Source organism: Brachyhypopomus gauderio, chromosome 18, assembly GCF_052324685.1.
Source record: "Brachyhypopomus gauderio isolate BG-103 chromosome 18, BGAUD_0.2, whole genome shotgun sequence".
Taxonomy (NCBI): Eukaryota; Metazoa; Chordata; class Actinopteri; order Gymnotiformes; family Hypopomidae; genus Brachyhypopomus; species Brachyhypopomus gauderio.
Window position 1 is genome coordinate 14038215 of NC_135228.1, and position 142157 is coordinate 14180371.

At 43.8% G+C, this 142157-nt stretch overlaps 7 protein-coding genes, 3 long non-coding RNA genes and 2 other non-coding genes across 19 annotated transcripts in view; 9 read left to right on the forward strand and 3 right to left on the reverse strand.

The window, feature by feature from the left end:
• gfpt2 (glutamine-fructose-6-phosphate transaminase 2) overlaps positions 1–5563 on the forward strand; it is a 13459-nt gene extending 7896 nt beyond the window's left edge. Inside the window, exons 8-19 of the mRNA XM_076980054.1 lie at positions 3–82; positions 848–965; positions 1179–1342; positions 1493–1588; positions 1855–1952; positions 2121–2241; positions 2471–2628; positions 2730–2844; positions 3048–3175; positions 3401–3568; positions 3833–3994; positions 4463–5563. Coding sequence (XP_076836169.1) covers positions 3–82; positions 848–965; positions 1179–1342; positions 1493–1588; positions 1855–1952; positions 2121–2241; positions 2471–2628; positions 2730–2844; positions 3048–3175; positions 3401–3568; positions 3833–3994; positions 4463–4507 — 1453 coding nt within the window. The 3' untranslated portion in view covers positions 4508–5563. The remainder of the gene's footprint in view (positions 1–2; positions 83–847; positions 966–1178; positions 1343–1492; positions 1589–1854; positions 1953–2120; positions 2242–2470; positions 2629–2729; positions 2845–3047; positions 3176–3400; positions 3569–3832; positions 3995–4462) is intronic.
• A 502-nt stretch (positions 5564–6065) lies between these two features.
• Positions 6066–19418, forward strand: mapk9 (mitogen-activated protein kinase 9). Of its 4 annotated transcripts, none has more exons than XM_076980840.1 (12): positions 6066–6324; positions 9982–10133; positions 10408–10537; positions 10658–10716; positions 11055–11193; positions 11418–11583; positions 11684–11755; positions 13847–14029; positions 17442–17566; positions 17716–17779; positions 17890–17961; positions 18080–19418. In XM_076980840.1, the coding sequence occupies exons 2-12, from the start codon at positions 10018–10020 to the stop codon at positions 18217–18219; spliced, it is 1266 nt and encodes a 421-aa protein (XP_076836955.1). In that variant the 5' UTR covers positions 6066–6324; positions 9982–10017; the 3' UTR covers positions 18220–19418. The 4 variants fall into 4 exon arrangements, with proteins under 4 accessions (XP_076836955.1, XP_076836952.1, XP_076836953.1 ...); XM_076980837.1 differs by having other exon boundaries at positions 6067–6324; positions 18077–19418; XM_076980838.1 differs by lacking the exon at positions 6066–6324 and adding an exon at positions 6427–6878 and having other exon boundaries at positions 18077–19418.
• Positions 19419–21422: 2004 nt separating this feature from the next.
• On the reverse strand, positions 21423–33520 carry LOC143482451 (rho GTPase-activating protein 24). Of its 3 annotated transcripts, none has more exons than XM_076980835.1 (8): positions 33273–33520; positions 28709–28822; positions 24955–25162; positions 24607–24736; positions 23869–23942; positions 23642–23763; positions 22383–23394; positions 21423–22157 (listed from the first exon to the last, which is right to left on the reverse strand). In XM_076980835.1, exons 1-8 carry the CDS (start codon positions 33322–33324, stop codon positions 21920–21922), a joined length of 1950 nt encoding a protein of 649 aa, XP_076836950.1. In that variant the 5' UTR covers positions 33325–33520; the 3' UTR covers positions 21423–21919. The 3 variants fall into 3 exon arrangements, with proteins under 3 accessions (XP_076836950.1, XP_076836949.1, XP_076836951.1); XM_076980834.1 differs by having other exon boundaries at positions 24607–24739; positions 33273–33519; XM_076980836.1 differs by lacking the exons at positions 28709–28822; positions 33273–33520 and adding an exon at positions 25800–27051 and having other exon boundaries at positions 24607–24739.
• A 4251-nt stretch (positions 33521–37771) lies between these two features.
• Positions 37772–43313, forward strand: clk4b (CDC-like kinase 4b). 3 transcript variants are annotated; one of them, XM_076979991.1, is made up of 13 exons: positions 37772–37924; positions 38122–38298; positions 39293–39500; positions 40261–40351; positions 40655–40721; positions 40841–40957; positions 41041–41207; positions 41335–41429; positions 41533–41662; positions 41788–41870; positions 42117–42196; positions 42454–42544; positions 42911–43313. In XM_076979991.1, exons 2-13 carry the CDS (start codon positions 38147–38149, stop codon positions 43058–43060), a joined length of 1431 nt encoding a protein of 476 aa, XP_076836106.1. In that variant the 5' UTR covers positions 37772–37924; positions 38122–38146; the 3' UTR covers positions 43061–43313. The 3 variants fall into 3 exon arrangements, with proteins under 3 accessions (XP_076836106.1, XP_076836108.1, XP_076836107.1); XM_076979993.1 differs by having other exon boundaries at positions 37784–37924; positions 38147–38298; XM_076979992.1 differs by having other exon boundaries at positions 37807–37924; positions 38125–38298.
• A 414-nt stretch (positions 43314–43727) lies between these two features.
• Positions 43728–84656, forward strand: LOC143481623 (uncharacterized). Its single transcript, XR_013122042.1, has 3 exons — positions 43728–44596; positions 44820–44889; positions 84619–84656. It is a non-coding gene; the product is annotated as an uncharacterized LOC143481623 (long non-coding RNA).
• A 4646-nt stretch (positions 84657–89302) lies between these two features.
• col23a1b (collagen type XXIII alpha 1 chain b) lies at positions 89303–105660 on the forward strand. Its single transcript, XM_076979700.1, has 26 exons — positions 89303–89326; positions 90030–90056; positions 93297–93323; positions 94120–94146; positions 94393–94419; positions 95416–95475; positions 96574–96690; positions 97947–97973; positions 98089–98115; positions 98215–98268; positions 98947–99009; positions 99116–99151; positions 100193–100267; positions 100415–100459; positions 100626–100670; positions 100960–101049; positions 101156–101209; positions 101564–101629; positions 101766–101792; positions 101906–101974; positions 102748–102810; positions 102964–102990; positions 103074–103127; positions 103213–103299; positions 103846–103884; positions 104010–105660. Exons 1-26 carry the CDS (start codon positions 89318–89320, stop codon positions 104010–104012), a joined length of 1245 nt encoding a protein of 414 aa, XP_076835815.1. The 5' UTR covers positions 89303–89317; the 3' UTR covers positions 104013–105660.
• Positions 105661–109037: 3377 nt separating this feature from the next.
• On the forward strand, positions 109038–138055 carry LOC143482055 (uncharacterized). Its single transcript, XR_013122128.1, has 6 exons — positions 109038–109206; positions 109541–109677; positions 131978–135897; positions 136599–136691; positions 136768–136844; positions 137057–138055. It is a non-coding gene; the product is annotated as an uncharacterized LOC143482055 (long non-coding RNA).
• On the reverse strand, positions 117972–120718 carry LOC143481730 (uncharacterized). The gene is made up of 4 exons (XR_013122062.1): positions 119700–120718; positions 119471–119606; positions 119152–119352; positions 117972–118074 (listed from the first exon to the last, which is right to left on the reverse strand). It is a non-coding gene; the product is annotated as an uncharacterized LOC143481730 (long non-coding RNA).
• A 181-nt stretch (positions 138056–138236) lies between the features above and the next one.
• LOC143482317 (uncharacterized) lies at positions 138237–140435 on the reverse strand. Its single transcript, XM_076980661.1, has 3 exons — positions 139733–140435; positions 139489–139618; positions 138237–139367 (listed from the first exon to the last, which is right to left on the reverse strand). Exons 1-3 carry the CDS (start codon positions 140335–140337, stop codon positions 138615–138617), a joined length of 1488 nt encoding a protein of 495 aa, XP_076836776.1. The 5' UTR covers positions 140338–140435; the 3' UTR covers positions 138237–138614.
• Positions 140436–141354: 919 nt separating this feature from the next.
• trnav-cac (transfer RNA valine (anticodon CAC)) lies at positions 141355–141427 on the forward strand. The gene has a single exon. It is a non-coding gene; the product is annotated as a tRNA-Val (tRNA).
• A 280-nt stretch (positions 141428–141707) lies between these two features.
• trnav-cac (transfer RNA valine (anticodon CAC)) lies at positions 141708–141780 on the forward strand. Its single transcript has one exon. It is a non-coding gene; the product is annotated as a tRNA-Val (tRNA).
• Positions 141781–142144: 364 nt separating this feature from the next.
• Positions 142145–142157, forward strand: part of LOC143481458 (small ribosomal subunit protein RACK1) — a 3399-nt gene continuing 3386 nt past the window's right edge. The window contains exon 1 of the mRNA XM_076979484.1: positions 142145–142157. This exon is cut by the window's right edge and continues 200 nt beyond it. The gene's annotated coding sequence lies outside the window, so the exon portion shown is untranslated.

The following is a 142157-nucleotide window of genomic DNA, read 5'->3' on the forward strand; positions in this document are numbered from 1 at the left end:
AGGCGGGGCAGCCCTCTGCTCATCGGCATACGCAGCCAGTACGAGCTCTCCACAGAAGAGATCCCCATCCAGTACAACTGCGGTGAGTCGCAGCCCTGCGCTTGTCCTGGGTGCGGGACCCACACGCCAGACAATAAAACCAGAACAGCTCAAAAAACCAGTTCCTTGCTCGGATAGCTGCTGCACTTTTTAAAGCATTCCGACGTTGTACATTCTGCCTTCGTTGAAATGCTCCCGCCCCTGGACAGAACTAACCTACACCCAGATAACAAAAGACAGGCTGCGCGTCACACTATACAGCATCAGTCCAGCACAAGCCCAGCACAGGAATGTGGCCACTGAAGTCAGAGAGACAGATTTTACTGATGACATTTACCAGATCTGCCTGATTCACTGGTAGTCTTCGTATTTTAATTCATTTGGGAGGTGAAGATACTGTACACAGGCTCTTGTTCTGTAACTGGGACCATGTATCATGTAGACACCATCAGTGTAACCTACACCAGGGGATTACGGGCCAGTCTGCAAGGACCCCCAGACAGTGGCCATTGTTGGTTAGACATATTTCCTAACACACCTGAGGGAGGAACTTGATGGTCCACAGCACCAGAATGCCTGGGTGTAGGGTGTAGGGTGTAGGGTGTAGGGTGTAGGGATTTGGAACAGCATGTGGACTAGTTGCAGGTGTCTGAGGACAACACACCACAGCCATTTTACCATTACATGACCTGAAGTAGAATTATGTTTTTTTTTTATGAATGTTTATCCATGAACATTTACAAACTAGAATATATGATAGTTGTTTTGTTTTTTTTTTCTTTACAACTTCTTTGTATTCTACCTACAGGAGATTCAAGAAGAGACATTCAGGATAAAAATGTGTTTAACAAAGGGAACAGCAGTGATGTCTTACACTCTGTCAATGACAGGATGGCTGTGGAGTTCTACTTTGCATCTGACGCCAGGTGACACGCACATACCCTCATACCCACACTCACACGCCTACATACCACATACGTGTGCAAATGTTTTTCTTAATCTCCTCCGCATCAGCGTTTCAGGTCAGATGGACAGATAAGAGGCGGTCAGCGCCTCGATATCATACGAGTGCATCGTCAGCTCAACGCTGCTTCCTAGTGGATGCAGGATCTCATTACAAGACTCTCTGTGCGTTTCAGTGCCATCATTGAGCACACCAATAAGGTGATCTACCTGGAGGACGACGACATCGCGGCCGTGGCGGCGGGTAAGCTGTCTCTGCACCGGGCCAGCCGCAGCGCCGGGGAGGACCCGGTCCGCCTCATCCAGACCCTGCAGATGGAGCTCCAGCAGATCATGAAAGGTGCAGCATCGCTGTGGCGGTACAGTACTGTGGTGGAGTAAAGTGAAGAACACGTGTGTACTGCTGCCTCTAAAGAACAGCCTTCCAAATGAACGTCTCCCCCCCCCCCCCCCCCCTGTTTGTGTCTCGATCTGCTCCCCCCCGCCTCAGGAAACTTCAAAGCCTTCATGCAGAAGGAGATCTTCGAGCAGCCCGAGTCCGTCTTCAACACAATGCGTGGGAGGATCTGCTTCGACAGCAAGACAGGTAGGCCATGACCCTCACCTCCAGCAGGGGTGGAGCAGCACACCAAGGTGCCTCCAGGCCCTGGGATTTAGATCTCCTCCACCAGGGGGCAGTGCAAGTGAAAGCAACTGCTATACACTCTCACTGGGGACTGATATTTGACAGACAGGGCATTGCCTCTTTCAGAACATCCTTCACCAGTTGTATGGAGGAGCATAATGTCTGACTGACAGAACAAGGAGGGTGTGGTACTCATTAACATGGGGCGTGGTTGCTTTTGTGTGCAGTGGTACTGGGCGGTTTAAAAGATCACTTGAAGGAGATTAAAAGATGCCGCCGTCTTATCATCATCGGCTGTGGAACCAGTTTCCACGCAGGGGTTGCGGTGAGTTGAGCTAAATAAAGTGCATTCGTTTGAAAAGCATGTGACGGAAACTCCTTCAGTGTACTGAGAGGTGTGTGTGTGTGTGTGTGTGTGTGTGTGTGTGTGTGTGTGTGTGTGTGTGTGTGTGTGTGTGTGTGTGTGTGTGTGTTCATGTATGCGCGTTCTCAGACAAGGCAGATCCTGGAGGAGCTGACCGAGCTGCCTGTCATGGTGGAGCTGGCCAGCGACTTCCTGGACCGCACCACACCCGTCTACAGAGATGACGTCTGCTTCTTCATTAGCCAGTCGGGTACGCCGCCCGCACGTTCCCTTAGACAGTCCCTGCAGGGCTCTGCTTGGACTTATTGTTACACTGAAACGCCACGAAAACTTGTTAAACGCACCTGCTCACCGTGATAACATTATCAGATGAATGGAGATGAGCGCTGCAGAGACAGTAGCGATACAGGCTGATGTGTGTGTGTGTGTGTGTGTGTGTGTGTGTGTGTGTGTGTGTGTGTGTGTGTGTGTGTGTGCAGGGGAGACGGCCGACACGCTGATGGCCCTACGCTACTGTAAGCAGCGAGGCGCTCTCACTGTGGGCGTCACCAACACCGTGGGCAGCTCCATCTCCAGAGATACAGACTGCGGGGTTCATATCAACGCCGGGCCTGAGATTGGGGTTGCCAGCACAAAGGTACAGCAGTGCAGTCCTCTCTCTCTCTCTCTCTCTCTCTCTCTCTCTTGCTCTCTCTCTTTGTGTAATGATGAATGAGTGTGCATCATTCTCCTGTGCAGGCCTACACCAGTCAGTTTGTATCTCTGATCATGTTTGGTCTGATGATGAGTGAGGACAGACTCTCACTGCAGACCAGGAGGCAGGAGATCATCACCAGCCTACAGAAACTACCAGGTGTGTGTGTGTGTGTGTGTGTGTGTGTGTGTGTGTTTGTGTGTGTGTGTGTGTGTGTGTGTGTGTGTGTGTGTGTGTGTGTGTGTGTGTGTGTGTGTGTGTGTGTGTGTGTGTGTGTGTGTGCAGTTCAAAACAGAGGCTAAGCCAACATGTCTCTTAGATGGGTGCACTGATATACACTCTCGCTCTCTGTTTTCATTCAGAGATGATTAAAGAGGTTCTGGCTCTGGATGAGAAGATAAAATGCATAGCAGAAGAGCTCTACAAGCAGAGGTCTCTGTTAGTCATGGGCCGAGGCTACCACTATGCCACCTGCCTTGAGGGGGCGCTGGTGAGTAAAATGTATTTATATACTATCCTCAAGGATAGAAATCTTAACATTAAATTTAAGTTAACATTCAGAAGTCTGTATTATTTTGAATGGCAGTAGTAATTAAACTATTATGTAATGCAAAAAAGGAGTTTGCAGTGTCAGTCTTTATACTGTACATGTGAACACATTTTCTCAATCGTACGGGTCAGAGCAGGTACCGATAATTAAACATGTCTCATGCAGAAAATTAAGGAGATCACATACATGCACTCGGAGGGCATCTTGGCCGGGGAGCTGAAGCATGGCCCACTGGCTCTGGTTGACTACCACATGCCTGTCATCATGGTGATCATGAGGGACGCCTGCTACACCAAGTGCCACAATGCCCTGCAGCAGGTCACAGCCAGACAGGTGCCCCCCACAGACGCACTCTCACACACATATGCCCAAACACATGTCTTCAAACTAAAACCTTAACACTGTTTTCACTTTCACCGATCTCACCCACTACTAGCTGTGCTTGCTTTGATGTTTTTTTTTTGTAGTTTCATAAAGTACAAGTCCATGCAAAACCACAGCTGACTGAAGGGAAAATGTCAAACGATGGCGCTCTGATTCCATGACGGACGGGTACAGCAGATCCAAATCTAAACTCCCCCCCAATGTGTCTCTTAGGGCCGGCCCATCATCCTGTGCTGCCAGGATGACCCAGACATCAGCAAGCTGGCCTACAAGACCATCGAGCTCCCCCACACGGTGGACTGTCTGCAGGGCATCCTCTGTGTCATCCCTCTGCAGCTCATGTCTTTCCACCTGGCTGTGCTCAGAGGATACGACGTGAGTCAACCCTTTCACGCCGTCCCGACATTGCTTCAAATGTCCCGCTGCTTTTAACAAGACACGTGCTTTAAATACATGTTTATACGGGGTTTGTTCATTTATATGGGGTTCGTTCATTTATATGGGGTTTGTTCATTTTCTCACTATAAAACATGATGCAGCACTGTGTCATATTCAAATTGAATCAAATAACATTACATGATAAAACACCCATGATAGAATACTCAGTTTATTAAACATTTCACTGGGCAGCCAACAATCTATTTTTAGTCATTTATTTTATTATTATTATTATTATTATTATTATTATTATTATGTTTGAACTATCAGTACTATCAAGCCATTCTTGTGCTTACTTTCTTACTTACTTCTGGCCATTCCCACTTTAAGAACCATTGCTTAATCATTCCTGTGTTTGTGTGTGTTTCTTGTACACTTTCTAATAGTTCATGCTCTTTATCACAGGTGGACTGCCCAAGGAACCTGGCCAAATCTGTGACAGTGGAGTAACCCACCATTGGAACCCAGAACTAGTAGTCTAGTTGTGAAGAATACCTACCATCATAGTGCAATTCTGAGTGTGTGTGTTTACGTGTGATGAGTGTGCACATGTGAGTAAATGTGCGCATATCTATGAATCTGACCAAAATCCAGAACTCAAATTTTCTTCTCAATCCAAACAATATGAAGACACTCCATAACATACATTCAATTAACTGCCTTTTGTTCCGTAAGTGCCTGATGTCCCATTGTGCTAATGCAACTTAAGGGAACCCTAAACTGTGCCTTAATTCCTCTGCACTTCATGGTGACAGAGAAATCAACAGGTTTACATTGACTTCTTTAATACCAATGTGCAATACTTTATAAAGAATGATGGGAACCAAAGACCTTTAAAGGGAGTCCTGTGAAGGAGACCTAACTCAGAAAAATGAATGTTTTTGCCTTTTAATATCAAAAGTACTGACATACCTAAGATGACTTACTTCATGTATACTGTGATTGACATCTAGTTTCAAGTGAAGAAATTTAACTGCCACCAAAAAGCACTCTAAAGTCACTAACTCAAAGCCACCTCATTTTAAATGTTTTTAAGTTCTACATACTTAATAATTAGATATTAAAACTAAGGTTTTCTTTTTCTTTTTGTTCTTTCAGCATTTTGTTATACTGGAAAATAATGCTGTTAGAAATGTCAGACTCCCTCTTTTTACTGTGGAATTTTGTGAACACCCCAATGTATTATTAAATGTACATTCCAATTTTTTTATTTTTAAATATTTACATGATTTGTCTCAATCTATTTATGTTGTGTAGAAGTTAGATAACTTATTTTATACTGGCTAGCTGGGACGGAAACTGTGTTTGGTCCTTTGTAATTTTTCCCCTTTGTTTATACCCATGTTATTAATGTCCTTTTATAAAATAGATTTTTATTAAATATATATTTTTAAAATCTTTTTGGATGAAGGTTGACATAGTAAAAAAATATGATGACTAGTTAAACATAATTATTTACTTTCTTATTGTGATCAGAACAAAAAAAATAATAAAGCATGAAGTTGGCTTGGTTGTTGTCTGTTCTTATTTACATTATTTTAAAGGGAAATGTGGAAAGGGGAATCTTTCCACTTATAAAATTTCTACTTATAAACAGTTTTGAGAAAGAACCCTATAAATAATAAAGTCATTGTAAATATGCAGTTTATGTGTCAAAATGGCTGTGCCCTATGGCTATACTTAATAACAAATCGTGATGGAGCTGCATAATAACGTCAGTAAGTGGCCTTCTCTAAACCAGTAATAGAAAAAAAATCAAATTATGAGATAAACATTTACTGTAAACAAATCACGAGAAAGCCGTAAGTGGTGGACTAATCAACGTTTGATACACTGGTGTTGGTTTTCAGAAACGTGCCATTCCAACAATTCGAATCTAAACGCCGCTGAACAATGTCGCTGCCTGTTGCGTGATCTGATCTGAAGTCAGTCCGTGTCTGCGTTTTCCACAACTTTCCCCCTCGCAACAAAAGTTAGCGCTGACCTGACGGCTGCGCCATTACGTCACCCCCGCTGCCTCGCGGAGCCGTCGAGAAGTAGCCACACCGTCCCACCAACCGCCGCCCCTCCAGTCATGCCACTGACAGACCTACAACATTTTACAATTCGTACTAAAACCCCTTCGAAAAGCAAAAACCCCGTTCAACGTATCGGTTAGAAGACGCCGTTTGACGTGAACAGGATAACCGGAGACACTTTCCCATTTCAGAAGATCTGTTAAGCTTGCGTGTATGGGAGTGCACTGGCGAAGGCGAGGAGACGAGGAGGTAAGCTGCGAGCTAGCCTAGCTTAGCTTAGCTTAGCCTACATAAGTCTAACCTATTTTAGCCTAGCCTAGCTTAGCTTAGCGAGCTAGCTCATGACATTTTTTTTCTCCAGCCGCCTCAAGACGTTGCTCTCGCATGTCTCAAACGGCTATCTTACTGCGTTCGGGCTCACGCACGTCTGCTTTATCGTCTTACCAGACGTATAACGTGACAGCAGACGTTACCGTCCCCACACGATACGAGCCTTGCGCTATACTTTGTCCGTTTGCCGGGAGTTTGACATCGGTTTAGGGAGCCCGGATTCGTCGGACCCTGACCGCCTGGACACATCTGCGGAGTTCTGGCCTTGAGCTTAACCACCACGGACCGGCGGCGGCCGGAGACTAGCATGACTCATGATCTGTAGAGACCACGGTTACCTGCCACAGACGGTAGACGGGGAGGGGAACAAAGTCAAATGTCCCAGTTGTGGATTAGAGCATTTGGAAGGAGGACTGTGTAGTGGGCTGCGGCCAGCCTTGTGTCCTGGAGGGTCGCTCACTAAACGCAGTCAGGTAACTTGGCCGTGCTGACCTGGTCATTCATTTGGCTTGTCTGAGTCTGATGCTGGTTATGAGTGGGGTGTGAATCCTTTAAATGACTATATAAACCCTCTAAACTAGATAAGTGTCGGTCATACGCCTCATTTATAGTTATTTGGAACCCCGAGAAAGTCAGATTAGGATTAGCTGAAATGGATTAGACAGTGTACTGACATTTACTAGTGCAACATTGAGACAAAATGAATAGATTTATGCGTCTGCACGTCAGAATGGTGTCTTCTTTTAACGGTCTTGCACACATGTAATTAATAAATATTGTACTGCTGATTACCTCATTATATCATTATATTACATATAATGATATGTTATATATTATAAACATATCATTAACAATATGTTCTGATTCTAAGAGTTTTAAGAGCAGTCAAATTTTCTTAGGTTTTTTTTTAGATCTTTTTCCTGCGGTAGAGGTGTAATGTCAATGATGTCATCATATTAAATCTTCCTTTTGCAGCCTTACGTCCAGTAGATCATGCCCTTTTGCTATAGTAGTTTGTCGCCTCTGGTGAATGAGTTTAGCACTGCGAGTCGCATTTCATTACTGACGTTATCTTGAAATGGTGAAGATAGTGTCAAATTCAGACAGGACTCGTAAAAGAGAAGTCTTGAAGTAGAGCAGAGGCAGCAAACGGGGTTCAGACAGCACCTGCCCGCCGCCTGAAGGTACGTTCAGGCCGCCTTTCTAGGTCACCAGACTGGGTTATTGATGGACTACCACGACTCTTGTGTGCCTTCATAATTGAATGCGTGTCGTGATATTTTTTATGTTTGATTGCGTGTCAACACATTCTTGTATTGCTGTATTTGTGCAGATTTTCAATTGGCCTGTGGTTACTGTAGTTAGATAATGTTTTGCCTTACCTCAGTCATTTTTGGCACTTTGAGCTTTTCACATTAAGCCAACAACTGTGTGTGTCTTCGCATTTGGCTGTTGGTGTTGAGGCTGCCTTCTATCCACGTTCATGTCCTCGCGTTTCCAGCCACGGCCAACCTGGCTGAATGTAACTCCCTTTATCAGGTTGTATGTCAGCTGGAACAGACAGGACTGCTGTGAAACACAGCCGCCCGCTTGCAGAAGGGGCGAAATGGGCCTGCAGCACCCGGCACTTGGACGGAGGTGAATCCTGAAGCAGACCAGGCCTCCCTCACTGTGATTTAGTGCAGGGGATCCAGGCGAGACGCAGATGTGTGTGTGTGTGTGTGTGTGTGTGTGTGTGTGTGTGTGTGTGTGTGTGTGGGGGGGGGGGGGGGGGGGGGGGGGGGTCTGATTGAGCAGGAAGAACTGTGCCCAGGGCCTGTTCCAAATGGCGAGAGAGGGAATGATGGGTGATGATTTAGCAGACTATAGCCCAAGGTTTGTTTGGACTCCAGCTATGAATGCCAACGCTTGAAACGGCCTCTGTTCGTGTGTGTGGGTACAAGGAGAAATCCACTTGTCTGTGTGTTTGTGTATCTGTGTTATATGTGTTTACCAGCACGTGTGGTATTTCGTATCTGTGTTTTTTGGCCATCGTATGTGGCAGTGTTGAGTTACATTTGAAATGCATGACAGACCTTTAGTCATGCGAACACATGGTGAGCATGTCTTGGAAAAGTGATTAATAGTTCCATTTGTTCGGAGGCAAACCTAATGTTTACCTCGTTTGGTTAATTGCATATTCTGTTCCTGATTAATAAAACCTCAACACACCTCATTATCATTGCAGTTCTCTGTGGTGGCAATATTAATACTTAGGCTTAAATGACTTGACACAGAGTTGGATTGACGTTCTACTAGTGCAGAAGCTAAACTCTGGAAGGAATAAGAACCTATAGTCATCAATATGCTTTTTCCTGTTTTATGGTGTCCTTAGCATCATTACTCCCATGCAACCTGATATCCCACTAAATATTCATCCTTTATAGGTTTGTTATTGATCCTCAGCTCGGTTCAGTTGCTGTATTTCTTACTGTAAAAGTGATGCCATTGCTGTGTGTCCGTAGGCAGTGGTAGCTCCATTAGGATATTGGATTATAGAGCTCTCTTTAACTTGATTATGTTCATCCATATCTACCCTGGATCAGATGGCCGTAAGACCCCAGTTTATGACGTTAACGCCTTGGTCAGTTTAGAAGCACTAATGCTGTTGAGCATGATGGCTTTACCCTTATGCTGCGCTCACTCCTTCAGCGCGGTGTCCTGCAGCTCCTCTCGCACCGTGCCACTCTGTCAGCGTTTAGCACGGGAGGATGGTGCCTTTGAACCAGTCCGGAGAACAAAACGAAACGGGAGAAGCACTCCTGAATTTGGGGGGGGGGGGGGGGTCTCACCGTCTCTGAGGAATTAGCTCTTGATGCTCTAGTTCTGACCATCACAAAGACGACAAAATCTAAGGGTATGAAAAACCCGGAGGGGGGGGGCAAGGTTTCCCCTTGTTGGGATGATGTCATCTGCTTCTGTTGTTTATTTATTTTGTGAGTGGTGAGCGGGATGAGAGGAACGGGATCATTTAAAACAGGACAGTTTGGGAGACGATGACGGGGGAGTCAAAGCTTCAAAAACACAGAGCGGAGCTGACAAATGTGTTGTGAGGGTTTTTATGCGCTGAAGTCGGGAATAGTGCAGAGAGCCTGGACGAACGGCGTCTGAGGTGAAGAGGAGCTAGAAATGAGATGGCAAGGGAGGGAAAGGGTGACGTCTTTCCGCCCCACTGTGGGTGTGTCTCTCCTAGCGATAATCTTTACGAAATATAATCATCTTTGTTTCTCAATAAAATAAGGCACTGATGTTTAACCATTATATTTTCTGCTCTGTGTTTGCCTTCCGTTTCTTTCTATGGTTTCTGTGAACCTCTTTGTCTGGTTCTCCTTGTATGAATCATTACCAGTATCATCTCCTACACACGGCACAGACAGTAAACCTGGGGGGGAGTGAGCACGTTGAGTAATGACTAGTGTAGCCTAATATCTCAGCCGGTCTCTCTCACTCTCTCTGCTCTTGCGTGCTCTCTCTCACACACACTTGCGTGTTCTCTCTCTTTTTTTTTTTTTTTTTTTTTGGTCTTCTTCCTCTCAGGTCTGATTTGTCCAGGGGTATTCAGTGGGAGGAGCCATGACTGAAGGGGAGGGGCATTTCTACAGCGTACAGGTGGGCGACTCCACTTTCACGGTTCTGCGGCGGTACCAGCAGCTCCGTGCCATTGGCTCCGGGGCCCAGGGCATCGTCTGGTGAGTGGGCACAGTGCGCTGTCATCACGTCACCTCCCCCAGCTTAGCCTGTTCAATCTGGCAACCAGTCACCATCACTCATCTCATTTGGCATTCAGCAAGATGCAATTTCATTCACTGTGAAAGTAGAGGACATTTTGTGCCAGTACAGAATTAGCCCAGCCATCATTTATATCGTTTGGCAACCCTGCTGTTATGGTGATGGAGCTGTCAGTGATGAGGGTGATTAGAATATTAACAGTGTCCTCTTCTCCCCCCCCCCCTCGGACTCAAGCTCCGCTCTGGACACTGTCCTGGGAATCCCAGTAGCTGTTAAAAAGCTCAGCCGGCCATTTCAGAACCAGACACATGCCAAGCGGGCCTACAGAGAGCTGGTGCTGCTCAAATGCGTCAATCACAAAAACGTACGTCCCCCTGCCCCTCCCACGCCCCGCCCCCTCCTTTTAATCTACTTAATGACCTAATTAACGGAATTAGCTAATTAACGTCCATGCCTGGTGTTGCTCTCTTGCTCCTCTCTGCAGATCATTCGCTTACTGAATGTCTTCACACCTCAGAAGTCCTTGGAGGAATTCCAGGATTTGTAAGCCCCGCCTATACTGCTCACCGTGGCTGCTTGTCTGTTTGTTTTTGTTTGTGTGTTGGAGGCATGTTTGCAGCTATTAGATTTCACAGCCTTTGCTGAGGCTATAATGGACTCTGGGGATTCAGATAGATGATGTTGTGCAGCGCATGCCTGTGGTTTAAGATCGAATGTCCATATCCTAATCCTGACCTGTGAATGTCTTTCAGGACTGAGTTTCTGAACACAGTTCATATATAAACTAAAAAAAGCATTTTAACTTAGTCAACAAATATGTCGTGGATTAAACAGACCGTGACATGACACCACGCGGGCCTTATTTCAACTGGTCACCCCAGGTACCTGGTGATGGAGCTGATGGATGCCAGCCTATGTCAGGTGATCCACATGGACCTGGACCATGAGAGGATGTCCTACCTGCTCTACCAGATCCTGTGTGGCATCAGACACTTGCACTCTGCCGGCATCATCCACAGGGTAAAGAACAGGCTCTTCTGGTGACCTCCTGCTGCTGTGACAGTTAACCGCAAGCAGGTTGCAACTACAGCATCACGCCGGCATGCTGTGGCCGGTCATGTCTATTCATATCCTGTTCGTAACTGTAAACTGGACCACGCGCAACTTGCTCACAGCACCACAGGTGTAAGTTAATGGGGAACGGACACCAGCCCGTGTCATCCCATACCCTTTGTGGCCCTCAGGACCTGAAGCCGAGTAACATAGTGGTGAAGTCAGACTGCACTTTAAAGATCCTGGACTTTGGCCTGGCCAGGACCGCCTGCACCAACTTCATGATGACTCCGTACGTGGTGACCAGATACTACAGAGCGCCGGAGGTCATCTTGGGCATGAAGTACAAGGAGAACGGTAGCAGCGTTGTATCTCCTCCTAACTCCTCGCCGTTTCTTCGAGGAGTGAATGTGTGTTGTTTACACGTGCTTGTTTTTTTCTTCCTGTGTGTTTACAGTGGATATCTGGTCGGTGGGTTGCATCATGGGTGAGATGGTGAAAGGCAGTGTTATATTTCAAGGTACAGATCGTATCCTTTGAGCTGTGATCAGCTTCTCGAGACTCAAGTTTTCTCGTGTGGAGTGTAGTTTTACCCCCCCTCTGTTTATTTGGCTCTTGTTGGTGTTAAGCAGGTAATGGACAGGAAGGGCACATGATCACACACACACACACACACTCACACACACACACACACTCACTGTCTCTGTTGACTTTCTTATTCAATGCCAAAGGTGTCAGCATACACTTCCTGTCCCACAGGCGATTGTCTGAATTATGGTTAGCAGTCTCTTTCGATTAGCTGCTGAGATGCTGTGTAACGCATTAGTGCACACCCAGATGGCAGCAGAGTGAGTTTGTTAGCCTTTAGCTCCCCTGGGAAAGAGCAGTCTGTTCTCTACGCATGTCGAGACTCATTTGCTTCTCTCTAGCACAGCTGAATATTTTATGCCTCTTTGACTGCAAACAGAGTTTCTTTACGATTCGCCTCTGGACATTTGCAACAGAGGAGCATTGTGGATGTCCGTGTATTTTGTGGTGCATTTATCAGCCATCTCTGCGCACTGCATACAAACCCCAGAAGTGTGAGCGTGGAACACTAAGGACTGGAGTCAGTGTTTCGAGTCGTGCCCGAGGTGTTGGGCAGCGTTCAGGTCAGGACTCCATAGGGCTCCTGCAGGTCCTCCTCACCAAACCAGTCTAACCACATTCCAACAGGCCTCATTTTTGAACGCAAGGTCGCAGTCACTTCCAGAAGCGGGTTTGAACTCTGTAGCGAGTGATGTGGTAGAGGTGTGAGAGTGAGGGGTTTACACACTGCAGAGGTGCGAGGGTGAGGGGTTTACACACCGCAGAGGTGTGAGGGTGAGGGGTTTACACACCGCAGAGGTGTGAGGGTGAGGGGTTTACACACCGCAGAGGTGCGAGGGTGAGGGGTTTACACACCGCAGAGGTGTGAGGGTGAGGGGTTTACACACCGCAGAGGTGCGAGGGTGAGGGGTTTACACACCGCAGAGGTGTGAGGGTGAGGGGTTTAGAGGTGTGAGGGTGAGGGGTTTAGAGGTGTGAGGGTGAGGGGTTTAGAGGTGTGAGGGTGAGGGGTTTAGAGGTGTGAGGGTGAGGGGTTTACACACCGCGCAGTACGTGCTGCCTGTTCGCTGCTCTCGCTCTGTGAAGCTGGCCGATCCAGCACTTTGTGCTTTAGCTGCACAGCTTTAAGTCTTTTAGTTCACCGAAGCAGATCTAGCAGGGACAGAGAAGACATTTTCTGACCTGTGACGTTCCATGACCCCTGCCTGTGTTTGTCCCTGCAGAGCGGAGGGCTGTGTGCTTTTATACACACACCTGGCAGCCATGTCTGACACCTCAGTTGGACCAATGAGAGTCAAGTAAGCCTACTTTTGGCCACGCCATGCACATGCTGGACTTTCCTTTGAGGAGAATGTATAGTCTGTGCATATTTGTCTTTGATTTAAAATGGCACTTGAGGTAAACATTGCTTTCACAAAATGTTACTACTAAATATACGGTGTGCCTGCATTTGTTACAGTCTGCAGAACACTAAATGAAATAACATTTCTTGGCAACGTCCGGGTCCCTTTTTAATTCTCTGCGGTACAGGCTAATGAGATTGGAACTGGGGCTCTTAAATAGCTCAAGACAGTTTCCTGTGCTTTGTGATGGACGTGTGGAGCCGTTGCAGTGGGACTTTGCTGCTGTGTGTTTTTTTCCCCCCACAGGCCCTTTTCTCATGTCTGAGCTGCTTCCTGTTTGTCATGTACCAGTGGGTTGACAGGAAAAAGGGCAGCGTATCTTTAGGCTCTAAATGGACACACTCCCAACAACCATTATCAGTGATGGTTCTGTTTGATAACGCAAGGTAATGGAAAACCCAGATATATATGTGGGAGGTCATTCCCGGCGAATAGAGAGTCCATGCTACATACTTATACCCCAAAGCCCCAAATCGTTAATCTGGTGTTAAGTACTTTTGATCTACTCCTAAGCACAAAACAGGGATTATGCAAATGCTGGCAACCTCCACATGGGCACGTCTGCTCCTGCCCCACGCCTTCCTCCCTCAGCCCCGTGTGATTTAACCTCTTAACTGGGCCGCCGCCAGACATTGACCAGTGGAACAAGGTGATCGAGGTGCTGGGCACACCCTCGCTGGAGTTCATGAACCGCCTGATGGACACCGTGAGGAACTATGTGATGAACAAGCCCCAGTTCCCCGGGGTCAGCTTCAGCGAGCTCTTCCCCGACTGGGCCTTCCCCTCAGAGACCGAGCATGACAAGCTCAAGAGTGAGACTGCCACTTTCACTTAGAATTAATTAGAATCCTCTTATACTCTCTGTGCTTCTCTGTCTCTCTCTCTCTCTCTCTCTCTCTCTCTCTCTATATATATATATATATATATATATATATATATATATATATATATATATATATATATATATAGATATATGTATGTATGTATGTATGTATGTATGTATGTATGTATGTATGTAGGTACGTATGTAGGTACGTATGTATGTATGTATGTACGTACGTACGTACTGTGTATCACAACAGTGAGTGCAGCCTTCACATTTCTGAATATAGTGTCATTTTGTCATGGTTGTCCCATGAAAAGATATACTTAAATATCTGCAGGTGAGGGGTATACTCACTTTTGTGATACACTGTCTGTGTGTGTGTGTGTGTGTGTGTGTGTGTGTGTGTGTGTGTATATAGAGTGCCAAAAGTATTCAATCACCTTCCTTGACTTAAGTGACATCCCATTCATAGTCCATAGGGTTCAATGTGATAAAGCTAGAACAGCTTCAACTCTTCGGGGAAGGCTGTCCACAAGGTTTAGGAGTGTGTTTGTGGGGATTTTTAACCATTCTTCCAGAAGCACATTTGTGAGGTCCCATACTGATGTTGGATGAGAAGGCCTGTCTCTCAGTTTCCGGCCTGGCTTTCAGTTTTCTCAGATTAATTCATCCCAAAGGTGTTCTATCAGGTTGAGGTCAGGACTCTGTGCAGGCCAGTCATATTCATCCACACCAGCCTCTGACATCCATGTCTTTATGGACCTTGCTTTGTACACTGGTGCACAGTCATGTTGGAAGAGGAAGGGGCCAGCTCCAAACTGTTCCCACAAAGTTAGCATGGAATTGTCCAAAATGTCTTGGTATGCTGAAGCGTTCAGAGTTCCATTCGCTGGAACTAAGGTGTCAATGCCAGCTGAAAAACAACCCCACAGCATAATCCCCCCTCCACCAAACTTTACACTTGGCACAATGCAGTCAGACAAGTACCATTCTCCTGGCAACCACCAAACCCAGACTCGTCCATCAGATTGCCAGATGGAGAAGTGGGATTAGTCACTCCAGAGATTGTGCCTCCACTGCTCTAGAGTCCAGTGGCAGTGTGCTTTACACCACTGCATCCGACGCTTTGCATTACACTTGGTGATGTATGGCTTGGATCCAGCTGTTTCATGTTTGGATGTCTAGCGATTGCTGAAAGTTGGCGATCTCTTCGCACTATGCGTTTCAGCATACAGTTGACAGTTGACTGTGGAATATTTAGGAGCGAGGAAATTTCACGATTGAATTTGTTGCACAGGTGGCATCCTATCACAGTTCCACACTGGAATTCACTGAGCTCCTGAGAGCAACCCATTCTCTTACAAATGTTTGTAAATACAGTCTGTATGCCTCGGTATATCCCTGTGACCATGAAAGTGATTGGAACACCTGCTTCTGATAATTAGGATGGGTGAGCGAATACTTTTGGCAATATAGTGTATGTGTGTGTATATAATGGAGAGAACGAGAGAGAGACACACATCTATATCTGTCTTTCTCCCACATTCTCTCCCCTCACATTGCTCAGTCATGTTTTTCTTGGCTTCATCTCCTTTTCCTTCTACTCACCTCCTCCCATTTGTTTCATAACATTTACACCACATTCAATTCCCAAATATTTGTAATAGGGCTGCACGATTAATCGTATTTTTATCGTTATCGCGATGTGAAGTTTCACGATAAACACATCGAAAGAGCCACGATAACTCCATGAATAACAGCAAACTCAAATTGCGTTATCCTCGTCCAGCAATAGAGGGAGCTATTCGCGCTGCAGACTATGATCACGTGACGTAAGTAGGCAAGAGGCAGAGTGAGGCAGAGTTGCCAGGTTCGCGGTTTTCACGCCAAATTGGGCTTGTTTGAAAATCCAGCCGCGGGTAAAAATTCTGGGGCTGCGGGGTGCGGTTTTTTGGGCTACTTTTGAGTTGGGCTACTGCGGAAGTTACAAGTCAACACTAAGAATCGATCCCGATATAATACTTAATTTGTCTCCAGTTCACACTCGCAACACCCCCTCCCCCCGCCGACAACTTACACTCGCAGATTTTGTGCGGAAAACTTTTGTAGGACCTGGCAACCCTGGAGTGGGGTGAACACGCTCATCAGACACGCGATTTGGTTTAAGCCTGGTTTACACTTGATGCGGCGCGAGGGTCCGGGAGGCGAAAATAACGTAATCGCGGTGGCTTCGCCCGTGTGCAATTGCCTCGCGCGCTGTCGATTCACGAGGTCACGTGCACCTCTCGAATTTTGTAAGTTCGCGCGCGCCGCGTCTCGGCGCAATGAGAACAGTCATGTTTGCAGGGTTCATACACCTATACAAGGTGGAATTCAAGCACTTGTACGTCACTTTCAAGGTCCATTTCAATAATTCCCAGCACGTTATTGAATTAAATATTTATACATATACTCTAAATGATTCGAAATAATTCGCTTTATCACATTATTTAATGTTATTATTTATTTAAAGTTCGCGCGCGCCGCGTCTCGGCGCAATGAGAACAGTCATGTTTGCAGGGTTCATACACCTATACAAGGTGGAAATCAAGCACTTGTACGTCACTTTCAAGGTCCATTTCAATAATTCCCAGCACGTTATTGAATTAAATATTTATACATATACTCTAAATGATTCGAAATAATTCGCTTTTTTATCACATTATTTAATGGATATTTATTTTCAAAACGCCCAATCTTAACGTCTTCACGTTCTCTCATGTTTCGTCCTGGAATTACAAAAGGCTCGTATTTGTTAACGTAATACAAGAGAATTGTTCAGTCAGACAGATATTTGTTGTGAAACGAAGTAGTTACAATTTCAAGCCTTTTCAAATACTTTAGCCTAAATTCCAGCACTTTTCAAACCTGAAACACAAAGCAACATTAAAATTGGTCAGGTAAAAGTTCATTCCCCTGTATTTGAGGGGTGTTTTTTTTTTATACTACTAGGCCTACATATCGTTTCGGACACTGCAAAGAATGTGACACGGCAAGATTAAACGCTTCCGCCGTTCGCGGAGGTTAACGAGGTGTGCGGAGTCGCTCACTCGTGAAAGTATAAACCTAGATTGAATCTATTGTTGAATAAACCTGCAAAATATTTGGAATTATTCTGGATTCATTACACAGTAAAAAACAAAACAAATTAACGTGCTGCTGTTCAGAGAGACACTACATTTCTGTATTTTAATCTTAATTTATCGTGGTTCACATCGATATCGGGATATCCAACAATGTTATCGCACATCGCAATTCTAGTCCATATCGTGCACCCCTAATTTGTAATTGTTAAAACATTTGTCAGTGTTGACTCAAGGCAGCAAATAAACACCTCCGATGTATGTTCTTCCTTACAGCAAGCCAAGCTCGCGACCTGCTGTCAAAGATGCTGGTGATCGATCCGGAGTCTCGAATCTCTGTGCAGGAGGCCCTCAACCACCCCTACATCCACGTGTGGTACGACCCAGCGGAGGCCGATGCGGTCAGTGAACCCCCCTCCCCCCTCCCACATAGTCCGTTCTCCTCGGCGGTGTTAAATAGAGGGTATTTTTTATTACACCAGACAGACACTGTGTGTTGAGGTCAGAACTTCTAACGGCTCTGTTTTTTTTATTATTGCTTGATTTGCAGCCTCCGCCGCAGATTTCAGACAAGCAGTTAGAGGAAAGAGAACACACCATTGAGCAGTGGAAAGGTACAAGTCCCCTGTCTGAGATCCTGCCTAGAAAGAAAAGGAAGATCACTGATGAAGACATTTCCTCTAATGACACTCATCCTTCTTTCTGTGTGTGCACCTCCCTACAGAGCTGATCTATAAAGAGGTCATGGACTGGGAGGAGAGGAACAAGAATGGAGTTTTAAAGGAGGAGTGTTTAGGTGAGGCTCTGTGCTAAAATGCCCTCTGGGTGGCTGTATTAGATGGAGAGATTAAGAGAGAGAGAGAGTGTGTGTGCGTGTGCGACTCTGCAACCGCGTGTCGTGTCCTCTGCAGTAGACGGCGTGGCGAACAGCAGCGCGACGGCCTCTCAGTCCTCCTCCATCAATGACATCTCCTCCATGTCCACCGAGCAGACCCTGGCCTCTGACACGGACAGCTCCTGCATCGACGCGGTGGGTGGGGTGCTGGAGGAGTGACGGTGAGCCCCTCCACCCCCCCGGTAGCGCTATCTCTCCACCTCCGCTCCTCTCGCCCTCGTGTCCTCCCCGTGTTTCCAGACGCTGGTGCGGCCGCTGGGCGAAGCCTTGGGCCTCCTCTTCCTCCACCCTTGGGCCTCCTCTTCCTCCACCCTCGCTCCCTCACCTCGCTCCACCTTCGGACAGCCCATTCTCCGTGTTCTGTCTGGTTCTTTTGCTCCGTGCTTCCTCCTCAGTCCCCCCCTCTGCGCAGTCTCGAGTAGCAAAGGGCCTCCCGCTGAGGGTGTAGGCTAGGTCCCCTGCCACTTTCCGGGCGGGGCGTCAGAAGGTGTCCGTTCCAGACGTCTGTAGATCTTCTGATGAGGAGAGCGTGCTGGCGAAAGTCGGTGGTGCTGTGCAGAGCCGTAGCGAGCGCACGTAGACGTAGCAGGCTTCTCACGGTAGCACGTGCTGAATGTAGCCCCGTGTTTGCCCCTCATTGACCTTTGTTTTAATGTGCTTCCTCTCACTGGATGAATAGGACATCATAGACGTATTACTAGCATTAAAAAAAGCATTTTAGCTAGTATCATGATCATTTTAAAGTTCATTTAGAGGTGGGAGAATGGCTAGTCTCTCTTGCCCTCTCTCTGTGCCATGTTGCTATTGCCTTTCATGTCCTCACCTTTAAAAAAAGCACAGTCTGCTACTTGTGGGATAGAGTAATTGACAGCTTGAAGTTCTACTCTCTGGAAGCGTTAAAGCTTTCAGAGCTCTGATTTATGTATTGATGCATGTTACTTCTCTTCAACACTTAAGACACTATATGACTTAAGCCTACAGACCCCTGCATATGCCTGAGAACACAGATACATAAACGGTAGTGCCTGCCTTTGTAAATAGACACAGGACACCTTGTTTTCAAACAGAGAACTTGATAATGCATCTCACTCATATAGGGTGTAGCCATGTATATACGTATAGAGATTTTATGTAAATGTTCAGTTTTGGGTTTTTTCATGTTTTTTTTTTTTTTCTTTTTTCTTTGTGTATAGAAATCTGATTTTACAGCTTCTCTAAATATGCTTTAGTACAAGTACTGTATAGCATAAACACTTAATTTGAATCAGTGGAAATTGGATTGATTGCAGTTTTTTTTTAAGTTGCAAAAAAAAAAAAAGTTTGCGCACCGAAGAATTAAGTGGTATGCTGTGTAAAAAGTGCATTGATGGTGAATGTTAAAACTGTGGAAACAGTGTGCAAATCTTCTGTTCCATATCATTCCAAAAAAGACTTCAGCAAAACTGCAGCATCCTTTATCTGTTTTTATCTGTCCTTAACGCCTGAGCTGAAAACTGACCAACACCGTTTTCCATTTCCTCAAACTTGAAAAGCCCGTAAGAATGTTGTACGAATCAAAATCGTCTTTTGAGCAGGACACTTTGCCCTTTCAGTGAAAAATATTCATTTTATTTATTTTTATAATACTCACCACTTGTCCGTGGGAGAATTTCGTTTCCCTTGAACGCATCCTCTGCATTCATTGCTTATTCAGTCATTTTGATGTGGTAATTAACTACAGTATGTGGCAGTGTATTTTAAAGTTGACATGTTTACCACAGTGGCATGTGTTACACTTTGAGCAGGCCATCTTTATGGTTTCTCCATTCATCCTTTTTATTTCTGCCACTCCATTGTCACCCTGAGAAAAGGACCTACGCCTGAGTCTGAAAACACGCACCGTGATGCACAGCTGTTCACGTGTGACATAGCTGTACTCTACAGGACTGCATAGAACATGACCGCACAAGAGTGTGTAGTAGCAAGCGCAACCTCTGAAGACCTGCTTCACCCCCCAACACAACCCAGCACCACCCAACACCACCCAGTTAGAGAAGTGTTCTGGCGCTTGACGCGATGGACTTGCGTGGATGCGGATGTAGCGCACTCTGTGTGTGTGTGTGTGTGTGTGTGTGTGTGTGTGTGTGTGTGTGTGTGTGTGTGTGTGTGTGTGTGTGTGTGTGTGTGTGTGTGCGTGCGCGTGTGTGTGTTTACGTATGCTCCAGGACAACCCTGATGATCTGACTGACAGGCACTGGAGTGTGAGCTCTGCATCCCGACTGCTCATCAAGCCTTAAGCATTGTCCCGTGTCATTGTCCTGCGTCATTGTCCCGTGTCTGCTTTGGCCACGCGTGTCCGTTAGGAGCCATTTTCCTGCGTGTGGACGGAACACTCAAGCCATGTTTGGACAGGAGCACTAACGCCATGTTTGCTGCATTGCTTGCTTACGCAGAGCAGCGTCTGCATTCTTACACATTTCTCAAAAATTGCTGTATAAAAGAGGCACTCTTGCCTCCTAGCGTTGGTATCAGAAATGTGTGTGACCTCACCAGGTGCTTATTTTCATAATGGTAGCACGGTATTACTGTACTTCAGTAATGCAATAGTGCATCGTATGTGTGTGTGTGTGTGTGTGTGTGTGTGTGTGTGTGTGTGTGTGTGTGCGCGCGCGTGTGTGGCGATTTCCTTTTGTTTAACTTTCATGTGTTAGCTTGCATGTTATCGATGACATTTTAATTCTGCGGAACATCCATTTCAGTACTGAACAAAAGTGGACATTTATGGTATTGCATCCTTGTAAGGGTGCGGAACAAGCTGGATGTACACTTTTTTCAAGGGCTTTCTCTCTTGCTGTCACCGTTACCCTAGAGGAAGAGGGTACCTGTCTGTCTGACTGTCTCACTGACAATCTGTGTTGCTAGAGATGGAACCTGTAATGATTTCTGTAGATTTACTTCCCTTTTTTTTGCACACAATTGTACACATATAATATCAGATAAAGTTTTCCCAGCAACAATTAAATCCTTTTTTCTCTCCTTTGTTTACCTTATTGTGGATCACATCTCAAAAACCTGTTTCAGTCAAACCCTCTGAACAAAGTAGATATCTGAACTGCTACGTATAAGTAATGTCTGTATTGCTTTTGTGTGGTTTGTATTGTGTCACGTATGGATGCGCTTTTGGTAGGCTTTAGAGGGTCCAGACTCTCTGTGAGCTCCTGCCTAAAACATATGCAAAGTCCCAAACAGGATTCTATATCTACTGCAATGGAGAGTCAGAACCATTTCTCTGTATGGGAGGAAAAAACATCAAACTGTTCCTGTAACAACTGGCCAAATAAAACCTTAAAATGAAGTACTGTTTGTTCTACATTTCTTACATGTTTTATTTATGTATAAATGCATATTGGTGTAAATACAGTATGTACATGTGTATGTAAAGGTGAGGTTTTTTTTTTTGTTGTTACTTAAAGGGTATGAATACAGTTATTCAAAAAACGCAGGGAGACATCCATTAAAGCGCCTCACTTTGGTTTTCATTGACTTCAGTCAGTACATGAAACCATACATCAAAATCTATATAGGTTCTGACTTGGCATGCTATATGCCCAAATTAAGCCTAGTCTGAATACATCACAAGAATTCACTCTACACCGTGTTATTTAGGATATCCATGCTTGTTAGATATACCACTCGTCCTTTTTCTGGGTCGTTCATTATCCGGGTACCTGCATGGCAGAAGCCCTCTTTCATCCATTTGACCTTTGGTGATAAAAACATGCTGGTCCTCTGGTTTTTTTTCTCCTTCTGAGCCGCTTGGAGGAAGAGTAAGTCAGTTCCCTCATGGATGCGGCAGGTTGGATCCAGTCGCCACAGTCCTTCAGAAGCTCTGAGCGATGCGCTCCGTTTTCTTGGCCTCCGAGTTCAGCTCGCCAAAGGTGTGGAAGAACTGCTCCATCTCCTGCTGCAGCGCTGCGTTGCGGCGGTCGGCGTCGGCCCGCGCGCGCTCCATGTTACGCGTCTTGATCTCGGCCACACTGACCCACTGACGCTGCTGCTCCAGAGTGGCACGCAGACCCGCCACCTGCCCCTGGAGAGCCTCTTTTTGCAGCTCTAGCCTTAAAATATGGGTCGTTTAGGTGGAGTGAGTGTCTTGTATAAATGTTCACGTGGACATTTACAAAAGAAAAACTAATTCAGAGAAATCAAAGCACAGACACACCAGTCTGCACATAACTAAGGATAATAAACCTTTGGACATCTAAAGACTAGACATAATGATGACTAAAGTTTCAGCTGTACACTTTCAATTGGTATGATTTTACTGTGACGAGAGTCCTTACCTGTTGATCTTGGCCTCATACTCCACTTTCTGCCTGGCCATCTGCTGCCGGAGGCAAACCAGCACACTCTGCATTGTTTGGGAAGCAGCAGCGTCTGTGGGTGCATTAGGGAGAAAGACCTCACTGCTGCCTGTGCTGAGAGGGGCGTCGGTGGGGGCGGAGGACGGAGCTGGAGAGTTGGGGTGTGTGCCCCCTTCCTCGGGTTCCGACCTGAAAGAAGTGAAGTATAAGGGGCTGTTGCAGGGTCCGGCTGCCCTGCCTCTGACCGTGCCTCCCTCCGTGAGCAGGATCTCACAGGAGGACCAGGGGCTGCTGCTGTCGCCCAAGCTGCCGGCACAGCCCTCCGGCTCCCCCGTGGCGGTGCTCGGCTCGCCGTCTTCCGCTCGTCCATCCGCTCGTCCGGCGGGACCGATGTTGTCGTATACGGATAGGGTGCTTTCCTGGGCTTCGCTACTGGCTCCGCTGTCCCCAAAGGCTCTCTCGGCCTCCCAGCCGGATCGCCCCGGACCAGGCCAGCTACAAGACGGCACGCAACTCCCGTCCCCGACGTCTGACACCGTGGTCAGAGAGGAGCAGGCAGCGGGTGGCGTCGGGACAGGGGGGAACTCCTGCGCTGAACGGACCGGGCCGTGGTTCTCGTACAGCAGAGTCGAGCTGCTCTGGGAAGAGGCCTCAGGTTCCCACTGCTGTGACTCCGAGAGGTGCCGTTGGGGGTGAGAGCTTTGTCGAGATGGCCTCCTCCTCTCAGCAGTGAGGGGCAGGGAGAGCTTCCGCAAGCACAATGTGGATGTCGCCGCCGGCTGGTCCAGTCGATCACCGCCCAGTCGGAGGTGAGGCTCACTCGGGTGGGCGTAGGATTCAGTACACACCCACTCGACCTGACTGCACTGCCTGTGTGTGGGAGCAAGGGTTGGTACAGAGGTGCCTGGAGGACTGCGGAGGTTTTCTCTTGAGAAAAGTTTGCTATGCTCTCTGATCAGCTCTGACATCAGGTGTTGCACCACGGCTGTCCCTAGAGGGAGAGAGATTGCATTGTGGGTGAATGGTTCTCTTATCTGCCACGTTACACAATTAGGTTTTTGGAATGAATAGTATTAGCAGCATCTCAAGAATGCTGAGCATTTTAAACTTCATCTTTAGCTGAATTCAGTAGAATTAGATATTCATTTAGGGCAATATGCCCAAATCTGTCGTTCAGCAGGCTTATCACATTCTCCCATTCTTATAACTCGTGCTTTCTTTCTTCAAAATGCCCCCACCTCCAATAATACTCTCAGGGTCCTCAGCTTTGGGTCGGAGGATGTTGGGCCCAAAAACAGTTGCCAGGTTCTGGATACTCATCTTGTTGGTACTAGAGTAAGACTGGACTTCATTTAAGAACCTGCAAAGAAAATGTTCATTTCTGTCACCTATATGCTGTACACATTTCGATTTGCCATTTGGATGATCTTAGAACACGTATTGCACCCACAGACCCCAGACTTACTGGCAGATGTATTTTAGCAGATTGAAATTGGCGACTGGAAGCTCATGAAGAAGGTTTTTCAGTTCCATCAGCCCCTAAAGCCAGACAAAAAGGTTACACAAAATAACTAGACAGATGGTGTTCTTATAGTTCATCCTACAGCATTGAAGATTTGATGCTTTTCTTTTTGTATAAATAACCTTACACTAGGTGCCCAGACAATATACTAACATGAACCCCATCAAGACAATTATTTTATCTGTAGCAAAAGACTTCCCAAGAGATCTTCATTCAACAACACTAAAGGAGTCCTGCCGTGCTGCCAAGGTCATTGACGGAGAGCAGGCAAACAGGACCATCTTCCCTATAACACGAATGCAAGCTCTTCCTGGATGGCCATTTATTTGTGCAGATTGTAATCTTTTTGGACTTCCAGTAAAAGTATTTCAGGCTATACCTGGTTCTCAAGCTGAAGGTCAAAAAGAACCAAAATGCTTGTCTTTATGTCTTTTTTTAAATCCTGTGACGATCACTCCACTGATCGATACTTTTTAAACTCACCGTACATTTGAACCACGTAATTCACAACTGATAATTAAAGATTTTGGAGATGCACTGTTGTGACCGTTTTGTTATCTTCCATATGGTTTGTAATTAATGTGTGTGCATTTGTAACACTCATGGTAAGAGCGCACGCTGAACTAGGTGACGGCACCACACAAGCCAATGGTGACATGGCCCAGGAGAAGCAGCAGATACCTGCTCCCTGTCCGACGGCATCTTCTTGCCACACAGGAGAAACTCTTGGTAGCGAGAGAACGGGACCAGTGGTTCAGGCAACTCCCTGAGATACAGCTTCAGTAGAGATGCCACTGTGTGGACATCTGTGCTGCTGGGATAGAAATCACACGCACACACACAGAAGCTCAACTGAATCTTCTCACATAGGACTGTGAGGTTTGTCTTACAGAAAACGCTACCAAAGAACATTGATCTCTTGGTATGCTATGTTGCGAACAATACATCTGATATCCGATATGACCAGAATGACTTGTAATTAGTAGCCGAGGAACTTCATGATGTTCCTTGTGTGCTGCTAACACTTACCTGTCGAAGGAAGGTTTCTCGCCTGCATCAAAGGCCTCTTGCAGCTCTTTGACTAGTGTGGCTTGGCCAGACTGCCTGAAGAGGCCCACCTCCATCAGCCCACGTTCCCTGATGAAGTCCACGCACTGCTCCACCACCAGGGGAGCCATGTGATCGCCATAGCGACGCTCGTACAGCACCGTCTCCTCCAGCCGCTGCCCGAACACACCTGAGGTAAAGAGTTGGGGCTGTTTCTGACCAAACCCCTCGGTTCCTGCACTGACCTCTTCGTCAAAAAAAACGCACGAGGTACATATTATAACCCATGTTTTATAAGGGTAACCCTCCTCCGTGTTTACCACGGGTTAGTTTCTGACCACAGGACTACTGGTCACTTAAAGTTTGGACTACTGGACTACAACTGACCACTGGACTGCTAAGATTGACCACAGGACTACTGCTCAATTAAAGTTTGGACTACTGCACTACAACTGACCACAGGACAACTGCTCACCTAAAGTTTGGACTACTGGACTACAACTGACCACAGGACTGCTAAGACTGACCACAAGACTACTGCTCACTTAATGTTCACTGCTAGGTTGAAAGTAATCTGCCCCCAAACATCCAGCTATTAGCAGTCCTGTGGTCAGTTGTAGCAGTCCTGTGGTCAGTATTAGCAGTCCTGTGGTAAGTTTTAGCCCTCCTGCGGTCAGTATTAGCAGTCCTGCGGCAGTTCTGTGGTCAGTTTTATCGGTCTTTCTAAACGCCTCTCTCGGGTGCCTGAGCAGTGCTGCAGTGCTGCAGTGTTGCACCACAGTCCCCTCCGCCCGCGATCGTCTCATCAAAAGCTCAGAAATACTCACGCCTCCTAAAGCTCAGCACCCTTTTAATTTTCCTGTATGCGGAGTGGGAGACGTAGCTCCCCGTGCGCCGGACCGCCTGCTTGTTCTCAGGCATCTCCCGCCGCGGCGAGCGGTGCCCGCGTCCTTGCGGCCGTTTGTCTCAGGTGCGCGCCCTCGATCTTGATCTGCCAGAAAATCACAGCGCCTCCATTTCACCAAGAGGGAACGAAGGAGCACGGTGACGAGGTGACCTCACCACACTCTGTGACTCCGTGTTTTGTGAAGCTGTATTCCTCCTCCTCTCTCTCTCTCTCTCTCTCTCTCTCTCTCTCTCTCCCCCTTGTCTTTGGATCCCTCCCTACTGTGCGCAGGTAGGTGGATATAAGCCCCAGTTGCTGTGTGAGCCTCAGACCTGATGGGAGGCAGATCCCTGCCCTGTCGTCGGTACGCGGTGTTGACCCTCAGGCTCGGATACGCGCACTAATCAGATATATCAACATTCCAGCAGTGTCACTGCTCCTCATCCTTAAGAGGAGGCATTGTTCCTCCCCGGCATGCCTCCTGCTCCTAGGTTCGAACGAAAATTAAATGATCCGGGCAACTTCGGTATGAGTTCTTAAGACTTCTTAACTTCCTCGAGAAAAATGCGACACAATCACATCCAATATCCAGATTTTATGAGGATGTTGCCGTGATGAAAAGGCTGAAACAGCAGATCACAGCTCAGGCGTGTCTGGCTGTTACGGAGCGTATGCAGTCACGGTGCCAGGTGTGTGACCTGTGACCTGCAGTCAGCTACACGGAGAGGGTGGTCCCGGGGCAGCCATCCGGTGGTCCAGTTTCACCTCGTTGAGGACTTTCAGGGGATGGGTCTCCACAGCTGCTGCGTTCAGGTGTCCTGGTGATGTAGTATAGTCCACAGAAGTATGCATGTGTTTGTCTTTGATCAGAGGCTCATCTGGATCCAGCTGTGTTGAGGAGTTCCCGTCACAGGTGCCTCCTTAGTCTATTCTAAATTAAATCTGCGGGACTGTGCGTCAGTCTGCTGCAGCCCTGCTCCTCCCGGAATACCTTAGGAATTGTTTCACCCTTATATCCTTATGTCACATGTTAACCATCTTTTGCCCTGTGTGTTTACCTCCCTCTCTCTCTCTCTCTCTCTCTCTCTCTCTCTCTCACACTCCTATCCCTGCACTCATCTGCCCTTTCCTCCCTCCCCCCACCTCACCCCTTGTATCAAACTACTCCTCTGCAGGCTCACTGGAGCGAGGCCAAGGTGGCGCCGGCTCCCTGTCTCTCCCCCCGTCTCTCCCACGTCTCTCCCCCGTCTCTCCCCCGTCTCTCCCCCGTCTCTCCCCCAACTCTCCCTATCGCCTTCGTCTCTCCATGAATCATTAACACTGAACAGCGCAGTCACACATCGACTAAAAATAAATGAACTGGAACATGTTGCCTTTTACCCACTCTTTCACACTCGTTCTGTCTTTCTCTCTCTCTCTCTTGTTCTTTTCTCTCTATCCTCTCCACTCTCTCTCTCCACCCCTTTCCCCCTAACCTCACAAGGCTTCTCATCTCCAATCATTTCCCATTGGCCTGCACCGAACACGCCCCCCCCCCAAGCCCTTTTTTTAACGTGTGTGTCTGGTTTGGGTAACTTGGCCTCTGATGTCAGTCCCTTTCCAAAGTAGTTTGTGAGACACTGACCTAGCATGCAGGGAACTTGAGTGTGAGTGCAAAACCAGGACCGCGTTATCTGTCATGGAAATCTCCTGCTGTGTAGCAGCAGTTATGACTGGGAGGTGGTGTGGGGAATTCATCGGGAGTGTTAATCTCTCTTGGGGAAAGTGCAGCAGGGACCCTGCAGCACAAGTTTAGCTCTCAGCGCCACCGAACACTTCGTCACCCAGGCGCGTGCAGGCGCCCTTCAGCAGCTCCTCCAGGGCTTTCCACGGTGCCTGTGGAACATTCCGGATCCAAGACCTGGAGCACTTCCAGTTCCAGTAGAACACAGACCAATCTTCTTCTATTTGTGAAGGAGTCTTTGTGCTGAGACAGATGAACTCCTGGAACAGGGATACTTTTGTTTGGGCAGAGTTCAAGTCACTGCTCAGCATCAGAGGGTGAGAGAGAAAATGATGGGGAGCTGACAGCCCCCATGAGCAAAGTAACGCACTGTAACGCTACTGGAATCAGGCGCACTGTAACGCTACTGGAATCAGGCGCACTGCCAAAATGAACCTTCACATACTTTCTCAAGCACCCTCTCTCTCTCTCTCTCTTTCTCTCTCTCACATACACACACACACCGCAGGTGTAAGAGACAGTAGCAGCTTATCAGCAGGGCAGACGGTGTTCTGAGCTGTCTGAACTTGGTCTAAGCCGGAGCAGGACATGAAGGACATAAAGAGGAACCACAAATTTTTATCGTCTGTTATACCAGGACATTTATATTTGGTGCGCAGAGAGAACGTCCGAGTGCTTGAACTCAAAATGACACTGCAGTTTCACATGCTGGAACGTCCTCTGGTCATTTGCGTGCCTTTATTCTCTTTGGCCAGGAAAGACAGAGAGAATTTGGACAATGACATCACTCTCAGGGGCATGCGGTTTGGAGAGTTTAGTGAGATGTACGCTGTTACAGACAAAGCTCGGTTTGAGGCACGTCTAGTCATTAGTGTGTAATGCCATGACCATGTCTGAGAAACGGGTAAAATATGTTTATCATGTCAGGAGATGAGTGAGCATTTGTGTGGTAGGTGTTGTGACTGAATCCTTATCGACCTTATCGCACGGATGTATAGTCCAGACATTCCCAATGTACTTTTGTCACAGTGCCTTTGTCACAATCATGTGTGGCATCATCAAAAAGACTGATGTCATTTCCAGGTTAGTACACGTGTTGTGTGGTTTAAGTGCATGTGTGTAGTCACCTGTGAAGGGAATCCACACTCCTTTGTTGAGGCTTTTCAACCATTCCTCCCCTTGACCACAGCTGTTGGACAGGAAGAAGTATGAACCAGGGCTTACTAACACGTCTCTATTTCCTGCCAGAGAAACAAGGAAAGGGGGTGTAGAGACACAGAGATGAGTACCAGAAGTTTGGTGCTTTGTGTGTTTTAGCTTCCTATCAGATTATTCGAATTAGTCACATTTTTTTTGGTCTGCACTACACAGTAGATTCATTTACTGGTTTCAACAGATGGCCTGACTGAATGAGAATCAATAATCTCTATATTAAGTTTAGAGATGCACAAGAATCTCCAGCAAACATCCAGAGTTCAGCTCTGATTTGGATCGATGTTAGGCATTTGCTTAATAACAGTGTCTAGATGGAGTGGGTGCTTTAGACTGGACTCCAGTGGACTTCAGTGCATCATCCTAAATGTCACTGACTTCAGACCAGTTTGGACTGTGGACACAACATGAGTCGCTACATCTAATATAGTTGGTGTGTGTGTGTGTGTGTGTGTGTGTGTGTGTGTGTGTATATACATAGGCCTACAGTGTACTCTATATATATATATATATATATATATATATATATATATATATATATACACACTCACATACAGTATATACACACATATATTCATGTGTGTCAGACTCTGCTACATGTATGAACATGCACTGAGTCTCTACTTGTGGCCCTGAGACTTTTCCCCACAGTCTCTCCACATCAGTCTACCAGTGAGCCATGACAAATCCACACACCCACAGATGGCTCCATTTTACGTTTTCCGTCCGTGCCCTCTACATGCAGTGTCCCTCCAGCCAGGGTGATAGACGCTGGTCTGAGGTCAGCCTTTTTGTGTTTATTTAAACAGTTAACATAAGGGAAATACACTAGAGCGTCTCAGATGTTTGAGAAAGGAACTCCGACCAAAGCAGTCCTCCAACCACATGGGCCTCAAACGTGTTGTGAGTACACGTCAGTACATGTATGGCCAAAACGATGTGGAAACCTTTTCCAAGAGCCTTCTCCATACAGTTGCCACAAGGTTGGCAGCATTTCATTGTCTGAAATGTTCTTGTATGCCACAGCATTAACCTCACCCTTCTCTTGGACTAAGGAACTGAAGCCAAGCCCTGAAGAAACTACCCTGGACCATTATTCCACCATCCGCCCAAGCCACATTCTATCATCACACTGTCAGTGAAGTGTGATTCATCACTCCAGAAAACACAGCTCCATAGTCCAGTGGCATTGCACTTTACACCACTTCAGTTCACCCATGGTGATCTTAGATTCGTGTGCAGCAGCTGAGCCATAGAAACCAATTTTACGCACAGCTCCCAGTGCCCAGTTCTTATGCTGATGTTGCTTCCAGAGGCAGCCTGAGACTCTGTGGTGAGCAGTGGACCAGAGGACAGGCAAGCAACACTTATGCTCTGTGAGTTTGTACAGACTGCTGCTTCATGGCTGAGCTGTTGTTTCTCTTAGTCTCTTTAATTTCACAATAATGGCACTTACAGATGAGCAGGGCAGATTTCACAAGCTCACTTGTGACAAAGGTGGCACCATATGACAGAGGCACGCTTAAAGTCACTGAGTTCTTCAGTACAAACCCCTCTTCTTCTGTGAATGAATATTGACAAACTCCTGTTCAGGTGATTGACATATGTTGACTCTGGAACTGATTCTCTGGAGTTGATTCTCTGGTACTGATTCTCTAGTGTTGACTCTTTGGTACTGACTCTCTGGTACTGACTCTCTGGTACTGACTCTCTGGTGTTGACTCTCTGGTGTTGACTCAGCAGCTGAAGACATGGTGCATGTGAAGTACCATTTTGTTAATCATCAAACAAAACATATCAGTTGTATTGGATAGACACCATACCTGGACCAACTGGTGCTGGAGTTCCTCAAACCACTCACTGTTCCTTTCTAAAAGATCTGTGTCTCATTTCACAACACCTGTTCACCTGTATGCGAACACCTGTTCACAATGGGTGTGACTGAAACAGCTGAGCTCAGTGATGAGGTGTAATGTCCATATACCTTTGGCCAAATACTATAGATTTGGGCTCCAGGTTTAGATGTAATTTCTCCACAGAATGCACCAGGAGGTGGAGCTAATCTGAACTTCAGTAATATTTGAAGCCACTTGCATGTGTCAGTGAACTCACTTACTGCAGTGACCAAGAGATGATGCCAATGTATTAAACCTTTGGTGATTGACTTATACTTAAACAAGCATATTAAACCTGCTTTCATGGAGCAAAAAGTCAGATATGAACTGTCGCATTACAGCTTACATATTGGATCTAGGGGCGGGCCAACTGTGAGGGCAGGGCCGCACAGCAAGGACTCCCAGCATGCTTTGTGCCTCTCCACAAATCCTCTAGTAGTCATGGTCACTCTGTCCTTTTGGCCAGCCTCACATCTAAAGGATGGTTTGAGATGAATCGAGTGACCATTTCTTATCTTTAAGCACCAAAGAGTTCAACAAGGGGAAGAGCAGAGCATTGATTTCCATAATTTAATTAAAAAGTCTTACTGCTTTTCCACCCCATACATTTCTCCGAGGAGATATTAATCACAGAATGGGTCTCGGCCACAATTAAACCGTGCTCCAGATTCCACTCACATTTGCTGAGAGAGTGCGGTAATTAATTTCACTGAGACGTTTTTCACTAACCAGCGACGAGCAGTAAAAACCAGCTAAGTGGTTTATCAATACATCCTCCTTTCTAAGGCTGGAAAAACCTACCCCAACCTGGGAAAGGCAGCAGGGAAGGTCATCCCTAAACAGAATAGTGAATGCTGCAGTGGCACAAAGCTTAAACTGAGTCTAATGTCAGTGAACACTGGTTGTCCTCTCAGTGACATTCAACGTCCCTTGCCCCATTCTTTAGACGAGGCACAGACCGCTTGTGTATCTGGCACTCTGCCAAGTACTGATAAGAGATAGTGGGATACTGGTTATTTATCTTCAATGCTATAGTGACTGTACAGATCAGAGGTTTAATTATTAGAGATTGGCAATAGCTATGAATTTATACCTCAGCTGTTGTCAGGTTGCTTAAGCATACAGTGGATCTGTTTGAATGAGTGGAATATTGAATATGTTTACCATTTGCAATGTATTACCAATATGCAAATGTTACTCTGTAAATCGCACTGATGCACAATGGGAATCTGGTTAAGGTTTGGGTCAGAGATTGTATCTGGAATGGTCACTGTGACAAAGGGGCAAACAGGAGAACTTCACTGCATAGTAAAGTGAATTCTCCATTAGGTCTCATTTAGAGTAGAGAAAAATATAAATTTTATATATAAATGTTTGTCACCACAACCACTTTAATTTGTAGATAAACTGAAACTGAATGTCTTCAGTCTACTGGTCCATGACCAAACACCAACAGCAGGCTTGACACTTTGTGGCAACATCCCTAAGGGACGTGCAAGTTTTTGCCAGTAGTGAGTGTTTCGGGGGGGGGGGGGGGGGGGGGGGGGTTAAATTACACCTATAGGACACAGTTTCTCGTTTGCTATTGTTACTTTCCATGTGGTTTGGATTAGTTCACATGAGTTCCTACTTTAAGATCTGCAGCGTCTTCTCTCAGTAAAACATGTCAGTGTCTTTTAGACAAGCGAATTTCCAGAAAAAGTTCAAAAGTTATGCTATATATTTGATTTATGAATATAACAGCATTATGGAAATGATTAGAACTTTCAGGGCATGATAATATTTTCTTTACCTACTTGTAACTGGTTGTACTTGTAATTCTGTTTCTCAGAATTTACTCAGGTTTAACCACATTAATGTAGCATATCACAGAATCACAATACTCCATTCATAGACATCTTAATATGATCATCTTTGGATACTTACTTGTAAAATATGTTTTACACATCTGTTTAAGTAGCAGCCTCTTCTGTGAAACTACAGATGTCCCTTATGCATCCATCAGATCAATGAGTGGTAATGATGCGGCTGTTGCCGTGCCTTCACACATTCATCCTCTTCAACTTTCATGTCTATGAGCCCCTCAGGAGATATCAAACATCTGTCTGGCCCAGTAATCTTATGTGTCTCTAAAGCTGGCATGTCAATCTGTAGTACCCAAGCTGTGCTGTCAGGTCCATTTAAGATGACAGACACGTCTTTACTGAAACCCCTTTGCAGTACTATAAAAACCAGATCAGTAGGTCAGGTGACATACCACGTCCCTAGGCAACTTCACACACATTCACCATTCATCTCTCTTCACCTCACCTGCCTCACCATTTTGTTTAAATAAAATTGTCAAATATTTTAAAAATAATGGAATTACTGTGTGTTCATTATTGAGTGTGTTCAACCGAATAGATTGAATAGATAGATAGAATATATAGTAATAGATACATTAATCTGCCACTAGCTGTATAAGCTTCTTTCAGAGCCATCTTTAAACCGAAGTTAATCGCCCATCGCCATCCGAACATCATCACTTTAACAACAAAAAGGGAAGGTGGCTCTGGCCAGCCGGGAGAAGCACGCGGCCACTCACCTTTCTGCGTGGCGCTGTCAAACTTCCAGGACTTGAAGCATGTGAGTCCCATGCTGCAGGTGTCCTAGCTACGCCGGAGCTCAGCTCCCCGACGGCCGCTGATCATGGTTTCAGGGGCAGCCGGCGCTGCTGCTGGTGCTGGGGGGAGGCTGGGCGGAGGCTGGCCACGCCACGGGCGTCCCTGAGAGAAGACTCCCCAGCGCTGCCATGGCCCGCGCTGCTCTGGCGCTCCATCCGTCTGCCTCCCCATATCTCCCTCCCCATCCATCTCATCAATAAAGACTCCACCGTCCTGGGAGGGTGGGGGGGGTTGGGGTGGAGGGGCTGGAGACACAGGAGGACGGGGCGGGGGCCCTCTGCAGCAGGCACGCTCGAGCCCTCACGCACCCGCATACACACACACACACACACACACACACACACACACACACGCTACACACTTGCTAAGCCAAAGCCTGGTCTCAGCAACCCTTCAGCAGCTGTAATTACTTCAGTACAGTAGAGCATCTCAGGCAGCAGGGCCAATTTCCCTAATGCATCCACCTCACTGTGCCCCACAACCCACTCCCCCCCCCCCCCCCCCCCCCCCAGCCTCCACCTAGCATTTGGTTTAATGGCCATCGACATGATCGCCGCTCACCCGCAAGCAATGACTCAAAGAGGTTATAAAGACAGGAGCGGGTGGCCGTCACGTTAAACTTTTGAACCATTCTCCATTACACTAAGAGGAGGCGCTCTCCCCCCCCCCCCTCGCTCTCTCATCTTCTCTATATCTTTTCCTCTCTTTCCCCTACCCTTCCACTCCCTCTCTCTCTCTTTCTAACTCTCCCTCTCTCTTACCTCTCTCGCTCCCTCTGTCTCACCATAGACCTGATTTATGTTCTCTGGCCTGGCAGCATCTTAGGGACATATTGATTCTGATGAAAGAGGTTCACTTCATTTGGAAGAAGGAACAGTTTTTCTGACCAGACTTTATACATCCCATCAAATCTGGGAGCTTTAGCTGGGTTGATACGGCCACGGACTTGTCATAAATGCCACAGCAACATGACGGCTTACTGGGGCCTTCGCCCCTCTTACTAACACAAGACGCTAAACCAAGATCTCCACAAAATTGGTCTTCTGTGGGCTAATTTTTCACATACACATGAATGTACTTCTTTTCCCTTTAGTAATAGCAATCAACCTAATCTAACCCTAACCCTAACCCTAACATGTAGGATTGTCACTACAGTTTCTCATTTGTTTCTGTGATAGATTCCAGGTACCTTGCAATGAGTGAGCAGTAGAGACAGAGGCAGAGGTTTCTCACTGAACTCTTGGTTCTTGGATTTGACTGTTATTGAGTTAAAGTGCAATATTACCAAGACTGCACTGCACCCACACCATTACCATCCTAAACCTTAGGATATATATACACGTTTGCATTTGCAGCCCAGGGATCGGGTCTCCTCCGCTCACGTGTTGTTCACCGTCTGAGGTGATTCACTCCCTGAGCACGGCCCACAATGGAGGCAATTCCAATTACTGCTGAGAGCTTTCATCTCCCTCCGTGTCAATATGCCTGACTCACGATTTTCATGTGCTGAGGTAGAGGCTCTTCAGAAAATGAAACCAGACACGCAATCACCGGCAGCCCTCCTAGCACACGCTCCCACACCCACTTCATCTCCCCTCCCCTCTCATGACATGTCAGTCTTCCACACTGACACTCTATGGCCTGGTGGGACATCCTTCATTTTAAATTACACTGAAGGCTTTAGTCACTTTTCTTTAATAGAGAAGCAGCCTGGTAAATGTGCTATAGAAATTCAAGTGCAGTTCTTCTTGTCCCAAAAACAGTTCATTTCGGCTGTTTCATGCCCCACACACCAAAACAGGGTTTCCAACTTAGTGATATAAACCATGCCACCCTAATACACACCAAGACTACTACTGCCCTCTACAGGCAGACTCACACCATAGCAGACAGTAGGATCCTGGGAAGGTGCCCAAACTCACTGATTTGTTATTGTACTATGTGCTTTTTCGTCAACTGCAGGGCTGCTTATCATGATAAATACTGGTTTAACCACTCTGTAAAAAAGCCATTACTCAGTCCAGTATGGGCATCTTGTAACTTGTTTCGTATACGCTCGGTGAGGTTCTGCTATTTGCAGTGAACACTAAGGTAGCACAGGCAGCACACACAAGCCCTTGACTAAAGCTATTCTCTTTATGTATGCCACAGGGTTGAGGAAGGTCAGAATGCTTCATGAACTCCAAATACATGCTACTTTAGGACACACTCATTAGTGCTTAATGTATTCAAACGGATTAATCATGGTCAGACCACATGTGGTTCACATATACAATTCACAAAGTTAAGGATTATTGGCTTTCAGGTGAAATTTATAGAAAATGTAAAAAGTTCATGCTATGGTAATATTGTATCATGAAAGTAGGGCATTTAAGTAGAAGCATGCAATGCTGATTTTCTCATCTCAAACAACTTATTGAAATCAAAGCCAACAACAGGGTATACCCACACACAGTGGGCATAAAAACCTATTCCATGTTTTCACTAGTATTTGACATGTTCTCATTATCCATTTTCTGTCTCACAAATGCCCCCCCCCCAAAAAAAAACCACACTCAAAAAAACAAACAAAAAAAAACCTCTATAATGTTCTGTTGGTGGCGCTATATTAAAGGCCCTATCCATCATCATCAAAACAAGACTTGTGGTCATTAATGTTGAGAAGTAAATTTGAGAAGATATGTATGAAGAATTAAAGATTTTAAATTTAAATTTAAATTCTAATTTAAAGGTTTGGCCTGATGGTGGCGATAGAGGACAGGTTAACTCACTGATATTCAATGGGTTATTTATGTATTAAACAAATAAACAAAGTGCCTGTCACAAAAATGTGGTCAACAATATTCTGTAAATCATTTTCTGAAGGTAAATATCCCTGGGGTCAAATTGACCCCAAGGACGAATCGTCTTATTATATTTGAGGACAATAGGACAGACACACCATCCCAAAATGTCAGTGTCTCAATTACTTGTATAACAATATCTCATGCAGTTCACAAATAGACTTATTGTCTGCTGAGGCATGGTATCCCTCTCTTCTTGAACGGTGGCCTTCAGGTCACTGAGGTTCTGGAGTACAAAGTTATGAGCCTGTACACAGCGATTCAGCTGATCTCATAGGTTTTCAATTTTGGAGAAAGTCTTTCTAATGATGCAACCTTGATGAGCTGAAGCATTGTTGTCCATGAAGATGAAATTAGGCCCATGTTGTTCATGCAGAGGCACAATGACTGGATTAGTTGTTATTCAGTTAGTATTGGCTTGTCATTGTACCATTAACAGTAGTGTAGGGCAGTTCTGTGTTGACTAAACACACCTGCTGACACTAACACCACCACCATGTAAATGGTTTTGAATGGTTTGACATTCAGTGTGGCCAAATGACATCCACTTCAATGCCTTTCTGTGACTCTTCCAGTCTCTCTGTGTGGCTGTTACAACCTGCTGATGATACTCTAAGATGAGTGCCCGTTCTATCTGAGAACATCCTGTTTGAATCCTCTCAATGGCAAGGTAGTGTTGATCAGTTGTTAGGAGTTGTCTTGATATCATGATGTCAAAATGTGAACCGCATGACGCGTAGGACCATTTAAATACCAATTCTAATTGAACGAGGAAACATATTGGGCGATTCATGGATCAAACACCTGTAAATTTTGCTGTTAAGCTCCTTGATAGAGAACAGCAAGTTGTACAAAAATTACTGAAACACTGAACAGTCGGACATGTGTGTTCCAAAGTTTAGAGGTCAGATTAAATTCATCTGTTGAGATTAGAGTGCATTTTAGGTTCATCCTAAAATTTCACCCGAAAGCCAAATATCCCTAACTTTTTGTGAGTAGTGTATATCACACACCTATAAATGGGTAAGAACAATTTATTTTTCTGTCACTAATAGTTTTATTTTCATCAGCAAAACCATTTCTCTGTGTAATGTTGAATTAACATTACACTGGGAAAGGTGGGATAACATCTTGATATCAGGCAACATAAATGTGTTTCTTTTATCTGAGCAGACAGAATATTCAGGTACATGTTCTTGACAAGATAACCATACTGAAATCACAAACGCTTTTAAGCTGATGGCAATGCGAAGGGTTTATCACCATGCTTCGGAGAGTTCCATAGTGAACGATCAACGAGAATGTTTCTGTGACCATGACCAGTGTTTGAAATGATCACTTACGTTAATTAATCAAACCCTGAGACTGAATCCGAGTTTACACCTATGGTTTCATCATATCAAAAGAATCAAGTATTTCTCTTGATGCGTTTCCAACGTCATATATTCCACACACTTACTTTTATTTTATGCGCTCGTGTTCTTTACATTCCTAGAACGATAGCATGTTGTGTAATCAGTGTACCGCTTAAACTGCTTTGGAGGAAATTAACTATATTAAAACGCCCTTTCTCAGTTAGTTAACACCATAGTCAGACAGAAGACGCCCACAGGTCTCCAAACCGGAAACGACGTTACTCCGTTTAATATACAACGGAAGTCAAGTCACACAGTAGGAAGCGCACAGATCGGGCGAAAATACAGTTTTATTTCGATCAAAAGTTGTTCGAGGTGAGATGTTTTTTTTACGAAGGTTGTGTTTATTTAATTAAAGCAATAAACTGGCGGACTCCTCGCCTCTCCCGTACTAGCTAGCTAATCTTGTTTCAGTCATCCGTGTTGTGAAGGTCTGTGCGTTAGCTGACTAGCTCGCTAACCAACTGGACCGGTGTTCTGTGTGAGTGATTTCTGGTCGTAATTTGTATTAGAAGCACTTGTATTCTGGAGCGACAGATGCGGCGAACAAAGCGGATGCGGGATGGCTGGATCACAGAGTACAGTTGGGAGGAGCGGGTCGAGGACTGGAAGCGACCGAAGAGGAACTCCCGCAGCTGTGAACGAGAGGGCAGGCCCGGACGGTACCATCACTACAGAACCTACGAAAGGTATTTGGTCAGAACATACAAGTACACGTACCGCAAGTCCAGTGCTGCTGGTGATTCACAACACACTATATGTATGCGTGAGACCGTGAACGTCAGCGGTTTGAATGCTTATTTATAGAGTGTGTTCTGGTGGTTGTAAACTGACTGTTGTGAAGAATGTTATAGGCCTCTCACACACACCTAACTGCTGCCAGCTATTCAGAGGATCCTATGGAAGACATCATGAATACTGAATATGATTCCACAATGAAAAAAGTGTATCTCTCAGTCTGTGATATAAAATCTAGTCCATCTAGCACCATCCATCAAATGCACGGCATGGTGCTTGTTAAACGAAGGTCTTGGCTTCAGTTCTCGGGGAGCACACATGCTGTCATACTGATAAATATATATGTGACTCTGGATAGGAGCCAAATGGCATGATTACAGATGAGAAATATCCTCTCTTGGCAATGATGACGTTTGTTTTGCAGGTGTTATTCTGATATGTTTGCTTAGACACTCCGTTTAATAACCCCATTTCAGTTTCCTGGTGTGGATTTGAATTATGGGTCCAGCGATCAGATGGTGTGAGGCTTGAATAAGCTGAGAGCCCCATCATACAGTGCGCTGAAAGCATCCTATTCGAGGATGTACTGTGACTACACTGACAGGTTAAAGTATGGGACTTCCTCAAGCTACGTGTGTGTAAGCAGGAGGGTGGAGCAGGCATTCCGACGGGTGCTGTCTCTGGGACTGGCTCTAAGTATAGCCTCCACTGAGGATCCTTCCCTTCTGGGACGACACTCGATGCAGGCAGATCAAGATACAGCGTTCCTCGTGTCATTGCTGAAAGGCCTAAGAAATCCTACCAAACGCAAAGGTCCGGTCGTAGAGCCGGCGCAGGGGGGTCGCGCGGTCTTCCAGCGAGCTCGGAGAAGAAGCTGCACGATTTCCCCTCCCACGTTGCATTTTTTGTGACCGTGGCTCGTTTTGTTCCTTTTTGTTTTTCCAGGCGCAACAAGAGCATCAGGAAGCTGGAGTGTGTAGGGGGCAGAGTGCCCAGCCCGGAGGTGCGGAGCTACGTGGAGCGGCCCGCCGTCCGCAGGGACAGGAGCAGCGACTGGCACCACTACAGCAAGTCGTCTGCGCGCAGTGGGCGGAGCCAGCGCAGCAGCAGAGAGCGCCCGCGCCAGGCCCGTCACAGCCACCACTCCCGCTCGGTGAGCACTGAGACGCGGGACCGCGTTTAGGCCTCTTACAAGCACTGATGCATTATTTGGGGACGGGCACTTTGTATTTTGAGGGGTGGACAACTTGGGGTATTTCATGTCAAAACCGGAGGTTTGTTTTGCCATGAAAATGTACAGATGTACAGTCGGGGTAAAGTTTGTAAACTTTTGGAATTATCTTGATTTCTGTGTAGTGCTTCTTAAAATGTCATATGATTTTGATCAAATTTATAACAATTTATAGATGTTCTTTATTTAACATACAGTCCATCAGTTTACAACACATGTTTAGGAGCAAGTCCTACAGAAATTCAGATAATTCCAATTAATTTGCAGACTTTTTCATTAACATTAACGAAGTGAAGAAATGTTCTGTATGTTTTTTAAATTGTATTAAAGGAATGGTCAGTTTTAAATGCTTAAAAACATGTTGATGATAATAGCCATTCCAGAGTGTATTCTGTTGTTACTCCACTTTACTCCAAGTCTTTTGTCTGAAAATGTGTTGCCATGTCTTTCTTCTGTAACACGCGTGATGTTGGCCCGGTGCCGTTGTTCGGGCTGAATTTGAAATTGCTGCTGCCGTGGCTGGGCACGGGCCTTCCGAACCGCTCCCTCCCCTTCACCGAACCTACTTGCTGAATGAATGAATGGCGTGTTCGGGCCCGGTTCTGACTGGTGTTTGATGATGGTGATGATGGTGATGGTGGTGATGGCTGGTGCCCGTCAACGTGACTCCCCCCCCTTCCAGAAAAGTCATCGCAGGAAAAGAAGCAGGAGTTTTGAGGATGATGAGGAGGGTCACCTGATCTATCACAATGGACACATGCTAAGAGCAAGATGTATAGAACACGTATCTTTCTCTGTCTGTTCTGTGTCTAGTGGTTGGGAGACTTCAGGCTAGTCGGGGGTGGGGGGGGTATAACTTTTCAAGGGGAGTTGCAATTATTCTTGACTGGATTTAAATAACTTATGTGGAAATATCATGCTGGGTATCTGCCTGTTAGTGTATATACTCAAATTTACTTATTTAAAACATGCAAACAAAAGCACTCTCAGTGCGCTGTAATTTGCTAGGTCTCTTAACTGGTTTATCCATATCGCCATTGTTTTTGTACTGACTGTCTTTTCTCGTTTCTGTGTAGATGAGATTGTAAGCACTCTCGGAGAAGGAGCATTTGGAAAAGTGGTGGAGTGCATTGACCACTCGAAGTAAGCTTTTCTCTCACATCGGTCCTGCCTTACTTGCCAAGCATTAAAGCACATAGTGCAGTGCTATTGGTTTTCCACTCAGCTGTCCCCCTTATGATCTGTCGGTCGTGTGCTGGCAGAGATGGTGTGAGGGTGGCTCTGAAGATCATAAAAAACCAGGATCGCTACAGAGAGGCGGCGTTGTCAGAAGTGGAGGTGCTGGAACGGATGAACTCCTTGGACTCTGAGAAGAAATTGTGAGTTGCTTATTTCGACATATTGTGCATATTCTCTTGCTTCGCTAAAGAAAAGCATCGAGTATTGTACAATTCTCATTTAGTGGCTGTGTGCGAATGCTGGACTGGTTCGACCACCACAGTCACATCTGCATCGTGTTTGAGTTGCTGGGGTTGAGCACGTACGACTTCCTGAAGGAGAACGGCTTTATGCCCTTTAGCGTGGACCAGATCAGACACATGGCAGATCAGATCTTCAAAGCTGTACACTGTGAGCACGGGCTTTTCACTTCTTATGTCGTCAATTTTTTTTTTGTTTTTTTGGATTATTGTCTGTAATGGCCAGTCCTATTGCACTGTTCAGTACGTGATTTCCTGTGTTTCTTCTTCCCTCTCAGTTCTTCATCAGAATAAGCTAACACACACTGACTTGAAACCTGAAAACATTCTATTTGTGGACTCGCACTATGACGTAGAATACAACTCCAAGTTGGTGAGCAATGGACCCAGCTGCTAGCTACAGTGTTTCTTCTCTTTTAAATCTCAACGTTGGGCTCAGTACCACTGAACTAAACATCTAAACTAAATGTACACAGAAGCGGGACGAAAGGACGCTGAAGAAACTTGACGTGAAAGTGGTAGACTTTGGCAATGCCACATACGACCATGAGAATCACACTTCAGTAGTGTCAACACGCCACTATAGAGCACCTGAGGTCATCTTGGGTAAGATCCTCTATGCTTTGCATGAAAGATCATTGCTGGGTAATGTGGGTTCTTCCTAATATGAGCTACCATGCTTTGTGATGTGACATCACAGTTTGTACTTGAGTGATGGTATGTATTTCCAGAACTGGGCTGGAACCAGGCGTGTGATGTTTGGAGTCTGGGCTGCATTCTGATCGAGTACTATCTGGGATTGACATTGTTTCAGGTGAGCTGTCTTCTCTCGGTACAGTTCTCCTATCAAATTAATTACAATAAAATCATGGTTGACCATCTTACTCCTTGAGTTGATTCTACCACACCCCAATCCGTTTGACTATTGCCTTCTGAAGTCCTTGGGTAGCCGACTTGGAGGCTACAGGTGAAACCTGCAGGAAGGTAGATCTCCAGGAGGAGGGTTGTTGACCACTGCATGAACCTGTAAATGCTTGATGACCATGTACTTTTGTTACAGACTCATGACAGCAAGGAGCATCTGGCCATGATGGAGAGGGTTCTGGGCCCCATACCTGTCCACATGCTTCAGAAAACCAGGTACAGCAGCTGAATGTGTAGCCTTCTAGATGTGTGTATGTTTCTTTCCTCTTCTTCACGTACAATAAGTGCCCACAGAACAGAAAGATGACTGAATGATGGCTTGGAGTTTGCTGCTGTTATCAATCAATCAATCAATCATAATTTATTTATATAGCGCTTTTTACAACAGTGTCCGAGTCCAAGCCCTCGGTGAGCAAGCTGTTACAGGTTAGGCTCAGTAAAGATAAATCTTAAGCTCTGTGGTTTGTTTACAGGAAGCAGCGCTATGTTCACCGTGACAAGTTGGACTGGGATGAGCACAGCTCGTCTGGGAGATACGTGAGGAAGCATTGCAAACCCCTCAGGGTAACATACTCAAGTCCACAGTATAAAAAGCTGAAAATTGTATTAAAATGAGGAGTGTAAATGCACCTTTTCTAACGTCAGTCGTTCAGAAATCCATAAGATGTTTTAAAAACTGTAATAAACTCAAGTTAGCAGGATTTTAAATCATTTCATACAGTCTTCCTAATGCACGTCACCATGATTTCCTTTTTTGTGGTACAATGATTGAAAATTATGTTAAAAATGTATGATCTACCAACAGAGAACTACTGAAAAGTTAAAGAAAACAAAACCTATTTTTTGTGTGCGTGTCTTGCATGAAATATTGATAAAAGTATATCATCAGGGAAGGTTTCCAAGGTTACACTGTCTCTGTTCCTCTTCCAGCAATACATGTCTTCCAAGAGTTCAGACCATGAGAAGCTGTTTGACTTGATCCAGAAGATGATGGATTATGACGTGTCCAAACGCATTACCTTGGACGAGGCCATCAAACACCCGTTTTTCACACCTCTCAGGAAAGAGAATAAAGTGTAACCTATTGTTCACCTGTTGTACCTCGGCTCCCAGGGAGACTTCTGCTGACTGTATCAGTCTGGGTAGGCAGTAAGTGGGGAACTAAAACTAAATCACCCAGTTATATGCAGAGCTGCAGTCAGGGGCAACATTGTGCAAATATCAGCAACTTATTGTTCCTTCAGGACCGCATGCTTACTGTCCATATTTATTGATCAAATGTACAAGCCATGATCTCCTTTTGTATATTAAATTTTTGTATATTTTCAGTGAACTTTTTTGTGCTGCGTGTCTCGTTAAACTTGGGGGTGGAGTTCTACCATATCGTGATATTTCACAGTCAAAATGCTTTGAGGAGCCTTGTCGTTTTTATGGTTAAAAATCACCAATGCTTATTTTGACTAAATCCGTTTCCGTGACTCGTATTTTTTACTGTAGACACTTCAAAAACCAAAAAAAAAAAAACCACCAAAATAAGTCCGATAAGGGGCCTCTAGATGGCAGCACAGCGCCACATTATGATGTCAATGTAACCAATACGAGTCTAATTTTAATAGAAATCTGATTGAAGTAGCCTATGTGGTAATCTTACGTTATGTAAAAATGAGCAGCATTGCCTATTGCGTAATACATTTTAAATACATGTAAAGCGTGCGTTGATGTTGAGCTCAGGCTTGACTACAAAAGTTGAGTATTCAACGTAAATCTATAGGCTCAAATGAATATAGATGTTACTTTACCATTTAAATTGGGAAACTACGTTTCATTGTTTCAATTGCGTCAAATACACGTCGTGCCTGTCGAGCTTGTGATAACTTGTTGAAGGCACCTCGTGGTGCTCTGATGGCCAGCCTTCAAAACCTGCAGGAAGTGGACCTACCAACATTTTGGCACGAGATCCACGTTGGTTTGTGCGGGGAAAGCAATTGAACCAGCGCTCGTGGTCATAACGGCGCGAGACGAGCAACATCTCACAGCTGGAGCTTCAATTGAACCAGCGCTCGTGATCATAACGGCGCGAGACGAGCAACATCACAGCTGGAGCTTCAGTTGAACCAGCGCTCGTCATCATAACGGCGCGAGACGAGCAACATCTCAGCTGGAGCTTCAACCACGCGTTGCGTTTGAGGCGCTGTCTCGGTTATTTCTCACCCGTGTGTCATCCTCTCTCATGTCAGATAAAGTTACAGTGACTGTAATTCCAGCTTTATTCATTTAAACTTAAGGGAATTTTAAAAAGAAGTCCAGACACACTTTCTACAAGTTTGACAAGTCATCAAAGTACCAAAGATGCTCTCTGAGGCTAAATCAAAAGAGATGTCCAAGTCGTCCAGCCGTGGTCAAAACTCTTTATTAAACTGTTTTCTTACTATTTTTTGTTTTATGCTGTCACTGTTTTCCGTGGCATTTTCTGTACTGATAACCTTCAGGATGTCTTACCTGGAGCACAAAATTGAACTTCTCGACATGGACCGAGTATTTCTGATGAATTCGGTACCTTCATCAGTGGAACACAACGGGACAGTGTGGGATGCGATAGAAAAACTTGTGCAGAAGGTGAGTTAGGTAACTAAATGTGTGTTTTTCTCGTCTGAATTCGGTTTAGTCACTTTATGAAAATATTAATACATTGACATTTGCTTGTATTTATAAGTCATGTCACATTTTCTTGCTATATCCCGTTCAGCGATGCAAAATCACACACGAGTTTAGAATCGCTAAACGTAAAGGTGCATCCTCTGTATTTATTGTTGATCGAAACGTATCGTCGACGCTCCAGAGACTGAAGGAGGACGCACCTAAACTCCGCACACCGAGGGATGTGGTGCAGGACTGCTCGTGCCCACCAGGTTAGTCACTTTATTTTTGGACATCAAGCTACCTGTGTAGCTCTGCATGAACACGTGAACCCACGTGCACACGGTTGTGCCACGCGCTGCTCTCTCGCGCACGGAGTTTATTTCAGGTAGAGTCCCTTTCTAATTTTCCACCTGAAGCATGATGTAATTTACACGATTGTGTCAGCGAGAGCATCAGTTTCCGTAGAGTTCTTGTTTTTAGGTGCCGTTCTGTGTGTTGTAGATGTGTCCGTAGTCCACAGATGTAGGACGTGTCCGTGCCCCCTGACGCGCTCCACTGACACACACAGCTCTGCGCGAGCGCACGTTGAATGCTTATTTCTCATAGACTTCATGCAGTTCAAAGGCATCCAACATGTGGCATTTATCAAGTTCAAAATGTGGTTCTTCTGTCCTTAGTGTGATTGACAGAACAGATTTTTCATGAAACCTCCACTATAGAGCATTAAAATATATAAAGCGGCCATCAGTAGAAATCTCTCTCAGGACAGATTTGTGGACTTTTTTTTTCTACGAGTAAGGCGCTCTAGAAAAAATGACAGGTCAGTCTGAGACTTTAGTCAGAGACCTGCCCTCTGTGTGCCTTGGGGAATTGTCTGTGATGGTGTGATTTACAGCTTCTCTGATGATACTGTGATTGTGCACTCTGCTGTACTCTGCTGCCACAATATGTGGATAAATTCTGATATTATATCAAAGTCCAATGGAACCACAAACGTTTGGACAGGTTTTCTCCTGGATTTTCTTGTACTGCCTGTGAATTAAAAATGACTGATTTCGCCTGTAAGGTCAGGCCTATATGAGTTTTAGGTCATGATAATTTAAATCAAAACAGTAATGTTAATATATTAAAAATATTAACAGTTAAACTTTATCCATTATGGGCTTCTTGCACTTTATTACTACTTTACTGCTTTAAGTAGAGAAACATTTTTAATCCTGGACATTTTTTTTACTGATAACTGATGATACCATGATAACTGGAGATGACGTATTATTATTGTTAATATTATTATTATTGCATGTATTTTCCATATTTTATTATGGCATATCTAAATCTATATAAGAGTGTATTTTTGTATAAACTTTGAGGTAATTTTCTACTTTATCTATGTACTTTATGCAACGTGTTATGATTACAAAGCTTCAAACCAAGCAATTGCTAAACTTGTCCAAAATCTGGGTAAGGTTAGAATCGACATGCAGTTTCAATGTCTATATTGCCAGAGGGAGTAAATGAGAGCATAACTAACCATGTACAGAGGTGAGTTTCCCCAAACCCCAAAATGTCAGATAGAGACCCTTCATCCCAGTTCTGGCTCCTCTGCAGAGGGAGTGAATCTGCGACAGGTGTGGGTGTGGGACACACCACTGCTTCCACCACAGCTGAAATAGCTCCACGAATTCCTTTCTAAACAGAATTATCATGGATCTTTTTGCACGGTTTTTCACAATGCAAAGACGCCCAAGACACTATTCAGCAGGCATGTGGTTAAATGTATCCAGAGCTTCATCACTCCTCAAAATCCCCTAACCCATGTTATTTTACAGTGCTCCAAGTATAGACCATTTTAGCAAAAATATTTATGTATGTGCATATACAGTATAGCCAATATATATAGACATGTAATTCTGTGATGTGAACTTATAAATCACTGTCATGCTGCGCTCTGCTTGTCTCATGTTGTCATCTCAGGTTACTGTCACTATTAGACTCATAGTCAGCGAGTCGCTGTCATTTGGTGTCTAAGTTGTATCCCGTCATTACGAGTGAACATTTTAGTGCAGCAGTTTACTGCTTTTATTTATTTCAGCAGCCAACTGCCACTTAAATATATATATTTAAACCTAAAATCAGTCTTATGCACTTGATGAAGAGCGCTCACGGTGCAGTGATGTATACGTGCTGCAAGTGAAGCCTGTAATTGGCTCACATCAATCTGACGTGCCTGTAAGACATCCGTCCCCCTCCGTGAGTGCATGGGTACTTGTGCCTGTGCGGGTGCTTCACGCGCCACAGATGGTTGCGGTATCGCTGGGAATCGAGTACAACCTTGGTAGCCAACTGCCCCACCCGAGAGCTTTTGGTGAGGCACTTAGTGATGATTAACAAGCGTGAAGAGCTGCATTTAGAGTGCCTGCTATAAGGCATTAAATTGAATAGTTTAGAGATCGACTCGGGGTTTAGATTTGGGTTGCAGTGGCTTGCTGCACAGCGGTCCTAGTCCTGAATGGTTTGCATTGCCAGTAGGGCCTGTCTTTGGTGCAAAGGAACCGCTCTCTCACTCCTTGACTGGAGGGAAATCATGTTTGGCGAATTTGACTAAACATTAGCCTAAATGTTGAGTTAAACATTGCATTTCTACGTGTTGGCATTCAAATGAGTTATAGGCTGTGACCCCAGACTACAGTCTGTGACATTTTAGCAGCCTGCTCTTCTTAATGTCATTGTATAATCCACATCTGCTTGGGTTACCTTGCTTGAGCCAAGATCAAAGAAAATTGGCCATAGACCACTTCGCAGTACTCCAAATGGTTTTTTATTACCTGTTAATGATCAGAGGTCTGTGCAAAGCATCATTCTCCCAGAAGATGTGTGGCAACCCTGTGCACTATCACTGGAGTGTTATTACTGGCTGTGTAACACACTAATCCAGCTATGGAAGGATGCCTGCACTTCACAGCTCTAGTCCAAGACCACATGGGACACTTCACCCAGCCTTCCCTTTTTATTGCCTCGAAATATTTTTCCCCAAAGGTCACTGGAGACTTCTATTACACCTTTGCAAGAACAGGTCTCTAGGGACATCTAAAATAAATATATATAATTGGACTGAGCTTTGGGCTGAAGAATCGGGATCTCAAGAAGTACTACCTGGTTCTGACTGGTCTGAGAAAGTGAATGTGTTTGTAAGTCTCAGGCCTTTTCTGAATGTACCTTTGTGGAGTGTTTCCTCTCTCCAATTAAAGTCCTAGAGCAGAGAGTTACAGAGGGTCCGGTATTCAAAGGCTGTGGACAGAATTTAACTCACAGATGCATTCTTTAGTCACAAATAAACTTCATTGGAAGGCCATGAGGGGCTTATTTTGCCCTCATTTAATAGGCTTTCATTCACAAGAAGCATGAAAGCACACTTGAACCAGGGACACAAAGACAACTGTAGCAAAAAGACATAATGGGCTCAAGAGAGCAGAGCATTGACATATGTCCCCCAAACTCAAACACTGCTTCCCGCAAGACCGAGACTGATGACGCAATCTTCTTTCTTTAATCTCAAGATGACTGCTTCAGTACTGAAAAATACTTCAACAGTTTTGTTTAGGGCCATTCCCTTTAGTTTTCTTACTTCCTTCTTGCTGTCATCCCAATTTCAGAGGAGCTAGATGATGCACTGCAAGCATCTAGCCGCAAACCACGCTAACCACAGCGCTGCTCTAATGCTGTGGTGCAGTACAGACCCCCTGATACTGCTATGCAATGCTGATGGTCTTTCAGTTCCTATAATAAATCTTTAGCAAACCATTTTGCAACTGAAAAGAAGTGCCAATCACAGTCCTGCTAAAAGCACTTGCAGTCAGTCTTCTGTCAGACCATCAGCTACCGATGTTTTAATGCGTTTTAAACATTCCCCGAGTTCACACAAGGTGTAGGAGCAATAAAGTAAAAATAAGTTACTTTATCCATTGCAGTGAGGTGGGTGATGCCAAGGGGTTTCGGGTGTAAGACAGCCCACTGAACATGTGTGAGGACTGCAAATGTGAACAGTTGTGAGTCAGAAGGGGAAATTCTTACAAAATTACTTTATATGGTATATAAAAAGTATAATCTTGCCAAAACAGCCATATAACATGTAATTCCAAGTCATAAACGTGGAAAGGGTATCCAGAAAAAACTATTATTGCACACTATGTGAAGAGGCAGTAAATAATGTAAATGAACAAAATCAATAAATAAATCCTGAACAATTTCTTTTGATGTGAAGAATTCCCCACATGTGGAGATCGCTAACATATATAACATATCTCATCCAATTTGGCAAAGTTTAGTGGCGTGCATGTCATCACAGCTAGTGTGCAATTGCTATGACTGGTAGCAAATTGCCTCCTGTTTGGTGTGTGATGTTTTTGATGAGCTTCCCCCCCCTTCACTTGTTCGAGGTTTGCAGTTAAAGGGTTGCAGTGTAGATGATGTGATCGATGGTGGGTTCGGATGCCACTGGGGTGCACAAAACTTTGCACTTCACTTCTTAGTAGCCCCGTGGTAATAGATACCACATTGACAGTGACTAACAGAACTCTGGAAGGCAGACTTAAGTGGTTGCAGGAATGTTTTCTTCCACTGTGAAGCCTGCATCTATTCAAACCCCAAAACCTGAACTGAGCTATTTATGACCCAACAGCAATGAAGAGTTCTATGCATGAAGCTCGGAGATGAAAGGAGAAGGTGGTAGAAGGAGATGGAGAGAGAGCAGAATGATCCTGTTGGGTCAGGCAGGCTTACATGCACGCAGCCAGATGATAGAATCGTTTCTGGACCTATGGCAGTCTGCTGGAGTTAAGGCGTCTCCTAAGCACATAATCTCCTGTTCTTTGGCCTAGCTGTTGAATATGTTCTTGCAGATTTCTCAGACTACAAGGGTCCTGGTCGGTGTGTGTATGTGAGTACGTGAGTTTATCTGTGTGTGTGTGTGTGTGTGTGTGTGTGTGTGTGTTTGTAGAAAGAAGACTTGAGACCTGGTGCTTATGCACAACTACTTATTTAAAATGGTTGTTAAATTGGTCAGATGTCTGTCACATAACTGAGCAGTTAACAGTCAGAAAATACAAATTACAAAGCGTCATGCGTCATGTGACTTTTCTTAGTGAATTGTATAGGTCTACTCAGCCCTCTGTGAGCTCTGCTAACATGGTGGGCGAATATCTAACCCTTCCTAGGTGTTTATATTCCAGTGTGCATATCGCCTGCATTACCAGATGCATTTGCAGACTAACAGATGCCAAGGACCTCTATGGCTAGGCTAGCTCTTTCAAAAGCAACTGTGCCCCACGCATAAATGCAGTACAAACCTTTCCTATTATTCACAATTGACTCAGGCCTGTAGTTGGTTGCTTTCTTGAAATAGCCAGTCAGAACATATCTCCCCCATCAGAGTCTGGGTAAAAAAAAAATGCCACATCATAACAGCATGGCCGCTGTGCCACGCTCATTGAAAGCATGTGCGGGTAGTTTGTGGGAGGGCATTTGGCATGCACTCAGCTCTCCTGTAAAAACTCTCCCTCATTCCACAACAACATTTCCCAATTCATTTGAATGAGATGTGAGGCCTTTACTCTCCAAAGACTCTGCATGTATGGGAACAATTATGCAATGTTAGGTTCGATTATCTGATAGAAAAACAGATTGTTCAATATGTTGGAGATGGAAAGATATTCCGCTTCTCATCCTCGTCTTTTGCATCGCATTTAAAAGATTGCGGAGGAAATTTATACTGCTTCACTGAAGAGTTGAGGAATGTGTGACGTCATCTTTAATAAAATACAACCAAGTATTTCTTCATTATTTGGTAATGGGCACTAAATTGTATTTTTGGCTGGCTGGTATGGATTAAGAATAAACAGTGTGTGGTTTTTAGCATGATGTCTTAATGCGCCGAGTTAAATTAAACAATTTACAAAAGCCCTATGACTGAAAGATGGATTGCTGTCGTAACTTTTAATGACTCTTTCCTGCTCTTTCCATGGCCATATGGACCACTGGTATTTGGTGATTTAGGAGAGCAGCCACTTGGCCATGCTGGTTGTTTGCTTCAGGTTGCACACATGGAGTGACGGGCAGCAGGGTTTGCGTCTGCATAATCTGCATCTGCATAATCTGTCGAACAAGTGTTGCGATGCTCGTTAAAGTTTTGGGATCTCCTGAGTCTGGGTCCTTGTGCTTGAGCTTGACGTACTCATACCAGCCCACTCTGGTTAAACACGACCTCACGTTCCCGGGCTTGGAGAACAGTTGGTGTCAGCAGAATGGTAAGATGTAGTTTGAAGGAGAGCTTTATTCTTCTGGTGTTCTCAGGGAAGAAGGGAATTTGGCTTTCCTCCTTTCTCTTTATCAGCATACACCATCAGTAGAGTCAACTCTCCACTTAACCTCTGGTGCGAATGAAAATCCTTCACTTCCTCCCCGTCACTCCCGCTCCGACGGAGGTGCCTCCGAGCAGGTGTGGCCGCGCATGGTGGAGGCCGCGCTGCTCGGGTGCGTGCAGGCAGGAGCAGCCTGGTCCTCGTGCCGTCGTCAGGCCAGAGCTAATCTTAATTGCAAATCTCCCACATGCCTCCAGCCAGCCAGAGCTTCCTCCATCTGTGTGGCAAACTGCCATTTTTCTTTGCTGTTTCAGGTTCAGACCGATCCCCCCCCCCACCCCCCCCCCCCCCCCCCCCCAGCCAACCCCACCCCCCTCCGGGTCCACAGCGGGACCTCGGAGCCCTGGAGCCGGCTTTCCCAAACTGGAAATCCATTGGGCTTGCGCTGTGGAATTGCCATAAATGTGTGTTTTTCTGAGCAGGATATCCAACAGGCTTGTGTTTTGGAATTGCCATGTAAATGTGTGGCTTTGGCTCAGGCTAAATATGATATTTTCAATGCGACCTTGATTTTGTTTTTTTGTGTACGTGTTGCTAACATTACATCTGAACTAATGCAAATGGCCCCCTGTCTTTCCTAGTTTAGTAACGTAAGTAAACAGTAGTAGAAGACAGGTCAGTGGGTCCAATTTTACACTGTTAGTTCCTGCCCCTTTAATCACATGCTCATGTGCGCTCTTCCTGAAGTCTAACAAACGTGTGAAATGTCTGCCCGTCTGGTCCGGGCCACGAGCACACTGACTCATTAGCTCAGCTGCTCTAGAGTTCAGATGTGTTTGAGTTCTCCAGCCTGACTTAGACTTGCGTGCAGTTGTTGAATTTGGATGATGGCAATCTCTTAATTACACGTACTATTGTCAGCCCCACTGATTGGGCAGGAGATAAACTGCCGTGTCTTTATGTTTCTGCTTCGTACACAGCATGTGGGTGATTCATGGGGGAGGTTTTAGTGTTCTGTTTATTTTTTCCTTCTTGTCCTGCCTTATATAATCATGTAGCATTGACCTTTTTTGAACTGTGTCCCAATAGTTACTGAAACCCTTATTTTAGAAAGTGCTAGGCATATGTCATGCCCCAGTCTTTCTGCTGCCGCTGGACTGCCCTTGAATTTTCCAAACGAGGCTGCCTCTGCCCTGAAGAGGCTCCAAGCATCCTGGAGGAGGCGGGGCATGAGGATGGAGGGGGCGTGTACTATCCTGCAACCCTGGGTTTTTTTTAGTTGCTGAAGCTGCCATTCAAAATAAAGTGAGTGAATCTCTGTTCATCACTGGTCAGTTCCTGACCACAGGACCACTGACCAATATTCGTTGGGTGGCAGGCAGCACAGCCGGGCGTGGTAGTGACACGGTAGTGCGAATGCCGAAGGTGCGAACCTATCAGGTGCAGCTGGTGTTTGTGCATGTGTCAGTGTCACTGCTGGATTGAGAGCGGAGTGCCACACAGAAATACCCAGGCGTCGGCAGTCCTGTAGACACTGACCTTTGATAAAGACTTGGAGAATGACTAACAGATGTGCTGTTTTCTCTAACTGCACACCCACCAGGTGTTTCTGATAATGGAATGGTTTTAATAAAGTGAGTAGAGGTGGAGCAGTTTTAATTACACAAACATGCAAGTTTTTCACACTCTGATTAAGGCAAATGTTAGATGAAAGGTTAAAAAAGATCTGTTTTTATTTGGTCAAGTCGGTGGAGTCTGTTTAGTTCAGACATCTCTTAATTAAAATGGATTCCCTTGCTGAGACCGTAATCAGAACCTTTGACCCCCCGTGACCCCTTGCTACAAGTGTTTCATCACAGTGGGGAAGGGGGGGGGGTCATCTGTGTATGTTTCATCTGTTAATTATCTCAGTCCAGACTGAAAGCTGCTGACACACAGGAGACACATGCTCCTGCCCACACCCATGACACTTTGGCCCCCCAGGGGAAGCCAAACTTCCGCTGAGGATGTCCCTCCAACGCTCACATTGTCTGTGCATTAAAGAGCGTGCGACTGCTTGTGTGTGTGTGCGCACGCACGCGTGTGTGTGAGGGGGAAAATGAACATTCTTTCTGCCTGGAGGACTTCGGAAGTTCAGGGGCCGGTCATTGCGTTGCTTTGCTGGTTTGTTTTGCTCCATTGTTGGACAACGGAGCAGATTACAATAAAGCGAATAATAGGCCCCAGTGCCCTCCTTCCTCTCTCTCCGTGTTCCCACACATGGCTCTTATCTGGGTGGAGAGCAGAGAGGCCACTCCGCACAGGGGCTTCAGGTCTGAGTGAGCGTTATCAGCTGAGACGAGCCATACTCTGTCTTAACTGCCTGGGGGGAGGCGCGTAAAGTGTGAGATGGAAATCGGCGGATTAAGAACATCAAAGAGGAGGCGTCTCTTTTTTTTTTAGGAGCATGGAAAAATGAGTTTAGCTGATATCACTGGGGCCGGCTAGCTTTGTCTTAGCGGACGGACCCCGCCTTCGCTCCCACTGTCTGTGCAAACTGACCTGTCATTATCACACTGGAGGGATGTCCTCTAGGAAAAGGGAAAGTGGCAGTGTGCTGTAACGTTTATGCTAGGCCCTGTCTGCTAAGCCCTGTCTGCTAGGCCCTGTCTGCTAGGCCCTGTCAGCACCTGAAAACCTCCCCTTTGTGATTTTTAGGCAATGATTACATACATATTATATAGTCCTCAGTGAGTGGTATGGCATCAAGTATTAAATTAATAAAAATCTCAATTGTTTTCACAGCTGTTGAGGTCTCTGAAGTAGCGTTACAAAAGTCCCACATGTTTTGCTTTAGTAAATTTCCAATTTATGCAGAAATGTGTTATGTTTGTATATATTGTTATAGATGCCAGAAATAATATGAACTGATATGAGCAACAAGTGATAAAGTCTGACATATTCCTATACAAAAAGCCTTTATTGTGAGCATGAATAGAAGACCCAATAACCAAAGCACAGCTTGCGCATTTACATCTGCGTGTAGGAGTCTAGACATCTGATGGCACACTTGGAAGCAAAATGTCTAGTCTTGCTATAAGAGTTAAAGCCTGCTTAGAAAAAAAACACATCATGTGGAAAGAATTAAACAGTGAATCTTCACGGCAGAGGTGGTGATGTACCGTCAGGTAACCTCATTAGGATGCCCCCCCCCCCCTCCCTGCTCTGACCTCTCTGATTCCCACACACATCGTACGTTCCCCCAGACTTCCTAGGTCACAGCAGCAATCATGCTTCTAGCTTTGTCTACATCCACTATTGCATCCGCGTTTGTTTTGTATAATTCATGAAAAACGAGTGAGTGAGTGTGTATGTGTGTGTGCGTGCATGTGTGTTTGTGTTGTATTATGTATATTATGTATAGAATGTTTTTGTGACAATAGCATCCTTCATTAATCTATAGGTTATTGATACGGGATAGGTGTGTACAGCTTAAGTTTTAGGTTGCTGAGTTTCTCTGACCTGACAGGTGGTTTCTTACTGTGCACACACGAGGGACACGGGGACAGCTGACTGTTCAACAGTGTCAGACACCAGACTTTTCCACTCACTCACACATTTGCTTGTTCACTCACTCCTACATACTCACTCACTCACATTCAACCTCTCTCTGTATCTTCCAACACTAGATGTTCTCTCTCTGCTCTCACTAAAGATTATACATCCTTAATCACACTACAAAAAGCACAGCACTCATACAGTTTAAACTGAATTCACCATTATGTGCAGTTCATTCTTTAAAATGCTTGGAAAGACAAGTAGCTTAATCATGGTTGTGGAAGAAAAAGAAAGGAGAGACCAGCGTCCAGATGAGCCCATCAAACCGTGATGCAAACTGGCTTTGACACAGCCATAATCAGCAGCTCATGAAATAAGGCCTTTGGTCTGTCCCACAAAGAACTGTGCACTGGGTTTCCTTGCACTTCCTAAGTAGATGTAGCCATTTCCCAGTCAGGCTTAAGTCCTGGTTTATCTCTCATCAAAGAAGGACCGTGTTTAATCTGCGAAATGTGCGCGTTGTGATCCCGTTGCTTGTCGCGGGCGAGGCCATGCTGCTTTGTGCTGCTGAGAACACTGTCATTCTTGATCATGTTTGCTAGAACTGGAGTGTAAGGCACACTGTGTCACGTAATGCAGAAATACTGTAAAGATGTTTACCGTCAGAGGCTGCAGTATAGGCTACATGTCGGCGTAACGTATAGCCTTAGCGTGTGGTGCTATCGATGGCCGCTAGCCAGATGTATAATCGTCTCAGTGATTCTTGATGAGTGTTTGTTGTCTGTTGCAAAGCTGCGCCTCTGTGGAGCACACGGGTGGGATGTGTTTACCGGTAGCGTAAACAGATGCTTATCAGCACGGGCCGCTGCTAGCGCGGCGTGGGAGGCACAGGTGTGCGAAGCCGTCCGTGCTCCATTAGCGCACGGCCCCTGATGAAATGAGTTCCAGAGCTGTGCTTGTCGTTATGGAGCTGTGAGGGTTTAACCCGACGGGAGGACCTCAGTCAGACGCGGTGGAGACGAGGACATGACTGCACTTGGGAGGCTCGCGTGCCACACATGCTAACGCCATTAGCACGTCCAGTAAGGACGGAGAACACGTTAAGTGTGAGAACACGTGGCGTGTACGGTTCGACGGGAGAGCTGCTACCGTGACACACTCCCTGCGTGTCTGACCTACAGGCCTTTCTATCAGGTAGCCTATGGCTGAGCTATCAACATTAATGGCTGCCCCAGTGGCGCAAAAAGGGGGTATGCAGCGTATGCGACGCATTGGGGCGCTGCACTAGAGGGGGCACCAAATCGATGCCAGAAAATTATTTGCCGAGTTGGTGGGGGGTGGAGTGCGGGGGGGGGGGGGGGGGGGGGGGGGCGCCGATAGTATGTTTGCATACACCTCAGAAAGTATGTAGTTGCAACCCTGGGCTGCCCCCACAATCACACGTGAAATTGACCTATTGAATGTCAGGATCTGCTGTCACGGTGCTTCCTGTTACAGTAAACATATACCCCGCCCCATGTAAGTGTCAGCCAAGCTCTGCTTGTCTTGCTGGTAGGGTTGCCACCTGTCCCGGTTTTCACGTGACTGTCCGGGTTTTCCCGGGCTAGCCCGGTTTGTCCCGGTTTTCCTTCTTTTTAATATTCGGTCCCGGCATTAAAAAAAAAAATCATTTAATTTAATTTAATTTAATGTCCCTGTTTTCACTAGGTTAGTTCAAACGACAATTCAGTCTTTTTTTCTCTCGCTGTGTCCATTTTACATTTACATTTCGCCATCCCACCACCCTGTGTCAGTATGGCAGTGTCCTTGTTTTTTGTCAGACCTACGTGGCAACCCTACTCGCTGGTGTTTTTCATGAGGAGAGGAGATCACCGTAGCTCTTGATTTGCTACAGAGCTGATGTACATGGGTGGAAGGCTCCCCTGTCATAAAACAGGACTGAAGAACACAAGAAAAAGTGGGACCAGAAGTATCATGCTCTAATGGAGCATTAGCCACAGTGCCTTGTTCTTAGTTATAAATGCTCGCCGATCAGGGCCGTATGCTCGCTGCGTTAAAACACAGCTGGTCAACAAATCGAGGTGATGTGCTCAGGAAGTGGCTCCATGTTTTTTTAATCATCAGAACTATCTTGGATGGAGCAAGTCGCTTCCAGAGGGCTTTTTTTCGCTGTTTCAGATTTAATGGAAACGGGGCCAGGCCAGGTGGTAACCCAGAAACACCTAGGCTCTGTGAGCTGGCCGGCACATGAGCTTAAAGCTGTCATCCAAACTATGACGTCTAACCCACTTAGACAGATGGAATGATGCACTTTGGATTTAACAGATATAAAGGTCAAAACATAGAAAGTATAGGTAAGGCAGTGTTTGCTGCAGTAGTGTGACACTAATGCATTGTGGGGAGACATGACAAAACTATTACAGGCATGATCAAAGTGGCTTGTCGTCATCAGATCAGAAATAGTTAAACTACAGGAGATACACCATAATCAGGAAGCATCACTCAGCGCACATTATCACATTTCCTTTCTAAAATCTGAATGGTGTGCACTTGAAAGCCTTTACAAAACTGATGTCGTATTGTTTTGGGTAATAAAAAACAATGTGATACTGGGTTGATGCGGGTTGTGCGTGAGGAATGTTGACGTCTAAAGCCGACCTCACGCTGCGTCACAATTCCCAGACGTCACGGTTTGACCATGAGGCGCGTTCAACCAGACAATCACACGATGAGTCGCTGAGGGCAACAGCTTGCCCCAGGAGGTTCACGGCAGTTGACGGGAACCGTTCTGGCGTTCCAGAGGATCACGTGCCGCTGTAAAAACAGCTCAGACATCGCCAGACGTGCGGGGCCCGGTTGTCAGTATGCTGGTGTATCTGCCTGGCGTCCATCATCAGAGACAGATGAGGAACACAATACTCCACCTGTGTGAAGGAGGCCACAATGGCAGGAGCAGACCCGGGACACTGGGCTCACAGCCCCATCCCGGGCAGGAGAGAGAACGCCAGCAAAGACTGCTGAGAACAAGACAGCACCTGTTAGTCCAGTGTAGCACAGCACAGCACAGCACAGCACAGAGGTCACTACAAAAGGTCTTTCTGCCTTTGATTACCTCCCCCCCCCCCACACGCAAATTGCTTTAACTGCACAAATAAAAATGATTGGAGACTTTTTAATTGCCTTAAACGTCCTCGGATACTTTCAAGCACGACTGTCATTAATTCATTTAAACACCTACTTGTTTCCATTTCCTGACAATAACTATAATTCTTTATTTTTCTAAAATGCACACGTTAGATGAGAAAACACCTGTTGGCCATTAGACACACTGTCAACGAACGTTTAGCAGCTTAAGAATCCATCACTGATCATGAGTTGTTCAAGACGAACAGGGGGTGCTGTGTTCTATTGGTCTGTGTATGTGGCAGTTTATTAGGCAGAACAGTTTCCCCTGCCTGTGAGGATCCAGGGTTCTTATTGAACATGGTCTCTGTCTGCATTGGCCACCTAGTGGAGCTGCTTTTTAACGCGAGTGTCTGTGGGTGTATCCCAATAATGTTTCAGCCCTAGTGAAAATGTCAGCCTGTATATTTATGTGTTTACTTGGAGGGCTCAGTTTGTGACTGGAGACAAAATAAATGGGTAGGAACACGCTGGGGGCAATGAAGTCGTGTAACAGGGTCAGGGCTTGGACCTCAGCCCACATCAGACAGCAGATTAGACCATTTAACCCTTCCCCCTTAACCCCTTCACTACCACTGATTGCTCTGTACTGCGGCTAAGCACCCTGTACACTGATTTATGTCCATTGATTAATGAGTGTTTACACACAATCTGCACATCGGGTTGCTATTTCAAGCTGTAAAAAAAAAAAAAAACTCAAACAAGACAGCTCAAATGGAGCGCGAGCGCAGATTAATAAGCCTGCCAGCGTCTGGACAGCTGCACGGCCCGGCTCCCTTTCATCCGTTAGCGCTCGCTCCCGAGGGGGCGCGGCTCTCCCCCGCAGCGCCGCACGAAAGTGGAGCCCAATTATAGGCAAAGCATTTCCTCAGCAGCCAGTGGGAATCCGGCGGTCGTGTGGGCCGCAGCAGGTTCGACGTCCGTCGTGCGCAGCGGGGGCGGGGCATCCGGGGGCGGGGCGTTGGTGGCAGCCCCTTGGTGGTGCCGGCGGAATGGACGCCGCGCGCCGAACGTGACCCGCTTTCGGGTCCCGCAATCTAACAGCCTTTGGGCCTTGATGTTCTCATGGCGATATGGCGCTCCAGCAGGAAGCCTGAGCCCAAGACCCAGACGCAGGGGTGCTGGCCAGAGCACGTGTGGGAGAACGTAATCTACCAGCCGAGTGGCAGAAAGCAGGACTGTGTTTCTCTGCAGCTCATTAGTGTTGTCCACACCCACAGGAGCCTCTGCTGAATATTTGCTCGCAGTTAAGAGAACTCAAGAATAAACATTAGTACAATGACTTTCAGCCCATTGGGGAAGAGAAGTGGGAGAGTGAAGGAGTGAAGGAGTGAAGGAGCAGGAAAGGGAAAGAGAAACAGCCAACCACAGCCACATGTGCCTCTTTTGCACGCTGCTGCCATAAACACTGCTGGTAAAAATGAAGTTAACACAGTGAAGCCAGCAGTGAAAAAGGACACCTTGAAAACATGTTGATTAAGAAAATAAGCTACTGAAAGCTCGAGTCAATAAATCACAAACCACAAAAATCATGTGACTGGTGTGTATTATGTGTTAAACGGTGCATATAATGGTGCATATGCTGGTACAGAATCTCCCTTCAGTTAGGCAGTTAATGCAAAGCGGGCAAAAAATAGCACTGGGTCCATGGGCTTGGGCTTAGGTCCACATGGCTAGATATTGGCTTGTAGGCCCGTCTCTGTCCCTTGGAGGTGGACATATTGTGCAGTGCGAGATAGCAGGCAGGGACTGGTCTCTGTTTAGCTGCCTACATACAGTCCATGTTAACTGTCTTAAGCTTTTCCCAGTGCTCTTTAAATTCACCATGGTTTTGTCTCTCTCAGAAAGGCTGGGTAACGCAGGAGCAATGGTTTCGTTTTAGCTGAGCACAGAGCACTTTCTTTTTCAGTGTGTCAGGGCTGTGTGGCTGGTGAGTGTAGGCATGTGTGATATCCTCAGGGGGATTCATCACTGAAGCCACACTAGATCAAAGTGCACTGTGAGGTGTGTGTGTGTGTGTGTGTGTGTGTGTGTGTGTGTGTGTGTGGGTGTGGGTGTGGGTGTGTATGTATGTATGTATGTATGTGTGTGTGTGTGTGTGTGTGTGTGTGTGTGTGTGTGTGTGTGTCAGACTCACCCCCTCTTCTGAATTGTCCCTGATCATGGACTCATCGTGCACTCATCAGACCACTCATACTTCAGAACACATAACAGTTGAATTGCATGTGTGTCTCCTCATAACAGAGAAACTCCAGCTCTTCATGACATTCACATCAAGTCACCAAGGAATAGAAGCTAATACCAGTTGTTATACAAATTGTGAATGACAATATTTAGTGGTATATTCTAACACAATTAAAAACAATGTGATACCTCAGTTGGCACCCAGCTGAGACAATTCACACACCGTACACACCTCACTCATATCTGCCAATCACAGTCCTCAGTCACATCCCCCTGTCATTATCACCTGTTAGTCATTATCACCCGGGCCTTGTTCATGATCCCTGTGTGTTCCCACCGGTCCCCATCGTCAGGGCTTCCCGTTAGCCTCCTCCCCACACCTACACCTCGTCTCCTAGACGGCTTTTCTTACACACTCTACCGTGAGCTTCATTTCATGGTTTACAGTTTAAAACCATTCAGCTCCTGCCACCTTGACTCACTCACTCCTGTCAGTAATATGGCCAGTAAGACCTACAGATGGGGCTATTATATGGTTAAGTTTTTAACACTTTCTTAATAGTCTAATAAGATGTGATCTGTCCTAACCACAACAGCTGGCATGAACGTGGAGCTAACCTCTTCTTAAATGCACTTGCAGACTTTAAGCTACTGAATGCCTTAGGTCTTCCTTTAAAAAATAGGAAATAACTGTTCATGATCATGATATGGTGTTTTGCTGGACACCATATTGTTTATTTATTAGAGGAATCAAATTTATATATTAATTGTTCATTTTAATTTTTTTATTTTATGTATACATGTATATACAGTACATTCTGAATATAATACATTGTATCATATACAATGTTATATAATGTGCAATACAATGTGTTATATGTATGTGTGTATATATACAATGAGGAAAATAAGTATTTAAACATCCTGTGACTTTGCAAATTCTCCAACTTAGAAATCATGGAGGGGTCTGAAATGTTCATCTTATGTGCACATCCACTGTTAGAGACATAATCTAAAATAAAATTGAAAATCACAGTGTATGATTTATGAATAATTTATTTGTGTGATACTGCTGCAAGTATTTGAACACCTGTGAAAATCAATGTTAATATTTGGTACAATAACCTTTGTTTGCAATTACAGAGGTCAAACGTTTCCTGTAGTTTTTCACCAGGTTTGCACACAATGCAGCAGGGATTTTAGCCCATTCCATTTTGGCCTAACACGGAGTTTGAGCTCCCTTCTATAGGGTTTAGGTCTGTAGACTGGCTAGGCCACTCCAGAATCTTGATTTATAATAATAATAATAATAATAATAAATTTTATTTCGTGATGGCGCCTTTCAAGGCACTCAAGGACACCTTACAACAGTAAATTTAAATCAGACAAACAGATCTACATATATTCAAATACTTTCAGCCAGATAAAATAAAAGACATACAGGGAGAGGTGAAAATTAAGCACACTAGGCATTGCACTAAATAAAAGTAGAATAAAAGAAAAATAATACAACAACAATACACAACAATACACGACAATTCGGTAAAAACACGGTAATGGTAGCGGCAGCAAAATGCGCCAGCGTGCACCCATCACATCTGTTGAAGGTCAAGATTTTGCTTCTTACGGAGCCACTCCTTGGTTATCCTGGCTTGTCATGTTGAAACACCCAGCCACGACCCATCTTCAATGCTCTAACTGAGGGAAGGAGGTTGTTCCCCAAAATGTCACAATACATGGCCCCGGTCATCGTCTCATTAATACAGTGCAGTCGTCCTGTCCCATGTGCAGAAAAACACTCCCAAAGCATGATGCTTCCACCCCCGTGCTTCACAGTAGGGATGGTGTTTTTGAGATGGTACTCATCATTCTTTGTCCTCCAAACATGGCGAGTGGAATTAAGACCAAGAAGTTCTATTTTGGTCTCCTCTGACCACAGAACTTTCTCCTATGACTCCTCTGGATCATCTAAATGGTCATGGACAAACTTAAGACGGGCCCGGACGTGTGCTGATTTAAGCAGGGGAACCTTGCTTCTATGATGTCTTACCACAGTAACCTTGCAAACAGTGGTGCCAGATCTCTTCAAGTCATCCTCCGATGTAGTTCTGGGCTGATTCCTCATCTTGTGATCATTGCTACGCCACAAGGTGAGATCTAGCATGGAGCCCCAGTCTGAGGGAGATGTAAAGTCATGTTTAGCTTCTTCCATTATCTAATAATTGCTCCAACAGTTGATCTTTCATCACCAAACTGCTTGGCAATTACCCCGTAGCCCTTTTCCAACCTTGAGGATGTCTTGAATTTTGTCTCTGGTGTCTATGGACGGCTCTTTGGTCTTAGGAGTTAGAGTCTTACTGATTGTGTGGAGTGGACAGGTGTCTTTATGCAGCTAACAACCTCAAACATGTGCTTTTAATTTAGAATAATAAATGGAGTGGACATGGACTTTTTAAAGGTGGACTTTAAACAGGTCTTTGAGGGCCAGAATTTTTGCTGTTCAAATACTTATTTGCAGCAGTAATACACAAATAAATTATTTAAAAATCTTAGATTTTTAAAAATTTTAGATTATGTCTCTCACAGTGGACATGCACCAAAGATGAAAATTTTAGACCCCTCCATGATTTCTAAATGGGGAAAAAAGTGGGCAAAGTTGCAGGGTGTTCAAATACTTGTTTTCCTCACTGTACATACATACATACAGAGAGAGAGAACAATAAATAAACCAGTGTAAGTAATGAAACATTTATCCTTTCTAGACCACTGTGAAGTAAATCTGAGCTTCATGACAGCCCCCTTCTGTTAGTACAACCTGTTTGTTATTGTTCTGTAGTAAATCTAAACAGGGTAGTTCTCTGTGGTAGTGAGAATGAACACGGCAGAATGATGGAGCCTTAGAGGGCAAGCATGATCTAGCCGTGATCTAGCCACACTTAATTATCAGAGAGACTAATCAAATTAGGGGCCAAAACACCATGTGTTCTCATATTTTACATAAAAATCAACCTTAAGCTCCATTACGAGAAGGCACAGCGACGCGTGGAGATCCTGCAGCATTTGAAGAGCTTCAGTCTGCCCGAGCTCCTGACGGCACACTTCTGCACTGCCATCACCACGTCCACATGCACCTCCTCCTCCATCACCACTCGGTATGCCGCTGCTCCCGCCAAGGACAAACTCTCAGCAGATTTGATGATGCGCTGCAGTCTACTGCCCTTCCAAGACCCGCGTGCCTCCAGAAGACTGCAGGACAGCTCCCGCCTGACGCCTCACTCCCTGGACAGGACCTCTCCAAAACACTTCCCTCCAGCAAGAGGCCGAGGACTGTGCTGATCAAACCTCTCGCCGTGATGCTTTTTCCAGACTGCAGCCAGCATCATGAACAAGACTGAGGTCCCCCACTAATATAAACTCGTTGCTCTCTGATTATATAGCACATCTTTTACCTATTACATAGCACATTTGTTTTATTGCACATCTGTGAGCTTTTCAATCTGGGCAAATGCTTTTTTGGACTATTCTTTTATGTATATAAAGAAAAGTGTAAATGTAATCATATTCTTTCAGTCCGATTCTTTGTGTCTGTAAATTTATTTGGCCAATATCAGATTCTGATTCTGAAGCTGAGGCAGGTTACTTGGCCTTAAGATGACTTCAATGATTGTGACATAAATTGGAGTTTGTGTTTTCAGTTCACAACATACAATTTTATTGTTGCAAATAAACCTGAGGTTTCTGTTTCTTTTGACCACAGCATGTACACGCTTCAAAGTCTTTCCAATTTAATATTCTAGCAACAGCAGTTCTAGTGTGTAATAAACTGATCGTTTTACCTCACCTCCAAAAACTAAAGCATGAACTAAAGCATGTAACTTTGTGCACGAGTAGTGAATAGAATTGCCCACCACCATTGTAATATTCCCATGATTAAAAAGTGGTCTGTAAAGGACCAGCGGGCCTTATTATGCATTTACACTGATATAGTGAAGATACTCTAGCATACTAAAAGGATATGATCTCAGAACCAATCAGTGATGTAGTTACATTGGAATGATGATTAGAATCCCTGAATCCACAGCCCTGATTAGGCTCCCTAGAGCTGAGCCTGGTTTAAAGATGTAGAGGAAAGTACCTTTCAGTACGGTTTCCTTCAGCATTTTTTTTTTTCCGATCCTAAATGTCATTGTATCACAATACCCACTTTCCACAGCACTTTAGTGATTTTGCAGGAGTAGTGTCTTATGTTCCAGCAGTATTTCTTCCTGCTGAAGCGTCCCGCTGCAGGTGCCTTGCGGGAGAATGCACCATAATCACTGGCTGTGTCAAATAAATACATGTACAAGAGCAGAAGAGGTCGTGGTGCTGAGGTCGTGACCTGTACCGGCTTTTTCAACAGTCAAAACAAATAGCAATGAAATGATTTGTTGCCGCTGACTGAAGGAATATGTATGGTTTCTCCCACAGCCTCCATGCCAAGAATAAGCAATAATGCAATTCTGATAACAAAAGTCTTATTTGTCTTTGTCAAGTTCACAACACAACTATGTAGTGCACTAATGCTGCACTAATCGCGTTTTATCTGCTATTAAGAAAACCATTTGGCAGTGACCATATCACACGGCCTTGATCTGACTCTAATATGTAATGCGTTCTGTCACGCTGCATCACAGAGTAATTCAGTGCATGTATTTAGGAGATGCTCGAGCTGTTAAACAAGGACACATCCAAATAAGAGGAGCACTCCAACTGCGAACGTCACACTTAGAATGACGCCGCTGGCCCTGTGCGAGGAAAGTGGCTGTTTCACCGCCAACAGGGTCCTGCGGCAGGGTTATCCCACAAGCAGCGGCAGATTGTGCAATTGCACAGGGCTCGCAGATATGAGCGTCTCACAGATAAAGCTACCGTGCGAGCCTTTTTCTTACGCAAGCGGTTTCTCGTCGCGCCTAAGAACTCCGCCATCTGGAGATGCGGTCGATTTCACACGCAATTCCCGTCTTTTTAACTAGTCCCATAACTCTTTTGTCGTAAACCGTAAATTTGCAGGCTTTGTTTTGTAAATAACCTTGCTGGTGTTACATAAGGCAGCACATGTGCTTTTGCGCTAAATGTGTGCCCCATACGAAGGCCTTGCTCACCTACCATCGCTGACTTTTACGCACTGCCTCGCCTGCTGTGTGGGAAACAGTGTCTCCGTGTCCCCCAACAGAGCCACTCTGCATGTGCATGTGTTGTTCTGCATATCACACTCACCTTACTTTTGTTAAGATGTGCGTATGATTTATACACATAACGCTGTGTGCTGCAGTGTTTGTGTATAGGTTACATGTGCTTTAACATGTAAATGAAACAGGATATTGGATGAGCCTTCCACACAAAGCCTCTGGTTTCTTCTGAAACTCCTCTATACGTAATAATAGTATGATGATATTGTTTGTGTAAATAGGACTCAATTATCTAATAGCTCATAAAAACATTTATCAATGTGGAAATGGCAACTGACATTATATGTAGTGAACAATGAGAGTGGGTGTGTTGCTGCTGAAGCTCCCGGGTGTCTCCCAGATGCCTCCAATGTTGTTTTTGGATGGCTGTTGTGGTGAGGACTGTGGTTAGGACATGAGTTGAGGTAGCCTTTTTTTTTTGACTGACCTTTGACCTGACTGAGGACAGGCAATGTCAGGCCTGTTCTGCATCTCTTCTCAGACTCTGTTTCCCAGACAGCTGAGGACAGAGCACCACTCTGCAGGGACAGAGAGAAAGAGACAATGAAAGAAAACCCCAAAATTAAAGGAAGCAACTCTTGTGTAATCCTTAAGATTGATGCTTCCCATTCTGTTGACGGGGTATTTATGTGGGAAAAGCCTAGTACAAACATGTCAAAAAAGATGCTCTTCAGTACTTAAATGAAAAGTCACCCTGTGAAAAACATCACACAATAAATCGGGAGTCTCAGCAAGTCAAGCTGGAGACAACTGTGCAGACTAAACTAGAGGAGTTTCATTTTTTATGCAATTACTCAGATCCCTCCTGCTGTTTGTTCACAGTGTAGTTTGTGTAGTTGGGCTCTCTCCGCTTTCCCCCCTGGGGATCGGCCAACACTGGGATCCGTCGGGTCTCCCCGGGATCCTCTGCAATTTCCTCCACAGACCCCCATCAGGCCTGGCTATGCTCTCCGTCAACATTTACCGTCCCCGAAGAGCTTGGACGGGGAGGTAAAGTTGTCAGCGATCGGTACCAGACCACACGTCCAGCGAGGGACGCCGACTCTTTCTGACTCTTGACTCTGTCTTTCCGTCTCTGACTCAGAGGATGGCGGCTGAGAGCAAACACGGGATCCCTGTGCTCACCGCGCTAATCCCTCGGCTCATGGCCACCTCTCCACCTGACCAAGAGTGGCTTCACGGTACGCTCTTCCACTGAGTGCTGGGAGCCCTGTCTTCTCATCCAGGGTCATCTGTATCAGGACATCACGCCTTGGCTGGCCTTCCAGAAACTTTGACCTTGCGGAATGCATCGTGAAAAATAATACCAGCGAAGAATACATCTATTATGGCTGGGGCTAAACTGTTTATAGCCTGTTCCTCCTGCAGTGCTAGGTTTCAAATCACAGGATGCTCCAACGTAAACACATACTTTTAGGCGCAATGGCTCATTATTTTGGACATTTTTCTAGCAGTGAAGTGCCATGTCAGGAGTCAGCGTGGACCACGCGAACCACAAGACTCGACTGCTCTAATGGGATGACCGCAAGCTTATGTAATAATGATATGCTGTGGGGAAACATGGGCCCTGTTCTCCATTATGCTAAGCGATCGGGGGAATAAAACGTTTTTCGCTCCGATCGCCAATTCGCCGGGGTCTAAAAACCGACACCATCTATTTTTAACCCCAAACTTACCTCAGCCTGAATTCGCTTGTGCAGAGTTTCCTTGCTTACGTCTCGGACCAAAGAAGAATCGGCAACAGTGAGATGAGACTGCGTGGCTGTGGAATGTGTCTGAAGCTGCAGTTTCTGCTGGTGGAGGCCGGTTGTTAAGCCTGGTTTGTCTCATGTTCAGCTGGCTGGCAGCGCAGGGAGGGGGGGTTACAGTGGGGGACAGGGCTTAGGAGGCCAGTGGGAGGCAGGGGCAGAGGGCAGAGGTCATGTTTGAGGGAGTGTGACAAAGACCAGCGTGTATGAACCACAGGTTCTACCGCTCCACTTCTGTAAATCACCAGGGATGGTTGAACGTCGGCGTGTTGGAGAGTGACAGCTCTGGTCTCTATCCCAGTCCTATCGGAGTGAGATGTTGGAGAAAGTGAACTGCTGTTAAAATATTAGATTATAGGGAATGAACAGCCGGCTCTGGTTCTGGGAGGTTGAGTCTGGCCAGTGGGGACTGTGCTCTGTATTCTCACTAGCACTGGTGTGGTGGGAGGGAGAGATGAGAAGAAGACCAATGCTATGGGTCTAGGTGGAGAGATGAGAAGAAGACCAATGCTATGGGTCTAGGTGGAGAGATGAGAAGAAGACCAATGCTATGGGTCTAGGTGGAGAGATGAGAAGAAGACCAATGCTATGGGTCTAGGTGGAGAGATGAGAAGAAGACCAATGCTATGGGTCTAGGTGGAGAGATGAGAAGAAGACCAATGCTATGGGTCTAGGTGGACAATACATCTCATGGTGGACTGTGAGGCTGTTTGCTTAGGGCTTCCTTTGAGTAGTGAAACTTAATAGCAGTGAAGAAAGCTGTAATGAAGAACGTAATGAGGCATTAGGATAAAACAAACTAGAGTCGTGTTTCTTTGGGCTTTCTGGTTTTACAGAGAGTCCTCCTTAGCATAATGAAGAGAAACACATGTTTTGCAAATTAGAAGTTGGATGAGGGTAGGCAAGAGGTCAAACTGGCACATGGATTGCTGTTTGCATAAAAACAGTTCTTCTATAAGCAGTTCTGATTGGTTCCTTCTGATTCTGGTGCAGTATGACAAAAATGGTATTAGTGGAATCCAGACATCGTAGCCTGAAGGGAGGGAACCACCTGGAGTTTAAGACTATGTATTTCCTAACTGCTAAAACAGTGTGTAAGACTGTGTCTTTCCAGTGGCTTATTCTTTATTGTTCACTGGATTGCAGTTTCTTATGTGAAGGTGTTAAGACTGAAGTAAACAATCAGTACAGAGCAGCTCTTTCATCATCAGCAGATCTGTTATCGATTATAGTGACTGAGAGGATGCAGATTGTGTGTGTAGTCAGTGGTTGTCACTAGGACCGTCTCTGGATCTCTGCTCTCATCTCAGTGAGCTAGTCAGTGGGGTCAGAGGTCAAAGCCCTGGCAACAGTGGACTCGAGAACAGGTCAGTGGAGATGGGAGGGCATTACTTGCTGTTGATTGACAGCACTCCCAAGAGCCCTACAGCTTTGACAGTGCAGGAAACATCCACTAATAGTGATGAATATTCCGAGGGATTGGCTCACTCACAAGACACTGAAACATTTAATGACACTTACCATCTGGGATTCACAGTACTCTGAAGCAAAGAACCACACTTTCGCTTTATTTCTTGGCCTTGAAGTTGTTGAACTTTAGAGTTCTCAGTACTGCAAAACTTTGAAATGACACTGGCACAAATTCTTTTAATTGTAACCAGGTTTACAAAAACAAACAAACAAACAAACAGAATCATGAAGTTATCCTGTGTTGTTGGAGGCAGTGTGTTACTGCAGAAGCTCTGTGACATAGAGGTCCTTACAGCTGTTAAACCTGGTGCTACAGAAAGGAGCCTGTAGAACTGATCCATACCATCTACGACATCTTCTCAGGGGCAGACAGGTGTGGATCCCTTTCACACAGTAGATTTGCATTTAGTACAGAAAAATGTTTTAATCTTAGGGTGTGCTCCACTTCAACGTAATCTGTTGTAATTATGCAGACCACAGTTTAATAAATGGTGGGGAAATGTAGTGCGCTCAGCTTCTAAATATTAGTGGAGTGTAGCGCAGTCATCCCTGTTCAATGGTGGTGCATATTTTTTTATATTATATGTACTTATTTGCATTCTTGAATTTGGAATACACATCAAAATCCCTTTTTAAGTCTATTAAAAGAGGTAATCAGTGTTTTCAATTTCAAACATTTTGATCTTTGAACATTTAATTTTCATATTAATATGCCAAATATCACAGAAGATTTCCCAAGGAAGCTGATGGTATAACGCATTTGTTCTTACCGAAGATCATATCTTAAAGCTCCCTCTTGTGTTCAAAATGTATTCACTATTTTAATCTCTCACCATGACACTGTTCAACACGTTCAGAGGTGCTTAACAATACGTTATTCACAAAAATGAGCGTGACAGGCTAGAGTTGTTTTTTTGACATGCTACTTTAAATTCAATTTGTGACCTGATCTCAAATCAACTTTTTGATGACACCTCTCCTGCTTTCTGCACCTCTCTGTCTTAGGGCTGGAGGTAAGTCTGGTCTATCTGTCTTTTGTCTCTTTGTCTGGGTCTCGTGTCTTCTCTGAGGGGGGGGCACTTGTGGAGATCTCTGATGTGCAGTCTGTGGAATTCCTACACATTCTTAAATGGTTCCTCATGATCTGTGGATGCTCTGTGTGGTCTTCCTTCTGCTTTTCCAGGCCCCTGCGTTCGGAGAGAGGGAGAGTCAGACTCCAGGATCAAAAAAACTAAATACTTTATCATTCATTCATGACTTTGCCCCATAAAAAACACCCTCCCTTTCTTGATGTCTAAGTGCCTGCCATGTTGTCCGAGCACGGTAGCCACAAGGATGCCACCTGTGTTTTATTTCCCCTTCTTGGCCGACACAAGAATGGGAGACGTCCGTTTTCACGACTGAGACCTTCAGCACGATTGAAGGTGACGTGCGTTTTTACATTATTCCCACCGACCACTGTGTTAACGACGGCCACAGAGCCCAGATCAGTACGAGCTGTGTGGAGGTCTGGGCCCACTCCAGTTCTGCAGCATGAAAGGCCCACAGGCTGACCTGCGTGTAAACTCTCCCTGGATTACAGCAGGATAAAGACCATTGCCCAGCCCTTTCTGGGTGATTTATTGGTGCATGCTGGTTATTTGCCTGTGTTGCAGTTAGCAGCATGGGATTAAGATGGAATGTATACGTTTCACCGGTTGCTACAACACAGCTGCTCCGAGGGCCGGAGGAGTCACGGCACCTCCTTGGTGTGGGAGCGGGATCTTCAGCGGCTTACTTTTGTGGACTTTTTCTTACTTCTAAACCTGTTTCAGGTGGTGATTTCAGCAGTTCCTTCTCCCCCCTTTGCTCCAGTGCTCTATATGAAACCACTCAGATGCTGTGTTTTGGACTGCATTAACAAATCCACACTAAACACCAGGTTGCTAGCGATGCTGACCGTCACTTCCTCTGATCACTTGCCCTTTTTACACATGAACAGGCCGTTACCTTTCTTCTCCAGACAGAGCAGCTCACAGCTGAACCCCACTCCCCAGTGGCACTGACCCTCAGAGCTTCTACCCTGGCAGCGTTGCCTAATCAGCAGCAGATACAGAGTTGTTTCACGTAGATCACACTCAACTAGACTGAGTAGCAAGGCGTTCACAGGGTCTGGGTTACAGGGATACAGGGCTTAGCTTCAGAAGGCTTTACCGTGAAAAGGCCCACGATGATCTGCACGACTGGAGCTGTTCCATATTTCTCAGATATTTTGCGGTGAGAGGAACCGATGCATCTTGTTTTCATTTCAACATTTCCATAAGAAAGCTCTCAGATTTAGTTGATCAAACACAACAAAGAGATCTTTGTTTTGTTTTTTTTTTTCTCTGAGGTTTTTTTTTTTTTTTTTGCAAGTCATAACTTTGTAAGGAATTTTGCAAGTCATATTTTTGCAAGTCACAATTTTGCCCTCTGTGGGTGTTGAACAGATACTGGACCCCAGGGACTTTCTCCGAAAACCTTTTTCACTCTGCCGATCTAAAAAGTCTAAATCTGCTGGCAGTTTCAGAATCTTCCTCTCTAGCTGGTGCCCTGGACCGCACTGTTACAGTTACATTAGCGTGAGCGGCTGGTTCCCGTTAACTCGGAGGAGACCTGCAGTGCACACCCCTGGAGGAGCTGAGACTCGGGGTTAGAGGGCTTCCTCCCCGCTGTGCTCTCTTTAAAGCTGGTATACTAATCCTGGGAGCACAGCACATTAGGGTGCCGAGCAGCCCTTTAGGCAACGCTCAGGTGAAGGGAGGCGGCAAGGAGCCTGAGCTCACAGTGTCACACCCTGAGGGAGTTGGAGCAAGATGCTTTAAATGATGTTACAGAGGAGGATGGGAAATGATGAACAGGGAACCTGAACTCTGGCACTTTCTACAGGGTGTGGTATCTGTGTGCAATAAAGTATTTTATACCTTTTTAATCCAGGAAGCTGTTTTTGGATTGCTTATTAATCCAGCAGCCACTTATTTCTTTGAAAAGCTCTATGCTCCCTACAGCAAAACAACATTTGGAAAATTTATTTTGTTTACTCTGGTTTAAAGGCTGATGGGCTGTAGGGGAATGTTGATTAAAATTCCCAGTAAAGACCTTTTTTTTCCTGGTAAATTCCCAGTAAATAGCCTTTGCAGTTACTAAGCCATCTGTGTAACTGTGTCTTGAGTGAATTCAGTATATTCCCTGCTCTTTTTTTTCTTCTTGTTGTTGTTATAATGCCCTCACTAAAAGGTTTCTGTCAGAAAGGGAACGGTTTGTTTGCTGGGTTTTAAAAATATGTCTTCAATGAAAACTGTTACCGCACTGTAATATCAACAAACAAACCTGCTTTCAGCCCACTGCATTACTAGGGTCAATCTCTCCTTTTACACAGCAGACAAAAAATAACCCTGAAAGTTCCCATTTGTTCCAAATGTTGTTTGGACTTTGTCTGGCCAGCTTGTTTTGGTCTGAGGCCTTAACTCTGATGTTGTGCCATGAAGTAATGCCACGTGCAGATAAAGGACATTGTTTTTCAGCAGTTGTAAAAACTACTGTGAAATTGTGAAATCAGTCTGCATGTAGTGTTCAGTTGTTTAATGATGCAAATATTTTGGAGGGAGGTTTTATCCAACTTACTGTCTTTTTGAATGCAAAGGCATATATATATATAAAAAAACACCAATCAGGTGTTCAAACCCACTATAGTAATGATGGTGTTGTTATAAATGTATTATGACATGCTGGATTATTGTCTCTGGTAAAATGTCATGTTTGGTATTAAGAGGACTTACTGCTGCATCTGACATTGTAGATCACAAGATACTTCTGAATTGTGTAGAAATTGCCCTCAAATCATGTTTAGAAAGTCTGGATTGGTTAGATATGAACTTCATAGCATGGCTGTAACATACAAAGTCCATCTGGCATTAGTTCTCAGGGCACGGTAAGTCATTCTAATAATGTTCTCCCATTGCGCCAAATGGATATCAAGATAACAAATCTCTTATCATACTTTGTTCTCTCACCTGAAGATCACAGCCAACAGGTGCACTCGGCCTGTGTTTGGGTCTCAAAATTAGTGCTAATCTTGAATGTAGGGCATTATAATGGAAATAAACAGACTCTAATGGGAAGTCTAAGCATTTTAATAGACATAGATCTCACCATTACAAACCAACTCATTGATTTTATCCATCATTTATTCTAGCTATGTCTTTTTACAGCCTTTAATGTCCCAAGAAGACCTAATGAAACTCATGTTTGCCTTCATTTCCAGTGTCATACTTTAGTAGTCTCTAATCTGGACTCCCAGTTTCTCAGAATGAGAGTTTTTACCAGGATCAAGTGCAGAGAGCAGAACAGATCACTCCAGTTCTAAAATCTCTGTGTTTACTTCCTATTATTTTTAGAATACAGCTTAAGGCACTACTACCAGTCTATAAATCACTGAATGGATCATGCCCAGACTACATTTCTGATATATTTAAAGACTATAAACCCAGTAAGTCCCTTAGATCCATGCGTACAGGTCAGTCAGAGCTCAAACCAAACATGGTGAAGCATGTGCTATATAAATAAACCTGCCTATCCAAGCTTTCTCTGTCCTCAAGTCCATCTGACCAATCCTCACCCAGCTCTTATCATGGCAATTACATCTCTGGATCACAAGGATGAAATAGAGGCGTTGTGGGACCAGTCCTGGGTGTTAAGGTTAGCGCAGCATATTTGACTCTGTGCTGTCTGGATCCTGGGGTGCTGGGGAGAATGTGTTATTGCTTTCATGATCTAGATCAGCAAATCCAAATATTTTCACCCCACGAATGGTTTGTCTTAAATCTAACATTGTACCAAGTAAATAATTTCATTTTTTGTTCTTGCTCAGCTAATGTAGCATGTAAAAACAAAGTGGATCTGTATGAAAGATATATTTATTGACAGAGCCTCTCTGGAAGGTACAAGACAGTCTTGCTGCACAGATCTTTATATGTACCACAGGGGTCAAAGAACATCTATATGCCATTTAGTTATATATAAGGTGATTGCAGAAACAGCCATTACATGATACCAGTTAGAACTTACATGTTATATATTTGTAGTCTTACTTTTAGGTCCCTACGATAAAAAAAATCCATCAGATCAAACAGATTACACAAACTCCAGTATTGAGACCAAGTGTTTGTTATTAGGAGACTGCTCGTCTACATGAGAGATGGGGAAATGGTAAGAGAAGGGAGGGGATGTAGGCAGGGGCAGGCAAACGGGGTGATGGGGGTTTTGGTTGGTGCACTGCATCTCCCAGAAAGCCTGGTGCTACGAATACTGACATGTGTGCTTGTAGTAAGGTGCGCTGTATTATCTGAACCAGAGGGCCTCAAGGCTTGTAATCTGTGACAGCACAGCTGTGTTTGGCACTGGCATAATAAATCCTTAACCTTTACATCATGACCCCTTAATATATATAGCAGTTTGCCGTATTTTTCATTTGTATACATGACACCGGCTAAAGTCGTGCGGAACCACGATAGGTGCCAACTGTCCTTTTGAAACCCCAGTCCCCCCATCTGGATCCACTGAAGGAGCAGTGCTGTCATACGCCCACTGAGAGACACGCATTTCACAATTGCAGCCAGTGCTCTCAAGTCCTGAACAACACAATGGATGTTATTGTTCACGGGGATAAATATACCTCTGGACCTTCATTCTGTGGCTTTATTTGTGCCGGTCGGATGTCAGGAACCCGTATAAATCTGAAGAAGGGAGCAAACGTTGCTGCATTTTTTATGGTTTTGATTATACCCCATGGTGTCCCCCTTTGATGCTTTCGTCTAGAGCACTAAACACTGCCTGTTTTCACAGTGCCTTCAGTGAAATATATGGACTGTCGTCTGTCCGTGGAAGTTGTATGAGGAAGGAAGACCAGATTCTATATGAAGCCCTGTTTGCTTCGTCTGTATGTGGACTGAAACATAGACTATCTTTTGAAATGCAACTAAGCTCACAAATTCTTTGAATAAAGGACCAGCTGACATAAAAAATAACAGCTTAGCTGTCTCAGACAAGCTGTCATAATCATAATGAAATCCTCAGATGTGTCGTGTCTGTGGTCTTGTGTGAGAGCATGGAAGATGTTCTGTGAATGGTGTCAGCCAGTCTTTCACATGCCAGACCGTCTTGTCAGAGATTTTTAAAAGGGTTGTGAATGTGAAATGGCATCTTCTAGGTATTTGTGAAATATCTGTTCTTTGATCATTTTTGGCAACTCAAAAACTCTACATTGACACCTTGAAATGTGAGCAGGTCACTAAAGTAAAGCTATTAGTGTGCTATGGAGTGTGTTCAGGGTCTTAAAGAATATCACCTTAATTGTTACAAGAGCAATGAGACCCACAATTTGCCATGTCTGCTGGGGATAGCATGTATCTTTCCCAATTTCAGACATGGTGATATAGACATGTTCAGTGCATCTTATGAGTGTGAGTGCATGCATATATATATGCAACTACACACATTGGGGATTGTGTATACTGTGTACATCTTCACTACAAAAACAACAGCAGTTCTCACATTGCTTTCTACACACTTGTACATGATGATGCAATTATGTACAGCTGTGACTCATTCTTGAAAGGATACCGGCACATTTGTGTCTGTCTGTTCTGTTTCATTTAAAAAAGAAATCAAATCAGTGTGTGACTGTTTGTGTTCTTACAGACTCAATATTTCCCATCATTAAGGTAGAAATTCTGCTTTGATATGTGGAAGATTTGAAGTATCTACAAACAGAACAACAAACAGATTAATTCTGCGTATTTTACATTCCCTCTCACTTTCTCTCTCTCTCTCTCTCTCTCTCTCTCTCTCTCTGTCTCTCTCTGTTTTCTGTCATTGCTGAAACCTCACAGAGGTTTAGTAAACTTTTAAGTATATTTAGGTTAGAAAATTGGTTAGGACGTGTGCAAGATGAAAAGGCCACAATTTACTTTCAAGGAAATAAATTAGCATTCTGTTTTAGTGTGTTGCAGCTGGCGGGATGCTCCACATGACCCCGGTGTCATAATCAAAACAGCCGTAACATAGCAACACATGGATGAAGAACTAAATCTCTCTCTCAACAGAGCACACCAGTATGGTCAGAGCGACAGTCAGTATACACGCTTTCAACCACATCCACCCCTAGACCACCAACCCTAAGACGCACCTTTCCCTCTCTCGCTTTCTCTCTCTTACTCCATCATTTACATAGAAAAGAATGTCAGGAAAAGGTGTAATGAAGACATGACAAAGGGGACACAACAACTAGCCCTGTCTTATTTAATCCACCTGAATAAGGAAGGCAGTATTCAAATAACCTTGGAAATTCTACGTCCGCCCTTTTCCCAATTTCATATGACACACTATTGTAGGTAATTGCTCCAGTTGAATCATGGGATAGGACAGTGTGCTGCAATCGCATACTTCAAAATGGCTCCTGATTCAGTAAGCCATCCGGGTACTTTTTGCTTACCGTTTAATGCATACTGTTAATGTATATACTATGTATTTGGACCTACTACCCTTGATTGCGTACTACTTTGGCGTACTGTATGGCGTACTATGGCATTTTGGACGGAGCCTTCATCTTTCACTACCTTCAGTCCTGTCATACAAAACATTTCAGAGTAGTTTCATTCTGGTACTTTTAAAGACCTGCAACCAATTTCTCCTGACCTTAATTGGCCAGTCTCAGCTCTGCTCTTTTTCAGCCCCTCCCCCACACGCGAAGAGGTTGGAGGTCATGTTCACTTAGGAGCCATTCTAGGTCATGCAGAAGATCAACGAAAATAACATGAACATCTTTTAAAAGCACGCTTTAAATTTTAACTGGGCACAGTTAGTGCCAAGGGAAACACACAGTGGAGCCAGACTGACCAAACAGAAGGACTGGCTCCGAGCAGACTCGCTGGGAGTGAGGTTCCCTTGGCTGAGGGACAGGAGGCACTTCTGCTCATGGTTTACCATAACTCTACTCTGGGGTGGGACCTCTGAATGATGCTCTGATTCTTAAATCGCACTCATGCCGATGCTTCACGAATGATGCACATACCAGGAAATGAAGATTCCACCATGGAATTAAGGGTTAATGATTTCGCCTCCTGTTCTGAATCCCATACTCCCTTGCTGTAAATAGGAGATGCAAAAGGTGTGGGGATCGCCTAAAAGACATCAATTTCAAACAATATATTTTGGCTTTTTCTTGGAGATCGTGTAAATAAGGTGTGGTAACTGTAGGTACAGCTGTTAACTCTCCCCCTGTTTACAAGAGCTGACTGCATAGAGAATCTGTAGATGGCACTCCTGTGCCACCATAAGTCATGCACAGGTTTCAGCACTCTCTCTTTCACTGTCTGTCCTTCTATAAACAAAGGCACTTGCCGTCGCTTTCTCCTGATCTGAGCACAGCCATGGCTATAACTCTTGAGACGGAGCCTACACCTTGTCCCTCAGGCTATGTGTGTGTTCTCTGCGAGTGTTGTATACACGCTGTGATGACATACTCCACATCTGGACACCTCGAGCTTCTCAACCTGGCTGTCCCCTTGGCTGTCTGTTAGGCAAACAACAGTGTGGTTCCTGTCCCCTCTGGCGGCAATGAGCAGTCCAGCAGAGCCTAGCTGAGTAAACGTGGACGTGGCCTGGGGCCTTAACCTATTCCTTTCACCACCTCACTTTCACTGCTTCCAGCGCGGTTGGGGGTTCCAAGGCTGGAAACTACCGGCAGTGGGGGGTGGTGACTTTGGGGCAGCTGAAGAACAGTGCTCTGTGGAGACTTTCAGCTGGTGGCCATCGTAATGAGCACTGGGAATGTTTTCACAACTGGTGCAGATTTACACTGCACCGGAGGATTCCTTATATACAATGGCATTGTTTTTCAGAGTAATGAGTTGCTTCCACAGAGCTCACAAGTCTGCAATGCTCGCGTTCACGCCGGACCCTGGGTCCCCGTGTCTTATGCCGTTAACTTCCTTTCCAGCAGACTGCAGGAGGGAAGATCTGCGAGGTTACAGCCCAACACCACAGCTTCCCCGCACCAGAAGAAGCCGAATTCGAAGGCGATTTATTAAGCACATGCAGCAAGAGAAGCTCTCTCTCGCAATGCAGATATAAATCAAGCCCCCCAACTGGGGCGAGAGCATTTGGACAGTGCCGTTAGTCAGTCTGGGCACATTGACGGGGAGCCAGTGCCCCAGCTCTTGTGCCATGGCGCCCCTGACGGATTACATCTCATTCTAAAGCAGAACGGGTTCATGCTCCTCAGACGTGGGGCCTATTCTCAACAGGCAGGGTCGTAATTTGAAAGAATCTTCAAACTCTCAATAATAAGAACATATAGGGGATGTGTGCCCATTATGTAGCGGAAGAGGAATGAGACATTCCACTGGGTCACAGGTGCATTGGGGTAACCATTGTTAGCAGTGGCTGAATTGTCTTATTAAATGAGATTACTTTTTTTTTTAGAAATGTTTGCATTTTCCTTATGAATGCTACTTGGCATAGTCCTTAACAAAAGTCTCAGTTCTTGTTTGCCAAAGAGCAGTCATAGACAAGATATTTATAACTTCAGTGCCCCCTGACATTGAGAATGGAAGAGAAAAGGATGTGTACCCTCAACCAACTAATTCTTCCTTCTTTCAGTTGACAGCATGTTTTGATGACTCCAGCTGCAGAGCCAGGAAACTAAAAGTGTTGTCCTTGAGGCAGTTTTTTAATGTCTTCAGCTCTAAAGTGTCTAAAGATTTGAACATACGTTTCTGATTCAGTTCCAGAATTTTTGAGCTCAGAATGATCGATCATGCATTCTGTTCAATGCATTTGTAAACTACACATTTGAACATGTAGTAAAATCACTGCAAATTTATATCAAATTGTGTTTCCCAGTCTGATTAATTAACCAGAAATAGTGTTATTGCTATCATAGCTTATTCTTATTACAACAATAGTAAATAGACTTTTAATCAAAAATTTCTTCTATAGCCAAGATGTGCCTTATTGAAAAGCATAATTGTTGCCTCATTGGTCTCTTTAATCCAAATAAACAGTAATGTTATGTCTCAAATGTACTTTGTTCTTAGCAGATCTATTCATTACAGCTCTGGATGTTTGAGCACCACGGATGGTGGGTTGGGGGGGGGGGGGGGCATTTCCTGCACTGATGCCGCTGTATTAGTGCAGCCTGCCTTCCATGTGTGATTCCTATTAGAATGTTCACCCCATATCAGCGCTCAGTAATCACCAATCACAATCGCCCACTCGGCTCCTAAACCTTTTTTAGCTTCTCCCGAGGTTCTTTGAGGTTAAGCTACAGGGTGTCAAACTCAAACCTACATGTAAAATGACTTGTTTACTCCATATCCATTTGGTAAGTCATAATTTGTGTCAAACGGGCGTTAAGATGTTATCCTTTCCAAATGTAATACTGTTATTTATGGAGGTATATTTTTGGATGTTTTTGTACTTGCACACTAGGTGTTAGGGTGTTAATTGCAGCCATTACAAAGGATTTTACCCAGGAGGCACTTTGTAAATGTGACGGGTAGGGTGAGCGAAAATAAATGGAAGCGATCACGCCAAGTCTCAGGGAAATAGGATGGTTTAATATGTAAAGTGCGCAAACCAAAACCCGTGAACTGATCCGAATTAAGGATATAATAACCAGCGGTCAACTGGTACAAAGACAAGACATATATAGACGAACAAACGACCCTCAGGTGAGATGGATCGCGGTCTCCGCCCACCTGAGGGACGAACACAACGCCACACCCACAGGACAAGCTGCTGCTGTAGACGGGGGCGACCAGTAGGGGGCCGCCGTACCGTGACAGTAAAATCTTTAAAATACCTTTGCAGTAAATACTACACTAGTTAGTGAAATGTGTTTATTACATAATAATAGTAACATAATAATAATAATAATCCCTTCACATAATATTTATGTATCTCTCCTGATATATCTTGAGAAAAAAGCGGATGCATCTTGTCACAGGATTAATGGGGGGTGATGCACTCATCATTAGCATTTTTCAGTAAGCATTGGACAGAAATAGTTAAAATTGAGTTTGACTTGTTCTTGTGGCCATAAGCTAATGATTATCTCGAATATGTGCAGTGCTTACACAGGCCTAGCTTGAGCCAAACGCCTCAGCTATTAAACGATGAGTAAAACAGGCTGTACAAAACAGCCCCTAAACCCTGCCTGAGGAGAGGCTGGATCGTTTTCTAAAGCTGGGTATTTTATCCTGCGGTCTTGTGTAGTTTTTAACTATGACAGTTATTGCAGAAGACAGTCTAAAGAGGCAGCACAATTTAGTCCACTTTTTTTCTTCTTCTTCCTCTTCCTCTTCTTCTTCTTTTTTTCTGGTGTGCCCTGCACCCGCAGCCTGAGTACCAACATGAGCTACAACAGCAATAAACATAAGTCAGGCTCTGGAGGAAAGACAACAGGACTGACGAAACGCTCCCAGCACGTGAAACTAACCCCAGCCATCACACTGTGCATGCTGTTCATCTAATCAGTGTCTCTGTTTTCGTTTTCTTGAGCCTTACTTGATGCTGTGGCCTAAAGGCTTAGTCTGTTTGGCAGCCGGATGCAGTGCTCTTCCGCAGTGCCCGTACCTATGCTGAGATACACAAACAGCATTGAAATGAGGGCAGTTGTTGTGTTTTCTTATGGTTTCTGCATATCCATCAGCTATAGAGACACTGCCAAGCCTAAACTAAAGGATTAAAGCTGCATTCAGTAGGACAATTCCTGGGGCCTTCTCCCTCCCTCTCCACTGCCTCCACCGCCAAAGCCCTTCCAGACGGAAGAGCAAATCTCCACAATATATTTAAGACATCAAAATATCTATAGCAATATTTATTTGGTGTAAGAAATAACACACACCTATGTCAGTGCCTAGATGCTTGTTTGATAAAAGGTCAACTGGTCATGAATATTGGTAAATGAGCAGTAAAACACTTTTGAGAATATTCAGCTGTGAGAGCACAGACACACATTATCAGAACAAGGAGAATATCACAGAGATATTTTCAGCAACTTTCTAATGAAACACTGGTCTTAGCATCGAAGGCAAGCTAACATTAGCCCAGCTGCAAAGTCACAGTAAAATGGGAAATGCACAATTGCCGCAGAAATGTGGGTACTAGCTCCTTCTGTCTCTGAAAAACCGCCCTCATCTTTAACCTTGTTTTGTCTTAGGCTCAGTTTGTTTGTTTTGTAGCTTGCTTTTCTTCGTTTGTTATCTTCTGTTTACTTGTCTTTGTCATGTAAGCTGTTGTTTGCAAAGAAAGGCTGGACAGTTTTTCATTGATGGTGGTTATTTATTCGTCATTACTTTTGTAATCTTCTTGAAGCTGCTTACTGATTGTGATTGGCTAAGTGAGGCTATGCACAGACATGCCTCCTGGCTCTGATTGGTTGTTTTGCTTCGGCATGATGCATTTTTGCTAATTGCAACGATGTAGAGCCAATTTTAGCAAATATGAGAAAAGGTTATTTTTATATGGGTTACCTACTGTAGCTTTAAAATACTGTTGTCAGGTAGAACAACAACCACAACTGCTAAATAATGAGATATGCCTTATAAACACTGTAATCATCATCCTTTATGTCTGAACCCAGAACTGTTTAAAACTTCCTTTAGAGGAGATGTTTATTTTCTGTCATAGAATATCCTTTTAAGGTCTGCCATATCTGTAATAGAGTCCAGCATATGGCATTCAGAGTGGCTTCAGTATAATGTGTCAGATTTTCTTAATTTAGTTGTCTGTCAGATTTTGGTGTATTTAGTTGTCAGTCATGGGTTAAACCCAGCACACTCGTGTAAACACATCACAACCTCAACCCCAGGTGGACTGTTCCCACCCAGTATATCATAATTACTATTACACACGACATGTTTATTTGATATTTGTGTAATGTGCACACCAGTGCTGTTACTGATTTCCCTTTACCATGTTCCCTGCACTTATCACTGGTGTTCCCATCTGAACTTTAATTTGGGTGCAAAAAACAACAACTGTGGCCCAGAGGGGAGGAATAAACACTTCCCGTGCAAGTCATGTGATCCATCCGCTCACGTCTGTGGTGCTCAGAGCACTGGCGCCTTCAGATGCGTATAAGTAGCTTTCACTGCTGGGCTGAATTTGATCCTGGGAGGGTGGAGGGTGTGGGTGTGTGTGAGTGTGTGTGTGTGTGTGTGTGGGGGGGGGGGGGGGGGGGGGGTTTATTGCCTTTCCTCCTCCTTTTCACACCCTCGTTTCCAAATCAGCCTTTGCTCTGGTGTGGCGAATGAAGTACCCTATCGTGTAACACCTGTTCAGTTAATGCCTGTGGAATCCAACATGGCACCAAAAGCCCCTCAATTAGCTTTGTATGAACTCTGCTCTTAATGCAAAACCGATGGAGCCCTGAAGCCTTTTAAAGGCACCTGACAGTACTGCACCATTGAAGTGTTACGGTATCAATTAAGGGCAATTATGTTAAAGCTTTCTGTAAATGTTATCTCATGTCTATGCCTTTCAGCTATTAAAAGTCATTTAAGGGAAATTAGGTGTTCACGCATGCCAGATTTCATCATGCAGGCATATCTCAGAATGGAGTCAGAAAATGATGGACATTAAAAAGCTAGCTGTTGTGGGCATTTTGTGTTATTTTGCTCGAGGCTCTATTAGTCAAGGGATCAGTGTTTCCTGCATATGGGATACAGGTGAAACTACACTGATTATGAGATACAGGTGAAACTACACAGATTATGGGATACAGGTGTAACTACACTGTTTATGGGATACAGGTGTAACTACACTGATTATGGAATACAGGTGTAAGTACACATATTATGGATGGAATGATGATGGAATGTTGAGGGTATTCTTGCAGTTTGACAGAAAGCCATGAAATCTGTTAGTACTGGAATCCATGGTGAAGTCAATTGCATGTAGGACATCTTGGCTTGTTAATGTAGTATGAACAGTACATTTTGTACTGTGAACTTAGATTTAGATGTATTTACAATGCTAATTGGTTACTGGATTCTTGATAAATGGATAGATGTAAATTAGTGTTAAAGCATATGATGGCTATAGTAAGAGAAAAGGTTTTTTACACCAAACATGTTTTTCAACGATAATTTCAGAAGTTAAAGGAGTACACTGAATGGGCACTTTATTACAGGCACTTTCACGATTGGAGTTTCCTATATGGAAATTAGACTTGAACCTGCAGAGTTCAGAATGTTTTACAACCTTCCGGGGAGGAGGTAGAGCGGACTGCTGAGATCATGTCAGCATCTCCGTCTAATTTACAGCAACTGCGAGACACTATCCTGTCTACATGGGCCAAGATTCCTGCAGAGCGATTTCACTACCTAGTGGTATCCATGCCATGACAAATTGCTGCGGTTCTGAAAGTCAACAGAGGTCCAACGCGCTACTAGATGGGTGTGTCTGATGAAGTGGATCGAGGGCATTTACTGTCAGCAGATTTATAGAAGATTGTGATCATGTTGATAAAGATTACCAAAGATCAGTTGGCCAGACCTGTGACCTGCATGCATGTCAATGAATGAACGGACATGAAGGACATGATGAAAATCCTCTTCCGGTGCTCTAATTCAGCCAGACATGTTGTTCGTTCATTATGAAGTAATCGTGTGTTGCTGTAAGTGAATATCGACAACAGAATGGCAGTGCCCTCAGTGTCTGGGATCATGCATTTCAGGAACAGCAGGCTATGCATTCTGTTGTCTAAAAGGCTTATTGTGTGCAGTTGCTTGGAAAGATGGGAAGGGATGCCCCCTATCTCATAAAGTGGAACCATAAGGAGGCATCGTGACCTCCTCCGTGAGGGCCGAGAGCTTGGATGCGATTCAGGAGCACGTTTGTAGGCTGCAGGCTGCAGGTACATCTCCACCGGAGCAGGAGGAGGAGGTCGCACGCACCGAGAACTTCCGGCTGGAGCCCGGATGCTCTCCTGAGCGTGCCTCAGAGGTCACTCACATGCTGGCCTTAGCAGCAAGGCGGAAAATTTATCTGTGCTGTAGACTGTTTCCCTCTCAGGGTTCTGGGTTACAGGACAAGCTTGCTGGTGATACAGGTGTTGGGACACCATCACTGGTTTGAAGTTCCTTTAATAATACTGTTATGCAGAGTAACAGACATGTTAGCAGACAATGTTAACAGACATGTTACTGATGCATAGTGTTTAACAGATGTGAACAACCCTAGGTATTGTATGGGAATCATAACATTATTACATTAAGAGCTTAAAATGAGGGGGTTGGAAGATTTTTAATTATAAGAATTTAATTATAGTTCACCAGTAGCCCAGCTACTTGCTGCTGATGTACATTAAACATTATTCACACCCATGTGATCAGCCCAAGGTGTGGATCCTCTGTTTCATCTGAAACACATGTGTATAGACAGTCCAGCCCTGAACACATGTGTATAGACAGTCCAGCCCTCCTGTCTGCACTCCTGTCTGTCTGGCCCAGTGTGTGTTCACACAGTGAGTGGGGTGTGGATGCTCGTGTCTGTACGCCGCTAGCCTGCCTGATGTCATTGTGGGCTCCTTCAGCTTGGGCTGGTCAGCCTGCTCCCACCCCTTTTATCTGCGCAGTGGACGCTCAGGAAGTTTCCCTCCAGTGGTATCAGCTAGCGTGGACCTGCCCTGAGGGAGAGAGGATGCAGCAGATTTCTCCCACGCAGGGGGAGGGGGGTGGTACTCATGACAGGCTCAGCTGCCATGATCAGGTTCGAGCTGGAAACATTTGTTTGGTTTGTCTTCCTAAGCCAAACCAAACGGATCCTTCAAGGCAATTAGGGGCCTGCCATTCTGAAGAACAGACAGCACGAGTGGTTTTGTTTCTTCAGACAAGCCCATAAAACCTCTGAAAAAAAATGTTTTATTCTTGAGAGAGAACGGGTCCGCGAAGCTTCATGGGGCAGAGCTGTTACATCATCATGGCTCAGGAAAATAATAAAAAAGCAAAAGGATGTATGTGTATGCTGCCTACAGCTGCAACAGACGTCATAAAAGAACCACGTTAAACAAGCTGAATGATAAAAACTGCATTTCCTTCCTGTACTTCTTACCTATCTGACATGCTGTTAAAGGCCCACAGCCAAACGTAAAAAATTTAAGATTCTTTTTTTGAAATGATTGCCAGTGGTGGCTATTTCCTGCACTCCAGGCTAGTATAGATTCACCAGGTGGTAATGCATTTTTCTCAATCTGTTCCCTTTTGCAGGACCTCCAGGAAGGCGGGGCAGAAAAGGCAATCCTGGTGAGTGTACAAGATCTCCCCCCACCATGAAAGCAATTAACACATATATCAACGTGAGGGAAAGACTTGCAGACGCTTCGGCCCGAAGGTTAACAGAGAGAGGCTGTGAGGTGCCTCTCTCGTGACGTTTCCCATGATAACATTAATCTCCGAACGTTTAGATGAAAAACTGTACACATCTCTTCTGTTTGAAAGACACCTGCAAAAAGACTCAAGGAGGACTTGAATGATTTCAGCTGTTTTCCAACATTTTATCGCATAAGGTCTCAGTCTGGCTCTGTCTGAGATGTAAACCACTCTCGGTATTCTCTCATGTGTGGAAGTGTCTTTTTGTCATATGCTTCTTGTCATGTTTCGTTTGCATGTCTTTGATGGAGTGCTGAACATATGGAAATGCCCTTGTCTGAAATGTGGTTGGGAGGAAAATCTCAGTTACTTTGCGGCCACGGTATGATTTCTGTCATGTTCTATCATGTATCACTGCAAAGTTCTCCCTGTGTTTAAGCTAATACACAAGCATACTGTTTGCTTTAATGATGTCCATTTAACCTTCAGACGCAGAGGTTGCTTCCAAATTGCTAGTACTTTGGTAAATATTGCAATATCTATGATGTTCAAGATCATAGATTTTAAGCTGTTGAGAGGCAGAGAGTAGCAGCATATCATACAGTCACGGCTCAACGCTTCATGGTCATCTTTACCGTTTGCCTCTGGTAAATGTGTAGGAGTTTTACATGATCTCGCTTCTGCACTGTCTAATGAGGTCAGATCAGTTCGTTCAGATGCCCTCTCAGCTCAACGTTGATTGAAATTGAAAGCATATCATCATCAGATATCATCAAAGGTGCATTGGTAAAGATTCCAAAAACATCACTCAGTAAGTGAACACAAGAACACTGGAAAGATTTTCTTTTCCATGTACCAATTTCTGCACATGAACACAAAGCTTCTAAGATCTAGCGAGTCCAACAGAGTCCAATCACAGTTTCTTAGCATTACCAAACTTCACTTTCAAGCAATGAGGTAGGTTGTTTATTAATAATACTTTATTTAACGAGTTTTAGCAATGGTCGGCTGTGTGGTAGCTATTATCTCGGCGGGGCCGCTTGCATGCAGAAGCCAGGTTAAATGGTAAGCATCAGGAGAGGATCTACCACACTGCTCTACCTCACCAAATCACTCAGTTATTCTACCTGGCAAACATTAATGATTTACCATTAAAGTTTTTTTTTGAGAGTGAAATAGTGTCTAATGATGTTGCCTGTGTAGTCCAGGAATATGTTTAGGAATCTATTGCAGTGGAATCAAACTCCCATGTCTAGTGTGCATGAAAGTGTTAGCATTTAACCTTGATATGTGTTGACCACAATGAAGCTTAGCTTCTTAATGACCTGTTAGCTGTGTTAATGTGCCTAGAGGAACATTACTAAATCTGTGTCCAAATTTTGGAAAAGCACTTTCAGTGTTTACACATTATGTGCCTGGCCATGCATGGTACTTACCAGATTCCACCCTGTTTTCTTAGCCAATCAGGTGGGGGATGGGGGTGGAGTTAATGTGTATTGAGGAGTGTTTCAAAGTGACTGACAGGAGGTCGATATAAACAGAAAACAAAATTCCACACTAGGGTGCAGTCACTGAGACACCTAAAACATGTGCCCGTGCCATCGCAAAATATATATTTTTATTTTGTGCTGCATATTTCAGTTTATTTGAAATTAGTAACAAAAGGGGGGAATCAATAAATGCACCTTTAACAACTTTTAAACTATAACTGTGTATTGGGATCCTATTTTCATGCCTACATCATGCCTGTGCTCATCAGATCAAGATTTGCTCCATCACAGCTGCTCTACCTGGGTTCCAAATGTTTCATCTCGTTGGTGGTCGTTTCATATCACTTACAAGCAGTGATGTCAGTAACGCGTTACTTAGTAACGCGTTACTCTAATCTTACCACTTTTTTCGGTAACGAGTAATATAACGCGCTACTATTTCCAGTCCAGTAATCAGATTAAAGTTACTTATCCAAATAACTGTGCGTTACTATTTATATTTTCCCTAGTAAAATATATAGTTTTGCTTTCTTCTTGGCTCAGTTCTACTTTTGCGTCTGACCGTAGCGCTCGACTCCGCACGCTGCGCGCGACCCTGTGAGAGCGCGAGCACGTTTTACATGTCATTCTTTGCTGTGTCCTCCCGTAACGATATGTGGTAGTATAAAGAAACACACCTCAAAAACAGATGATGAATTTTAATGTTGCTTTGTGTTCCACGTTTGAAAAGTGCTGGAATTTTGACTAACGTCGCCTACTTTAAAATGCTTGAAATTGTAATGGTATTTCGTTTTACAAGCTGTCTGACTGAACTGGGGTGGGTTTCCCGAAACGTTCGTAGCTTCATACGAGGTTACGAAGTACTTGGCGCTACGAACGTTTCGGGAAACCCACCCCAGTTCGCTTGTATTACGTTTACAAATAAATTTACAAATAATACCGCGCAGCTACACAAACGTAATGTCAGGAGATACTGTAGCGACTCCTACTCCTCACGGCGAGTCTTGCTCTTTAAGTGACACTGGGGGGCGGAGCCTGCGCGCGCCAGGGTTGCGTTATCAATAAAGTTTCCCTCCTCGGGATTTTTGGATTAAGCAGTTTCTGCCTCGGTTACCGAACCTGCTTCAATACATTGTTACTGTTAAAAATGCACTTCCAATAAAGTGAGTATTGGAAAAATTTATTTTGCTGCTGAATGTAACTACTAAAGTAACTTGTAATCTAACGTAGTTACTTTTAAAATCAAGTAATATGTAACGTAACTAAGTTACTTTTAAAAGGAGTAATCAGTAATCAGTAATCGGATTACTTTCTCAAGGTAACTTAGCCATCACTGCTTACAAGTAAATGGTGGTAATACTAAATCACAGCTGTTAGAGCTACCTGCTGATTGGCCAGAGTGTGCTGCTCATTCCTGAACTGTTGGCTTCCAACTCACCCAACTCACCACTTTCACACTCAACATCTGAACACAGGCTGAAATGCGGGAAATGTCACACCATCTGCAGCATTTCATAACGTACAGGCCACATCATACATGCATTAGTACATGTGTTAGAAAAGAGAAACGCCCAGTGGAGTCAGTCATCATCACAGACACACAGCGGAGGAGAAGAGGCACAAGAATTGGGCCTTTGTTCTCTGTGTGATGACTTTGGCCCATGGTGAAGATGGGACAGCCAACAGGCTCCAAAACACACACACTGCTCTCCATTAAAACCTCTCCCTCAGCGACTCAGGGTCAGGGTGACCTGGACTGACACAGCGGGATACTGCTTGTCTTTCACTCTGCTTCTCTCTCTCTCTCTCTCTCTCTCTCTCTCTCTCTCTCTCTCTCTCTCTCTCTCTCTCTCTCTCCCCCCAATTACTCCCTCTCTCACTTTACCATGACAGTGATAAGTCAGGTTTCCCTCATGCCTGTCTACAGCACACACCCCTCCCATAGAAGAGCTCCTTATCAGCGGGGGTCATTTGTAGGAGGTTCTGTTTGTTTATGTTGTTCTGTGATCCTGTCCAGGGCAGTCAATGGCTCTCATGGCTCTGGCTGTACCACTAGCCCCGTTCACCACCACCCCCCCTCCCCCCCATCACACGTCTGTTGCAGTCAGAGCACCTCCAATGGCGGGCTGACATATTACATTTGCTGTAATAGACAAGAGTGAAGGAAACTGTAATAGGAAGTAATGACCTACATGTCTAACCAAAGACCTACGTCTTTTTTTCAGTAATGGAAACCTAAAAATCACACTCAGCTGCTATATCAGTTGATGCATGATCATTGGAAAATGGCTTTGCAGCACAAGTTGCTCACCTTTATATCACACCTGATATTAATAGAGTTGTGGAGAACATCATGCCGTCTCTCCTTCAGCCCAACAGACTGATCTTTTGCCCACCAGGATTGTTTCCGCACAGCTTGAGTGTTTTACATTTTCTTGGGTGACTGTGTTCAGTTTGACAGATGCTTGAGAGGTGAAGGAATGTTTCTCTAAATGTTCCTGGAGTCTCAGGGCCCTCAGCCCTTCTCACAGCACATATCTGCTCCCACGGGCCGGCTGAGATATCGGAGCCTAGCAGCCTAGCTGGAGTTTAGTTTAGGACAGTTTCATTCTTCTAAAGAATCTGTAGGAACACGGAATTCCTGTCAAGATCTCTGTACTTCAACCTCAGTGCACTGAACTGTTGCGTGTGATGCTCGTACCATCATTTGTCATTGCTGGGTGTGTGTGCTAGATGTGTCTGCTATCCTGCTATCGGTCAAGATGCAGAGAGCAGATGCAGCTAAGATTGCAATGCCAGTAATAACTCAGCAGTGGAGTATATACGGCAGACCGGCGACACACGGCTGCAGACTCAGTCAAGTGGGTTCTGGGGGCGGGTTCGGGGGGCGGCTTCTGGGGGCGGCTTCCGAGGACAGGTTCATCAATAGTTGACGTTGGATTGTGTTTGCTTTTGTGTTTGTGTTTCAGGAACTCCAGTAAGTACTCGTGCTCTCTGTGGGAGGGTAATGCAGAACAAATGTGCATGAGTGTAGCCATGGGCGGCTGAGGCATGACCCGGCCCCGATCCACATCGCAGTGCTCAGTGGTACACGCACTCGCTTGACTATGGCCGAGGTAAGATAAGGAGGCCTGGCCTCTCCAGTACGGCTTCACAAAACTGACTTGGTTTCTCCCAGTGCTGCACATTGCCAGCTAAGAGATCAAACTACCTTTCAAACAGTAGATGCATACATGGACCGCCACTTTGATAGTCTCTACCAATCACCAGTAGGGTTTCCTAAAGGACTGCAGCTGATTATACATTATGAGGGCGGTGAAGCATTCTGGAGCAGTGACCCTGGTGTGGCAGATGCACTGTAGTGTATTGTGCTCATATAAGCTTATCAGGCACAGTTGGTTTGAGACTTCAGCACTGAGCTGAGGGCGGTCCGTCCCAAGAACGTCCAGCCAAGAGCAGCTCGGTGGTCAGAAACTGACCAACGGTGAAGAGTATGACAACTTACACAGGTGTGCGTGGCACCATATGCACAGCGCCTTATCACACAGTACATCGACAAGGTGTTCCTCATAAATAAATACCACTGATAAAGATGGTGGTATGTTGTACTTGAGATCTTCTTTGGCTTGTTTTTGTTCACCCCCTATAAGTCCAGGCATTGCTTATTCATGCAACTGGGTAGCAGTGTTGTAAGAATGAACCTCAGATTTAAACGCTGCACTTTCTGTTTTAGTTCAGTTTTTATAAAAAAAAAAAAAAACAATGCATTGTGTACTTAACACTAATCCAGATGTGTTTTATTTTCATTATACCTAACAGGGCACTCCGGGACGGGACGGCTACCCGGTAAATATCCCTCTAATTCCATGCTTTTAACATGTTTCCAGCCAGCTCAGTGCGTTTGATACTAATCATGCCTTAGTGGTCATTCAGCTTAAGGTATCATAGAGCGCCACCTGCTGGACATCACTGGGATTTTGACTGTATTTTAATGCCTTAAAGATTCTGACAGGGTATTTTGCAACTAACTACCGTTCAAAAGTTTGGGGTCACCTAGACAATTTTGTGTTTTCCCTGAAATCTCGTACTTTTATTTATCAAATGAGTTGCAAAATGAAATATAGTCCAGACATTGACAAGGTAGAAATAATGTTTTTTTTTATTTGAAATAATTTTCTACTTTAAACTTTGCTTTCGTCAAAAAATGCTCCCTTAGCAGCAATTACAGCATTGCAGACCTTTGGCATTCTATCTGTTAATTTGCTGAGGTAATCTGGAGAAATTTCACCCCATGTTTCCAGAAGCCGCTCCCACAAGTTTGATTGGGTTGATGGGGACTTTTTTCGTACCATACGGTCAAGATGCTCCCACAACAGCTCAATGGGGTTGAGATCTGGTGACTGCGCTGGCCACTCCATTACCGATAAAACACCAGCTGCCTGCTTCTTCTCTAAATAGTTTGTGCATAATTTGGAGGTGTGCTTTGGGTCATTGTCCTGTTGCAGGATGAAACTGGCTCCAATCAAGCGCTGTCCACAGGGTATGGCATGGTGTTGCAAAATGGAGTGATAGCCTTCCTTATTCAAAATCCCTTTTACCTTGTACAAATCTCCCACTTTACCAGCACCAAAGCAACCCCAGACCATCACATTACCTCCACCATGTTTGACAGATGGTGTCAGGCACTCATCCAGCATCTTTTCAGTTGTTCTCCGTCTCACAAATGTCCGTCTGTGTGATCCAAACACCTCAAACTTTGATTCGTCTGTCCATAACACTTTTTTCCAATCTTCCTCTGTCCAATGTCTGTGTTATTTTGCCCATATTAATCTTTTTCTTTTATTAGCCAGTCTCAGATATGACTTTTTCTTTGCCACTCTGCCCTGAAGGCCAGCATCCCAGAGTCGCCTCTTCACTGTAGATGTTGACACTGGCGTTTTGCGGGTACTATTTAATGAAGCTGCCAGTTGAGGACCTGTGAGGCGTCGATTTCTCAAACTGGAGACTCTAATGTACTTGTCTTCTTGCTCAGTTGTGCAGCGGGGCCTTCCACTTCTCCTTCTACTCTGGTTAGAGCCTGTCTGTGCTCTCCTCTGAAGGGAGTAGTACACACCATTGTAGGAAATCTTCAGTTTCTTGGCCATGTCTTGCATTGAATAGCCTTCATTTCTCAGAACAAGAATAGACTGTCGAGTTTCAATTGAAATGTGTCTTTTTCTGGCCATTTTGTGAGTTTAATCGAACCAACAATTGTAATGCTCCAGATTCTCAAGTAGCTTAAAGGAAGGTCAGTTTTATAGCTTCTCTAATCAGCCAAACTGTTTTCAGCTGTGCTAACCTACTTGCAAAAGGATTTTCAAGGGTTTTCTAAATATCCAATAGTCTCCTTACACAGTTAGCAAACACAATGTACCATTAGAACACTGGAGTGATGGTTGTTGGAAATGGGTCTCCATACATCTATGTAGATATTGCATTAAAAACCAGACGTTTACAGCTAGAATAGTAATTTACCACATTAATAATGTATAGAGTGTATTTTTGATGCATTTAATGTTAGCTAAATTGAAAAAAAACAGCTTTTCTTTCAAAAATAAGAACATTTCTAAGTGACCCCAACCTTTTGAACGCTAGTGTAATTTATTAGTTAACTGCATATTAAGAAGATGATAAGACAGTGTGGTATTTTGATGTTATACTTCTATGTGCTGGCTTGCTGTCATCTACTGAGCAGGTTCTGTTTCTTTCCTTGTAAATACACGATAGGATCATTTGCCCAAACGTTGTGGTTTTGCGGATTCTAGTCCTCATGATACTGTCCCGTTCATGAGTGTGTGCTGACTTGGTGACTAAGGTTGGGAGAAAAAAACCCACAAACAATAGTAGCTTGTAGCTAATAGCCATTACCGAAAACAAGGATCAGATCCATGCTTGGAAAAACATCACTAGATCCACCCTTGGCAGTCACTGAATAGAATTTGGCCCGTCTAAGACCAAAGATCTCATGTCCTGGACTGAGCTGCTGGTCGGGCACATCGGCTGGGGCTCCGCATATGCGTCTGGCTGCAAGCTTGAGCGGCTCCTGTACTGTAGTAACACCCACATGGAGACCCACAGCTGTGTAAAGTCTGTCCAAGCATAACAGCAGTGTGGGTCCGGGGTGCAGCACACTGGGCCTGCCTGCACATGCAGCACTGCTGGATGTCTCACGCTCCTCTCTGATTGGGTATCCACTGAGCCTGGACCCACACATCTGTGTCCCGCCCTCTTTCTCTCCTCGCTGTCTTCCCCTCTCCCCTTCACTTTCTATCACTTATCAGACAAATATAGTATACTCTAATACTCTTTAGAGTATTCCTAGCACTAAATACACCCTGTGTGCAGTTATACTTGCAGGCCCCTCTGCTCAATTAAACAGCAGCTTACTGTAGCTAACTTGCTGTTGATTTCTTTGTTAATTTGGTGACTTGTAACTGAGGTGACTGCTACGACCCACTGAGGGGAGTTTCAGCACCGCCTGTGGAGTGGACAGCAGCATCTCTGCACTCCGTTATGAGCATGACCGAGTCTCAAATGATGGATGTGGCTGAGGGCATGTCTTGTTCACACTGGCTTCGTATCGGTTTGCAGGGTTCGCCGTTGACTTAGTCCCCACGTTTGGCTCCTTGACTCCTCCCTGATTCTTCGTCTTCATCTTCGGCCTCGTTCCTTTTCTCTCTCCTACTTGATCGTTGAGTCTTTCATCTGACTCTACATAAACCGCTACTCCTCGCTCTCTCGCTGTCGTTTTAAATCACGGGTGACACTGACATCGCTGTATATATGGCCGTATATCTTTTTCAAAGAACCTCCTCGCCGCGTTACGTTCAGAGGAAAGACGCTGCAGCATCTTGCCAATATTGTCAAATGGGATTTTTGAACAGCAGCTTCAAATCTAAATTTCAGTTCACGTTCCACAGCCATGTGTTGCTGCTCGTAGCTGAGAGATGACCTTAAAACACGACGCATTTGATCTTCTGAACACATCTGATCTCTCTCTTTATCTCCGTCTCCTTCACTCTCTTTCTCTGTCTCACTCTCTCTCAGGGTCCTCTGGGTATGGATGGTAAGCCTGTAAGTACTCCCATCTGTGACACGGCTTTAACCTACACCACCATATAACAGCGGAGAAGAGTAAGGGCCAGACATTCGATAGTCTTGGGGTGGTTTTTCCCCTTCCGCTGACCGATCCATCTCACTTTAGCCGTACATCGGTTCCTCGGGGTCTAGCCAGACAGGATTATCTCATCAGAGCAAAGATTCAGATTTCTGTTCTTGTACGAACACCGATGCTAAGGCAGGTCACACTGAGGGATTAGATACGGACCCATTCATAAATCCGATGTGTTCACATGGCCCTCGTGGTCCGAAAGGCAGCCGGGTTCATGCTCGCATCCTTAGCAAGACCGCCTCGGCCGCTTCACATCACACATGCTGAATATCTCAAACCTCCCAGCTCCCCCTCTGGGACCTCTCCTGTGTTACGACGTTTGATCCACAGCCACCTCCCCTCCCAGTGGCCAGGAGTCATTACTCCCCAGTCTCCTCCCATGTGCAGCACGAGCCTAATCTCAAAAGAACACATTCAGAATTTGAAGCAATACGGTAAACATTTCACTTCAAATAAGTCTCAGAATGGATGACCGCTCCATAACTACAGGTGAGCGGGCCAGAGGCAAGATTTAATGCAGTCGTGAAGCATGGATCTGGAGTGAGTGAGGGAGGTGTAGTGAGGTTAGGAATGTTCCAGAGCATTCAAACTCACAAATCCATCTCCACAAATAGGAAGGGACAATTCACCACAACTGCTGGCCACTGTGAGATAAGAACCTTCTATCTGCTAATTCACATCTGTCTCTTCTTCTGCCAGGGAATGCCAGGGCCAAAAGGAGATAAGGTACGCACAGAGCACTTCAGACCACATTCCACCATGAGATTTGCACGGTGGCCTGTGTGCGGCGGCAGCCTGCAGACGTGCCAGTGCTCACCCAGGCCGCGGTGGCTCTGGCCTGGGGGGGCCATGTGACGCCTGGGGTGGCCGTGTGACGCCTGGGTGGAGGCCGTGTGAGGCTGCATCCCGCTCGGGGCCCCGTGCGGTCGCACGTAGGAGGCTGCTAATTGTTTTTCTCTTCCCTCTCCGCAGGGCGACCAGGGAGACGTGGGACCCAGGGTGAGTCAGATGAGAAACGATGATCGCTGAACTGACACCCTGAAGGCATATGGGCCAGCCTCCAATCCAACACCCCCACCCTAAGATCCGGTCCTCTTACAAAGACGGCACGTATGGCAGCTCAGACACCGAACTGTCAGTTCAAGATTTAAAGAGGGCACTTCCTCTCCTGCTCCTGTGATCCACTGATACCTCCCTTATGCAGCCTAGCCTTACCACACTATAGATACAGTGATGGGCCTTGACTGAAGCTTCACCTCTTCCACCTTCCACACAATCAGTACAAAACAAACATGGAACAAACAAGGGAGGAGTGCTTCAGCAGGGCTTCATCTGTACTGCAGGTGGATAGGTAGACTATGACCTCTGCTTTTGGGTCACGGGAAGCTGCTCAATCTCTCACAGTGTAGGCCTTATATGCTCCCTATCTAGGGTACGTGCTGTCTTATGCTGTACCGCTGCAGGTCAAGTTCTCTCTTCACATTCTCTGTTTAGATTCTGTTTGGTTGCCATTAGAGACATTTCATCCTGGTCGTTGCAGTGTAAACTGTTAGAGCACCAGAAGCCGTCATCATTATGAGAAAGTAAACTGCTCCTGGGAAAATGTTACCTTTCCTTATGGATCTAATGCCATCCATCCCGACCACAGATCTAAACAGAGACCTCATGGCCTAATGTACTCCACTGGTAGGTAATCATATCCAGAAGTCCACAGCATCTGAAGCGCTAATGTAGCCACGCTGTCTGTAAGAACCTCACTGATTTGCTTGTTGGAAAGTGGGTCAGTGAGAATAATATTCAAACAATGGGCAAAAATCGCTGCCTTCAAACGTGAAACGAAAAAACATCCGTTACTCGTGTGCGTTTTAACAGTGTCCCCTGTCCACGTCTCTCACACCATCATCCGGTCTGTCTCTCTCTCTCTCCCCCTCCCCCTATATCTCCTCCTGTCATATCATGTCTCCCCCATGTCTCCCCATGTCTCCCCCCTCCCAGGGCCTCCCAGCCTATGCTGCCTCTGCAGGCCTGCTCAGTAATCAGATTCTCGCAGTCAAGGTTTGTCCCTCTCTGCCCACCTTCCCTCTCCACCTGTCACCTTCTCCTCAGTCATCTTAAGACTCGAAGGTGCTGATGGTGACTGCATTTCTTTTCTTACTGCCCTTCATTCACCTTTTCCTTTTATTTCGCACATCGAAGTGGAGTGGAGGAGACACTAAAGTCATTATCCACCCCTCTTTTTTTCCTTCTGTAGAAAACCACTCATAGTTGTCGCAGTGTCTTTCTAACCCTTCCGCTGCACGCTTTTGCTGCGCATCTCGATGTCCTCTGCTGACCCCTGCTGGCAGATGGCCGTCCAACGCTTTGAGCACGGCTTCTTCTCTGTTGCAGGTGGCCACCACACTTTCCACAGGTGCTTCCTAAAGGTAGAACCGAAGCCCCACACACGGCTCGGTATCGTCTCACCTCCTCTCGCCTCTCTTCATCGCTCTTTTTCTCTTCATTTCTCTTTCTTGCTTCCTTACTTTATCTCACTCTTACAAATAGCCCCCCTGGCAAGTTGGGCTGCTAACATGCCTGTCTGCTTTGAATTAAAGAGAAAAAGCAAGAGACACATAGTGAAAGTTAGAGAGAGAGAGAGAACACATTATAGCATAGACAAATGGTTTGCTTTTGGAAATTAAGAGAAGGAGACCACAGCTAATAAGTTAACCACAATAGTGGTTTTTATCTTGGTATTGTAATAGGCTAAAATGGGGGCAGAAATCCACAGATGTAGATGAGTGTGAAGTTTGGCAGCAGCCTTTATCACTCCATGGGGCTTTAGCTTTGGATGCCTAGCAGCGTTGCCCCCTCCGAACTGCCCTTATAAATCCAGCCAATTCCGTGGGTCTGGCCACTGCTGCCAAACCTCACTGCTTCATCATATTGAGATAGTCACAGGAACCAAATAAATACATTGTGAATAAATGTGAAACATGAGTCCTTTGTGGCTGAGGAGAAACGTGTGTTTGAAGGGTATGAAAGTAAAACAAGCAGACTATAGGAAAAACTGGAGATGCTTTTGATAAGTGCAATTTTACCTTCTATCCATACATCTCTCTCTCTCTCTCTCTCTCTCTCTCTCTCTCTCTCTCTCTCTCTCTGTGTGTGTAGGGTGATCAGGGTCAAACAGGGCCTCCAGGTCCCCCAGGGCCCCCCGGGGCACCAGGCTCCAGGGGGCTTCCAGGGAACATGGGCAGAGATGGACCCCAGGGCCATGCAGGAGAGCCGGTGAGCGAACACTCACATACATGCACACATTAGTTTGTTGTCCGTGTTGAGATTCCTCATAGCCTGGGTGAGTCAGGCACATCTAGACGGTGACACCATACGCAGTGAGCCCAGTGTGTAGGGATGGACTCAAATGTATTTCAGTCAAACATCAACTTGCTGCATTTCAGATTTCAGAAGTGGTTTACTTGCTTTTTAGCCTTGAATTGAACCATTCAGTGTAATTTCTGAAATCATATTTAATCAGCACTGTGATTCTAATCTCCCAGTGTTTGAAAGAAACTGGTGTTCCTCCCCTGAAGTCATACTGTACCACCTTTTAGACATTTAGTAAATATGAGGGAGATAAACTTGCATTACGAGCTAGTTAACACAATCATCAGACCCACAGTGCTGTTCATTGGGTTCCTTATAGTGCACCTGCTTTACAAAAGCAGTCGGTAAAACACTCACCACTCCCTCTCTCCCTTTCCCCCTCCCTACTCTCTCCCTCTTACCTCTCTGCCATATTGTGAGCAGATGTTTGAGAGTCTTGGGTTCGGAGGCCATTTCCTGATGTTGTTCAAATTGTGTTTGTCTTTGGCCGAACCCCCTTCATTAGCAGCTGAAGGCCTGATGCCAAGACTCCTTCTTACCCCTGTGTGATGGGGTCCACAGGTCTCGCAGAACAAGAGTCCTGAACGCTAAATGGTGTCTGTGTTGTGTCTGATGGTTTAAAGGCTGTCAACAGCTCATTGACCGCTGCAGTTACATCTGTTACACAGAAGCTTTTTGGATCCTTAGCTGGCTAACTCCGCATTACATCCCGGGTGTTGGCTCACCTAAGAGAAAACATTCAAAGAGCTGCTTTGACTGCGCATTTGTGCATATTTACAAGTGTTTGTGTGTTCTGTGTTTATTATTTATGGATTCTATAAATTCTCAGCTCAAATGATACTTTAGATAGATTAGCTAATGCTTAGAGTTTATCACATAAGGGAGACAATAACCTAAGGTGACCTAAGAACCAGCCCTGAGTCAGGCATTCTCTCGGATTTGTTAAGAAATCTAGTGGATTCTCTGGATTTGTTAAGAAATCTAGTGGATTCTCTGGATTTGTTAAGAAATCTAGTGGATTCTCTCAGATTTGTTAAGAAATCTAGTGGATTCTCTGGATTTGTTAAGAAGCCATCTAGTGGATAAGCAACAGACTTTCACAACTGTGTCATTTTAAATCGAAAAGGAATTATCCCTTATTTAATATCTCCTGTTAACAGGGCCCTCCTGGAAAAGATGGGATTGAGGTTAGTATATTAGCTTTAATCCGGTGTGACATAATACCACCATTGCTGGACACACCACCCCTTTTTTAGTTTGGTTTTTAGTGTTGACACTCTTTGTATTTTCCTTCCCTTAAAGGGTCCAAGAGGGCCACCAGGTATAAAGGTAACACCTTTTGTTTGTGTATTCCCCTTTAATGTGATCCCCTGTTAGGAGTGTGTGTCCTGTGTGTGCTTTTTGTGATGCCTGTGGTCTCTCCTGCAGGGTGAGGTTGGAAATCATGGCATACCTGGTCCTCTGGGCCCACCGGGGCTTAAGGTAGGGTTACTAGTGGATGACCACATATGCTACAGCAATCCTTCTACAAACTATATGACTTGAACTGGGGGTTTAAATAATTGTTAAAATATGCAATAAAATTAAAATAAATGTTAAAATGAATGTTAAAATATGCCATAAAATGATTTTACCTTTATTATGCTTGAACTAGAATTTATGCATTAATATGCCTTCAGAAATATACCAAAACACCACAGAAAACAAACAGATAGAAAAAGAAACCCATACAGTATTTTTTATTATCATTGAGTTACATGTATGGGCATGTTTGCCTCTCTCTAATTGGTTCTATCAGACGAAATGTAATCTAATGTGCTTTACATTGTATGTAATGCATAAACATTCACATCTCACCCTAGCAGTGGGTGGTGAGATCTTTTATCATACTCTCATTTATGGCATCTGTTGCAGCCACACATAAACTGTTCTAACACTGAATCAACACTGTCTGTTTCAGCTGTTCAGTTTTGACATTCGTGTGTGTAATGACATTATAATTAAAGATCACCTGGTGTGTCTTGTAATAGTAAAGGCGTTGGGCAGTTTATCTGTAGAAATGTTCTTTGTGTTAAGGACTCTGTCATGGATCACTTTCACAGAATGACCCATATTGCTTTTTTGGGCGTTTTTGTCTGTCCTCTCATCCTCACCCTGTAGGGGGATCAGGGCGAGCCGGGTCATGAGGGGACAAGAGGCGTGGATGGACTCCCGGGCGTGAAGGTACAGCTGATGTGATGGGTTACTGTGAGACACAGAGAACAAAGTGCATTTGAGAACATTAGTCCAATTATATGAAATAACCACATTTGCACACCTGACTCTGCAGGGGGAGAAGGGAGAGACTGGTGCTCCAGGTTACCCGGTAAGTGGGTGTGTCCCCAACCAATGAAACACTGAGCTTGTTCAAGATCTCTAGCTTAAAGAAAATTCCAGTGGTTTCCAGGTTTCTGGGTAAATTATGACTCAGTATCTTAAAGATCATACATTTTCATTTTTTCATTATCCCAACATTTTATCAATATGATGATTACCTTGAAAGGTTACATGTTATCATTATGATGATTACCTTGAAATGTAACATGTTATCATTATGATGATTACCTTGAAAGGTTACATGTTATCATTATGATGATTACCTTGAAAGGTAGCATGTTATCATTATGATGATTACCTTGAAAGGTTATGTTATCATTATGATGATTACCTTGAAAGATAGCATGTTATCATTATGATGATTACCTTGAAAGGTAGCATGTTATCATTATGATGATTACCTTGAAAGGTTACATGTTATCATTATGATGATTACCTTGAAATGTAACATGTTATCATTATGATGATTACCTTGAAAGGTAGCATGTTATCATTATGATGATTACCTTGAAAGGTTATGTTATCATTATGATGATTACCTTGAAAGATAGCATGTTATCATTATGATGATTACCTTGAAAGGTAGCATGTTATCATTATGATGATTACCTTGAAAGGTTACATGTTACCATTATGATGATTACCTTGAAATGTTACATGTTATCATTATGATGATTACCTTGAAAGGTAGCATTCTGCTAGAACTTCTGTAGTTACCTTGGTTTCTATACCTTTCAGTTCTTCTTTGTGTTCAAGCTGATGGTCACATGCTGTTCTTTACATGTATTTAATTACTTATTAAGTCTTATAATAAAATATCACCAAGAAATATTGAATAATATAGCAATAATAATATTGCATTAGCAGTGTGCTAGAGTCACTAAAAACTATTTTGCTGTATGGTACTATTGGTTGGTACTTTTTTCCTTTCGACGAACATGTTTTTTAAAAATCAGGAAAATTAGCCTTTAATCACCATTGATATATTCACACATTCTCTTTCTACCTCCTGTTCTTCTGTCTTGCTCAGGGCGTTCCAGGAAAGAAGGGGGATTCTGGACTCATAGACAACCCTGACCTGTCTGCAAGCTTACATGTCCTGCAGGTGAGGTACACTACAGACATATCAAATCCAACATTATGCCATGCCACTGGACTTTAAATAACTCATCCCATTGTTGGTAATGTTAATAACAATGGAAAGCGTCATACATATTCAAACTCAGTTTGCATCGCACTTCTTTTCAAACAGGGCCCTCCTGGTCCACCAGGGCCTCCTGGAGGCCAAGGAGCAAAGGTGAGAATATTGTTAGATAATGATTCATGCCCTCAGAAATGGAACAGAAATAATATGTATAGTTGGCAGAGAAAAGGGAACATGCATTCCCAAGCATGTGGGTGCACTAATTCATGAATATATTCATAAATATTTAAATATATCTACTGAAATCTTATGTTATCAGGGTGAAATGGGCTATCCAGGGATGCCTGGAGTTGAAGGCAAACAGGTACTCATATCATATAGCAACATGCACTGAAGCATATCTTCTAAGTGATGAAGGAAAATCAGCAGTCTATACTGAGATACCAAACTTCAGTTCTGTAGATCTAATTTCCTGATCACACAACTGATTCAACAAATGAAGGCCTTTCACAACATCTAAATACTGGAGTCAAGCATGTAGGATCAGTCAGGCTAGTAGATCTCCAGAACTGGAATAGGACACCACTCATCTAAACCTTGTAAACACTGTAAACTCGTGCTTTGGCATGTTCATCTCCTGATCTCCACCACAGGGTGCTAAGGGGAACCCGGGAGAGCCTGGAGGTCCTGGAGTGGCAGGACAGAAGGGGGAGAAAGGCGAGATGGGCCTGCCAGGCCCAGTGGTGAGTGGGGCACTGGAGTGGAGCTGGCACTCATGGTGGAGGTCCAGAAGGGTGGTGTTATGATGACAAGATTATTAACACATCTCACTGGTGTTGTGCTTTTCAGGGTGCTGATGGCCATAAAGGAGAGAAAGGAGACTCCAGAATTGAGGACAATCTGGTTTGTGGAAATTTTTAATAATAATTTCTGAAGAACACCTATAATTTATTACAGACTGGGTCTCTATTCCTACAATGTAGTGTTTAATCTATGCAGTATATAGTCAGGCAAGCATGGCTGATCCGATTGTTTCCTTGAGTTTTTAAAAGCAGGTCTGCAGGGTTTTTTTTTTCACTTTTCCATACATTTATATGGCAACACTACCAGGTAGAACTGATCACATCAATGAAATGACAAATTATATCTCCTAGAACACGCTGTTAGTGTCTTACTCTTATTCTTACTCTAAAGCTTAATGTGGAAATCACTAAACAGCATTTAAGAGAATGAGTGTTCTTCTTCTGTCCTATTCAGGCTCAGATTATCCCACTGCCTGGCCCCCCAGGGCCTCCTGGACCCCCCGGTCCTCAGGGAGTCATGGTAAGGGAAAACATGAAACCCCTTGTACTGTTTCTATTTTCTGTTCTAGTTTTAAGTAGAACAGAACTGGCTTTGTAGAGAAAATAAGCTTTAGCCTATAATCCACATATCATCTTTTCATATCTTTTCTTCTTAGGGCATTCATGGCGTTCCTGGGCAGAAGGTAAGATTGTACTGGCATCTTAAAACAAAAAAATCCCTTAGAAGCACATGAGATCGTTTGCATTGTATAGGACTAACAGTACAGTGGATGTAAATGTGTGTATTTTGCCTCAGGGGGAGCCAGGAGAGGCAGTCAGAGGAGAGAAGGGGGATGTTGGGGAGAGAGGCCCGTCAGGACCACGGGTAAAACCTGCATTCTGATACCTCCTCTACTCCAGTCCATCTCAGTTCTATTCAATTATGGATTCATTTAGGCCTTCAGCCAGATCTGTAGGCATGGCTACAGGGTTGGTGGCCCCTCTGATTGGCCCCTTAAGGTCTCCCCCACTTGTCACTTCACTAACTACATTTTGAAAGCTTCACAAAATGTAACCCTCATTTGATTTCACCATGAAATCTATATTAAATGAGGCCCATACAAACAGAGAGACACCAGGTTAAGTAACCAACGAATAAAATTCTGTTCTTATTAACCTTGCCACTGCTGATAAGCTAGTGTAGTAGACAGGGCCAGGTAGATATTAGACAGGGCCAGTAAAATAATGACAAAGGGGATAACTAACTGCAGTTGTTGTTACATTCTCAAGGTATAATTTGAGAATGTCAGTCCAGGCATTTTGCTGTATCTTAAAGCAAATTAGAATATTATGCTAATTAGATCAGTCTGTGATAGTCATTTTACGATAACATTCGGTGTGATTTTGAATCCAGCTGTCAATGGATTTTTGAAGTACACTATATCAGTAAAGATTTCCCACTTGAATCTCTTGTCTCTTGAGATCTGATATGTGATTTAAGCCATCCCTCTTTTGGTTTCTGACTGTGGCTGATGCCAGACTAGTTATACATCTCACAATGTCTATTAATGCTGAAAGCCTGTCCTTGAGGTCTGCCCAAGGGCACCTTCACATAGGTTGTTTCTGAACTGAACTGATATTGTTCTTCACTGTGTTTAGGGTCTTCAGGGTTTTCCTGGCTCCAGTGGATTGGTTGGCTTGCCGGGTACAAAAGGTGAAAAGGTCAGCATCTTTCAATCGCCATCACTGACCACTTTTAAAGGAATTTGCCATCTCGTTTTTACCTCACGTAACCTTTTACTGTACATAGGTATTCGATTCTAATGAGAAATACTGTCAGTCCTGCTTTTCCAATAATATTGCTTTTGCTAACAGGGCAAACAAGGAGAGCCTGGTTTAGATGTAAGTATGATTTAAGTACCGGTATGTAGTTTGTTTTCTGGTTTGGATCCCAGCTCTTACTGACTCCATGTCTACCCTACCAGGGCTTCCCGGGGTTGCGAGGGGACAAGGGTGACAGAGGTGAACGAGGGGAAAAGGTAGACTGTCACACTCACACTCATCTTCACAAATTACGCTGATGTGCCTGATGCCTCTCACTGGTCTTTTTTTCATTTTTTTCAGGGTGAAAAAGGCCCGACAGGGAGAAAGGGCCCCAAAGGACAGAAGGGGGAGCAGGGGCCTCCAGGGCTGGACCAGCCGTGTCCTGTGGTACGTTGGACGCCTGCTTCTCCGCTGCGTTTGTAGAGCTGTGTAGTTCAAGTGCACTGAAGAGTGCTGAGTGCAAAGGATGTGGATAGTAACAACCTAAGAGCCTTATTTTTTCCCGCCTTTCTCAGCCTGTGTATCTTTTTTTTGTTTTTCTCTTGTGCACTTTGAATTCATTTGGAGACATTTAAAAACACTGCATTGTGTGAGAGCACAAAGTGATGTGGCCCTGGAGTGACTGAAAACAAAAGGGCTCTATTTCATGTCCACAGAGGTGGACATTCCAGGTTCAGAAAGTAAAACTCCTTCCCAGGATTTTACTCAAGCTTGATGGATTTTCTAATTGGTGCAAGCCAGGTACAATTAGTGGAATCAACACAATCCAAGAAGCCTGAGCAAAATCTTGGTGAGGACTTTTACTTCCTGAACCAAGAATGCCCACCTCTGCCCATCAACACATCACTGGTGGCGTGAGTGGTTATGATTGGCATTCAGCTCAGGTGCCCTAGCTTCTTCTAACTTCTTCACCACTTTCTTTTTGGTTCCCAGGACCGAGATGGACTTCCAGTGCCAGGTTGCTGGCACAAGGTTTGTATCCTTGAAAGTTTTTAACGTAGAACTCATATCACTATTTATTTGTTTGTTGTTGAAAATACTTTATAAAAATTGTGGTTATGACAAGCATCTCTCTCTTCTTTTTGCTTCTCTTGCAGTGATGATCAACCTGAACTATGGAATCTGTACATATTGATATATATTTTCTAACCCTTGCTTTATTTTCCCCACAGTTTAGAATTTGCTGATTTTGTTGTTGCTGTTTTTTATATACTGGGTTTGATACAGAAAGTTACACTGTTCGCCCCTTGCAAGAACATCTGTCCGTATTGCTCTTTATTATGAAGAAGGGCTCTAAATGATAAGAATCCAAGAAAAGGCAGATACAAGTGTTGAACTGAAATAAACACGTGAGGGCACATGGACTCATGGGATGCACAGACAAACTTGCCACTGAGCTCAAGGACAACACGTCTGTACCTAACCAGCACAACACCAGCCCGCCAATCAGACCCAGCAGAGCGGGTTAACGCTCTGAAGTGAAAGGCCCCACAGACAAGGCACAATGACCGTCCCAGACCTGAGAACGGAGAGGTGGGCTCCTCGGAGTGAGTTCTGTGCTACACAGAACACCACTGTAGACTGTTTGAAAGGAACTTTGTATGGGATTTTCACTGAGATGAGTTCTTGGGAAGTAGTGCTCATGTCAGAAGAACATACTGATGTGCACAGGAGTTAGAATACAATAAAGAACTGAAGTACAATGGATGATGGATACGTACTTTGTATGTATGTTGTGTAAACCACTTTTGTCTGTTATAATAATGGAGTTCAGACGAATTTAAACATTTAATTTAGTGATAAGCTTTGCAAGAACTGATGTATTTTAATACTCTTACTGATTGTCTGTAAATAATATGTATAGTTTTTGTCAGTCTTATAGAGTTCATAGCGTGCAGTGTTTGACTATGGTTGTTCTGATATCCAGTGTCTACTGATATCCATTCGCAGCCAGGGAACATAAGGTTTCTTTCAAAATCCACACTAGAGCTGCAACCTCAATATCTTTTTTTCCTCACGATTTTGAGTAATAAAAGTTAAATAATAGTTATAGTGGCAAGAAGGATGCGTGATGTCCATAGGATCGAGAAATGTAAGTCATTCTAGGGTTAGTTTGATGCACAGTCAGTTGTTCTCAGTTTATGAATAACAACAGTCGTGTTAGCGCCTGATAAGGCCGAGAATACTGCCACATACTCAGTTCATACAACATTTCACACTGATCAAATTCACCATTCACCTCATCTGCCACTCAGTATATTACGCTGTTCTTCAGCAGCCATGTTTTTAAAAACTCACCAGTTCTACTTAGCGTGCTACAAGCCCAACCTGATTGGCTGGCTGAGGTAGGAATCTGTGGAATCTGATTGGCTGATTGAAATGGACCACTGTAAAATCTGTTTCGCTCACTGAAGTGGAAATAAGGTTTCGCATGGAAAACAAAATGTAATCATTTCGTTTCACACTGTGAAAATGCTTTTCACACAGTGAGCGCAGTAGGGGTGATAATATTGCAGAAAGAAGAGGCGCTGTTTCCTGTGTAACATTTGAATTTTACCATTTTTGCGTGGTGGTGAGTTTCATACGCGTTATCATATGAAACTCACCATAATAACATTTTGTTGCATGGTGACATGAAACATGCTAATTACATTTGAGAAATACATTTTAATTTAAATAAAAATGACTAATATGGCATCAAAATGTATGTGTAAACGAAACATCAGTAAAAGTTTACCAAATTCCAAATGTTTTTTTATTATTATTTTAGCTCTGAGCTCAGACCCGCATGTATAAGTGGAACATTTAAATTCATATTTAGGATTACATTGCCATTTTGCATGTTTAATATTAATCTAAATTTTGATACTGAATTGCTTTCTTAAGATAAAGAGTGTGTTCCATTTGCATTCTACACACTAACAATAAGGTATATACTGATCTTATGGGTGTAACAAAAGTTTTTATTGACAGAATGAGTTAATGCAGCAAGTCAATATTTGCAGTGTTGACCCTTCTTCTTCAGGGCCTCTGCAATTCTCCGTGGCATGCTCTCAATCAACTTCTGGACCAAATCCTGACTGATAGCAGTCCATTCTTGTACAATCAATGCTTGCATTTTGTCAGAATGTGTAGGTTTTTGTTTGTCCACCCGTCTCTTGATGATTGACCACAAGTTCTCAATGGGATTAAGATCTGGGGAGTTTCCAGGCCATGGACCCAAAATCTCTTATGTTTTGTTCCCTGAGCCATTTAATTATCACCTTTGCTTTATGGCAAGGTGCTCCATCATGCTGGAAAAGGCATTGTTGATCACCAAACTGCTTTTGGATGGTTCAGAGAAGTTGCTCTTGGAGGACATTCTGGTACCATTCTTTATTCATGGCTGTGTTTTAGGCAAGATTTGAGAGAGCCGATTCCCTTGGCTGAGAAGCAACCCCACACATGAATGGTTTCAGGATGCTTTACAGTTGGCATGAGACAAGACTGGTGGTAGCGCTCACCTCATCTTTTCCGAACATCTGTTTTCCAGATATCCCTAACAATTGGAAAGGGGATTCATCAGATAAAATGACTTTACCCCAGTCCTCAGAAGTCCACTCCCTGTACCTTTTTCAGAATATCAGTCTGTCCCTGATGTTTTTTTCTGGAGAGAAGTGGCTTCTTTGCTGCCCTCCTTGAGACCAGGCCTTGCTCCAAGAGTCTCCGCCTCACAGTGCGTGCAGATGCACTGACACCTGCCTGCTGCCATTCCTGAGCAAGCTCTGCATTGCTGGTAGCCCAATCCCGCAGCTGAAACACTTTTAAGAGACGGTCCTGGCACTTGCTGGTCTTTCTTGGGCGCCCTGTAGCTTTTTTGGCAACAATGGGACCTCTCTCCTTGAAGTTCTTGATGATATGATAGATTGTTGACTGAGGGGCAATCTTTCTAGCTGCGATTAGTGATGTAACATTTGAAGCGATGCCTCGGAGCCTGTATCGAGCAAAAAGGGGCGTGCCAGATGAAGCGTCGGTTCGAGGCGTGTGTCATTACCGTAAAAATCACATGACTGGTGACAAACGAGGCCTCGGATTCAGTGGGCTACGTCATCATTTTATTTTGAGTGTCACAACCACATAAAGGGGGTTTGAGCCTTGTGGCCCATTGTGGGTTTTGAGTTGTGGGTGTGCATTGGTTAATTAGTTAGATGTAGTGGTAAAAGTTATGTTATAATATAGATTATATCACCTATTATTATTATTATTTATTATTATTATTATAGACTTTAGACTAGTTGTAAGCTAGGTAGGCTTCTGCCTGTCACCATGGAGCCACCCAGAAAGAGGAGGACTTCTCCTGTGTGGGAACATTTCGAATTGGTTGCTCAAAACAAGGTACCGGTAGATCATAGCTGTATTTAAGTTTCATCATTATGACCTTCTCCATAGCCTATATATAACCTTTCCTTATGTTTTTTTTTCATAATGAAGGTAAAGTGCTTGCTGTGTCATAAGTAGCTCACTTACAGCAACAACACATCCTCCATGCTACGACATTACACAGCAATACATGAGCTTGCCCAGTCTGCTGACAGTGGTCCAGACACCAGTTAAAGTAATAGATCATCTTTCTTGAATTATTTATATCATGTGATTGGCCCCTATAATGTACCCCTTTACATTTTGTTTTAGATTTCAGAAAGAAAATGGTGGATGATGCCCTAGTTAATATGGTCATCAAAGACTCCCAGCCCTTTTCCATTGTGGAAGATGTGGGTTTTAAGGAGCTCATACGTGTACAATTCCCTCATTTACATCAGCTAGCACTGACATTCTTATGCACTCCAGCTTCCCCTGTGCCATGTGAAAGGGTGTTTTCTAAGGCTGGGGAAATTGTGTCTAAGAAAAAGAATTGACTCAACCCCAACACTGTTAAAAAGCTTCTTTTTTTTAAATAAAAATCAATAATTTATATTTGTTCCATCTGTTGCAGTTTCATGTCTTTCAGTTCCATAAGCACTCTTGTACTCCCAGTTCCACAAGCATTTATTTTAAGTATTTATTTTACGTGTTCAACATCACATCACTCAAATAATAATATTTCCATTAATAAACACACTCTTATATTCATTGAGACGTGGCAAAAATATTTTATTTCATATACAGACATTGCAGGATTATCTGACTCAGGATTCGAATCTGTCATATATCCTTTTGCACGGCAGGTGTCACTAGTCAGAACGAGTCAACGAGGCTTCGGGTAATGAACCTTTTGGTGAACCTTTGAGCTGGAAAGCCCCATTGGTTCATGAAGACTCGTTTTGCCATCACTAGCTGTGATACTCTTCCCTGTTAGGCCATTTTTGTGCAGTGCAATGATGATCGCACGTGTTTCTTTAGAGATAATCATGGTTAACAGAAGAGAAACAATGATGCCAAGCACCAGCCTCCTTTTAAAGTGTCCAGTGGTGTCATTCTTACTTAATCATGACAGATTGATCTCCAGCCCTGTCCTCATCAACACCCACACCTGTGTTAATGTAGCAATCACTAAAACGATGTTAGCTGGTCCTTTTAAGGCAGGGCTGCAATGAAGTTGAAATGTGTTTTGGGGGATAAAGTTCATTTTCTAGGCAAATATTGACTTTGCAATTAATTGCTGTTAAGCTGATCACTCTTTATAACATTCTGGAGTATATGCAAATTGCCATTATAAAAACTGAAGCAGTAGACTTTGTAAAAATTTATATTTGTATCATTCTCAAAACTTTTGGCCAGGACTGCAGGCTGAATTCAGTTCTTCAGATAAATAGCTCCAGTGGTTAGGACGCAGATGAGACTGTTAATTGCTCAGGGCTAAAAAATAAATCATAATCACAAATATACACTGTAAAATATTGAATTGAATATAGTTTACTGGGCAAACATGCGTATATCAGAACAGCATCTGTAAATGCTTTGTGTTAATAACCTGGGGGGGGGGGGGGGGGCTGGGTGGCGGCGAATATAAGTAAGTTGTTGAGCGGAGAACAGGCCAATCAGAACCCCCTCTCTCTCCTTCCCACTCGCGATTAGAGAAAAAAGTCTGTCGCCTGTGTGCGCGTTTGTGTGGGTCACTCGTTCTGAATTCCGGGAGATTATATGTGACTCGCGGGTATCAGGGAGACACTACCGAAATGCGGGAGACTCGGGATGTCTGTCTACATTTTAAGTAACACATCTAAATATCTTGTATGACAAGCGAGAAATGGCACATTAACACATTAAGTGTCAATTTCTTGGGATTGCAATGAGGCAATGACACAACGCTTTCTGGTAACGTGGTTTCACTACATTGACAGTGCATAAAATTTGCTACCATGCTTACCTTTTTTTTAAAGACACAAATGTGCTGAAAAATGCAATTTTAATGCACTTCATCAGAATATTTTTTCAGTTATATCAAAATCAGACTTCACATTTATTTGTCTTATTAATTCTTTATATAATTATTTGGACAGGAGCTTGTATTGTGGAGAGGAGCTTGAATTGTGGACAGGAGCTTGTATTGTGGAGAGGAGCTTGAATTGTGGCGATTGTGCTTCATTATGAACAACTGGCATTCAACAGACACTTCTGCTTGTTTATTCAACGTATTTTAACTTTCCAGCAGATGTTTTTCAAGTGGTGTCGGTTTTATGGGAAAACCGAGTTTCCCACCAGAGGACACGACATGAACACCCTCTGATGTCGGAAGCTGAAGTCGGACACGTGGAGATTTTCGATGCAGCACGAACTGGCCGAGTTGTGAGTAAACGCTATTTCCAAAATGGCTGAACAGTACATTAACAGTAAGATGCTAAATAATGATGTACAATTCGTACGCTAATTCCAGTAGTAACGTTATTTTTTTAACCTCTATTATCAACACATTTTTGCTGCATTTGTGTTCAAAAACTAAAATCAAAAGCTAATGTTTTGCTGACAGAATAGCATTATTTTAAATTTTGTTCACATATCTATAAACAGTTATGAATAGTGGCAGCTACCATGGGCGTGGTAGTGGGGGCAAAAGTGGACCTGACTACCCAGGGCCCGAGTAGGGAGAGAGGCCAATCCATTTTGCTCATGTGCCTCTTTTACTGGCATTTATATGGGCCCACTGATATTGAGAGTGTACAGGGCCCAGAATTTGCCCGGGGGGGGGGGGGCGAACGTAAGTTGTCGAGCTTTGGCGAACGTAAAATGGACACAAATTAAGTGTTATATCGCCGGTGGTTGGCGCCAGAGCGAACTAGTAACTCATTGAATCATATATGTGGATCAGAGATAAATAAACTAGATTTTTTCTGCGTGAGATATCGGAAGTGTGGCGTGAGAGCGTGTGAAAACGGTCAAATGCGTGTGTCTCACGTGAGAGTAGACAAACCAAACTAAAACTACCGAACAACAGATATACATACAGGCATAAACATAGAATCCAGAGACACGACACTCACGCAGTAGACAAACCAAACTAAAACTACCGAACAAACTCCGACAACAGAAACACAGAGTACAGGAAGAACCAACTTACGAGCCGTAATGAAGATAGGGACAAGAGGAAGACAAACAGAACAGATAAACCGGTACTAAGGCTGGGCGATATGGAGCAAAAATAATATCTCGATATTTTTCTCGATAGCTTGTACTTGTCACGTCTGGCTCCGCCCCCTTTTAGTCTCGTCGTTTTTATGGTTTCCTTGTTCTTGTTACGCCCCTCTGTTTCAGCTGTTCTGTGTTAGCTCGTCTTAGTTTTACAAGTGTGTGTGTGTGTGTGTGTATTGCCTATGTCCAGACTATACCTTGAGGGATCATTGTCGTTTCTTTATCTCCTAGTTGGTGTGTATATGTCCAGACTATACCTTCAGGGATCATTGTCGTTTCTTTATCTCCTAGTTGGTGTGTATATATAGCCTATGTCCAGACTATACCTTCAGGGATCATTGTCGTTTCTTTATCTCCTAGTTGGTGTGTATATGTCCAGACTACCTTCGGGGATCATTGTCGTTTCTTTATTTCCTAGTTGGGTGTGCACGGTATTCACGCCTTATCTGTGATTCGTGGTTTTGATTAGCTTCGTGTTTGTGTATGGTTAAAGTCTCTGTTCAATTTTCAGGTTCGTAGTGTTTTAGGTTTTCAGTTCATGTTTGGTCTCCGTGTTCTCTAACGTGATATCGTGCCTGGCAATACATGTATATTCTGTTAGACTTCATGTTCATGTATGGCCTTTACTTGCTTCCCATGTGTTTGTTCATGTCAGTGTATGTAACAATTAGTTGTACTCTTGTTTGGTCTAGTTTTGTGCCCTTGTCATTTCCGCTGCCTTTTAGTGTATTAAGCATTAGTTCTCTATTCATCATGCCATGTCATTCGCGGTGACGTCTGCAGATGTAAGATGTGAAATAAAATCTAATGAGATTGTACTACCTACTTCGCATTTGTGTCCGCCCCTTGATTGCGCAACAGCCAAATCGTGAAAAAAGTATTTGAATATCTCACGAAAAAAAGTAAAATGAACTGAACTTTGAACTAGTTCATAATTAAAATTGTGAACTTTGAACGTGAACTGTTCATGAAATACTTCCACACTACTGATGTAGCTCCTCGTTTAGGAAGTAAATCATTCATAGTGTGAGCACTGCTGCTCTCTCCGCTGTTGGCCATGTTTATTTTGCGCGCTGCACGCACAACCTGCGTCCTTACGTCATAATGTCGCGATATAGCGAAATCCTATCGAATAAAGAAATGTACCGGTATTTTTGTGAACGATATTATATCGCCCACCCCTAACCGGTACACAAATAAACGGAGGGACGACTCGAATGGGAACGCAGAGGGACTGGAACAAGGCTCAAACGAGAAGTAGGACGTAATAACCCGCAACGAGGGATAAAACAAAGGGGATTAAATACTCTGAAAGGGGGAATCGAAACAAGATGCAGGTGATGCACTTGATGACAGGGGCGTGACCGACAGAGGGGGAAAACACAGAACGAGAAACAATGCGGGGCTAGAGCAGATGACACGGGACTGGGGAGGGGGGCAGTGCTGGACATGACGTTTACATTTCATGATGAAAATAAATTTTAAAACATTGTTGCTAAGGCAGAAGGAGAGGCTTCTTATCAGACTTACCAACTGCATGCAGAGAACTGAACTGAAATCACAATTATTGAGAAGGATTTTAGCAGTGCTACATGGATTTATTGGTATCACGTTCATTACACAAGGAGGCTAGGAATAAAAATAAATAAATAACTAGCATATATGACCAAGACACTGAAAAAATTCTTTGCAGATGGGTCCATTCAAAATGCATGCCTCATGTCTGTTTTGACAACTAAGCAAACAACTTTATTTATTTTTCACAAATGAAAAAATTTACTAACATTGCCACACAAGCCTATCAACAGAGTCACACTGATCTACTGAAGGGGTTACTAACTGACTTATTGCGAGGCTCTCGCGCACGGGTGGAGCCACCGCGATTACGTCATTTTCGGCGTGCGGACCCTCGCGTTGCTCACGCCACTCGTGCTGCGTCAAGTATAAAGGCTTAAACCAGGCTTAACATGGATGGTGTTCTGTTTGTATTTAAAAGCTCTCTCCAGTGGTGTGATTTAATTTGCCATTTTTGGACATTAAATTTTTTTGTAACATACCTACTTAAAGCAGGTAATCTTATGGCTTATGTTTTTGTGATCGTGAATAGGGCTGCCATGATTAGTCGACTAGTCACGATTATGTCAACTATTAAAATAGTCGACGACTAATTTAATAGTCGATGCGTCGTGTTTTTTTTTTTTTCTCCATACTGCTGCGGTCGCGTCTGCCTTTCTGTCCCTAACGCACATGCGCAGTAGTGGAAACCGAGGTAGACAGTGGACGACATCCCAGGACATTACACAGACTGGTATCATGGCTACCCGGCTACGGAACTCAAAAGTGTGGGATCATTTTCCGTAACCGGGTTCCGAAACGCGTGCAATATCTGCAAGGCAGAACTTTCCTTCCACGGCAGCACAACCGCGATGTACGAGCACCTGAAGCATGTTGTGGCTTATTGTGACAATGATGAAGAGGGACCGTCATCTCTGTAATCTAAATCGCTAGTTAGCTGCTAACGTTACCGTAAACAGAGCGTTAACTTTATACTTACTTATCGTGGTAACTGTAAAAGTTAACATTAGTGATAGCGATTTGTTTCATTAGCCTTAGCACGCATTCGTGTGTTTTCTGTAACGTCAGTGAGACCAAAACTTTATTTTTGTGAATAATTCCTTAGATTCAGGTACCTACCTAATTTGATTTATATGTAGCTACGTTTGATGCCAGAGACAAATGAAAGAAAGAAAAACCTAAAAAAAAAATTATTTATTAATGTATTTATTTTTGCGTTGTTTAAGCCAGTGCCTTATACTTATTTTAATAATTGTTGCAACAAGTTGCATATTTCATTAAAGGTTTAATGAACTATGATCTTAATTGTTTTTATTTTTACCTGAAATCTAATGATGATTATATAATAGCAGTTGCATTCTAGTGTGATAAGCTGTATGTTTTATATTCAATTAATGCACGATCCGATTAGTCGACTAATCATAAAAATTAATCGGTGATTAGTCGACTATAAAAATAATCGTTTGTGGCAGCCCTAATAGTGAATCTGATAAAAACGAGAGCTTCATACCTTTTAAAACTCACCAGGATTCACTAAATTTGACTTGATCTTTAAATAACTTTCTGGAAGAGGACCCCCAGATAACTCCCATTAAATACACATTTATGTACATTTATTGCTCAGGTGTTCATTCTCTCTTCTCTCCTTACACAGGCTGTTTAGATAAATATACTTTATAAATGTGTTTGAGTAGAATTAGGCAAAAGAGGCCGTGTCCAAACTACACCACATTTTCAGTAATTGCTGGCATTGTCTTTTGCCAGGAAAAATTTTCAGTCAAATGAAAATTTTTTGCTTTAACCCATGGTCTATAAAATCTGCATGATCTACTACAGTCTGCTTTGCAAGACAGAATGACAAATACAGAAAATTAAGTGTCTCACATTTAATTAACAAAAATAAAGTGCTTTGGTAAAATAAAATGGTTTTTGTTGTGTTACCAAAATTCTTGAGCTTCATTTTGCGAGCTGTCAGGGCTGGCTCGGATGCAGTTCCCCCAGCCGTTGCCAGGGGCACCAGAGTCAGTCCCAGACTAAACCGACGTAACCGTACACAGCCAGGTCCCTGCTTTCTCTGTGGTTGCTTATCGTTTAATGGTGTCTCGCCACCTCTCTCTGTTATGCTTTCTCTTTACTTATTCGAGTATCTATCTCCTGCGTCGCTTCCTGACCCATCTCAAGTTTTCATAATCCTGTATTTCTTCTTATCCGTTTTGCCTTTATTTTTGGGAAGGGTTTTATTTTGCTGCGGCGTTTTTTGCCAGTTACTTCTGCTGGCGTCCTTGGTTTCATTTTCGCGTAGCATTTATCTGCACTGTTTTTTAGTTACTGTTGTTATTTAGTTTCTTCCTCCCGTCTCACTACGGTTGAGTGTCATTTTTCATGCGTTGTATTTTCCGCGTTGTTTTTTTGTTTCTATTTACTCCGTGCCCTCACGGTTTTGGTTTCTAATCTTTTGCGTGTTGTCTTCCATGTTGTTTTGTTTGTTGTTCTGGGTCGCTGTGCGCGTTTCCCTCTCGCTAATACATCTGACAAGTATCAAACATCTTGCTCTTGTGAGCCGGCACTTGGGTCCACCCTTCTCTATATTATTTCACGCGGTGTGTACGTTCCCGTGCTCACCGCGTAACACAAGCCTTGCACACGAGCTACATTGTGTCCAGTTCGGTCTTCCCCGGCATTTGGTAAAAACCAAAATGAACCCATATTTTTGCCTTAAATGAAGACGGGACAGGTTGAATATTTCTTTCTTCCATCTGTTTTGAACCTTGTCCGCGCATGAGTGTGTCCCAGAACCTGCTGCGTAATGTCTCGCGTAATTTTGTAATTACGTAACGCGAGACTTCACCACGACTTAGAATCGATTTTGAGACATTTAAAATCGATTCTGAATCGTAGTAAATGAGAATCAATTTTTGATATATGAATCGATTTTTTTGGCACACCTCTAATGTTCAGTATAAAGATGGCATCAAGACAATAGCCGGGTTTCCATCCAAACCTTTCGAAAAAATAATGCGCAATTTCCAAGTTTCGGCAGAAAAAAATGCGAATTAAGCCTTGTTTCCATTCATTACAGTTATGCGAATAAACTTTAGATCACGTGAGAGGACGCCAAACAATAGTGGTTTTACGTCCATCCATTACGCATTTTTGCACGTTGAGGTTTTGAAACATTTTTTTCTTTTTCTTTTCTATACATGGAGAAGTTAAATTCAATTTTTGCTCTCTCCAGAACTGTTTTCTATGCATTTTCCATTTTTACATCGCGATCGTGTACAGAACCACATGACTTGAGGCATGATACATCATCGTTTATGCGAAAAACCCTTTTCCATCCAGTTTTTCCGAATTTTGGCGATGCGATAGTGTAACTTTTCCACCTCATCCTAGCGTAAAAATCTTTTTGCGATATTTGGGGCTTTTTTCGAATTTTGGTCTTTTTCCATCCAGTTTTTTTCATGCGCATTTTCAAAATGCGCAAAAACTCGGTGGATGGAAAACCCTCTAATATCTTATTAATAGTACCTTTGGCATAGTAGAGTTGAAAAATAACTGAAAGATAAAACACAACATTTCTGACTGCATGAACAACAGTTGTTTCACACAAACACTCATCCTTATGCTCTCAGGTGAACTGGTGAAAAAGGTATGTTAAATGTTGAAAATTAAAAATGGAAGAAATCTAGTGGCTGCATCCAGTGCTTACAGAGAAAGGAAAAACATTTCAGATGCTGTTTTAGATCTTATACCAACTTCTGTGGACATCCCACCAGATGTGGTTCATTAGCATAGGAGCAACCAAAAAAATGCAGTCAAGTTTTGGTAGACCCCATACAGGGTCTTCAAAGAGGTATACTTGTTAATTAATTTGTTGCTCGTTTACCGGTAGACTGATTAGACTAATTATTATGACATCAATAGATTAATGGGGCAGCTTTTATCTGTAGCAAACAAGATTTATACAATTCATAATTATATTTTAACCCGACCACCTCACCACCACTAACTACAACCAACCCCACCACCTCATCCTTTTTTATTATTACTGCAACTGACGATGTAGTACTACACAACACGCAAATATCTGCCCATTGTTAGTGCGCAGGTCAACAGTTACTTTAAGGCTAATGAGATGAATCATCATAGACTATACAAGACCACAAAACGAAACATAAAAAGGAAAATGTGCTTTGTAAATGTGCCTTAAATTGTAAGCATTATTACTCTGAGTATATTATAATAATCAACAATAATATAATAATAATCATCATCAGTATATTACGTGACCCATACAGAGACAATGCCAATAGGGAACCTGAATAATTCCTGACAGACATAACTAAACTGAACAAGAATACAGTTTTTTCCAACTTATTCGGTGATCAGATGTAAATATTAGTATGGTGTCAAAAATAAACAAATACATACAAATAAATGAACAGCATTGCTTGGAGCAATGTTTCAGTCTCAAGAAAGCTTGAGGACTAAACATTTGCACAGTATTGCATACGGCAATAAGTAGTTCAGATTGTTATGGTGTGCACCTCAGGGCCCTGTGAGTAATAATTACCCCAAAACCATTGCATTGCAACGTAGATATATTAACAAATGCTTTTGCTGTTTCCCTACAGAAGAGAGGCATTCTTTAAGATATAACAAATGGAAACATAATCAGTGTAATCTGAGTCAAACCTGATTATGGACAAATAAAAATTTACTGAAGAATGGACATGAAGTGCAGATAAGTACACAATTTTGTGATCCATGTTGAAAAGAAGAATAAGAGTGGTTTGAAGACTTGACATTTATACAGCATGGATCTAACTAAAATCTTGTTTATGACCCTGAATAAGAAAGCACCTTTGCAGCAAGGCAAACCAAACAAAACTCACACTGTAAAAAGATTACTGTGAAATGTACAGTAACTTGCTGGCAGCAACTAGCTAGTAAATTGCTGTAATCAATTTCACAGTATGCATACATTTAATCACAGTACTTTTTTTTGTCATTTTTATCACAGTAATAGGTTGCTGTATTTTCTGTAAGAGCTTTACAGCTTAAAATTACTGTATTCATTTTAATTAGGGGTGGGATGCGATTAAAAAAAGTTAATTGAATTAATTCAAAGCGTAATTAATCGCATTTCAATATTTAACATGAGAAATATTAATTTAAGTTTGAATGATGAATGAATCAATGAACATAAGCATAAACTTCAACATCTTGTTTATTTTTCCACCAGTCTACTACACAGACCAATAGATGAGTGCAGAAAATGGAGCAAACAGTTTTCACAACACTGGAAATTCTGACCAAAAATGTTGTTTAATTTTGGGAGTTTTGCTCAGGATATTGGAAGAATAAGAAGTAAATCAGAAGATGTTTTTAATACCATTTTAGATTTTTTTTATTTCCCAGGCCTCTGCCACGGGCATCTCCATAGTGCCTAGAAGTGGTCTTCTGCATGCTCAAAGCAAATGACTGGATCTTCCTTTCATCATCTATAATATGAGCTGTCACACAAAGATAATTGTTGTTGCTAACAGAGGTCCAGTGATCCCCAGTCAGAGCCACATTTGTGGAGCTCTTCACAATAACCTGTTTTATTTCCCTTTCCTCATCATACAGCTGCTGGATTTTCTTCAACATTGTCTTTCTGGACAGCAGTTTGTAACTTATCAGTTGACGCAATTTGCAGTAGCGTGACTCCGCACACCTCGTGCGAACCTCCGCGAACGGCGGAGGCGTTTAAACTTGCCGTCTTAAGGCTTCGACCACAGAAAACACTCTACAGTCCACAGCAATCCATCTCGCCAGTGAATTGGTCAATTTGTCTGACGTGGACTTTGACATTTTGTTTCTTAATTTGAACCCCGACGTGGTGAAAATGCATGTGTTATCATCTCAAGAGAGACAGCATTCCAAAAGTCTTCAATATTCACTTCACCTGTGTATCCCTCAGAAGGTTCCTGAATGTCACTAAATGGAAAATACAATTTCTATTACAAAGAGTGAATTAAGATGTGTAAATACACACATTAAAATATTAATTCCCCTCAAAGAACTTTTATTCCACTTAACTGCAGACCAAAATTTGATCAGTCCTTAACAGAAATGAACTTGGAATATAACGGTCTTTATAAATGTCTTCTTTATATGTTACTTGATTCCTGATAAACTGCAGCCATTGAAAGCTGCAGAGAATGTAATGGTATTACTGCTTGTTGCTGTATCTTTATTGATATAATGAAATTATATCTCATCATATCCACACTTGGAATGCCGGGGGCAGAGCGTGGGGTCAGAGCGCAGCGACATTCATTCTATGGCACCCTCTTGAGCAGACAGGGTTAAGGGCCTTGCTCCAAGGGGCAAAAGTGACAGAACCCACAACCCTCAGTGATAACCCAGCACTGTTGCCACCGAGACACCACTGCCCATTTTCCAAACAATATCTGTCATGAATTCAATTTGGTCACAAGCAGCAACTTCATAGTCAGAAAGCGTAACAATCCATCTGAACATCTGTTAGAACAACAACTGTTCAGCATTAGTGTAATATGCAACAGAGGAAGCAATTATAAACACTACACATTAAAAAACATCAACTGGTTACAGCACAGAATACCCAATGCACAACTTATTGCAAACAAAAGTGAGGAAATATTGTCAGAAGTAGTATTCCTTATTCCTTTCCAACTAAAGTAGAATGATTTAAAATCTAACTTTAAAATACTGTTTACAGCACATACTGCCAATCCCAGTCCTGCAACATCACTACTGTGTATGATGCTGTGTATTTTGCTGTTGTACACCTGGAATATGAGTAAATGTGATTGAATGAGTGTTTGGGAAGCAAAGTAAACTAAAATTTGTAGGAAAGTGGTACTACAAAACCAGGGCTGAGAAACACTTGTGTTGACTTTCAATTGTAATTTGAAATAAACAAGGCACCACCTTCAAACGATACAACATTATAACAAAGTATATCACATTATTAGGTATAAATGTGTATTTAAAAATCACTCTGAAACTGCATACCTTTAATTTACTTACCAGGTTAAAAACCCCTTTTTTGTGAAGGTCCATCAGCACTACTGGAGGGTGGTGCCCACATGTAACACAATAAAATGTGTAATCATGCTCAGTTAGGGCTTCAAAATGCAAATAGGCATGGAGTAGCCTGTTGTGGTTGGGAAGTTTAATTTCAGATGACTGCTCGATTGCCTCAAACACACGGGTTAAGGCATTGTGTGTCTGAAAAAGAAAGTCAATAAAATCCAAACTCGCATATTCAGTAACACAGACTATAAATCTTGGAATATAAGTTTAAAGACCTTAAATAAATAAGTAAGACATTTAGGCACATTCATACCTGAAGTGAAGCCCTCAAATACATACAAAAATGCAGGCTTAAAATATATGGTCATCATAGTGCAGACCATTCATCCATTCCTGGTATCGGTACATCATTCCACATGAAGGACACATGTTGCAATATGTGGAGACGCCTGAAAATGAAAAGGATGAAGAAGCTATCTCACTATTTCAAACATGCAAAACCATTACACTAATTACAGATTTTAATAAGACAGATCACAGACCTTCATTAACACGGGTGAGCGTTACAATTTTTGCATTACTGCTGATTAACATCGGCTCACTTAAAGGAACTCCTTCGGTGCATTCCATGTAATACTTTTCAAGAGGGAAAAGATCTTTGGGGAAGTCATTATCTTTAGGGTTACATACATACTTTGGCAAGGAAGAAGGAATCTTTTTTTTCTCATATGTACTTCACCATCCTGTCAATATCCGGGCTCTTCGGTGGGTATACATCACTCTGCTCTCTGACTTCTTCTGTCTCCTCTTCAGCCATTTCTCTCACTTGAATGGATCTGAAAATCTCTCTATTTGTTTGAAAAAGTGTCCACTTGGCAATATATTTATGTGGGCAAGACAGCCTGGCCTTCACACAAGGACAATGCCAAGCATTTGTTTTCGTGTCATAAGTAACAAAAACTCCCCAGTCTGCTGTAGTATGAAGGTTTTTTTGTCAAAAACAGACACAAAGTGTTTTGTGGGATCCCCGATCTTCACTAGAGTTGCTAAAGGAGCTTCCTTCTCAGCTGCTTCATTTTTCAACTGCAAGCACAAATGTTTTTTGGATTCTCCAAACCATCTTCCCTCAACCATTTCTGTTAAAACATCCTCATGAAGTTTCATTGGTTCTGGGTAGGAGGAACAGTAATCCACAGATCGTATATGAGCACACTGAAATGCTACTACTCCACTCCTTACTGCTATTCCAGTGGTAACAGTACAGTCATCAAGCTCACATTTGATTTCATGTTGAGACCCCCATGTCTTTTTCTTAATATGAACGAACAGGAGTAGGTGCACCTCTAAAAGCTTTTTGTACAGCATAAATCCCATTTTGAGTGTCAACACACTGGCTTTCCAAATGACTTCTGAAAGTGATGTCTGAACTTGCAGACATATGCCGTCTTTGGATGTGTCTTTGTAAATTTTTTCGATTCAAAGTGAGGTTGCAGTTTGGACAATGCACTTCACTCTGGTGTGTACGGACTCGAGTTGGTAGAGCTGGCTTACTACAGAAAGCCTGAGTTGCTGCAGGCATTTGCTGGTTTAGGACAGGTGCTGGTAGAGGTCTGCACTCCCGCGGTAATCCCACAGGACCCGTCAGGGGGGTGTGGCGAGTGTAAATTGTTAGCGGAGGGGAGGTGTAAATGGTCACAAATTAAGTATTATATCACGATTGATCGCCAAGTATAAACGCCTCCGCCGCTCGCGCAGGTATTTTGGACATGCTGGTCCAGCGTGTGGTGTGCCAGTGATTATGCCTCGCCGTGCCAACGGTTGCCGACCCCTGGAGTTTCAGCGGTGGAAAATTCTATCAAAACAGGCGAATACACCACAATTAAGCCAACTACAGGAAAGTATGATATATGGAAGTCATATTCTATTGTAATTAATGGAGATGGAAATCGTCTACCATTTGCTTGTGATAGATGTCAGAAAGTGTTGGTGTGCGTCACCTGACGGCATGTGTTTGGACTGTGGTAAGAAATGGGATAGGGCGATCCATCAATATATTGCTGTTTTAATAAATACAGGAGAAAATTTCAAGTACTAAATTTAATTAATTCAATTCATATTAGGATTGCGGGCGGGGGCGACAGAAATATGTATGTGGCGGGCAGTGATGTCAGTAACACGTTACTCTAAGCTTACCACTTTTTTCGGTAACGAGTAATATAACGTGCTATTTCCAGTCCAGTAATCAGATTAAAGTTACTTATCCAAATAACTGTGCGTTACTATTTTTATTTTCCTTAGTAAAAATATATATTTTATCTGTATGTGTTCCATTATGGCATCCTAAAGTACACCTATATATTTTCTTGCCTATAGTAGGGAAAACAATGTAAAATTAGACCATGCAGTTTGTATAAAAATATATTAACACAATCCTTGCCAATCAAAGTTATCACATTGTTCTGTATTTTTAAATGCGAAAGATGAGAATTCATTAGGGCTGGGTATTGATTCAAATTCCAAGAATCGATCCGATTCAGATTCTGAAGATTAAGAATCGATTTTTTTCGATTTAATCCGATTTAATCGATTTGATCCAATTCGATCCAATTCGGGGTTTAGTGTTATTAAAAATGTATTTGAGCTGTTTCCTGACTGTGTACAGAAGCAACATGTTAAAACTAGTATTATATCGATATTAATCAGCAAATAGTTACTGGTAGTTGGTAGTTACTGATGGATGGAAGACTGGTGAAAAGGGTCATCATAAATCTACCTTCAAGAAAGGTAATCCAGGACAATAAACAGAGGACATCTTTGAGGTGTCTATATCTGCAACAGTGGGCTCCTACTGGGACACTAACCAGTGCATTATTATTATGATTTAAATAATTAAGAATTCACCCATAAGCTGTTGCTACCAAATGCATTTTTATTTTAAAAGTGCTCACACTTAATAAACTGAAAGTATAAAATGTAAACGTGTATTTTTCTTTAAAGTGAGAATATAAGAACAGAACTTTCACGTTACGGTCCCCGACCCCTCCGTTTTGGGCGCGTTAACGTCGTCTACGTCTAATCGTCTACGTTGGTGTATCTCCGTGGGTGCGGGTGCGTCTTGTGATAGTCCTCACCTATGGCTCGTCTCGTAATCACGTGGGGTTTATGTGGTTTGTCTATTTAATTTGCGCGCGTGCAGCGTCCCGTGCTCGTCGTTGTTTGAGTGACACATGTTCTATGTAAACGTGTTTTATGTGCGCTGTCTGCGCTTCGGTAAATGTAATAAACGTAACGATTTGGAAAGTGCAAAGGATTCTGTCTCGTCCATCGCCTTGCGCCCAACGTTACAAGAACATTTAAAACTTTTTTTAAACTGTAAAAACACTGGGTAAACGGTCAGTGACACGGACTAACTGTAAATAGTCACTGACACTGGATAAACTGTCCTTCTGTTTTTAGATTTCCGATTTGACTATCGTTGTTACCGGCACTGTCCGACGCCAAGTCGTTTTACAGTTAGTTAGACCGAGCACGCCTGCGTGAATTCAGTGATGAGGCGGGGGTAAAAGTTCACTAAAAAATCGATCTTTGGACGTACGAATCGATAATCAGATCATCATATGCGAATCGATTCTGAATCGGAAAATCGATTTTTTCAACACAGGCCTAGAATTCATTAACAAATAATGTCACTTTCATACTTACCTCCATATTCAACTAAATGGTTTTGATGTCCCAGCAAATGCTCATTGGCATACACCACTGATTTTGTAAAAAATGTGCAGAAAGTCCATGCACAGTGACTGGATGCTCATAATGGTCAAGGATAGTTTTATGAAGCTGGAATAAAGATAATATGGAAATACTAATATGAGTATTGTCTAGCAAACTGTACAAACATAAAGCATCTACAAACTTCTTTGTCACACTTTAACCAAAAATATAATATAACGGGTCACCAACGTGGTGCCCGCGAGGACGTTATGAGTCGGCCGCGGGCTTGTTTTAAAAACAGCTCACTATATTGCCATGCACCAAAGCGCTGCATCGTTTATGTTTTTGCTGCTATTAGCGATTGTCTGCGGTTGCTAGCGGTCTTCCCGCTTAGCAATTGACACGCGCACACGAACCCAACCCCCCCCCCCCCCCCCCCCCGCTCAACAACTTTCTTTCTGGTAGCCCTCCGCAATAATTGGTATCCAAGAAGTAGCTCCCAACTTCAAAAAGGTTGGTGTCCCCTGTAATATAATAAACAGGATTATTTATATAACCCTGCCTCCTAACATATAATAGCCATGTTCCCTATCTTACTCTGTTAGAAGTTCCTCGTCCCTTTACATTAACAGACAATGGCTTGGACAACATTTATTTTCTCAATTACTATGAAGTGAATAATGAATTTTAACCGGGAAAAAAACTTCCAAAAAAGATGTTGTTGTACACGTTTTACTTTCATTCTGATGAGGTAGAGAAAGAAATACAACTGTGCTGCTCCACAATATCATGGCATATGATGTCCACAAATAATGTGGTTATTACAATATGTACTGAACACTTCCGTGTCTCACTGAACAACTTTCATAACTAGCCAGATTGGATGGATAGTTTATTTATCTAGTTATGATAATAATAACACTGGCATTATCAGCGGGCATGAATCTCTTTTAATCGACTAAATAGCTAAACTAAACTCGCTACCAAGTAGTGGTACTAACTGTTCCAGAAGAGTATCTGTGTAAATAAGTTCTTAATCCCAGTTTAAATTACACTTAAAATAAAGCTGTAAAATCAAAACTCACTTACATTTCGCCTGTCCGCCATGTCTGTGCCGCCACAAAACAAACCCCTAGGAGAGGACGTAAACGCCATTGGCTGCAGTAAAAAATGATTGACGGCTAACTCTGGCTGATAATTGGCTTAATAAAAATTGATTGACAACGAAAGTCTAGTAACTGGCTGCAGTCGAAAATGAATGACTCATGCTCCTTTACCCACGCCACCGGGGCTCCGGCCTGCAGCATTACCCTTCTCATCTAATCCAACTCCTTCTACGTGTCGCTTACGTTTTCCGACCAGGAAATATAAATCTAATAAATTCACCCTTAAGACTTTTACCGTTTAAAGATCAAAATGTTTAAATAACACAATACATGTTTTTTTTTTAAGTTTACAAGAAAACGTAAAAGTGGACAGGAATAATGATCTGTGATTGCCAACATAATAAAGTACAGTACATTTCTTAAATATGTACTATTTCATTTTTTTTTTTACCTTTAATAAAAAATACTTTTTTTCGTTAGGACGGTACACTTCAGGTGTGCAGAATGGACAGTGGTATTTACTGCAACAAGTAGTGTGTAACTGAATGGACGGGTTGGGAGTCAGGGTGCAATAATGGGGCCAGGACAAAGGGGGAGCTGTGGGATTTGCTGCGGTGAAATGCTGGGTTCATGGGGAGAGGAAGAGGACCCTTTAAAAGCTGGGCCTGTGGAGGGCCCCGGAGAGTTTTTTTTGGTCTCCTTCGTGTCAGCAGTGGGTAAGGTGGATGGTGTGCAGTTGGTTGTTTTGTTAATTTTAGCAATTTATGTATGTTTGTGATTGGTGCGGCCTTTGAGTGCCAGCATCAGGCCAGAACAGGCTTAAGCTCTGGTCTCTTTTATTAGTTTAGTTTGTGTGTGTTTATTTGTTTACTTGTGTTAGTTCTGTTTGATTGTCCACGCCAGGGCGGCCGACCTGTGCTGGAACTCTGCACACCTTCGGCCTTCCCCAAGTGGCTCAGCCCGAGGTCCCGTAGTTGTAGTCCTTGCTTCTCGGCGGTTTGTGGTGGCCTTCCTTTTTAAAATTAGCTCTAGCTTAAGATCAATAAAGTAATGGTGTATTTTTAATTACTTTAATGTTAATGTTAACTTGACCAGTATTGGGGACTGCAGGCTGTAGCCATTGTGTGTACGCCTACCACTGGGCCTTGGTGGGACATTTGATGTGTGGGTAGCTACTAATATGGAGTGCCATGTATGAATTTCGTGTGCGGTGTTTGTAGTGGTGCCATTTGTGAGCCTGGAATAATATTGCACTTGGAACTTTATCTCGATTGATCTGGTGTGTTTTTTTGGATTTATTTAAGGTCCCAGTGGTGGGTGGCAACCTCTGACTCCTCCTTCCTTCTCCTAAGAGCCTGGTTTTGAATAAATTGTAAACCTTTTGACACCTGACTCTTCATTGTCTCGCGTGGTCGACAGAACCTGGTTACATTTTTGGCGTAGTTCGGCAGCGACCAACTTAATTGTAAGGCGATTGAAGATGTCTCAGAGTGAAAATGAAGGAGGGGGGAGACCAAGGTCTTTTTCAGTGCCTACCTTTTTCCCATTTATGATGCCTTGTGCTAAATTTTCTGGGGGTAAAGGGACAAATGAAGGTACATTTAAACAGTGGAAAAATGACATTGAAATGTGGTTTAGAATGTATGGCGTCCCCGCTGAAAATCAGTTAGACTGGGTATTAAGTTGTTTGGAGGGGGAAGCGAAGAGAGAAGTGGCCATTTTGTCTGCTGATGAGAAAGATACTGTTGCTAAAGTATTCACAAAGTTGGCAAGTTTGTATTCTAGTGCTGTCCCTGCTTCTGGTTCACGCTCGCTGTTCTTCAACTGTAGGCAGCAGGCTGAAGAAAGTGTGAGGGCTTTTGCCCTCCGCCTACAGGAGTCCTGGCAGAAGATGATGATCCATGATGCACAAAATATCTTGAACCCGGAGATACTAATGCGTGATCAGTTTGTTGCAGGGCTCTGTGATGACGGCCTGAAGAGAGAGCTAAGAATGAAGGTAACATTGAATAACAATCTTAAGTTTGCAGAGGTGCGGAAGGAAGCTATATTACGGGCAGACCTGGAGGAAAATGAGCAAGTATGTTGTGGAGCGGTGAAAGCAACTACATATAAGAAGCCTTGGGAAGATGACTTACAAAAACTTAAAACTGAACTTAAGTCAGAACTGGTGAAAGAGGTAGAGACTCAAGTGAATAACCTGTCCCAATCTCTCCTGCAGGGAATAAGGGAGGAGTTCCGCAAGGCGAAGCTTGAGTCACAGCCAATTCAGATACCTACTCCCTCCTTTGTGCCACAAAGATCCCGTAGTTTTTCACCAGGCCCTAGGCAACAGAAAATGAGGGTCCAGTCCAGGCCCAATGAGTATGACGAACAGGGACAGCCTATTTGTTACCAATGCCGAACCCCAGGCCACATTGCACGCCAGTGCCCCGAACAAAACCCCCCTGCCCCTTTAAACTAGCTTGCCCCACTGTTGTGGATCTAACAGTGGGCCAAACAGCAAATGATCCTTCCCCCACAGTGACCCAAGCATGTGATCTGCAAACACCCGTGCCCCCTATTGGCCTTGTAGGGCACTGCCCCATGATCCAAGTCTTTATGGATGGCATTGAAATCTCCTGCCTACTAGATACTGGCTCCCAGGTGTCCATGGTGCGCCAAGAGTGGCTACAGAGACACTTTGGCCAAGACGGCCAGCACCTGAAAGATCCAGCTTCCTGGCTGAAGTTGAAGGCGGCGAATGGTAAGGAGATTCCCTACCTGGGGTACGTAGAAGTTCAGATGGACATTGCTGGGGTGATATTGTCGAACGTGGGGGTGATCGTAGTAAAAGACAGCTGTTTAAAAGTATCAGGTCTTGTAGGAATGAATGCGATTAAACAAGTATGGCAAGTTTTATTCAAGAACACAGCACCTTGCAAAGTGAAGATTCCACCAAAACTAAATGATCCTGGCAAGACCCTGTGGCAGGAGGCCATGCACGTTTGCCAGAAGGAGCAAGGATTCGTCACCCCGGATGGCTTTGTCGGATATGTCCGTCTTGCCAGCCATCGTCCTGTGGCTATACCTGGTAACCGGGAGCTGCTACTGAACTGTCGAGCCAGGGGCGGACCAGGAGGTCGAGGGTATGAAGCCTTGATGGAGCCACTGCCCACGCAAGATGGACTCCTGGTAGCTCGGGCCCTGGTGACGGTTGGGGGCGGACGGACACAGGTACGAGTGCGTAACATCAGCAATGGCCCTCTAGTCATTTACCCCTATCAAAAATTAGGCAAAATATCTTTGTTGGACTCTTGTGAAGTTTTTGATGATGAACCTGCATTTGAAATTGTGAGAGGTGATAGTGTGGAGGCTCAGATGTCAAGTGGTGCTGAACCAACCCTACACTCGAGTAGCAAGACGGACATGGATGCCTTACCACCATTCGACCTTGAAGGAGTTGCTCTGTCAGCAGAACAGAAGAGCAAATTGGCCACCTTGCTCAACAAACATAGAGCTGTTTTTTCTCAGCATGAGGAGGATTACGGCTGTACAGATACCATCTCTCACAGAATTCCTACGGGAGATGCAGCTCCCATCAGGCAAAGGTATCGTCAGATCCCCCCAAACTTGCACGCTGAGGTCAGGGCCTTGATCAAGCGCATGCTGGAAGCTGATGTCATCAAGCCAAGCTCAAGCCCATGGTCATCACCCATAGTCTTGGTTCGCAAGAAAGATGGTTCCATCCGATTCTGCGTGGATTACAGGCAACTGAACCAAGTTACTAGGAAGGACTCTTATCCCTTACCCCGAGTAGAAGAAGCTCTAGCCAGTTTGAAGAAGGCCAGCTGGTATTCTACATTGGATCTGGCGTCTGGCTATTGGCAGGTCAAAGTGGATGACAAAGACCAAGAAAAAACAGCCTTTACCACTCCCATGGGGCTTTTTGAATTCCAAAGGATGCCCTTTGGATTATGTAATGCACCTGCTACATTTCAGCGCCTTATGGAGAGTTGCTTGGGAGAACATAATTACCAATCACTGTTAATCTATTTAGATGATATTATTGTTTTTGCGGCTGATTTTGATACTCATCTTGATCGTCTTGATTATGTGTTCTCCCGCCTCTCTGCCCAGGGCCTGAAGCTGAAACCTGACAAGTGTAAACTTCTCCGTGATAGTGTCCAGTACCTCGGCCACATCGTGTCTGCAAATGGAATAGCCCCAGATCCGGGTAAAGTGTCAGCAGTCCAGCAGTGGGAAGTGCCAGTTACACCAACTGAGCTACGAGCGTTCCTTGGCCTTGCAGGGTATTACCGCCGATTCGTCAAGGGGTTTTCCCAAACAGCAGGCCCTCTCCACCGACTTTTAGGCGGGTACCCAGCAAGGAAGACCAAACCCAGAGTGCCAGGGCCTGCTTGGCATTGGACAGAAGAATGTGATTTGGCCTTCTTAGGTCTAAAGCAAGCCTTGACCCAGGCCCCAATCCTGTCCTTTGCTGATTTCAGTTTGCCTTTTCTCCTTTATACAGATGCTAGCCACCAAGGCCTGGGTGCAGTACTCTCACAGGTCCAAGAGGGCCAAGAAAAAGTTATTGCCTATGCAAGTAGAGGCCTGCAAGGTGCTGAGCGTAATGATGCCAGTTACAGTTCTTTTAAACTGGAACTACTAGCACTGAAATGGGCCATTACAGAAAAATTTCATGAATACTTGCTCGGTTCAGACTTTGTAGTTTATACAGACAATAATCCTCTGGCCCATCTTTCCACAGCTCGGTTAGGTGCGGTGGAGCAGCGCTGGGTGGCGTGACTAGCAAGCTATAAGTTCCAGGTGAAACATCGCTCCGGAAAGTCTAATGTCAATGCTGATGTGCTCTCTCGTTACCCCCTTGGAACCCCAAAGGCATCAGAGGAACAGGATGGGGTGGAGGTTCCAGGCTTCCAAGATGTGACTGTGGAGGTGGTCCAGGCATGCTTGTTGGGGGTGTGTGAGGCAGAGTCCACCCTCGAGCTAGCAAAAGCTTCATGGATTGGAGAAGGCTGGTCTGCTGACAGGTGGGCCGAGGGACAACAAAAGGACCCAACAATCTCACGAGTTCTGTTTTTTTTGCAGACCAAACAGCCATTGCGGGCAGCCAAACGACAGTTAGAGAGTCCCCAAGTGCTGCGCCTGTTGAAGGAAATGCCCCGTCTACAGCTGCGAGAGGGGGTACTCTACAGGCGAGTCCAGGACTCAAAAACGAATGCCCTCCATTTCCAGCTCATCTTACCCCAGAGTCAACAGCAAGAAGTCTTCACTAGCTGCCATGAGCATATGGGACATTTTGCTGCAGATAAGATATGTAAGACACTTCAAACCAGGTACTACTGGCCCAATATGTTTGCAGACACCCAGAGGTGGTGTTTAGAGTGTCCTCAGTGTGTGTTAAGAAAAAAGCCCACTAACTCAACAGTTAGTTTGACACCCATTACAGCCTCTTACCCTTTAGAGCTGATTACCATGGACTTCCTGTCCCTAGAAGCCTCAGTAGGCGGATTGGAAAACATCATGGTCCTTACTGATCATTTCACAAAGTTCGCTTGGGCTGCTGCAACTCGGGACCAGACCGCAAAAACAACAGTGAGGGTGATGTGGCAACAGGTGATCCAGTATTTTGGATGTCCCGCCCGATTCCATGCTGATCAAGGACCAAACTTTGAAGCGGCTGTGGTGAAACAACTTTGCGACTTGTATGGCTGCAAAAAGAGTCACACTACCCCATACCACCCAGAGGGTAATGGCCTCACAGAAAGATTCAACCGCACCCTGCTGGGAATGTTGCGTAGTCTGGTGGAGGAAAAGAAGAGCAGGTGGGCAGATTACTTACCAGAAATGATCCATGCTTATAACAACACGGTGCATACCTCTACAGGTTACACCCCCTCGTATCTCATGTTTGGAAGACATGCACGTGCACCAGTAGACGTTCTTCTGGGGGGTCCGTTGGAAGAATCAAGCACAGTTGGAGAGTGGGTCCAGAAACACCATGAGCGCCTGTACTTTGCTTATAAAAGAGCAGGTGAGTTGAATGCAGGGGCAGCACAGAAGCAAAAGAGGCAACATGATGCCCAAGGGGGGCTGGGTCCATTAATGATGGGAGAAAGGGTGCTGTTGCGTAATGTGGGTCCCAAAGGGCAGAGTAAACTTGCAAACTATTGGCATAATGTACCCTATGTAGTGGTAAAACAACCTAATCCTGATGTTCCTGTGTATGTGGTCAAGCCTGAACGGGGGGAAGGGAAGGAGAAAGTTTTGCATAGGCGGTTGCTTCGTCCTTGTCCTTTGTCACTACAAGCCCTAGCGCAGGAAGAACGTGGCAAACCTGAGCCAAGGAGACAGTCATTCATGTGGATGCCCCCACCAACCCGATGGTTGCCCCCTTGGCAACGTGCAGGTCCGTCCACTGCATCACCAGTGGAAGAGTCTGTGGCTGTGGGGTCTGAGGAGCTGCGGAGGTCTCAGCGCAGTTCGAGGGGGATCCCACCCCAGCGTTATGGGCAAGGGGACAACTGACCGGCAGCACGAGGATGTGCTGTGAAAAGGTGGTGGGGGATGTAACTGAATGGACGGGTTGGGAGTCAGGGTGCAATAATGGGGCCAGGACAAAGGGGGAGCTGTGGGATTTGCTGCGGTGAAATGCTGGGTTCATGGGGAGAGGAAGAGGACCCTTTAAAAGCTGGGCCTGTGGAGGGCCCCGGAGAGTTTTTTTTGGTCTCCTTCGTGTCAGCAGTGGGTAAGGTGGATGGTGTGCAGTTGGTTGTTTTGTTAATTTTAGCAATTTATGTATGTTTGTGATTGGTGCGGCCTTTGAGTGCCAGCATCAGGCCAGAACAGGCTTAAGCTCTGGTCTCTTTTATTAGTTTAGTTTGTGTGTGTTTATTTGTTTACTTGTGTTAGTTCTGTTTGATTGTCCACGCCAGGGCGGCCGACCTGTGCTGGAACTCTGCACACCTTCGGCCTTCCCCAAGTGGCTCAGCCCGAGGTCCCGTAGTTGTAGTCCTTGCTTCTCGGCGGTTTGTGGTGGCCTTCCTTTTTAAAATTAGCTCTAGCTTAAGATCAATAAAGTAATGGTGTATTTTTAATTACTTTAATGTTAATGTTAACTTGACCAGTATTGGGGACTGCAGGCTGTAGCCATTGTGTGTACGCCTACCACTGGGCCTTGGTGGGACATTTGATGTGTGGGTAGCTACTAATATGGAGTGCCATGTATGAATTTCGTGTGCGGTGTTTGTAGTGGTGCCATTTGTGAGCCTGGAATAATATTGCACTTGGAACTTTATCTCGATTGATCTGGTGTGTTTTTTTGGATTTATTTAAGGTCCCAGTGGTGGGTGGCAACCTCTGACTCCTCCTTCCTTCTCCTAAGAGCCTGGTTTTGAATAAATTGTAAACCTTTTGACACCTGACTCTTCATTGTCTCGCGTGGTCGACAGAACCTGGTTACAAGTGCACTGCACAACTGAAAGCGTCCTTTTTTCAAAACCGTGATATGCATCTATAGATGGATGGAAAAATATACATTTTGTGAAGTTTTTCAGTGAACTGGTTAATGAGGATCATGGCCATTACATGCACGCACTACTGAATAACCCCCCGTGACGTGTCCGTGCGGTACCAAACAGCACAACCATTACACATTATAAGTAACTACAGAAAACACTCATTAATTTAACAGTTTATGTCCAATATGAAGAACACAACATATATAAGTATTTAATACATCTGTATTCTGTTTAGCTAACCGCTCGTCTTCTAACATCAGTTTTTACCGTCACTTACTTAGACACCTAGATTAGATAAACTTAACAGTGCCTGTTCGTGCAAACAGAAACAGTCAGATTTTGTATAATAACCAAAGGAAACTAGTTACCAGCATTAGCAAGATGAAAACTGGTTTATTATGAACTAACTTTCACATTCGTGATTGTTCACAAATGAACGGCAAGCGAGTTATTTAGCCGTCTTTTCTGTCTCCACAGCTGGCTCCGGGACACCTGTAGCAGCGCCGGCGTGGACTACGTCGACAACTGCGAGAGTTTCCGAGAGCGTCCATCACTCTACCGCCGAGATGGACTTCACCCCAGTCGCCTAGGCTCGGCAGTCCTCTCCAGGAACATCGAGGACGTGCTACGCCGGGCCTGACCAGCCACAACAAACCACGCAAATCAGCTAAGTAGAACTTACTTCCCTAACTACCAAACCATTGAGACTGTGTCTGTTAGCCGTGGCAGGTATAAGAATAACAGGGCGATATGTTTTAAAAATCTAATTAAAATTAAATTAAATAATCAACATGAAGTGAGCAGCAATATTAAGCTAAGGCTAGGACTTTTAAACATTAGATCGCTGGCATCAAAAGCTGTGATAGTAAACGAAATAATCTCAGATAACAGACTAAATGCACTCTGTTTAACAGAAACATGGGCTAGAGTAGACGGATATGTACGTTTTAATGAAGCAGCTCCTCCTGGATACAGTTATGTTCATCAGCCCCGTATCACAGGGCGTGGAGGTGGAGTAGCCACAATATATGACACAGATATAGGTTTTACTGTAAAACCAACCACCTCTATTAACTCATTCAAGGCTTTGATAGGTGAAATAGGCAATAATCTTATAGGCAATAAAACAAAGCTTAAATTAGTGACCATCTATCGACCGCCGGGTCCCTACTCAGAATTTCTTCAGGAATTTGCTGAGTTTCTTTCGGAACTAGTCTTAACCATCGAGAGATTTGTAATTGTGGGTGATTTCAACATTCATTATGAAAATGAATCAGACCCACTGAAAATTGCATTCGACTCCATACTAGATTCAGTAGGTATAGCCCAAAATGTGACAGGGCCTACCCACCGCTGTAAACACACCTTAGACTTAATACTTACTTACGGATTAAACATAGAACATTTGGCAGTCATCCCCCAAAATGACGCCATTTCAGATCATTCCTTACTAATATATTAAATGACTTTATACTATGTACATCAGATGCGCCATACAAAAACCACGCGCACTATCACATCTGACACTGCAGCAACATTTATAAACTTACTGCCAGAGCTACCGAACACTATGCCACTGCAGCCCAATGAATTGGAACAGGCAACACAACAGTTTTATTCCACACTCAGCAATACCTTAGACAGTGTAGCTCCAATTAAAACAAAATTAATTAGGGAGAAAAAGCTTGCACCATGGTATGACGAACACACTCGTCTTCTAAAACAGACAGCTCGAGCAGCGGAGCGAAAATGGAAATCCACCTCACTAGAAGTGTTTAGAATCACATGGAAAGACGCCATAGTCAAATATAAACATGCCCTAATAAAAGCTAGAGCCGCATACTATTCGACACTAATAGAAAACAACAAGAATAACCCTAGATTTCTCTTCGCGACGGTATCTAAACTAACAAGAAATATCAACGACACTAGTTCTAACACAGCACTTACACACACTTTTTCAATAATAAAATAGATAATATCCGACTACAGAGTCATAATACATCGCAGCCTAACCTCCAATCCAACCCCAGTAGTTTAGTTATTAGTAACTATGCATCCAAAAATATTATTGAGCTAAATATCTTCGATCCTATATCGCAAAAAGAGCTCATAACACTGATTAATCCGTCTAAGCCTACATCATGTATATTTGACCCAGTTCCAACCCGTCTATTTAAAGACCTACTCCCAGCCATTGCAGGGCCCTTACTTAATATGATTAACTCCTCCCTTAACCTAGGTTACATGCCCAAACAATTAAAATGCGCCGTAATCTGTTTTTAGCCGTAAAACAGAATCTCGATCCGCAGATTCTAGCCAACTATAGACCCATTTCTAATCTCCCATTTATCTCTAAAATTTTAGAAAAAGCAGTTTCCAATCAGTTAAACCACTATCTCCAATCAAATAGTATCCATTAAAAGTTCCAATCAGGATTTAGACCAAACCACAGCACTGAAACAGCTTTACTCAGGGTAGTGAATGATCTACTAATATCGGCCGATAATGGGCTCATCTCGTTCCTTATACTGTTAGATCTTAGTGCAGCTTTTGATACTATAGACCACAACATTTTGCTGGCTAGACTAGAAAATACGGTAGGTATTAAAGGAGTCACACTCTCCTGGTTTAGATCATATTTAACTGACCGCTTCCAATGTGTAAGTGTTAATAATAAAACCTCTAAATCTGTGCAGGTTAAATATGGTGTCCCACAAGGGACAGTCCTAGGACCATTTCTATTCACACTGTACATGTTACCCTTAGGCGAGATTATGCATAAGCATGACATCAGTTTCCATTCCTACGCAGACGACACTCAGCTATATTTATCGGCAAAACCCGATGATTTAGGCGCAAACAGTAAGATTGAGAAATGTGTAGAAGAGATAAAACATTGGATGGCGTGTAACTTTCTAGCACTAAATCCAGATAAAACAATTAATAATAGTTGGGTCTAGGGCTGTGAGAGACAAGATACATAATGTAGCATTGAATCTACATTCTTTTACTATAACCCCCAGCGCAGAGGTAAAGAACTTGGGCGTCACAATAGACCCAGATCTCTCGTTCGATACACATATTAATAATATAACTAGGGTAGCGTTCTTTCACTTGCGCAACATTGCCAAAATTAGAAACATATTAAATATTAGTGATGCAGAAAAACTAATCCATGCATTCATATCCTCTCGTTTAGATTATTGCAACAGTCTCCTAGCTGGATGTTCTGGTAAATTGATAAACAAACTCCAGTTGGTTCAGAACGCAGCAGCACGAGTTTTAACAAAAACTAAAAAGTTTGATCACATTAGTCCTGTACTATCGTCATTACACTGGCTGCCAATTAAATTCTGTATTGACTATAAAATACTTTTATTAACATATAAAACGCTGCATGGCTTAGCTCCAGACTATCTTAGTGAACTTACTGAACAATATAACCCAGCGCGTTCACTTCGCTCGCAGGACGCAGGGTTATTAACTGTTCCTAGGATCAAAAAGATCACAGCAGGTGGAAGAGCCTTTTCTTTTAAAGCTCCACAATTGTGGAATAATCTTCCTGCCTCTATTCGGGACTCAGACACAGTCTCAATGTTTAAAACTCGATTAAAGACTCATCTGTTTAGTTTGGCCTTTGATTAATTTACTACATCTCATATCTTTTCTCCGAGGTTCACCTGGAGAGTAACATTACAGTCGGAGCCTACAATACCAGCATTGCTGCTCCAACACGGAATGAAAGCCTGGCGTTCATCAACAGACATTTACAGTGAAAATATCATAACCCAGAACTTTCATTTTTACCTTTACTTAGTCTGATTGTGTGATTTGTGTGTGACTTGTGTATTTGTCTGTATTTTGTGTAATTTGTGTGTTAACGGGCCGCCCAATGGAGGATGGGTTCCCTTTTGAGTCTTGGTTCTCCCGAGGTTTCTTCCTATTCCCCACCATCATAGGGAGTTTTTCCTCGCTACTGTCGCCTTTGGCTTGCTCATTAGGGTTCTGGACCCATAGTATTGTTAACCTTTTAAATCCTGTAAAGCGCTTTGTGACAACATGTGTTGTGAAAAGCGCTATACAAATAAACTTTGATTGATTGATTGAAGTGAGTAAATAAGAATAGCAATTTAGGATGGCAACAGTGATTTGAAATGGCTGATCTGATACAACGCACCACTTCCTCGTTTGGTGTAAGGATGGTACCATATTTCCGGTTGGTATGCGGAAGTGCCGATGTTATGGCCGAGTCTATGAAATTCACAAGGTGCCTCTTGGAGTTACCAAAGTCAACGATGTGCGTCGTATTGTCAGAGCATCAAGTACAACGCCACAGAGTAAACTTGAAAAGGGTTTCAAGTTCTATGTTTCATCCTACCTCTGCAATTTTGAAGGTAAGTCGCTGACGCTAGTTAGCTAGCTAGCCTGAGGTGGCAGTCTAATGAAGTGATGTTGTTTTTAGTAACAAACCAACCTGTATTTCTGATGGAAGTATCAGGCAAAAGTAAGGCTAACTCTAAAATCTGTCAATCTGTCTTTCAAATCTTTCATCTTAACTTCTTTATTAACATATGGCTTCAACACTTACACCTATTAACATATTCTGATAACACTCTCCAAGAAGTAGTTGAAGTAAAACCTGCACCGTTCTGTTGTTGGTGGTGGAAACAACAAAATAATATAAATGTAAGTAGGCCTGTTTCACTCCTATGTGTAAGCATTTCATCTGGAGTGAAAATGAAGTTTAAATCTAAAATATATTTAGTTTATAGTTGCTCAGTGAACTAGTAGATTGAACCATGCACAACACTGTAGAATAGAAAGACAGTATAGCCAAGTGTTTTAAGAGTGATGCAAAACAGCACAAACGTTACATGAGACAATAGACAAGTGACATTCACCACTAACAACATGATGGGACAGATATTGCGCCTATTGACATTGCTGAAGTCTTCTTTTCTAGATATTAAATTTTGCCTCTTGTGTATTTCAGATGACATTATGTGATTCAATGCCAGTTGTGCTCATTAACAACAACTGCTCTTGTGTTGCTGGTTGCGGAATCTGCAACCACTTGGTTGCATTGCTTTTCCAGACTGCTCATTATTCTGAATCTGGCATGTCTGTCGTCCCTCCTGTCCTTTCATGCACACAGACAGAACAGAAGTGGCATAAACCACGAACAATGGTTTGTCTTTTTTCATTATTTAATGTTAGTTAATGTATCACAGTCACTTTACTAACACCATCTTTTAAATTAATAGGGGGTGAAGCCTGGACCCGTGGATGCCATGGTTGTCCTAAAGCCAAAACCAGGTGCTACTACAGCCAGTGGAGTTAGGTATGTAGAACCAAATTTAATAGGCAGATTACAGTGTGTGGTAAAAAAAAATAAATGCTTTTGATCATCTGATAAGACCCTGTTCTCTTCAAAATTTAATTTAGCCTCGTTGTACTTCAGATGACATGTGATATGTGATTCACAATTAGTTGTGCTGGTGAACAGATTACAATGTGTAAAAATAAATGTTATTCACTCTTCTTTTATTTCAGAAGTACACTTTTCAAGGGCTACAGCGGTGAGCTCCCACACCCGGCCACCCTCAATCCTGGACCAGTCTACGCTGGAATGAAAGCAGATTCTCTTCCACTCATCTGCACAATGAACATCTCGCCTGACAAGCCACTTGTGGACTCCATCTTTGGGAAGGTACAAGTTGGCAGTGTACTGTCCTATCAACAACCACCACCTCCATCTGACAGTGTTGTCATACATGAGGATGCACCCCCATTCCCGAGTCTGCCACTAGAATGTTACCATCTAAGCCCACCTGAATATTCATTTGTGCCAACACACCAAGAACAGCTACACCTAAGCTCACTTTCTGTGACCTTGTCACAGTCACACCTTATTGAGGAGGCAACAAGATCCCAAAGTGCTACACCTGAGTGGCATTTACTTAGGAGAGAAAAAGTGACTGCCTCACATTTCAGAGAGGTGAGCCACGTTAGAGGTCCAGGTGCTGCAGAAAGACTGGCAGAAAGGATAATCCGAAGGACACGACAAACAGCACATATGAAGAGGGGACTTGAAATGGAAACAGGGGCCTTAAAGGACTATGCAGTTCTGAAAAACTTGAACTTGACCAAGTGTGGGCTAGTGATTCATCCAGATGCATCTTGGCTGGGTGCATCACCTGATGGACTTGTATATGACCCACTTGAGCGTCCATCATTTGGGCTTGTTGAAATTAAGTGCCCAAATGCACAAAGCTATGTAGACTGCAAATTCCTCAAAGTGGCACAAGGCCTACACAAATTGAAGGAGAGCCATTGTTATTATTGGCAAATCCAGGGCCAGTTATTGATTACTAGTATGCAGTGGTGTGATTTAGTTATCTGTGCCCATGATGATATCTTTGTGCAGTGAGTTTACAGAGATAGCAGTGTATTAGAAGAGGTGAAAAGGAGGTGTGACATGTTTTTCTTTAACACTTACATGCTAAAATACCTCTCTATGCCCAAGCAATAGAAAATCATAATGAAGACATGAACTCATGAACAATTAAAACAATTTCAATTTATTCTGTCAATTGTATTACTATTGTATTCATTTCATTTTTTACAAATACAGTAAAAGTTAATACAACATTATGTATTTCTTGTGTTGTCAATTTTACATATAAAAGTGAAAGCATTTTATACAATTAATCATATTGCACTGTACCTTAACATTGCAGCCAAAATTTACAGACTAGCATGACCTAAAGCGGGGGTCGGCAACCTTTTTGACTTGGAGCCACAAAAGCAAAAATAATTGGAAATTTATTTCAGTGACGATGACATGTCACTCAAGCGAACCAAAACTAAATACCAGACATTTGTGAAATTCCACCCGAACATTTTTTTAAGTCTCAAAAATAATATACGTTAATTAAATACTCATTAATTCTATTCAAAAACTGAGCCGCATCAGAGGGATCAAAGAGCTGCATGTGGCTCCGGAGCCGCGGGTTGCCGACCCCTGACCTTAAAGGGATCGTTTTAAGGTTGGAGAAATAAATAAATAAATCACCGTAATTCACATTATCTGTCTAATTCTGGATTGAGATTAGCCATTGTTTGCCCAAGCTTTTACCAAGGGGCCATTTTGATAATTCACCAAAAGACAGGCAACAGTAAAAATTTGGTTTATGCTCCCTGTGATTGAAAGGGGGATCACTGTGCTGAATATTTCATGTTCTTTGACTCTGCGAATCACACGGTCAACATGGACTCTCAGTCTTGCAATGGACTGTGACGTTCTGATCTCTGACCTAGACAGTTGAGCTCTCTTTGACAGAAACGTGGGTATGTGGACTTTGCATGGAACGCAGTCTTCAACAAGGAAACACTTGTCCACCATGATGGCCATAGATGGGTCAAGGAGGGCCACAATGCCAGACTGCTTTAAGATCTCTTTATCACTGATAGCACCTTGATAAAGAGAAGACACAAAGGTCACTGCGCCATGAGGGGCTATCCCAATCAACCCTTTGAATGTACAGTGTGATTTATAATTGGAAAACACTTCACTCTGGAGGAGAAGGGAATTTGGAGTTTGACATCTCAGTTCTGTGCAATCTAAAATTATTTGAGTGTCAGCGTAGTCCTGAAACACATCTGGGAGGTGAGTTTTCACAGTGTCCACGTCTAACCAAATAGAAACAGCTCCCAATACAGTATAAAGGAAGTTGGCCCAGGTGTTAATAATACGACTAACAGTTGACCGATGTATTCTAAATCTGTGGGCCAAATCCTTTTGCATCAGTCCCAATGACAGGTAGTTCATGAAGAGAAAAAACTCATCAATTGGTTGAAGAACCTGTGGAAAAAATACATTATGCTATTGTCATATTATGACTACCAAAACTTCTTTTGATGTAAAGATTAATTTGAAAATGATGACATAACGTGCTTTGTATGGACAACATGAAAACATTTACCGTTGCACTGGCAGAGTGAGGGACCTGATCAGTCTTCTCAACAGTCCGTGCTCTTGTAACCCGTATGATGTTGTGGGTGGCTGGCTCTATTTGATTCCAAAAGCCCATCAGGTGGGCATGGCTTGCAAATCTGGGGAATATAAAAGTTATATATAAAGTTATATAATGGCTAATTCATTCAAGATGTATTTCAGACACCAGAGAAGGCCCATCCGTATACTGTCCTGCCATATTTTTTATTTACCTGGTAAAGAATCGTATGTCGTCATCAGAGGCAGAAAACCGCTCCAAACAGAACTTGCTGTTGACAGTTAAGTCTTCGATTTGTTTTCGGAGCCTTGATATCTCCTCGCGTAGCTCTTCATTTTCATTGAGGGAGAGATCAAGCGCAGCAGGCTCATTACTGACGCAGTAGTCATGTTCATGACACGGTAAGGGGTCATCATCCTCATTGTCAGTCTGCATCTCTGTTAGATCAGTGTTGGGTGGACGCTCTGCTCTTTCCCATACTCCAGGTCGTGGAGTTGGAATAGTATAGTTATTCCATTGAAATAGCACAGGAAACGCTCCAGGTCGCAGTCGTCGTCGTCCAGCAGGAGTGAGAGGTTCGAGCAGATCAGCAGCGATAAAATGTCGCGAACACACTCGGGAAGTACTCGTGACGATAAAATTATCTCTCCTGATCTTAACCACCCATTGTTTCTGCAGTTCTGAGTCCTTTGGAAAGGTGTGGAAGCTCAGGTAGGAATTAAACCGTGTCGATGCTGTGCAGAATGGCACACAGCAGTGGTGGTTGGACCTGCTGTCTGTACGTTGTTGAAACGATACTTTTTTTTGTTTACCTGTCATATTTAGGACACGTAAACGGACAGGAGATGAAGGAAACTTCCAAGTAAATAACGGTAAATATGCTCGTTACAAGACTGGTGAGGTGAATAGCTAGCACAGTGCACGCTTTCAATGGCTACCGGATGTCAACAACTATCCTAACCTTTTAGCGGAAATTACGTCACTTAACAGCGCGCACATAGGCCATTACTTCAGACCAATGAAAACACGATGGTGGGAGGAGTTGGATCTAGATCCAGCTCCACCCCCTGGACTTTTGCTTCTGCAGCGACGGGTATCTTGAAATAAGACGGGAGTGCGGTTTTTGGGCTACTTTTGAGTTGGGTTACCGCGGGAGTTTACAAGTCAAGACTAAGAATCGATCGCGATATAATAGTCAATTATACCCCCCCCCCGGGCGACAGCTTACACTCGAGGGACAAGTGAATTATCAAAGAAAAAATAATCAATCCGTGAATGAGATTGATGTGGAAGCGAGTAGAAAGAGTATTTTTACTACTGGGATAATAAAATATCCACGGATCTATTAGACCATACCTGGATACAAAATCGGAGATTGATTGCGACATTTGTGAGGGAGTTAGAGTGCGTGGATTAGAGTGATCCAAGTTCTGGTTAGATCTCCCCCCCATAATCAGACAATGGGTGTTTAAGAAGCTATTAGCTTGCTTAGTTAACTTTCCAGATACCTGCCAGTCTTCTCTAAATCAACTAAAATATTGAACGCATTGTTCTGCAGATAACGGTACATATGCTTCGAGATAGAGTTCGCGCACACACTCCTTAATTTATACACAAACTATACAAGAGTGCTATAGTTACAGATCGAGTTATTGTGACTTATGTATGTATGTTTTGTCTGTTCTAGTCATCGTAGTCCATATCTACATTCCTGGTTATGAACCTAGCTGGCTAAGTAGCAAGCTGGATAGGCAGATAAAAATACTGTATGTGTTGTGTTATGTACGTCTAACTTCAGCAGGAACTGTGTTAGAAGCATCTTGCTTAATTTCACAGGTTTCCGTAGTGTAGTGGTTATCACGTTCGCCTCACACGCGAAAGGTCCCCGGTTCGAAACCGGGCGGAAACATCCTTTATTTAAAGAAATTCAGAGGGTAAACTCGTGACAGCGCTATGTGGGGAGCTCACTGATGCGCTGGTGGGACACATGTTAGAAGAGCAAATGAGCAAGCTGAAAGAACTATAGAGAATTTATATTAAAAGAATGTTTTCCTGTAAGCTGCAGCGCCATCAACAGAAACCTTATTTGCAATATAATAACATTTCTTCAGTAGTATTTACATTTAACGTATACTAGGTTGAAACACTGAAATGGTTTCACAATAGTTCTCCCGCTTAATTTGTCATCAGTTTCCGTAGTGTAGTGGTTATCACGTTCGCCTCACACGCGAAAGGTCCCCGGTTCGAAACCGGGCGGAAACACATTAAGAATTTTGTTTTATATAAATATATATATCGGTTTCACGTCGTAATTTTGTCAGTTATTGCAGTTATTATGGATGTGGAATAAAAGTCAGTTTTGTATTGGGACTATAGAGCACCACAGTTAAATATTCTTTGGTTACTTATCGCTAGCTAAATTACACTTCCCAGTGTAATGAATCGTTCGCAAGACATTTTACAAACTACAATCAGATAACTACCAATTACATGATGACTACAAAAATAAATAACACAGTTTTAAAAACAAATTGACTTGCAATTATGTCAATTTTTCGAAAAACCTACAGCTCCCAGAATGCAATTGAATTGACTCGTGTGCTAAGATTTGCTTCCGGTTTCGTATCGGTCCTTTTCCT

Coding starts and splice junctions, on each gene's coding strand:
- mapk9 (XM_076980837.1), top strand. CDS start 10,018: ATGACTGAAGGGGAGGGGCATTTCTACAGCGTACAGGTGGGCGACTCC. Junction 11,194..11,417: donor CTGCCGGCATCATCCACAGG/GTAAAGAACAGG, acceptor TGTGGCCCTCAG/GACCTGAAGCCGAGTAACAT. Junction 17,780..17,889: donor CACCATTGAGCAGTGGAAAG/GTACAAGTCCCC, acceptor ACCTCCCTACAG/AGCTGATCTATAAAGAGGTC.
- LOC143482451 (XM_076980834.1), bottom strand. CDS start 33,324: ATGGGACTCACATGCTTCAAGTCCTGGAAGTTTGACAGCGCCACGCAG. Junction 23,943..24,606: donor TGCCGTCGGACAGGGAGCAG/GTATCTGCTGCT, acceptor GTCTGGCTTTAG/GGGCTGATGGAACTGAAAAA. Junction 22,158..22,382: donor TATGAGGCCAAGATCAACAG/GTAAGGACTCTC, acceptor CCATATTTTAAG/GCTAGAGCTGCAAAAAGAGG.
- clk4b (XM_076979991.1), top strand. CDS start 38,147: ATGCGGCGAACAAAGCGGATGCGGGATGGCTGGATCACAGAGTACAGT. Junction 40,352..40,654: donor ACACATGCTAAGAGCAAGAT/GTATAGAACACG, acceptor GTTTCTGTGTAG/ATGAGATTGTAAGCACTCTC. Junction 41,663..41,787: donor AGCACCTGAGGTCATCTTGG/GTAAGATCCTCT, acceptor ATGTATTTCCAG/AACTGGGCTGGAACCAGGCG.
- col23a1b (XM_076979700.1), top strand. Junction 101,975..102,747: donor GAGGCCCGTCAGGACCACGG/GTAAAACCTGCA, acceptor CACTGTGTTTAG/GGTCTTCAGGGTTTTCCTGG. Junction 102,991..103,073: donor AAGGAGAGCCTGGTTTAGAT/GTAAGTATGATT, acceptor CTACCCTACCAG/GGCTTCCCGGGGTTGCGAGG.
- LOC143482317 (XM_076980661.1), bottom strand. CDS start 140,337: ATGACAGGTAAACAAAAAAAAGTATCGTTTCAACAACGTACAGACAGC. Junction 139,619..139,732: donor GACATACGATTCTTTACCAG/GTAAATAAAAAA, acceptor TATATTCCCCAG/ATTTGCAAGCCATGCCCACC. Junction 139,368..139,488: donor CTCACTCTGCCAGTGCAACG/GTAAATGTTTTC, acceptor TTTTTTCCACAG/GTTCTTCAACCAATTGATGA.